General features: G+C 38.0%; 1 protein-coding gene across 4 annotated transcripts; it reads left to right on the top strand.

Moving 5' to 3' along the window:
• Positions 1 to 23,494: 23,494 nt before the first annotated feature.
• Positions 23,495 to 94,068, top strand: LOC124721548. 4 transcript variants are annotated; one of them, XM_047246579.1, is made up of 7 exons: positions 23,498 to 23,924; positions 47,075 to 47,137; positions 61,193 to 61,209; positions 61,246 to 61,482; positions 70,112 to 70,260; positions 81,149 to 81,346; positions 93,400 to 93,535. In XM_047246579.1, the coding sequence occupies exons 1-6, from the start codon at positions 23,832 to 23,834 to the stop codon at positions 81,337 to 81,339; spliced, it is 750 nt and encodes a 249-aa protein (XP_047102535.1). In that variant the 5' UTR covers positions 23,498 to 23,831; the 3' UTR covers positions 81,340 to 81,346; positions 93,400 to 93,535. The 4 variants fall into 4 exon arrangements, with proteins under 4 accessions (XP_047102536.1, XP_047102534.1, XP_047102535.1 ...); XM_047246578.1 differs by having other exon boundaries at positions 23,497 to 23,924; positions 61,193 to 61,482; positions 81,149 to 81,355; positions 93,400 to 93,537; XM_047246577.1 differs by having other exon boundaries at positions 23,499 to 23,924; positions 61,193 to 61,482.
• Positions 94,069 to 144,179: the final 50,111 nt, after the last annotated feature.

The raw sequence follows: 144,179 nt of genomic DNA, 5'->3' as shown, positions 1-144,179 counted from the left end.
TATAGGAATTTTTTTTAGATATGTGAAAAAGTAAAATATTATAAGTTTAAGATCAATATCTTACATTCATATCTATGTCTCTGTAGGCTGTTAAGCTTTTGACAATCTGAAATACTTTTAAACTAATTTGACTATTTAGTTGCTGTTTTTCTTCTAAATTAACGTATAAATTTCGTCCTAAATCACATTTAAAATTAGTTACATATTTAATATAATTATATCAAATATTTTCGATAAGCAAATAATATTTTCTTACTTGTTTACTATTTGTATTTTTCATAATGATTATTGATTCCTTAAAACCTTTAACTGATAATTTGATCAAAGTTTTTGGAATTATGCTATTTTCACTCTAATTTCATATTCGATGTTATTTACTTCTAGAAAAGTTTTGTTGTTTCTTTTATGTCTCGAAAATTCTATATCTTCGGAGGTATCTTAGTTTTTAGGTACATGAATGGGTTTTGTCTCATTTTCACAATTTATTTGCTGTTTTTGGTCTGAATTCAGTTATAAATCACATTGAAAATTCATGTTTTTACAAGAGGTCAAATTTTTACAACCTGGGAATTGTCATAAGTAATGTATAACATATCAATTTTTATTAATAAATTTTCTTCTTATACAGTTAAAATAAAATGGAAATTCCGTGTGGCTAGGACCTCCCGTCAGGTAGAACGTTCTCCTGGCGCAAGTCTTTCGAGATGACGTCACTTCGGCGACTTGCGTCTCGATGGGGAGGAGACGATGATGGTAAGGACAACACAGCACCCAGTCCCTGAGCGGAGAAAATCTCCAACCCATCTGGGAATCGAAACCGGGCCGTTAGGTATGACATTCTGTTGCGCTGGCCACTCAGTTACCAGGGGCAGACGTTAAATGGTATAAAGAAGATGATAATGAAATTCGAAAATTCAGCTGAGCTTGGTGTGTCACAGGAAGAGGAAGGCTTCCTATCCTGGTGGAAGTTACTGGTGAGGTTGCTGTTGCTGTAACTGACCTGGCAGCATGTGACCTGAGTAGTGCTAGCGCTACCAGGGGCGGACACAGTTAAAATATTATACAGGGCGATTCAAAAAGAATACCACAACTTTAAAAATGTGTATTTAATGAAAGAAACATAATATAACCTTCTGTTATACATCATTACAAAGAGTATTTAAAAGGTTTTTTTCACTCAAAAACAAGTTCAGAGATGTTCAATATGGCCCCCTCCAGACACACGAGCAATATCAACCCGATACTCCAACTCGTTCCACACTCTCTGTAGCATATCAGGCGTAACAGTTTGGATAGCTGCTGTTATTTCTCGTTTCAAATCATCAATGGTGGCTGGGAGAGGTGGCCAAAACACCATATCCTTAACATACCCCCATAAGAAAAAATCGCAGGGGGTAAGATCAGGGCTTCTTGGAGGCCAGTGATGAAGTGCTCTGTCACGGGCTGCCTCGGGTAGTTTGGTTTTCAGCCTAGTCAACAGCGCCTCAAGCGAACAAATGTACTACTAAATGAAACTTTATAGCTCCCTTAATTCGCCGACAGATAGTGCTTAGCTCTGCCTTTCGTCGTTGCACAGTTTTAAATTCCTAAAGTTGTGGTATTCTTTTTGAATCACCCTGTATTATTAATCTATTCTCAAACATAATTATCAGCACTATCAGAATCGTCATCCAATAAAACAGGCTGATTTATAATAGACTTTTCATTAAATGTTTTAATAAGGCTTCTACACATTGGGCATTCAATTTGTTCTTTTAACCATTTGTCTATACTCTCTTTAGGAAAAATATGATTACAGCTTGTTTTTACAAACTGATGATTTCAAATACTTAAGCATATGGGGCGTTCATAATCGTGGCCAGATTGTTCTATCAGTATTTCATATGGTGTAATTAATTATTGTATAAAAGATTCAATTAGTTCTTGACATTTTGAAATTATCTCCCAATACTTATTTCTAAATTAGATTTTAAATTCTTCAGATTATTTTTGTTCATGATAGATATCTTCCCAGTTTAATTTTTCTTACAACTGTCTGACAAAATCTTCAGACAATTCTTGTGTGTATGATACAATTCCCCATACTAATATGTACTGAAGTTCTCTCATAAAGTCATCAGATTTTTTTGCATATGGTAAATACTACCAGTTTAATTTATCTTGAAATTCTCTCGCAAAATCCGAAGACAGTATTTGAAATGCTGATATATGCCATCAAACAAATTTAATTTATTTTGGAATTATCTTATGAAATTTTCAGATAGATTTGGTCGACTTGATATAATATCCAAGTTTAATTTATCTTGAAATTCGCTCACAAAATCTTCAGATAAAATTATTTTTGATATAATATTCCAATCTACCTTATTCTGATATTCTTATATGTATTTCACAGACAAGTTTTTTCACTTGACATAATACTCCAGTTTGATTTATCTTCACATTCTCTTATGAAAGTTCTAGTTAAGCAGCCTTTTTGAACTGTATCCCAATCAATTTTATTTTGAAATTCTCTTATTAAATCCACAGATAATCTGGCGCTATGTGATGTAACTATCCAGTCTGATCTGTATGAAATTTTCTCATGATGTTAATATTTAATTTGCAGTATGATATTATAGATCAATTTAATTAATCCTGAAAGTTCTTATAAATTTTTTATCTTGAGAGAAGATGCAATTTGATGTAATTTAGATTTTCTCTAGTAACATATGGTCACAGCCTAATTTATCTTTAAATTTTATTATAAATTATTCAGATAATTCATAATGTGTCGATATATAGTCCCATGCAATGTCACAATATCAATCACAATTTTTAATATTTTGAACAATTTTATTACTATATGTTTCAGTTTCTGTTGAATACATTTTATATAATTCCTTAAAATGTAGATTTGCAAAATTACAATTAATCAATGAATTTAGCTTTTCTGTATCCATTTTAGAATATTCTTTAATTCCTAGTTCTTTTGTTTTATTTTCAGTTTCCTTAGAGTATCATTTTTCACTTGACTGATGTTGTTGTTCCTCATGTCTTGATTATTAATGAGCTCAGTAAGTTGCTGTTTCAGATTTTAGAATAACCTCTAAGTCCTAATTCTTTAGTTATACCTTTCAGTTAATTGACTTTTGGACTCTTTAGACTCGCCATTTACTAGATATAATTTTTATTAGATTTTGAAGAAATTAACATTCAAAAAATTAATCCAATTTTTGAAGAAAAACATTTCTTAATTACAAATGATATTTTAAACTTCATTCATTATCGAATTTCAGAGAATAACATCCCACACTCTGCAAAATTAAGACAGATATTCAGGTATGTATAAATTTACAGATGTGGAATAATATATATTTTCAATATCAGAAAATAACATCAAATACTCAACAGTTAAATATTACAACCACTGAAATAAGAATTAGTACCACCACAATTTAATTTAAAAATTAAAAACTGATAAAAATTATTGTTGTTAAATGGCAATTACTCCAACGGTAGCTGATACATAATTAGTACCATGTCCAAGTAAATCTAATGCAGTTCTCACAATTTCAGAAACACATATGATGAATATTCCAAAGAATAATTATTAATTAAATTTTGGTTCTTGGTTTAAAGATATTTGGTTTCCTTTATTTGAAGAGAAAGTTATTTTGATTAAAAATGATATTTTGTATTTTACCTTCGAAGACTCTCAAGGGCACAGAAGTTTGGCCTCTTACAGTAATGAAGATTTTTATCATCATAAAAGACTTTATAAGACATTTCTACAGAAAAATGAAATTGGATTTGAAGTAGTAAAATATTGTACTACTATTTTGGATGATTATCCAGTTCTTGAAGATGAATTAAGAACTTAAAATAAATACGCTTTAGTACAAAAAACTTGGTTAAAATTGGCAGTTGAAAAGTTTAAAAGAATAATAGTGATGAATAATCAGAATAGTAAATCTATTGTAAAATATTACATTACTTTAGAAAAAATTATAGTTGGTATCCTAAAACACACAGCATCTTTTGAATAAGATAAACCTCAACAACTTGCAATCGAATTTGAAAATCAATTAAAATATGGGATAAAGAAAAATGTGAATTATAAAATAAAAATGATAAGTTCGAACCATTCAAAATGAATATGAAATTATATATTAATGAATTTAATCAAAAAACAAAAAATGGTTGTATTTATATTGTTACCTCAAAAAAATGTTCTTTAATCAATAATTTTAAAGTAGAAAAAACGGATAATTTGTGTATTGGAAATTACAATTATAATTTTTCAAACAACAAATAAGATAATTTTTATAAATGTTGCTATAATAAACTATATGATTTAAATAAAGTAGAAAAATTAATTCATGAATTACTTGAGGATTTTAGAGATAACAAGTATTAAGACATTTTTTACATTACAAAATATTACTTGATACTGTTAAATTAATGATTAAAGATATAAATGAGGTTTTTGATTATATTAACAGTTTAACTAAAAATCGATTAAAAGAAATATATATGATGAATTCAATTACATCTAACGAAATAGAAGTAAATGCTGATGTATTGTTGTATGTATAAATGAAAGTAATTTACGTTTTGTTAGAAACGAATTATTAGATAGAGTGAAAATTTATCATATTAGCAATACAAAAATTTGGAGATGCCTTCAAGGACAAAATGAATAAAAAAGACGTGATGAACCAATAAGAAAGTAAATTTCAGATTGTTTTTTTCTAATTAAATTTTAAATTGCATTCATAAAATTTTTTATGTACATCTACTAAACTAAACTCACTAAATTTGGCATCAAATTCCATCAACTTAAATACAGAACCGTCAAATATTATTAACAAGAAATCCATTTTGTTAACTTTCACTTGAACATCAAAACATGCTTGAGCAGTACAAGACTGTTTTAGCTGCCACTTATCTTCTTCAATAAAACAATTAGCAAAATGAATTTTACAATCAATATCAAAGATATCTAAATTTTCAATCACGAATACCATTTATATAGAAGATATTTTTATTAACATTTTCAGAAGTTGCTTTTGTTTGATTTACCCAAATTCTATATGAATTATCAGACCCTAACCATTAAACATAAACCTTACCTGTGTACGGACGCAGGAGGAGCTGGCCACTGTTTGCGAACAGCTGAGCATGTTGATGGAGACCCGAAACATGAAATAATTTGGGTGAAGGTCACGTTAAAGCAGGCTCAAACATGGTAATTGGATGTTTCTATAGGCCCCCTGGCTCAGCAGCTGTTGTGGCAGAGCACCTGAAGGAAAATTTGGAAAATATTTCGAGTAGATTTCAACACCATGTTATAGATCTGGGTGGAGATTTTAATTTTCCAGATATAGACTGGGAGACTCAAACGTTCATAATGGATGGCAGGGCCAAAGAATCCAGTGACATTTTTTAAGTGCTTTATCTGAAAACTACCTTGAGCAGTTAAACAGAGAACCGACTCGTGGCGATATCGTATTAGACCTTCTGTTGACAAACAGACCCGAACTATTTGAAACAGTTAACGCAGAACAGGGAATCAGTGATCATAAAGCGGTTATGCCATCGATGATTTCAGCCATAAGTAGAAATATTGTAAAAGGTAGGAAGATTTTCCTGTTTATCAAAAGTGACAAAAAGCAGATTACAGAGTACCTGATGGCTCAACACAAAAGTTTTGTCTCAAGTATAGATAGTGTTGAGGATTAGTGGACAAAGTTCAAAACCATCGTACAATATGCGTTAGATGAGTATGTGCTAAGCAAGATCGTAGGAGATGGAAAAGAGCCACCGTGGTACAACAACCGAGTTCGAAAACTGCTGTGGAAGCAAAGGGAACTTCACAGCAAACATAAACATAGCCAAAGCCTTGCAGACAAACAAAAAAAACGCGAAGCGAAATGTAGTGTGAGGAGGGCTATGCTAGAGGCGTTCAATGAATACCAAAGTAAAGTTCTATGTACTGACTTGGCAGAAAATCCTAAGAAATTTTGGTCTTATGTCAAAGCAGTAGGTGGATCAAAACATAATGTGCAGGCACTCTGTGACCAAAATGGTACTGAAACAGAGGATGACAGACTAAAGGCCGATATACTAAATGTCTTTTTGCAAAGCTGTTTCACAGAGGAAGACTTGATAAAGTGTTAAGTTTATCTTGATAAATCTGTGAAACTTTTTAATTAAAATGTGTTTTACTGGCATAATTATTCAACTGTGTTAAAATACTTGTATAATCGGGTTTTGGAAAATATTTTTTAATGAATATGTTCAGTAAGAGAATCATAACCGTTTACTCAAAAATGGTTCAAATGGCTCTGAGCACTATGGGACTAATCTTCTGAGGTCATCAGTCCCCTAGAAATTAGAACTACTTAAACCTAACCAACTTAAGGACACCACACACATCCCAAGGCAGGATTCGAACCTGCGACCATAGTGGTCTCGCGGTCCCAAACTGAAGTGCCTAGAACCGCTCGGCCACACCGGCCAGCTAACCGTTTATTGGATCATTCAAATTTTCAATTTTGCTAACTTTAAAATCAATAGATATATTAGTCACATTAAAGATAGCATGTAACTCTTTATGGAATTGTTTAACTAAACTTTATATTATTTGCTTCTAATTCATCTTGTATGATTTTTCTATTAATTCCTTGATATTTAGGCTGCACCTTACTTCCAAATATGTCCATTTATTAAAGTAAAAAATCTTTATAATTTCTGCATAGTAGAATTAAACAAATAGACACAAATGTCTACATATTACATCATCAACATTCTGAATTCGTTGTGCATTATAGTACAGCTCACTTGAACTGAGATATTTCACCTATTCTTTCCACCAAAGAATCAATTTCAATTTTTTTATTTCTATTCTTATAATAACAAATCCAGTGAGTATGGGGATGATCAGATGCCTATAAATTAACTATTTCACATTCTAAATTTTTAGGAGAATAGGTAATTCATCAGTCATAAAAAGACCATGAAAATATTTAATTTTTAACTGTGTAACTATTTCTTGTATGTCAAAATCAGGTTAGGGAATATTAAATTTTTCAAATATTTCGTTTAATATCTTTTTACTTTTTGTACTGCAGCGCCAGCTTTCTTATCCATTGCTTTGATACGTTTTTTCTTTTCTTCCAGTTCTGCATTAGCTTTTTTCTTGTTTATTACTGCATTGGTGATTGCTGGACAACCACCTGCGAAGAAACCAATGGTTGCTAAACAAGGTAATACAGCTAATAGTAAAGAAAGAAATCCACCTTCATGTTGTGTTGGTCCTTTTCCTTCTTCCTTCTTTGTTAGATATTCGATAATCTTTTTCACAACTGGAGTAACTACTATAATAAACAAATTTCCTTTAGTTTTTTCTCCATCTCTCTGTTTTGAACATCAGTTAAAAATGGTTCAGTAGTATGTAATTGCTAATTGTTTAATTGAATTTTTCAATTGATTTTGGTTTAGTCTTGACACTTGGAAGCACAGTGAAAAGTTATTCATTTTTGGTAGATAAAAATTTATAAGGAGCAATAATTTTACAATCCCCAATTATTTTCGTCTAATTCTAAACGCATTCCTAATTTTCGCTTACCATACATAAATTCTTTAACTGTACTTGCAGCATTTTTTTCACCTAATGAAGCTTCACTTGCATGCCTTCTTTCTCATACAGCTAATTGAAGTTCTTTATCAGTTTGAAGTCTATATTCTAAAACTGTAGATCACAATAAGCAATATCATGTTTTTTACAAACTTCATATAATTTATTTTTTCGTGATAATCTTTCTTCAAGTTTAGTAAAAGGTCCACAGTATGCATATCCAGGTAGCTGCATCTCTGGCACTGGTAAAGTATTTAAAGCTCAGTTTATTCATCCTTTAACATGATTCTCACTATTGCATAATGTATGTGGTAAATTATTCTAAAATCTAGTTACATATAGAATTTCTTTGGGATTATTAATTATAAAATCAATAAATATGTTTGTTAACCTTTTCATTATTCGACTCTCTCATTACGGTAATTTTTATTTCCAGCTAATTCTTTGCCCTAAATTACTATTAATCTGTCAATTCATTCTCTTTCATCATTCATCAAAATTTAAATAACAGGTTTTTCTGAATATTTTTTAAACCTTTACATATTTTCTCAGATGAACTTATGGAACAATGATCTGAAGAATCAATAGTTGATCTTCTTACGTTTGGGAAATACTCGTCAACAGCTCTTTTGATGAAATATTTATATTAATTAGGTTTTCTTGGCGTTTTTCATTTGGGTTAATCTCAGAGTATATTGCTCTTGATTCAGATAATATATCTGCATAATTAGATGAATCAAAACCATCAAATATTTCACCAGTATCATCTATAGTAATCTGTTTTTTAGTTAAAAGATTCATTATTCCATCTGTTCCATTGTATGTCTCTTTGACAATAATTAATTTGTCTCTATTGAATTCAACTTCTAATTTACCAACATATTTAAAAAATACCAACAGGTCTCAGTCCAAAAACTTCATCTTTACTATGGTTAATATACTTTAACATTCTTTCACTTACATTTATTTTTAGCATTTTTTTAACAGCACCTTTTTTCTCTTCTTCATATTTATTCAACACAGCTTGTATTTCTGATTCACTTTATGTGTAGTCAATTTACCAATGTCATCGTCAGGCCAGTCGTGTAATTGTGAATTGGTGATAATATTCCCAAATCTCCTGAATGATGGCGATATTGAATCATTTGTTTTTCAACTTCTCTATTTTCTTAAATAGCTTTTAACACATTATCACCTCATACTACGATTCCTTGTTTTACTTGTTCAATAGCATCAATAACGCGTTGATTTTCGTTTTTATATTTTTTATGTTCTGTTTGTTGTTGGTTTTTCCAAAGCTTGAATTTTTCTTTCAATTCTTCAGCTTTCTTTCTATTTCGTTTGGCTTTTTTTAACATCTTCTGCATCGTATTTTGCAAATATTTATTAGAGATAAAAAACATTAATTATTAATTATTAACATCTAACGTTTTTGTTTATGAAACTAATATCATCACTTCATTTATACCAAATGCTGAATTTGGAAGACCAATAATTTATGAATCACATTACTGTGTAGATATTCATATTTTTGATCCTCTTCAAGATTTAGAAATTACTATAACTGATGAAAATGATAATCCGACAAACTTTAATGGTGCTTGTGTAACAGTTGTTTTAAAAATGTCTTATTCGCAGACTTAAGTCTGCATTTGCTGATGCTAATAAATTTTATCCTTAATACATCACGAACAATGTCGAGATTTTTCAGTTTTACTCATTACCTGTGAATAAGAAAACAAATATAATTTAAATGCACCCAACAAAGATACAGAAATCGACATAGATATTGGTGATGGATGGCTTCATCCAATTAATACACAATTATAAATGATCTTTAGAACTGTTATACCTAATCCACATGGATCAGATCACATCATGCAACATATGACGGAAAATCCAATAAAAAATTAATCGATAAATATGTGAAGAAACTATTTGATTTTGTGCCCATAAACAAAGGAAATAATATTTTATCTAGAGTCGAAAAACCTTTTATGTCATCAACAGCTATGTTGTATTTGAGTTTATCTGTTACTGATAAAATAAGCTTGGAAGGACACATTCTTAATAATGGGAAAATAAAGAGTAAGAAAAACGAAATACTTTACCCATTATCAATGGTTGATGGATTTTTAAAAATCATAAAGAAATTATGTGTGATGGAGATTTAACAGTAATTCCTTCTAGATCTTCTAGTTGTGAAGATGCAGTTCTTAGATGGGCTGATTTTAATGATGTTGGAATTGAAATTAAAAATACCCTTCCTATGGAAGGGTATCTTCCTGCACCAATTGTTAAATATGAACCAAATTACGAGTTAGAACAACAAGAAAATATTCTGAAAAATCCAAAAATTCCAGTATCTTTTTATGAACAACAAACTGTAGAAGTTGCAGGATTGAGTGACAAAAAGAATTTCGAGCTAGATATCACAAATTACAATAATTCAGTGGAATTTGATATGCCTTATTTAACATTAATTACATTTTAGATAAATTGTAAAAATAATAAGATATCTGACTCTTCATTATTTGACAATGTTAATCTACAGAATTAAAAATTTAAAAATTGAAGAAACAAACATGTCTCATAGAAAGAATATTTATCTTCACGGAAAATGACTATGAAACTTTGTGCAACGTTTATTGAAAAACTTCCTACAGCTACTACAGCATAAGTGATGATGTATGATAAGAAAAATTTAACTTGCAATGCAGAGCACAGCATACTTACTGAAAATTTTTAACTGTAAATGAATAAAAAATTAGAAAATGTTAAATAAATTTTAACAGCTAGTTTGCATTTCATTTTGAAGAATTTTCAGAAAGAATGAGAAAATAAAAACAGAAAAATTTAGTGTCTTACTTATTAAATGATTTCTGGTTTTTCTCATTATATTTTTCCTGGATTGTTATTTTTATGTAGATTATGTTAGCATTTTGAATTTTATCTTTCCTATTATATTTAAACGGACAATACCAAACAGTTAAAGCAATGTAGTGACTGTCTAGAGAAAAAGAATATTAATCAATTTCATAAAGATAAATATCGAAAAGATGGATTTTGTTGGATTTGTAAAGAATGTGTGTTAAGTTGTCAGAAAACTTAAGTTACTTTGGAGTGTGGTAGAACTGTAAATAAGACTTCTCAAAAAACATTTACTATCGATAGTTCATAAAAATCTTATGACTACTCAAGACGAAAAGTATTAGGAAAATTTTAAGGAAGGAATAGATTTCTTACATTCATTTGTTCATTTTATTTATTTGCTTAGATTTCCCTTTTATAAAAAAATTAAATTTTATTTTCTTATGTTAACCTTTTACAGAAAAATATTAAATTTTATTTTCTACATTCACATCTGCTGTATGAAAGAAGTTACTATTTTTGAAAATTGGTGAATATGATACTAAAAGGTATTCATTATTATTCATTTTTCTAAGTGAGTTACTCCTGAAGAGTGGATTATAGTAAATCCATTTAGTAGGTTCCAGGTAAGTTCTCATTTTGTTGTGAAAAGAAAGTGAGCTAGAATCTACCAAATGAATCTACTTAGCATGCTCAGTAGATTGCTGAGTTGAAATGTCGCATGTGAAGAACATGCTAGAATTTCACAGCAGAATCTTCTTCTGATGTTGTCTGATAAATCTGAAATATTTCAGATGTAGTTTTGACTTTCAGGAATTTACTTGATGTAAAAACTTGCTCAGTGGAGACTATATAACACTTCATCATCATACATGTTACAGCAAAAAAATTGTATCATAGTGGCTCCAGACAAAACACACCCAAACTATAGCAAAATTCTTCCCAAACTACAGCTTTCATCATCAACATTCTCAGCTGTCTCACTAACATACGAGAGTTTCATACTTCACAGTGCTAGTTGGCAGTCTGGGAATTTCATCAGTTCAATGGAGTCTTGTGTCAGGGTGGTCAAGTTGGCCAGTATATTCTTGACAGGTAGTAATCCTGGATGCTGCAGGTGATTAGTGGACAGAAATCTGCTAGAAATGTTAGAAGTCCTTTGTACAACCTACAGCACTTAAAATTTATATGTGGAATCACATAAAAATGCAGTGGCAACCAAGACTTTAGATCACATTCTCTACATGGACATTAAATTTCCATATTACCAAGGCATATCTGCAGCGAAAAGTGGTGTTAGTTTAAAAACTAATACTGCCACATGTCAAAGGAGTAAGTCGCTATGGTACAGCAGGCTGAGAATCCGACAATTGGTTGGGAACCTATTGCAATCGGAATTCGCCAGTGGCATAGTGTTTGAATCTGCTGAATCTGCTACTACTACTACTACTACTACTACTACTACAACTGGTAGTGTGATAGTGTATTAATTGAACCAAAGCGACCCATACTACTGTATAAACTCTTATAGCACATTTTCCTGTACGAGTACACCTAAAATCAGCCGCATATGAGAGGTATGATGTACAGTTTCTGGTGTGTGTGGTGATAAAGACTTTGATGCTGCTTCTTCTAAGCCTCAAACCTTACAGAGACGGCTACATGTTCTCTGCAAACCTGCAGACAACACATTGTGGTGAATATCTTATAGCGCTGCTAGTCGAGTGCTTTTGTTATTCCACTTGCATATGGAGCACTGGTGGAACAATGTGTGCCTTTGTCAAGTAAATTTAGGTGTCCAAGTGTGCTGAACCTGTGCAACTTGTACTCTGCAATACGGATGGTTACAGAAAGACTCAATGTATGGTGGACATACCTTAATCTTGTCTTCAGTCATATTATCAAGTACTGGTATGTATTGGAAAACAAAGTTCCTGACTTCTTTCCAGTGCACTGTGATCTGGTGCGTGGCGCTGGCAACTGCTTTTGTGTTGAAATGTTCTGGATATGAAGGTAGCGGACTATCATTGTTGGCAGATGTTGCTGTTTCGTCACACACATTTACCGTCGCTGACGATCATTTTATGGGAATGATGTGAACATACCATAATTTCTGGACTGTAATTGGACGAGAATTTCCAAAACTTTTACGTTATAGACCTCCAGAAACTTATAAATGGCTTGTTTCAGGCAGAATCAATGTTGTATTTTTGTTGTACAAGGTACCAATTTCACCCTCTTGAAGTTTTGGACCATAGTTTGTTGAATTTGCTAACTGAATGTACGTTTAAAGATTATTGGACGGTGTGATGCTGCCGACTCACACCAACGGCTGGCAGACGACTGCCTGCACTATGTGTCAAAGTGTGTGAATCACATACCGTAGTCTATTTATGGAAATCATAATGCTAGGTGATCTAGGCTGCATATTAAGGCTGGAAGATGGCGACAGACTCTGTCGGTGGTTGGAGTTGAGTTTTTCCTCTTGAAATGTCATGTACAAGTTTTGACCACTATTCTCATAGAAAACTTCCATACACAGACTACCATTCGCAAAGAAAATGACAATTATTCTTTCGTGGCAAGAAGAATGGACTGACAGTCAAAAAACACAGGGTAAAAGCTATACAGGTATAGAGCCAATCAAACCAAAACAGGAATGGTTTGAAAAGTCCAAAAACGGAAGGAAAATAATATCACCCGTTGTGCGAATGCCTCTGAATCATGGCTCTTTCCCCGCCAACTTAAATACGAGGGTTGCCCAGAAAGTAATGGACTTCATGTTTTTTTTTTCAACAATTTTTCATTGAACATAATGAGAATTACACACAAAAAAGTGGTGTTTTATCTACACACCCAATTTTTCCATCTCCATCCCTTTCTATGGCTTTCCTCCGCAAAACAAGAACGTTTATGCGTACTAATGCTTATCCTGGTGGCGGAACCGGTGCTTCACTGTGTGAATCACCTCCTCATGGTCGTCAAAATGTCTTCCACCAATGGCATCCTTTAATAGCCGAAACAAGTGGAAGTATGAGGGGGCTAGGTCAAGGCTGTAGGATGGGTGGGGTAACAATGTCCAACCCTGTTTTGCTACGTGTTTATTAGTCCTCAGACTTGTGTGGAGCTGAGTGTTGTCGCTTGGCATCACATCAATGAGAATCACACCTTCACAATCCCAGAACACGGTGATCATGACCTTACCGGTGGAAGCAGTTGTTTTGAATTTTTTCTTCTGTGGGGAGTGGGAAAGGCGCAATTCAAGTGACTGTCGTTCTGTTACGGGCTCAAAATGATGAACCGTCGTTTAATCACCTGACACAATCCTGGACACGAAGGCCACCCCCTTAGCTTCAAAAGTTGTAACAAATCAAGACAAATGTTTTTTCTGTTCGATTTGTGATCCACCGTTAGACACTGCAGGACCCATCTTGCACACACCTTTGAATATCCAAAATTCCGATAATTACATCCACACTTTCTTTGCTGATTGACAGACGGAGCGCCAACTGCCGAGTCATAATATGTCTGTCCTGGCGAATGACATCATCTCGCTGCAACACACCTTTGAATATCCAAAATTTCGATAATTACATCCACACTTTCTTTGCTGATTGACAGATGGAGCGCCAACTGCCGAGTCATAATATGTCTGTCCTGGCGAATGACATCATCTCGCTGCAACATGTCAGATGTGACAACCGTGGATGGTCTCCCCGACCACTGCAAATCATGGAGCTCCGCCGAACCGCCTTCTGATGACCTCGCCCGCTATGCCCAGCGACTAACCGTACTTCTATCGACTTTGCACAAGCGTTTGTGAATATTCCCCACAGTTTCTTCTCTGCGGTGAGAAATTCAATGACGGCACGTTGCTTGTAACGTGCATCACCTACAGACGCCATTTTGAAACTGTCCTGCAATTGCACTATATGCCGGAAGTGACGACAACTTGGCGCACTCATTCAGGAGACTTCAAATAATACATACGTAACGTTTCGCATTCGTAGCATATTTTTGACTGAGAAAATAATGCGGTGCATTACTTTCTAGGAAACCCTCGTAGAATCGACATGTCATGACCTCTGCTGTCAATGTGAATACGTCACAATTAATGAAATCTGTCACACTCTATTTCAGTGAAAGTGTTATGCGACTGGCACCGTCAAAATTTGAAAGGAGCTCTAGAGACTTGGTCAGTGCTAACCACTCTGTACTATCCCAGTTGTTGGAGGTACAACCAAAGGAGATATGATGCCATAGCCAAGTTTATAGCTCAAGAAGGTATAAAAATCTAAAGTGAATGATGCCATCGATCTTACTGCAACACCTGAATTACCTGCTTCCATCCAGACAAGTGGCTTGCTGTCAATCGAATCTAGTGCTCTCATTGAGACACTGTCACAAATATATTCCAAAGACGCAATTACGACTGTTTCCTCTACAAAGTGTGTCTGACTGCAATTAAATGTTACCTTGCTATATTTGTCTTTTTCTTTTTTAATTGTGATAACTAAAATAAAATTGTTTTGGAGTAGGTCGTAACTTACTGTGTGAATAAGTAGTTTTCATCATTTTGATAGTCCTGTAAATACCCATGATTCTTTATAAAGCGCTTTCAACTAATCAGTTAATATACATGTACCTTATAATTCTCCTTTTAGTAAATTTATATCTGTCTGTTGACTATTGAGCTGCGTTTGCTACGATGAATCAATTACTGTAAACAGAAATCTATGAACAATACTTGTGTGTTACAGAGCCGAGTGGAGGGTCTGAATCAGATACTCAGACGGTTCTGCGACCGTGCAGGATGCAGATTACTAGACTTGCGCCATACGGTGGTTGGATATCGGGTTCTGCTGAATAGGTCAGGAATCCACTACACGCAGGACGCGACTACAAGGGCAGCAGGGACTGTGTGGTATGGACTGGGCGATGTTTAAGGTTAGAGGGTCTAGGGAAACCCAAAATGGGCTTCAGTCTCAAAGTGTGCATGGCGAACACAGGAACAACGTACGTACATGAACATCGGTATAGCAGTTGTAAATTGTCATAGCAGTGTTGGGAAAGTACCAGAGCTCCAAACGCTAATAGAAAGCACTGATCTTCAAATCATTATAGGGACTGAACGCTAGCTTAAGCTGGAGATGAGTTTAGGTGAAATTTTTGAGAAGCACCTAACTGTTCATAAAGGATGGGCTAAACACAATTGACGGTGGTGTGTTGTTGCTGTTAGAAGTTGTTATATTGCGCGAAATTGAAGTAGAGAGTTCCTGTGAGTATGTATGGCAGAGGTCATTGTTGGCAAGAGGAATAAAATAATATTCGGATCCTTTTACCGACCTTCCAACTCAGATGATACATTTGCTGAAGCATACAAAGATAACGAGAGTTTCATTTCAAACATGTACTTGACTTGTACAGTTGTGGCTGGTGGTGACTTTAGTTTACACTCGATATGTTGGCGAAAATACATCATCCGAAATTGTACTGAACGCATTCACTGAAAATTATTACGAGCAGTTAGCTAACGAGCCGACGCAAATAGGAAACATTTGTGAAAGTACACTTGACCTCTTAGCAACAAATAATCCTGAGCTAATAAAGAGCATCAAAGCGGATACAGGAATTAGTGAACACAGGGTTGTCGTGGCAAGATTGAATATTGTAACCTCCAAATCTTCCAAAAATAAACAAAAAATATACCTATTCAGAAAAGAGTAGATAGAAATTTACTTGACCGCTTTTTGAGAGACAATCTCCACTCCTTCCAAATTAACAGTGTAAGTGTAGACCAGACGTGGCTTGAATTTAAAGAAATAGTATAGACAGCAATTGGGAGATTTGTACCAAATAAATTAACAAACGACAGAGCTGATCCTCCTTGGTACTCAAAACGGATCAGAACACTGTTGCAAAAACGACGAAAAAAGCATTCCAAACTGAAACGAGCGCAAAATCTCCGAGATTAGTGATCTTTTACAGAAGCTTGAAATTTAACGCGACTTCTGTGCAAGATGCTTATAACAGTTTCCACAAAGAAACTTTGTCTCGGGTCCAGGCAGAAAATCCAAAGAGATTATCGTCTTGTGTGAAGTATGCTAGCGTCAAGACACAATCAGTGCCTTCTCTACGCAATAGCAATGGAGATACTATAGAAGACAGTGCTGCCAAAGCAGAGTTACTAAAGACAGCCTTCCGAAATTCCTTCACCAAGAAAGACGAAGTAAATATCCCAGAATTCGAATCAAGAACAGCTGCAGACATGAGTAACTTAGAAGTAGATATCCTCGGAGTAGTGAAGCGGCTTACATCAAAAGCTAGTCTTTTCCTTCAGACTTTATACCAGTTAGGTTCCTTCCAGAGTATGCTGATTCAGTAGCTCTGTAACCCAAAACTGGAAAGTTGCACAGGTCGTACCAATATTCAAGAAAGGTAGCAAGAGTAATCCACTAAAACACAGGCACATATCATTAACATCGATATGCAGCAGGATTTTGGAACATACATTGTGTTCGAATGTTCTGAATCACCTCAAAGAGAATGGTCTATTGACACACAGTCAGCACGGATTTAGACAACATTGTTCTTGTGAAACATAACTAGCTCTTTACACACACAAAGTGTTAAGTGCTGTTGACAAGGGATTTCAAATGGATTCCGTATTTCTAGATTTCCAAAGGGCTTTTGACACTGTACCAAACAGTCAGCTTGCGGGGAAATTATGTGATTATGGAATATTGTCCCAGTTATGTGACTGGATTCGTGATTTACTGTCAGAGAAGTCGCAGTTTGTAATAACTGACTGAAAGTCTTCGAGTAAAACAGAAGTGTTTTTTGGCATTCCCCAAGGTAGTGTTATTGGCCCTCTGCTGTTCCTCATCTATAAACGATTTAGCAGACAATCTGAGCAGCCGTCTTAGGTTGGTTGCAGATGATGCTGTCGTCTATCGTCTAGTTAACTCATCATAAGACCAAAACAAATTGCAAAACGATTTTGAAAAAATATCTGTATGGTGCAAAAATTGGCAATTGACCCTAAATAACGAAAAGTGTGAGACCATCTACGAGAGTGCTAGAATAAATCCGTTCAACTTTGGTTGCAAGACAAATCAGTCAAATCTAAAGGCCATAAATTCAATTAAATGCCAAGGGATTACAATTACGAACAACTTAAATTGGAAAGAACACATTAAATATGTTATGGGAATGGCAAACCAAAGACTGCACTTTATTGGCAAGACACTTAGAATATGTAACAGATCTACTAAAGAGACTGCCTACACTACGCCTATCCGTCCTCTTTTGCAGTACTGCTACACAGCGTGGGATACGTACCAGATCAAATTAACAGAGTACATCAAGAAAGTTCAAAGAAGGGCAGCACGTTTTGTATTATCGTGAAATAGAGAAGAGAGTGCCACTGACTTGATACAAGGTTTGGGGTGGACATCATTAAAACAAATGCGTTTTTCGTTGTGGCGGAATCTTCTCATTAAATTTCTGTCACCAGCTTCCTCCTCTGAATGAGAAAATCTTTTGATGACGCCGACCTACATAGGAAGAAACGATTATTATAACAAAATAATGGAAAGCTCGCACGAAAGGATATAGGTGTCAATTTTTTCTGTGTGCTATTCGAAACAGGAATTATAGAGAATTATTGTGAAGGTGGTTTGATGAATCGTCTGCCAAGCATACAAGTGTGATTTGCAGAGTATCTATGTAAATGTGGATGCAGATGTGCTTTCGTGTCAGGGAAGAACAGGTCGCTTCTTGTCAGAGAGCTTTACAAATGCGGCACAAGCAGCGTTCCCAACCTTACGATCTCGATTGTACATGTACGGTAATTTAATATGGTGCACGAACATACGATCGATCCTTCAGATTGCACGTCTATTGTACGATATTTTGAAACGCTTACTATTGTTAAGATTTCATCTTCTTTACTATTTTAATTTTTGTGGTTTATTTAATTTTTAACAGTTTATTTCATAAATACCGTTTTGAGCACCCTACATGCCAGTCTGTCCAGCTGTTGTTTATATAATTTTTAACAATTTATTTCACAAATACGGTTTTGAGCAGCCTACATGCCAGTCTGTCCAGCTTTGGAATTCTCCAGTTTTATTATGCTGCAGCTGCATAAGTCAACTTAGGTTATTCCCTCGAGATGAATCCCCTGGCGAATTCAACACGAAATTCACTAAGAAATGTCCTGGACTAATTTTTCACAGATGTACAGAGGGGTCCAGAAAAATGTAGACACTCTTTGATAGTTAATATCTTTGAAACAAAATGACATATCGTTGCAATTTTGTGCAGTAGCAAAGTCAATTGTTTTCTCAACAGATCTTGACATGCGTTTTCCAGCAGATGATAATACGTAATGAAGTAAGATTGTCGTTTGAGCAATGCAACGACGAATTGAAGTGGTGCTGGAAGTGTGAAAACATAATGGAGGTAAACAGCAATGGCACAATGTGTACAGAACTTATCCACAAAAATGTACAACAATTTATCGTATTTGGGACACTTGAAGCCAACAACACTGCTGAGGATGTGCATAAGAAAATGTCTGATCGGCCAAAAACATCAACAACTCTAGCTTCCAACGCAGCTGTGTTGCAATATTTTACTAAGTCACCTAAAAAATCTGTGAAGCAGGGTGCACGTGCAAGACGGCTAAGCCAAACAAGTGTGTGACAAGTTCTGAAGGCTCCTAAGTGGAAAGTATACATTCCAAGATCGTTGCACGCTGTCAACGAGGACAAGGTGGATCAAAGGGTCTAGTACTACAAGTGGTTTGAAGGCATGCTGTACGAGGATGAATGGTTTGCCGGTATGGTTATCTAGTCTGACGAAGCCCAGTTCAGACTGAGCAGTGCTGTAAACCACCACGTCTGCATGTACTGGGCTCCTGAAAATCCTCATGTTCTCATGGACAAACATCTTAATCCACCAGGTGTTAATATGTGGTGTGGTCTGTTATCATGCGTCTTGACTGTCCCACTCTTCTTCCAAGGTACCGTAACTGGTGATGTGTATCTTCATATGCTGCAAACACTGATATTACCTGCCATCTGAGAGGTGTTTGGAAATGAAAGACTTTACCTACAACACGATGGCACTCCGCCTAGCTACAACAGAGATGTCGCTTGGGGGACCTCAAAAAATGAAGTTTATCAACAGAAGACAGCTACACTCAACGAGCGACGTGAAACCGTTGAGATCCCCAGTGCAGCTATCACTCCAGAAACATTGACAGCTGTAATTCAGTCAGCAGTTCAGCGGCATCGACGTTGTTTGGCTGCTAATGGGGGTCACTTTGAACACATAAAATAACCTTCCCCCTATGCAAGAATTGTAACGATATGTCATTTTCTTCCCTTGATATTGGCTATCAAAGAGTGCCTATATTTTTCCAGGGCCCCCTGTATATGTCTCTTACTTTAGGTATGTGTCAGTGAAGCTTGTAAATCTCTTCCCAGACGTCGTGGAGACCTAGCTAGAAACATTTATAACCATTTTAAAACTGGCGCTAAGAGACAGGCACAACTGCATGAATTTCAAAAGTCATTAGCTATCAAAATTCATAAATTGTTGCATCCATCACAGAGAATATGCCTACCTTTGTGGGCCATTGTGCTGAGAATTTTAGAACAGTGGAATGCTTTGAGTCTCTATTTTGATTCTAAATACCTAGAGGAGGGGCTGGTAGAAGAAATTAACAGATCCCTGAATAACATTTTTTAAATAATTTTATTTATTTTTGGCCTACATTTTACCAAAATACATGGATTAAAATAAGTATTTCCAGAGTGATAAATTTGTTATTACTGACTTACATGACAAAATGGTAGAAGGTAGAAGGAAATGTTCCTTTGCTACATGGACCGACAGATGTCGTAACCAATAAATTGATTGACATTAAGCCCAACAACAGGTCAGTGTTTCCTCCTGACAGCCAAATGCATTTAGGAGTTGAAGTTCTGAAGGCAATCCAGAAATATGTAATGAACGGGATGCCTTGAAGACCGAGCGAGGTGGCGCAATGGTTAGCACACTGGACCGCATTCGGGAGGACGACGGTTCAATCCCGTCTCCAGCAATTCCGATTTAGGTTTTCCGTGATTTCCCTAAATTGTTTCAGGCAAATGCCGGGATGGTTCCTTTGAAAGGGCACGGCCGATTTCCTTCCACATCCTTCCCTAACCCGAGCTTGTGCTCCGTCTCTAATGACCTCGTTGTCGACGGGACGTTAAAAAACACTAACCTAAGGGATGCCTTGAAACACTTTTATCACTTTTTTCGTGTAGATGGGATGTTCAGAACTGAAAAAATATATAACTTTGATGACGATTTATTGCCATTGCTTGCAGTTTTGACGGCTAAAAGGGCTTTTTCAAACAACGAAATAGAAAAAAACTCCCTTTCTTATACCTCTTACGTCAAAATTGCCAATAATAGTCTCTCTAGATGGTGATAAGCATCTACAACAAATCGACGATGACTAGAGGAAACTTCCTATCGCAAAAATAGACGAAAATATTAAGAACTGTCCAGAAGTGGAAGTATTTTGGGGGAACATACTAAACATAAAAACTTTATTCGGCGAGAGACAATTCACAGCCCTACCAGGGCTTGCACTCTCATGTTTATCCCTTCCACATTCAAATGGTGACTGCAAAAGATTTTGTCGTAAGATGGATCTTATAAAAGTGAAAAATAGGAACAGGCTCGTTACTTCCACAGTGAATGGATGTTTGCTTGCCAGCCAATGTGTGAGGAGGAGCAGCTTCTGCAAAGAATTTTGTTTGTACTGAAAATATGCTCTGTAGCATGAAGAAAACGCAATTATGTTCGCTCCCATCCACTTCCAGTTCTTCTGTTCTTGTCCCTAGAGAGGAAGAAGAAGGAGAAGAAGAAGATGATGATACATTCCATTTTAAGCCTCCTTCCAAGGCAAGCAAATAATGAAGTAGTTTTTATATAATTTTATGAACCATATTTACTTTTTATAAATTGTTTCATAATAAAAAATTAAAAATCAATATTATTAAAATGTAGAGAAGCTAACATGAAGTAAATGGACATCCTTATTTTTATGTGGTACCAGTATAAAGCCCCGGCCTAGCCCGGCCACTATTTCTTCCCAATGCACTGCAACAATCAGAATAGTGCTCTAATTCCGTTATTCTTGACGATAAACATATAAGCGAGAAAAAATTTAGAAAAGGATACAAACTATGCGTAAAGTTTGTTGGAAGTCGCCAAGTGCTTTCATTATGAAATACTGGATGATTATAGGATAGATAATTTGTACTCCATTTTAAGCACATGCGCGTTTTTGACGCCTCTCGTTATTTCTGACTCCATATCTCCTGAGCTATTTGCTATAGAGCGATATGATGTTGCAGGTGCGTTCGGTGATATATGTAGAAAATATATACAAAATATGTTGCGAATGGCACTAGTACTAAAGAAGTGATAAATTAAAACGTCATACCTTATGTCAAAGTTTTACTGCACGCCAATGTAAGTAGATGCTAGTTCTTGACCCGTCTAAGTGTCTGTCACATCATACCCCCCTGAACTATGTGCCGCACAGTGATATCAGTTTTCTGGTGCATTCAGTGATATACGTAATATTGTCTGCAGTGTGTGTTGCTAACAACATTAGTAGTAAAAAACTAAAAAAAATCAAAATTTCACGACCGACCTTGAATTTTGACGATGTGAACAGTGAAAATGTAAGCGATAAACGTTTTTGTTTTCATAATTTTGTGGAGATGTCGGTGAGAAAAAGTTTCGTAAAAGTTTGAAGTTACATGTGAAGTTTGTTGGAAGTCGCAAAATGTTGTCATTTTCCAGTAATGGATGAACGAAATAGGAATATTTGAGCGCCATGGGCTTCAAGACATCTACATCTACATACATACTCCGCAATCCACCGTACGTTGAGTGGCGGAGGGTACCTCGTACCACAACTAGCATCTTCTCTACCTGTTCCACTCTCAAACAGAACGAGGGAAAAACGACTGCCTATGTGCCTCTATACGAGCCCAAATCTCTCTTATCTTATCCTTGTGGTCTTTCAGCGAAATGTAAGTTGGCGGCAGTAAAATTGTACTGCAGTCGGCCTCAATTGCTGGTTCTCTAAATTTCCTCAGTAGCGATTCTCGAAAAGAACGCCTCCTTTTCTCTAGAGACTCCCACTCGAGTTCCTGAAGCATTTCCGTAACACTCGCGTGATGATCAAAGCTACCAGTAACAAATCTATTAGCCCGCCTCTGAATTGCTTCTATGTCCTCCCTCAATCCGACCTGATAGGGATCCCAACCGCTCGAGCAGTACTCAAGAATAGGTCATATTAGTGTTTTATAAGCGGTCTCCTTTACAGATGAACCACATCTTCCCAAAATTCTACCAATGAACCGAAGATGACTATCCGCCTTCCCCACAACTGCCATTACATGCTTGTCCCACTTCATATCGCTCTGCAATGTTACGCCCAAATATTTAATCGACGTGACTGTGTGAAGCACTACACTACTAATGGAGTATTCAAACATTACAGGATTCTTTTTACTATTCATCTGCATTAATTTACATTTATCTATATTTAGAGTTAGCTGCCATTCTTTACACCAATCACAAATCCTGCCCATTTCATATTGTATCCTCCTACAGTCACTCAACGACGACACCTTAGTTTCTAAGTGCAATACTTATTGTACTAAACGTAACTTACTCGTAATGAGAAGAGTAAGATAGGCCAATAATTATGCGAAACATTGGAAATGAACTTTTTGTTGCCCCTGAAAGTCGTTAGATAGGCCACCTGCAACAGATAGTCCAGAACAGACACCCGAAAACGTATTTTATATTGTAGATTGCAGATATGTACGTTTCCTTAACGAAATAAACAATCATTTTGATACAATAATGTGATCGAACAACGCTGAGAGGTTGGCAACGCTGGGTGCAGGTGTCGCGACACTTGTTTCTTGTTGTCAATAAACTTGCGCATACGTGTATGTCAGCGCTCAGCTGCTCACGTGGAGGAAATTGATTTATAGTGTGTCAGTGCTGTTAGCCGGTGTTAAGTGAATAGTAGTCGTGTTTGGGCTCGTGGAAGACTTTGTGTATCTCAGTTTAGCGCATCAGACGTTCAATTTCGGACAGCCTTATTACTTAATCGTCAAATTTTGCACCCCTATTACTGTCTCTGTACTTAACATAAATATTTCAGAAGCGGAGACTTCTCAACGAAGTCTTGTACATAATCGTTTAAGAACACCTGTATTGTTGTGGCCAAAGGATTTACATAAAAATGATACCCTTAACAGGTGCGATTCTGTGCCTAATAGTCTTGCAAGCAGCAGGACAACGAGTGGCTCCAGGTGTGCCTCCCCAGCAGTATATGGTAAGCAGGCTCATTTGAAAAATTATTGTATGTAACAATAACAGCAACATTCTGTCACCCTTTTCTTTTTGATGCATACAGTATATCTGACTGCAGGGGGATTGCGTGTAGCAAGTACTTTTCTTCTGTCGAAGTGCGATTCTAAAAATTCCTGAATTTTTGAATAAGACCTGAGCTTTCGTTTCAGACAGAAAACTATTACGGCCTTAATATATTGCATATTTATTGGTGGATAATGATCTGCTGTACAATTTTATACATTTATGGTAGTTTACAAGAAATTAGAGTATATGTAACAAATTGTCGAATAGTGAAAATGAGACTTCTGTAGCCTTTTTTTAAATAAACAGTGGTTATTTACTTTAAAGCATACCATATGTTTACAAAATTTTCTAGTTAGTTAAATCTTTTTTTTTTATTGTGCTTATTTATTTGTCTTTAACAGTTCATCATTTCGTACTGATGTACATCGTAATTCTTTTTAAATATGAATAATATTCTTGTAGCTTCTATTAATTTATTATTTAATAATATTAAAAGAAAAACACTTCCTAATGTTCTGCAAAATTGTATTTATTTGGTTACAAACCAGCTTTTTGGCTTCAGGCCATCATCAGTTGTTGCCTTAAGATGGTCTGAGAACCCGAAAGCAGGTTAGTGTCCAAGTAAATATAATATTACAGAACATTGAGAAATGTTCTTTGTAATACTAAGTTCTGCCAAACACCGATGGCGAATTCAATTAATTTATCATTCGTGTGTATAGATGTGTTATTGTTAAAGGATTAGCAGTTCGAAGTTTGGTCTGTAACTCACTTGGCTTCTCTCACTGTTCTGTATGTTAAGTAATTTATTTGTATTTATAGCACTTCCTGATTGTCCTATTCCATACAGCATTATCCAGTGGAAGTGTTAGTAGTAAAGCAGTTTCAGGACTTTAGGGCTAGACCTAAAAATTTGAACTGTTATGTGTAATGTGTGACACACTGAATTTAATTTGACTTATTCTATTAATGTGTCCTGTTCAAGCTGATTTGTCATCAGATGGTCGCTCAAAAATTTTACGTTTGCTACAGTTTTGTGTCATTGGTGTCAGGCAGCTACACATTAGTTTTGCTTCAGTTGTTTTTAAGAACCATGATTTTTCTATAGTATCAATTTGTTGGTGCTAAATAATTTATCTAATCGATGTAAAAATCTCCAGCTTCTTAGAGATATTTTATATTGATTGTCTGGAAATAGGATGAATTTCTTGTTGATGACCTCAGGAAGTTCATTACAGTGTACACAAGAAGGTTAGTGGTCCCAACAAATTTCCTTGTAAGACAACTTTTGGTAGCTCTTTCCTGAGTAAAGTAAGAGTTTATCTGTTTGTGTGGAGTGCCTCTCACCACATAGAATTTTAACTTTTCCATAAGTATGTTATGATTTGCTAAACCAAAAGCTTTTGACAGATCAGAAAATATCCCAGTCGTTGATCTTCCCTCTATCATGCATAATTTGAGCAGGCTGCAGTAATGTTTAAAGGATATAGATGAAGGTGTTTTGCATTAACACAAAATATTTTCTTGCTTGAAAGATGGTCAGGCCTACACACACATTTATATTTGTATCTTAATGTATATTTTGTAAGTTTAAATTTTCTTAAAGCTCTTCAGAAAGGTTCTGAGAAGCTGAAATGATAAATGCAGATTAGTAAATAATGCAATACTGTGCTAACATAGTAGACACACGTGTCTCAAGAAACAACTAATAGATGATGTCATCACTAACATGAAACATTAACACAACAAAAACTAACAGACTAATGGAATGGGGTATTATTATTCAGACCTGATATTTCAGATCACAATTGAAGATTGAGATTTTTACTACGGACAAATGTATAACTATGGAATACGCAATGTCTACAAGAAAAATTATCATTATCTAACTGAACCTGAGCCATGATTACACTACATCTCAGTCTGTCACCACTGTCTTTATTTTTTAAATATAGCTTTGTATCGTAACACATTCATTGGCTTCATCAACTCTAAACAAAATTATCACCTTCCATCAAACTTAGACCTCAAACTGTGCTACAAATCATTCTGTTACTGCTGCTGCCATTGAGAAAAATTGCAAAACAAACTAGCAGTATCATGGTCTTTAATACACTCATTACCTCAACTAATTGCATTCTACTTTGACTCATGATGTTACAGTGTTGTGTTGGATGACATGATGGTGGCGCATCATATTTGAGTTGGGTCATGTTTGTAGATGGCATGTTGTAGTATCCAGTAGTGCTCTCTTGTGTTTGATGTTTGTGTTTGACGCTGTTTCTTAGGTGTGTTAGTGAGTCATTTGACATTGAGTTGTGAGTATCAGGTTGTTATTGGGGGAGTTTGTGCCAGCTTGTTAGTGAGTTACTTTAATGTTGAAAATTATGGCTAATGGGTTTGTGCTTGTGTTTAGAACTATTACCATGTTTTTCTAATGATTGCAGATCCAATTTTTTGAGTCCTAGATTTTTGGGTTGATATTTATTATGGAGTGGTGTTGGTACACTTATTGTCATATATTTTGTTTGTCCCAGCCCAAAATTCTCTACTTCCCATGATTATTATTGTATATTTTGTTTCTCTCTGTGCAAAACCCCATACTTCCTGTGTTTGTCCCGTTAGGTTCATTCTATTACAAAGTAAAATATTTTGGTGTTATTTGTATTTGTATTTGTTTGGAGGTGTAATGGGTGATATCATGGTCGCCATATTGTACATGTTTGAAACAGGGATGTAAGCCATCTAGATGGCATGACGGGTCAAAGCCAACATGTGGTACTGCAATGTTCAGTTTTGTCTCTAGCCCTGCCTGATCTAAGCTAGAGCCCTAAATAAATAAATGCAATGTTTTTAAACAATGGGAATGACTCTGCAGCTAAAACACACAAACAAAAACATTACAGGCTCCAATTACGGAACATGCAATGTCACATTTAAAATAATACATTGATGACTCGTATTGTTCACTAAACCTGATAAATGACCTAGCAAGCCATAACTATAACTTATCTGGTTGGTTTACATATTTTAATAATAAATTATCCTGAAAGAAATGTTCGGCAAGTAATCTGGCATATTCGCACAGTTTGTTGGAAGTTGACAAATTTTTAAGTTTTCAGTAGTATCCCGGTATTGTAAAACTGAAATAGGAGAAAACTACATTGACGTTTTTCACTATTTGAAGATCACCTTTTAACCTTTGTTGTCAATGTACCATGATATTGCAAAAGCTGCCCCATCTGTAAACATAAACTTTAGGCAAGTCCCAGACATGCAATGAATTTGTGGCAGATTGAAGCAGCAGGCTATTGCTGGTACTACAAATGGCACCCTCTACATTTTTTATTTAAATCCTGTGTTGATATGTGAAGCATTTAAAGATATTGCTTTACAACCATCGAAACTTGGGGGAGTTTTTTTTAACTCTTGTGTTTTTGGAAATCAGACTTGATAGTGATATGACCTGCATGCGCAGAAATAAATGTGGACTGCCTTTTAAAATTGTTGATGTGTGATATTAAGCATGAAAAATTTTAAAGTTCTGCCAGATGATAACCGCAAGGTTGAAACTGGTTGCAGAGTAATAAAAATAAAAACTTTCAGTAGATTATGGCAGTTATTTGCAACAGAATGTCTCTTACAAAAATTGTGCAGGATAATTTTAAGATTCTTTTCTGAAGGTCTGCAATATTTTCTACGCATGAAGTCGAGTCCCATTATACTTTTATTACAGTGATGCTGTTGTGTCATATCAAATTTTCACTCACTGTAGGTAATTTTCTGTACTAATCTTTCCTCACTGGATGTCTAGAATGACGACACTCTGTGGGTGTTTTTTGCTGTCCATTGCTGTTGGCATTAACATTTATTTCAGGCTTCATACAGTACATTGCAAATAAATTATGTAATCTCCGTGTACTTAAGAGTTTACCTTTTTCATATCTGGCCAGAGTGCCACATTTATTCTCATGAAATTATGAAAAATGAGATCATGAAATGGTGACAGTCTTAAAAGAGTGATTTGATATGTATCTTAAAAGACATAGTAAAGAACATTTTTAATTTTTTTTTAATAATTTACCATAACTTATCTCAGTACAGTCTGAACTGAGCTCAATGCATTTGGTTCTGCAGAGTTCCAGTTTGTTTCATATGATCAGAAGAGAAATTAATTCTAGTGTATAGTACATATTTAAAGCACAGATAATCTTTTCGTCCAATGAAAAGCTTTTCTTTCCCCAGTAGCAGACTGTTGATCGACATGACTGAACGTAGGCTATATTAAACTAAGTAACTGTCTGCTGTAAATCTACACATCAGGAAAAAAAATTCGTTGCTCAAACCTGCATCTTTTAATTTATGAAAAAGAAAAACTCATATGTGGCTGAGTATGTTGAGTCAAGTAGGCCTGAGTGTCAGCTGGTTTTAAATAAAACGTGTGCACTTGACAGTAACGAATGTGTTAAGTGACGCATTGTTTGTATACTAATTTTGATTGCTTCTTTGTCACCTCACTAGCCAGATTTTCCCCTTAATGTTGTACAGCCAGAGCTAATTGCAGTTGCATTCTTTTGTAAATGATTAGTGTTAGTGGTATTCTAATCTGCAAGGTGAGGGGGCAGAATCCAATCGCTATAACTTTTTCAAACCTCAAAACAGTTTTTGTAGTTTTCGGTGTACATCGTCAGCACACACTTCTGACTGCAGCTTTGTCTATAAAGTGTAAGTGTGAGTCAACATTATGTTGCACAGTGATACAAATACTCCTCATGAGTATCAATGGTTCAACTGTTTCCATATTTTCTTCTCATTTACTGTTTTATTTGAATCAGGAGGCAGATCGTAAAAGTATGCATTATTATCAAGCTGAGCAAATAAGTATCATCAAGGAAGAGCATACATTATGTTTATCTTAAAGTTATAAACTAGTTTTGCACAAATTGGCTAGCTTTAAACTTCGAAAAAATAAAATGCATCAAGTTTATTTTGTTTTATTTTTACTGATGAAGACTTAAAGTGCAAAAAATATTAGCAGATGTATTATTTTTTGCTCAAGCATCTTTGCAAATTTTATAGATAACTGGACAGATTTGACATACAGTGATCAGCCTGAACAATATGACCACCCTCCTAATAGCCAGTGTGCCATCCTTTGTCACGTATGACAGCAGCAACACCTCATGACATGGAAGCAGTGAAGCCATGGTAGGTCGGTGGAGGGAGCTGGCATCACACTTTCACACACAAGTCACCTAATTCCAGTAAATTCTGGAGATGGAGCAATGAGCTCTGACGTCATGTTCAATCACATCCCAGATGTCCTTGCTCGGTTTCGGATTTGGTGAGTTAGGGGGCCAGCACATCAACTGGAACTTACCATTGTGTTCCTTGAACCACTCCACCACACAGCTGGCTTGTGACATGATGCATTATCTTGTTGAATAATGCCAATGCCGTCAGGAAACATGATCGTCAAGACGGAGTGTACATGGTCTGCAACCAGTGCACGATACTCCTTGGCCGTCAGGGTGCCTTGCAAGAGCTCCACTGAAGCTGTGGATGCCCACATATATCTTTCCCAGGGCATAATGTAGCTGCTGCCAGCTTGTCTACGTCCTTCGTACAGGTGTCAAGAAGCTGTTCCCATGGAAGATGATGGATTCGCGGCATGCCATTGGCATGGTGAAGAAGTTATCAGGATTCATCAGACCATGCAGCAATTTGCAATCACACCAACGTCCATTGCCAATGGTCACATGCCCATTTCAGTCGTAGTTGCCGATTTTCGTGGTGTTAACATGGGCACATGCGTGGCTCGTTGATTGTGGAGGCCCTCCATTGGGAGTGTTTGGTGCACTATGTGTTCACACACACTTGTACTCTGCCCAGCAATCAAGTCTGATGTTAGTTCTGCCACAGTTTGCCTCATGCCCTGTTTTACCACTCTGTCCAGCCCAGGACGTCCAACACCTGTAATGAGGGGTGGCCAACCAACCCCATGATGTCTGGACGTGGTTTCACCTTGGTTTCACCCAATGTTAAAGACACTCACCACAGCACCCCTCAAACTCCTGACATGTTGTGCACTTTCCAAAATGCTTTTGCCGAGCCTCCAAGCCATCACAATCTGCTCTCAGTCAGACTTGGATAGATAATGCGCATTCCTCATTCTACACATGGGCAGCACACTCACTGATGCTACATGCACTGTGTGTGCACGTGCGTGCGTGTTTTGACTAGCAGTCATTTCTTGCCGGGTGATGCTGCTATTGCCTGGATGGGTTTGTATCGATAGTATGTTAGGGGTCATAATGTTCAGGCTGATCAATGTATTTTCATTCACTAATGTCCTGCCAGGCAATATTCTTATGTAATTTTTCTCGTACGCCATCATTACACAGAGACACTGACGAATTGCGAAACTCATTTGAGAAACTAGTGTTGTGAAGTTTGTTTCATAAATGGCTACACACAGATATTAGTGTAAACATTAGTTTGGGCACATTAGGAGTACCAAAGCACCATTTTTGTCCCTGAGATGAAAGTTGTGGCAGTTCCATTGGCAGTGGTGGATTTCAGACTTTTACGCTTAAAATCAGTATAAAATAAAAAGAATGAATATATTTGAATTTATGACTGGATAAACAGAAGTTGTCAGCTTGGCTGCTCAAAATGAAATTTTGGTAGGTCACAACAGAAATTATTTCTGCCACCTCAGAATGATGTAAGAACAATACATGAACCTTAGTGTTCGAAATGCTGTAAAGGAAGAAGACAAATTTTTATTTCTCACCACTATGTAGTACTCACATTGCATTCCATATTCCACAGCTGTCTAATTTGTTCCAGATATTTGTGTTGCCACCTGTTTGGGTAGTTTCTTATCTCTGCTTTAAGACAGCAAGCTTTTGCTTTGTACATATTAAATTATCTATTTTCACCATGAACACCACTTTGTATTCTTTGTTCAGCTGTGCTTCTAGTGATGTCCTTATCAAAAGGGTAGCTTCATATTGGTCTAAGAGAATCTACAGCAGTTCTCAAATGCAGAAAGTGATCTTCATTACTCTGAGATGTCTTATTATTTCTTACAGAATGCATTTTTTTTTTTAAACCTACATTATCAGGCCTTCAGTGTTCATATCACAAAGGATTTTTTTCAAGTGCAGCACAGTGTCACTCTTGCTTCTTGTATTGATCACAAGTACCTGACACACACACACACACACACACACACACACACACACACACACACACACAGAGAGAGAGAGAGAGAGAGAGAGAGAGAGAGAGAGAGAGAGAGAGAGAGAGAGAGAGAGAGAATAATTTTCCCAGTTCCGCACTCCATATCAAACTCGTGCAAATGACAGTTTCATGTTATGGAAGTTGGAGCACCTTGGCACTGAATAGTTTAGTCAAAGACTTCAGCCATTGTGAGCTGCACATGTGCAATGCCTGGCAACAGTTTCAAAACTTAGATTCAAGAGGCAGTATCTCTGTTAAACTAGGCTTTAGGGAAAAAGTATTTGTTGGATAAAAGAAAGTGATTGCAAGTATTTATTTATTGATTTATCTAACATGATCAAACATGATCAGTGTACGGTTCACACATGTATATGTTGCAGCTGTCTTAGCAACTGTAAGTATGAGCCTCACAGTACATTTATGTACTGATGAATTTTGATATCAATCATTTGTTGTGGTTTTGAGTAGTAGGTATATTTAAAAATAAGGTACTAGGATGAAAAATTATTTGCACTTACAGTTATATTAGTTACTTACATGTTCCATAGATCATTTGAAAGAGTCATTTATCGAAATGATGTGGAATGAGTCAGTTTATACATTTAAATCATAAATGATTAGTGTTAACATTAATGAAGACATTATATTTTGGTCTTACTCATGCCACTCCACTTAAAACTAGGTCTTTTTTTACATTCTACGAGTTGTTAGATAGAAAATTGTATTTTGATTAGAAGGATTGTCCAGGAGAAATTAATTTAGGTTAGGTTTCAAACATGCTTTGCTACCTGTCAGAAATTTTATGGTATTGGGCAAAAGATCTCTAGTGAATCAAACTTTGCCAGAAAGGAGTGAAATAAACAGCTACAAATTTCGGAAAGATGATGACAGACATCAGAAATGTTTCCAAATAAAGATTAAAGTAGTTCATCCTTACCAACTCCTGATATACCACAGAGGAATTATTGAGTGGAAATAAGTAGTTAAATACAAACCTTTAAATCACCAGCATGTAACAATATTTATTGTGAGTATGATATATGGAACTTTTAACTAAGTAATATAAGTTTATAATGTTACCGGTGAATATATTGTCTGAAATGAATAAACTTGGTACATGCCCATTCTTGGCTACTTCATATGCAGAACTTGATCAGCGTATTATGTGCCTGTTCATATGTGATGCCTCTGTCACAAATGTTAATCTAACAGTCTTGTATTGAAGTACCACATATTTTAATAACCATTCCTTCAAAAGATAACTAGTCATCCAATATGCCAGATGTGCACAGACTGTGATGTCATGTAAACTGTTTTATCTGGTAATCTAAAGTCTTGTGTGTGACTGCACAGTTCCTGTGAGCTTTCCCAGACTTAGTTAATACAGGTTTATTCGTAAGTGTTTCCACAATTTCTGAAGATAACTGCACAAAAATTGCATGATAAACAGAAAGGATAGAGCACCTCTCAAAGTTCAGTGTGTAATATATGTTGTGGCATAGTTGCAGAGCGCACCACTAGGGACCAAGTGTGGGAGAACATATAGAATGGAGCGATGCGTGCATTTTGTGCCCTCAAATTCATTAAATGAGAGTCAGTTGTGATGGTTCGGCAATTAATTTGTACCAAATATTGTGTAAAAGCTCCAACAGACAATAGTACAACATATTGCACGAGACTCGTTGCTTATGTGGTGTAAAGAAAACAGGCTGGCTGGGACAATCAGCAGAGAATGTAGAGCACATGCAGGAATCATTCCTCAGAAGCCTGAAGAAACTGATGATGAGTGTGAATGGAGACCTGCGGGTACTGCAGTCAATTGTATAGTGCATTCAACACAAATGTTTGCATGTAAAACCATACCAGGTGCAGTTACTACATTTACTACCTACTCAGAACAATGAGCTTCATTCCGACTTTTTCTGTTACTTGCAACAACTACTGGAGGAAGACAGTGTGTCACAGAAGTTGGTTTTCAGTGACAAACCCATGTTTTGCATGTGTTTTGAAAGGTGAATTGTCACGGTGTGCACTTTTGGGGCACAGAACATACACACAACAATGTGGAACACATTCGTGATTCACCTAAAGTTTATGGGCAGTTTTTCTTTGCAGAGAAAACTGTGATTGATTTTATGTACCTGGATGTGATGTAGCAATGGCTTATGCCACAAACTTTTAGACATTTGTGATTGTCTCACCGCCAAACTGCTTCACTGTTACATTGGGCATGTTTAACATCATGATTCCCCCTTCAGTGGCCCCCATGATCACTTAATGCCATGTGATTTCCAAACCCCTCCCCCCCTCCCCCTCACCCCTATGTAGCTATGTTAAAGATTGCCTCCACTGCCATTTCATTTGGAAGTGTTGCTAGGCAGGATAATTAAGGTGGTTGCTGATATTGACCACAATGAGTTGGAACATATATGGCAAGAGTTTGGTTACTGTACTGACATTTACCAGATAACAAACAATGCCTATGTTGAGCGTCGGTAATGTGAGTTAAAAACACAGGGAGAGGTATTCTGTTCACTAATATCTGTCTATTTTCTATATGTCTTGCAGTTTTCTTGGAGTCACCTTCTGGAACCCTGGTGGTACTTAGGAATAACCTTGTATATATGGTGCAGTCTGCTTTGAAAATAAGAATATTTTATTGGTGTACAAGACAAAACTTCGTCTCATTCAACAAAATGTGATACTGATGACATAATATTGCTGTCTAAAACTCTCTTTTTTCACCTTTCTCAAACTTTAAATAAAACTGGCAGTCATGTCACTTAACAAAATTACCCAGTACCTTGTAGAAATTTGCTGTATGTATGTAGTATTGCACTGTCATAATTGAAGAAAAAAAAAAAAAAACAGTGGGGAAACCACAGAAGGATAAAATGCTAAATTACAAAGGATAAAATGCTAAATTACAAAGGAGAGGCAATAAAGGCATCCACAACTGTGAATAGTTAACCAACACCTTTTTAATTACAGATTCATCATTTAAATATAGTGTGTAGAAATTGCTTATTCATTTGACCTCAAGTGATTTGGCAATCTTTCTTTGTGTTTCTGCACGCAGTTATAGTACAGGTCACTAAATATTTCAGAATGACATTCCTTGCCTGTAAGATCTGGTGCTCCAATCTTGTTTCCTAATTAAAATAAGCTTAAACTGCAATGCAGAGAAGTATTGGACATGGCAAATCAATATAAACCACTGTCCCCTTAACATCTCCATATCATTCTATTGAATGGTGGAACAGGCTTTGCCTCAGTACCACAAACACATGAAACACAGTATATAGTATGAATAGTGGAGCTGACTTTTCTGTTGGTCTGGGATTGATCTTTCACTCGTTGTGATAAGACTTTGTTGAGATTGAAGCACTGTGATCAAAGTGGAGTGATAAAGCAAACTGTTACTAACAAGTGAAACTCGCCATTGCACACCCCTCATATTTAGTGGTGAAATGGCGTGGATAGCCCGCCAAAATCTGAACTCAGATCAAACATGAAAACAGGAAGATGGTGTACTAAAGTGTGAAAAAAGAAGCAAAATAGCAGTAGTGAATGGTCCAAGGTCAAGATGTGCAACATCGAACGACTTGCAACAGTTACATTGTCATGTTTGAGTGGTCACGGAGTGGACTGGGAAGCAGACCAAACCTCCCTCATGCCCCCTCCCTCTCACAAAATTGGAACTTTCTGTCCAGTTATTGCATGTCTGTTCTTCTTCTGTAGTCTTAGCAATTGTCTGCCGTAAATTGGTTATAGAATGAGTCATGTGGTAAGAATATATTATCATCTCAAGTAAATGTGATGAATAGTGATGAGAGCAGATGAGATGTCGCATAGACCTCTCACGCAAATGAAAACAACAAATAAACAGGTGTGATCTATGGTACAACAAAGAAATTCGTGAGTCAAAACTTCCAAAATGGAATGCAAGAATCATAACATGAGGTACTTGTGTAGAACAAATAGAAGGGACATACATCTGGAGGTCCTTTCCTTACACTGCATTGTTGCGAACGGCTGCTACACCACAAAACAGACAAAAATTTGAATATGTCAATGACCTGATGGTCAGTTCATGATTTTTCTTTTGTGTGTGTGGGGAGAGGGGGGGGGGGGGGAGGAATGGGGCACAAAGGAGATTTGAACATGGATCCCCCCCTTCACAGACCAACACAGTGATCATATAATCACGACACCATTGATATACAAATTCACTCAATGTTGCACATCTTGAGCTTGAATTGTTCACTGTTTTGAGTTTGTGTCTTTCTTCACAATTCAGTACACCTTATTACTCATGTTTTTGTGCTTGATCTGTGTTTAGTTTTTGATGGTCTACCCACTGGGCCACCTTACCACTAAATTTCATGGGGGTGTGAGGGGGAGTTTCCCCTGTAAGGAAGTTCTATTTGAGAGGACTGTAGCACAAATCCCAATACAGGCATAGCAAATTAGCTTCTGTGGTTTCACCAAACCCCTTCAAGTGACTGTCAGGATGGTTGTTTTACTATCTCTGTATCTTATATGAATGTGCAGTGGGGTGCCACCAGCGTAAACGTTGACACCATCTGTGATAGCATGCATAATTACCGACCAATCAGACGCCATCTTTGGGCTGTATAAGGCCACCACAGCAGCAGTTTTGACAGTCAGTTGCTCCTGATGAAGGTAATGGAGGTAATAATTGAAAGCTCCAGGTTTTACCTGCAACTGATGCAGCAAGAAGTCTGAGAATGTTTTATACAACAGTGTTGTCACGAAAGACTTCATTCTCATATGAGACAAATTAAGTGCACCGACGGGCCAATAAGGAGCTTAACCCACAATGTTTGGAGGTTTTAGTTCAAATTGGAGATGCTCCTGTGATGTTTTGGGCATGTTTTCCGTACCATGATCTGGGCCCACTTATTCAGTGTACAATGAAAATTAATCAGGATGATTATTTCAGCATTACGGATCACGAAGTGTTACCCTTTCTTTTTCATTTTCATGATGAGTATGCTGTGCACACTACTGTCTTCCAAGAAGACAACAGCCCTGTTGACATGCCTACAGGCATAAATTCTTAGTTCACTGAACACCCAGGCACCCTGTGGTGCCTCGACTAGCTCGCAAAGTTACGTGATTTTAATCCTGTAACAAGTGTCTGGGACTATTGAGAATGCCGGTTGAAATAGAGCAGTAAACATCTCAGCACTTTTGTAGCTCTACATGATCTAATCATTGATGGGTGGCTGCTGGTGTATGGGGAGCTCCTGAAAAAAACTTGTGGTCTCATTTCCTTTTCAGGAATTAGACATCCATAAGTTTTGTCAGCTTTCAGAAGTAGCTTCTGCAGGTCACTGAAAACAGTTTCTTGCTGCAATACTTGCCACACTTGCCAGTTTTTTGAAGTTTTCTCAAACTTGCAGAAGTTGTGTGTGTTTAGTACCAGTATGAAAAGTCAGTGTCAAGCTTGAGAAGTATGTGTGGACAGCTGAAAGAATGCAGTTGTTAACCCATTAACTGAAAAGCTCAAGAATACTTGAGATTTTAATTTCTAAGCAAACCTAAAAGCCTGACAATATTTGTATATCTTGTCAATATTGTGTTCAGATATTTAAAACCCCAGAGGAAATTGTTGCATTTAGTTAGTTACAAATGTGAGCCACAACAGAGCACAAAAGTGTTAAATCTGTTTGTTTCACAGCTTCTTGAAGCCCTCATTTGGCCAGCTGCAGTCAAGGTTAGAGGGGGGAGGGACTTTGATATAGAATTTAGTGGATCAGAAAGTAAAACTTCAGACACTGGCAGTGTTAGCAAAGTGATTACAGATCATGAAAGTGATTCAAGCAATGTTAGATTCTCCAGCATTAGAAGATGGTATGAAATAGGCATGACCGCAGAATTGCCTCCCTCACCTCAACGATTTCCAATTACTGGAATGCCTTTGAATTTCACACAAAATGACTCTTCAAATGTGATGGAATTAGCAAGTAAAATAATTGATCACGAGATAGCGAATAATGTAGTCACTGAGACTAGTAGATATGCTCGAGATAAGAACATTGCTGGCTGGAAGGACACAGACAGTGATGAAATAGGAATCTCCTTTAGTATAATACTGTTACAAAGTATTATAAAGAAACCAAGCTACCAGATGTACTGGTCTAAACATCCATTATTTGCAGCTCCAATAGTTTGCCAGTTACTTAGCTACAAATGATTTTTGATACTAAAGAAATGCCTTCATTTTTCAGAAAGCTGAAGATATGACCCGGCTAGCCATCCACAACCAAAACTAAACAAAATCTGGCCCATTTTAGAACATCTCAATGAGAAGTTCAAATTCAAAAATTTTTATACTCCTGAGGGGGATGCCACGATAGATGAGTCTCATGTTACATAAGGGGAGGTTAGGTTGGGTTCTGTCTCTACCACTAAAGAGAGTAAGATGTGGAAAAAAGGCATATATGTTGTGTGACCCAAGGTCTGGCTATGCATGCTCTGTAATTATACAGAGGCATCCAGAAAAATATAGACATTCTTTGATAGTTAATATCTTTGGAACAAAATGACATATCGTTGCAATTTTGTGTGGTAGCGTAGTCCATTGTTTTCTCAACTGATCTTGGTGTGCATTGTCCAGCAGATGACAGTGCGGCAATGAATGAAGTAAGATTGTCGTTTGAGCAACACAGGGCTGTATTGAAGTGGTACTGGAAGCAACACTGACAGCCGTAATTTGGTCAACAGTTCAGCGGCATTGATGTTGTTTGGCTGCTAATGGTGGTCACTTTGAACACACAATCTCCCCCTCCCCCCTCCCCCCCTGCAAGAATTTTAATGGTATGTCATTTTGTTCCATTAATATTGAGTATCAAAGAGTGTCTACATTTTTATGACTCTTCTGTATATACACAATATTTGATGAAAAATGTAAAGATCTGCCCATGTCATCTCAAATAGTATTGACTCTGATGAAACCCTTCTCAACAAAGGTTACTGCCTTAAAGTAGATAATTTTTACACCTCTCCGCAGCTAGCAGATCTCCTTATTGCTAGGAAAACTGCCACTGTGCAACATTCTAGAAAAGGTATGTCACCAAGGTTTCACAGTAAAAAATTGAGGAAGGGGGATATTGTTGCATAAAGAGAGATAAAGTTACAGCAATGGGATGGAAAGACAAGCATTGTGTGTGTATTTTGAGCACTATCCAAAATGCATAAATGCAAAACATAAATAGGTGTAAACAGTAATAAAACCAGCAGAAGTTGTATCATAACAATACAATATGAGTAGTGAATAAAGTTGACCAGCATGTCAGACAAGTCAGTAACACAGAAGAGAGGGAAAAAATACTAGAAAAATGTTCCTATATAGTTTAACTGACTCTTTGAAATTCATTCAGTTTGTACAAGAAATCTGGAGGAACAAAGAATACTCTTGATTTTCATATGGCAGTGATTGAGAAGATAAAGCCAAACATCACAGGAAGGAATTATCTTCGAAATTAGCTGGTTGTCTATCCACAAACACCAAATCTGTTCATCTTACTGACCATCATTTCCCCTTGTTCATCCCATGTACTGCAAAGAAAGATAATCCTACCAGAATATGTGTGCAGCCAAGTTCGGGATGCGAATGGGGAGAAAAATAGGAGGGAATCATGACGTGTGTGAAGATTGTGATGTAGCTCTTTGTATTGTACCCTGCTTGAGAGCCTTACACATAGTCATGATCGTATGAAGATGAATGTTGTGTGAAAGTATATTGTAATTTATGTTGTTTATCAAAAACTCTGCAAACAGTTTTGAAAGAGATTTGTGTAAAATATACTGTCCTAACACATTTTATTCTATGTGGAGTTATTTTTTAAAAGCAATGAATGTACTTGGGGTTTTAATATAGCATTTTTTCAGCATTTTCTAATTCCCCATTAAGTCAATAATTTGTCACACTACTGTTTGAAATAACCTATAACGATAATAAAGTTTAAAATTAAGCAATAAAAAATTTGAAATTTTTGTACTTACTTACACAGAAAAATTGTAGGGATTAATTCAGAAAGTGTAATGCTCTGCTGTGTTGTGGGACATGAAACATGTGGATTTTAATAACAGAGTTATAAAGCAGGTTGCAAAAGAAAATATTGTGGCAGATTTTTAGGCAATACAGACATTAAAAAAAAAAGAGTGGTGGGCAGACTTGGTATGGGCAAGAAATTAACTTAAACATGTATGGCTCTGTATCCAGTTCTTCACTCAAACACTTCTTTTCTTAAATTTTTGTGTTTTATCACACTGTTCCTTAATGATGATGATGATGATGATAATAATAATAATAATAATAATGATAACCCCCGTGGAGGCCCGGGAAAAGAATAGGCCTCTGGTATGTTCTGCCAGTCATAAAAGGCGACGAAAAGAACAAACCACTAATAGGGCTAACCCCCTTTTAGTGTGATTACTTGGTTCAGGACAGAACTAAAGAAGCCTCGGACAAGCGCCGTCATGGTCGGGGACGACGCTTGAATCCTATGCCCGCCCACAATGGTAACGACACTGCTAGCCAACTGGAAAATGATTTAAATCCAAATAGAGGTTTTTGCAGGATATGCTTCCTGCAACCACCCTAGAAGGAAAACAAAGACAGAGGATGAGATGGTCAGATGAAGTTAATCGACACCTCATGTTCTGTTATTACCAAGCAACAAACCTAGGAACCAACACAACTGGATACAGATCACAAGTATACATAACATTTATTACCAGATACCCAGAATTAAAATTTTTAACAGAACGACGACTAGCTGATCAGATCCGTGTAATAAAAAAAAAATAACAGGATACCCCACTCAGAATTAGAAAACATCAAACAACAAGTACAACAAATACTGGAACAAAATAATGTGCAATTAGAAGAAGAAGAAAATACAGTAATGGACTCGAACATCCCAGAGCAAACAAACAAAGAACAACACGCATCAATTAAACAATCAGAGGAAAATGAAATCTTAAGACAGCCACCAGAACAAGCACAAATAGAACACGAAGTGACACACATGTTAGATACAGAAGAAAAATTTCAGCTGACATATATAGAATACAAAGACACAAATACAGACATTAGACCATTCTTGCATAGACCACCAAATAACCCACAAGTCGAAACAACAATAACAACTATCAACACAATCATACACAACAAAATAAATGAAAATACAACTATGGAAGAGTTACAACTACTGGTTTATGTAGGAGCACTCACTACACTAAATATACCCACTAGGCAGAGATCAGAATCAACCAACACACAGAAGAAACCCACAAAACTAGCATGGCAACACAGGCTACAGATCAGAATAGAAAAACTGAGAAAAGACATCGGACAGCTAACACAATTTATAAGAAATGAAATATCAGACAGAAAACGAAAAAGGTTAGGCAAAATCTCACAACTAGAAGCAATAGAGCAATTAGATGAAAAGAAGCAGAAATTACAAGCATTGGCCAAACGACTTAGAAGATACAAAAAAAGTGAAAATAGAAGGAAACAAAACCAAACATTCAACACAAACCAAAAGAGATTTTACCAAACAATAGACAACACACACATTAAAATAGACAATCCACCAAACATGACAGACATGGAACACTTCTGGAGCAACATATGGTCAAACCCGGTACAACATAACAGGCATGCACGGTGGATACAAGCAGAAACAGACACATACAAGATGATACCACAAATGCCTGAAGTGATAATTTTGCAACATGAAGTCACCTGAGCAATTAATTCTATTCACAATTGGAAAGCCCGTGGAAAAGATAAAATAGCAAATTTCTGCCTAAAGAAGTTCACCTCAACACATTCACATCTAACTAAATTATTTAACAGTTACATTGCAGACCCATACACATTCCCTGATACACTTACACATGGAATAACTTATCTGAAACCTAAAGATCAAGCAGGCACAGCAAACCCAGCTAAATATCATCCCATAACATGCCTACCAACAATATACAAAATATTAACTTCGGTCATTACACAGAAATTAATGACACATACAACACAGAACAAAATTATAAATGAAGAACAAAAACGCTGTTGCAAAGGAGCACGAGGATGTAAAGAGCAACTGATAATAGACGCAGAGGTGACATATCAAGCTAAAACTAAACAAAGGTCGCTACACTACGCATACATAGATTACCAAAAAGCTTTTGACAGTGTACCCCACTCATGGTTACTACAAATATTGAAAATATACAAAGTAGATCCTAAATTGATACAGTTCCTAAACATAGTAATGAAAAATTGGAAAACCACACTTAATATCCAAACAAATTCAAATAATATCACATCACAGCCAATACAGATTAAGTGTGGAATATACCAAGGAGACTCATTAAGTCCTTTCTGTTTCTGCCTTGCTCTGAACCCACTATCCAACATGCTAAATAATACGAATTATGGATACAATATTACTGGAACATACCAACACAAAATCACACATTTGCTATACATGGATGATCTAAAACTACTGGCAGCAACCAATCAACAACTCAACCATTTACTAAAGATAACAGAAGTGTTCATAAATGATGTAAATATGGCTTTTGGAACAGAGAAATGTAAGAAAAATAGCATAGTCAAGGGAAAACACACTAAACAAGAAGTTTAGATATTGGATAACCACAGCGACTGCGTAGAAGCGATGGAAAAAACAGATGCCTATAAATATCTAGGATACAGACAAAAACTAGGAATAGATAATACAAATATTAAAGAAGAACTAAAAGAAAAATACAGACAAAGACTAACAAAAATACTGAAAACAGAATTGACAGCAAGAAACAAGACAAAAGCTATAAATACTTATGCTATACCAATATTGACCTTCTCATTTGGAGTAGTGAAATGGAGTAACACAGATCTAGAAGCACTCGATACACTTACACGATCACAATGCCACAAATATAGAATACATCACATACCTTCAGCAACAGAAAGATTCACATTAAGCAGAAAGGACGGAGGAAGGGGATTTATTGACATAAAAAACCTACATTATGGACAGGTAGACAATTTAAGAAAATTCTTTATAGAAAGAGCAGAAACTAGTAAAATACACAAAGCAATCACTCATATAAATACATCGGCTACACCACTGCAATTTCATAACCGCTTCTACAACCCTTTAGATCACATAACATCAACAGATATGAAGAAAGTAAATTGGAAAAAGAAAACACTACATGGCAAGCACCCGTATCATCTAACACAGCCACACATCGATGAAGACGCATCCAACACATGGCTAAGAAAAGGCAATATATACAGTGAGACAGAAGGATTCATGATTGCAATACAGGATCAAACAATAAACACCAGATATTACAGCAAGCATATTATTAAAGATCCCAATACCACAACAGATAAATGGAGACTTGCAAACAACAAACAGAAACAGTAGATTACATCACAAGCAGATGTACAATACTAGCAAATACAGAATACCCCAGAAGACATGACAATGTAACAAAAATAATACATCAACAACTTGCCATAAAACATAAACTAATAAAACAACACGTCCCCACATACAAGTATGCACCACAAAATGTACTGGAGAATGATGAATACAAATTATACTGGAACAGAACCATTATAACAGATAAAACAACACCACATAAAAAACCTGACATCATACTCACCAATAAAAAGAAGAAATTAACACAACTAATGGAAATATCCATACCCAATACCACAAATATACAAAAGAAAACAGGAGAAAAAATTGAAAAATACATCCAACTGGCTGAGGAAGTCAAGGACACGTGGCATCAGGATAAAGTTGAGATTATACCAATTATACTATCAACTACAGGAGTCATACCACACAATATCCACCAGGACATCAACGCAATACAGCTACATCCAAACGTATATATACAACTACAGAAATCCGTAATTATTGATACATGTTCAATTACCCGAAAGTTCCTAAATGCAATGTAACATATACCGTACAGTTAAAAGGAAGTCACGCTTGATCAAGGTCCATGTCACTTTCCATTTTTAACCAGACATAACGTCTGAGAAAGGAAAGAAATAATAATAATAGTAACAACACCACAGCAATGGTGACAGCATCTCTGACTTTTGAGCATGACATGGTAAACTTCCACTTGCCCATGTCGTGACATGACTTCAGTGGAAGCTCATCTGCAAGTACTTACAGCAAGTTCCTGAAATTAATTTTCAAAGCAAATTGCAGACCTAAACTTGTGCAAGTTTTTGAGCTAATGTAAACACCACAGCAAGTACTTGCTAAGCTACTTGCCTAGTGGACACAAGCCTTCAGAGCAGAGGTGACATTAGTTCTGTCCGGTGTGCTTACTTGAAAGTCTCAGAGAGCCTTGTACTAAATTAACAGCTCTCAGGATTATTGGATGCTTTGCACATTTTATTTAGCACAAGTCTAGTTTATGATATATGTATTATGTATTTTTCTTTTTAGATATCTGCTTCTGTTACATCCAGTCCACCCATTGTCTGTACAATTATTTTTTATGTATTTGTACCTGAAAATGTTGAGAATTTATTACATGAATGCTGGTAGAATAAAATGCCATGTGTTGTTTGATAGTCATAAGAGCATTACTAGGATGTGGAACAAACACTAGTAGGGGTTTGTACTGTCACTGAAGGGCTATCTTATAACTCAGTAAATGTGTGCATTCAAATGTTCATGTAAACCTTCTGCATTTTGTTACATGTGTAGTATCCGAAGCCCAGGTGGTGAAGTTGGAGAGACCACTATGAACAGGCTTGCTTATCAAGGTGGAACAGTGAATAAGACACTAGATTCATCCAACCATATAGATATACATTTTCCTGAATCATTGACAGTGAATTCCAGTACAGTTCCCTTTCAAAAGGAATAACAGATTTCCTTCCACATACTTGTGTGATCTGAGCTTATACTTGCATGTGGCTCATCTGTTGAAGTCACAAAATTATTTATTTATTTTATTTGTTGTTATTCATCCAAGTATCATCTCACAATGATATAGGATTTGTCAAGGTAATACACTGCATGTCAGTAGACCAAAATATACAACACGCAGCATACATAATATGCTTTATGAGGATATGACAGGTAGCCTATGTGGATAGTCTGGAAGAAACGGGAAGAAATTAGAGATCTATATCTGCATCTACATACATATTCTTCAAGCCACAGCATGGTGCGTGGTGGAGGGTATGCTGTACCACTACTAGTCATTTCGTTTCTTGTTCTACTTGCAGGTAGAACAAGAACAAGGGAAAAATGGCTATCTGTATGGCTCAATATGAGACCTAATTTCTCGTGTCTTATCTTCATGGTCCCTATGCGAAATATATGTGGACACCAGTAGGATCGTTGTACAGTCAGCTTCAAAAGCTGGTTCTCTAAACTTTCTAAGTAGTGTTCTTCGAAATGAGTGTTTTCTTCCCTCCAGGGATTCACACTTGAATTCCTGAAGTATATCCATAACACTTGCATGCTGAGCTGGCACGGATCCCATACACTTGTGAGCAGTACTCAAGAATAGATCACACTAGCATCCTAGATGCTGTCTCCTTTGCGGATGAACCACACTTTCCTAAAATTCTCCCAATAAACTAAAGTTGACCATTCACCGTCTCAACGACAATCCTTACCTGTTTGTTCCATTTCATATCGCTTCACAACCTTACACCCATATATTTATACGAGTTGACTGTGTCAGGCAGGACACTACTAATGCTGTAACCAAACATTATCGGTTTGTTTTTCCTGCTCGTCCACATTAATTTAAACTTTTGTACATGTCATGTATGCTGTGTGTTATAGTTTGGCCCATTGATTGGCATTGTATTACCTTGGGAAAACATACATCATTTTGAGATGATCCTTGGATGAATAAATGAATAAATACATTTCTGGCCATTAAAATTGTTCTCCAAGAAGAAATGCAGATGATAAACAGGTATTCATTGGACAAATGTATTATACTAGAACTGACATGTGATTACATTTTCACGCAATTTGGGTGCATAGATCCTGAGAAATCAGTACTCAGAACAACCACTTCTGGTCGTAATAACGGCCTTGATACGCCTGGGCATTGAGTCAAACAGAGCTTGAATGGTGTGTACAGGTACAGCTGCCCATGCAGCTTCAACAAGATACTACAGTTCATCAAGAGTAGTGACTGGCGTATTGTGACGAGCCAGTTGCTGGGCCACCATTGACCAGACGCTTTCAATTGGTGAGAGATCTGGAGAATGTGCTGGCCATGGCAGCAGTCGAATATTTTCTGTATCCACAAAGGCCCGTACAGGACCTGCAACATGCAGCCATGCGTTATCCTGCTGAAATGTAGGGTTTCACAGGGATCGAATGAAGGGTAGAGCCACGGGTCGTAACACATCTGAAATGTAACGTCCATTGTTCAAAGTGCCGTCAATGCGAACAAGAGGTAACCAAGACTTGTAACGAATGGCACTCCATAACATCACGCCGGGTGATACACCAGTATGGCGATGACGAATACACGCTTCCAATGTGCGTTCACCGCGGTGTCACCAAACACGGATGCGACCATCATGATGCTGTAAACAGAACCTGGATTCATCCGAGAAAATGATGTCTTGCCATTCGTGCACCCAGGTTTGTCGTTGAGTACACTATCGCAGGCGCTCTTGTCTGTGATGCAGCGTCAAGGGTAACCGCAGCCATGGTCTCCGAGCTGATAGTCCACGCTGCTGCAAATGCCATCGAGCTGTTCGTGCAGAGGGTTGTTGCCTTGCAAACGTCCCCATCTGTTGACTCAGGGATCGAGACGTGGCTGCACAATCTGTTACAGCCATGCATATAAGATGCCTGTCATCTTGACTGCTAGTAGTATGAGGCCATTGGGATCCAGCACGGCATTCCGTATTACTCTCTGAACTCACCGATTCCATATTCCGCTAAGTCATTGAATCTCGGCAAATGCAAGCAACAATGTCGCGATACGATACACTGCAATCGTGATAGGCTACAATCCGACCTTTATCAAAGTCGGAAACGTGGTGGTACGCATTTCTCCTCCTTACATGAGGCATCACAACAACGTTTCACCAGGCAACACCGGTCAACTGCTGTTTGTGTATGAGAAATCGGTTGGAAACTTTCCTCATGTCAGCACGTTGTAGGTGTCGCCATCGGTGCCAACCTTGTGCGAATACTCTGAAAACCTATTTGCATATCACAGCATCTTCTTCCTGTCGGTTAAATTTTGCGTCTGTAGCACGTCATCTTCGTGGTCTAGCAATTTTAATGGCCAGTAGTGTAAATAGACACATACATGATTTTTCTTCTTTCTTAATTTGTACAAAAGTTCTGGATTAGTACACAAATTTTGCTACTGATGATTATTTGTTTAAGTATAATTCTTAATCCTATTGTAGATTCAGGCAGCATACACTGGTAAATGTCTTCTCTGGACATTTCAAAAATTACTTGTATTTTTCTGTGAACATAGAGCCTCCCACACACATAACTGACCATGCAATAATACTTGTAGCAGTGTTTGCAACAGGAGTGCCTCTTCAATGGCTGCTGAAACAGGACTGAAACACACAGTAATGTTTGTGTAGTTGTTGTTCTTTTGGGAACCTATAAGTTGTCCACCTTCTGCTTCAAATAGTGTTAGTATCCCTCTTTTGTCTTTCATTTTGAAATAAATATTTTTGACTCACAAGTAAAAAGAGAAAATACTTGTAGCAAGTTTTCTCTTCCAAGTAGATGTACAGTACTGAGACAATACAAATGTTCACAGCAACACCAGCAAGTTCCACAACACCAACCTGGAATGCAACAGCAGGTTCCTGTGCAACAGGCGGTAAGGAAAAATCACTTGCTGTTTCTAAACACCTGACTGCTGAATTGTAGATAGCAATTTTATAAAATGCTTTGAGTTGGATTTAGTAATTTTTCATGTACTAAAACTTAAGTGATATGCAATATTTTATAGCATATTGACACTTTCTCCAGGAGTTTACAGTTCATGATATGAATAATAGACATCATAACTGTGTTTATTAATGTTACAATACTTACATGCTAAAACTTTATTCTAATCAGCATATCTTCATAGACTGTTTCTTAAAGCATGGCTTCTTTTGCAGAATTAGCCAATTGTGATGTTATGGTTTAAGTTTGTACAGGCTGTTAAAAGTGGTACTAAACCACCTTTGAATTGCATGTGGTTCTAGACTCATAAGATGCAGTGTGAAAATAGATTTAATGCTAGGTGAAAAACAGCAGAAAGAATTTGTTACAGAATAAGGAGTTATACATCATTAAATTAAGCAGCAGGTTTGCTACCTTAGAAAATGAAAGTTTCGCAGACATAGAAAAAAGGGGGAAATTTTTTACAGACATACCTATACCAACAGCAAAAAAATTTTCTAGTATGAGGAAAGGAAAAGAAAATTTCAAATGGAACATGGCAGCTATTAAAGAGGAAGACAGAGTTTCAGGCAGACAATAATAGGAGCATGTAAAATATGCAGAAGGAAACAAAATTCTTGTTAGGGAGGAGGATGTAGGAAGGTAAAATGAGGATTTGGGAACAGGAACAGTGGAAAACAGTGAGAGTATAAATAAGACAAAACTGAGTGTTGAATGTTGGGTAGACACTACATTTCATAAGTTGAGATGACAGGCAGCACAGTAACTAACAATGTAAGCTCGTTTTTATTCAGATGTTTGCAGGACCTTGGCTGTTCAGTATAAAATGTCGAATAAAAAACTTAAGCTATCTAAATTTCCAGTTGTTATTTTATTTTAGCAACCAGTTTCAGTGCTACATTATGCCGTCTTCAGGCACCCTGATTGCCATTTAGGAAGAATCTCACCTTTGCTCCAGTCAAGGTAGGGGCCAGCATTCAATGACTGGTATGCATAGATGCCTTCTTAAGGCAGCAATACCTTCAATCATTACTTGCTGATCGAAGGGATTGCTGTGTTAAGAAGAAATCTATGGATACCAGTCATTGAATGCTGGCCTCTATTTTGACTGGACCAGACATGGGAGTCTTTCTACACATCGATCAGGGAGCTTAAAGGTGTCTTAACGTAGTGCTGAAACTGGTTGCTAGAAGGAAATAACAACAGGAAATTTGAATGATTGAAGGTGGTTTGATTTGACATTTTACATAAGGGAATGTTTTCTTCAGATATTAGTATAGTTTGAGAGATGGCTCAGAAACATAAGTAGGCTACATAGTGCCGGACCAGATGTATAAAATCTCTCAAGTTATGAACAGAGAAAATTGTCCACAGATGGTAATAGGCAGTTGAATTCTTTAAATCTAGAAACAAATTAATACAAAAGGAATTTGCAAAACCATTTAAAGAAAACGTGCTGAGGAACAAACTTCCTCAAAACTGGAACAATGTTATAATCTTTCTACTTTACAAGGAAGGACATAAACAGTATACAGGAAACTTGAGATCTATCAGGCTCCTCTTAATCTACCACATATTCAGTAAAATCTTTACCAGTAAAAGAGAAGAAGAAAAAGCACTGAATTTCAAACAAGTGAAGGAATAAACATGGATTAGAAGTTGATACGACACAGTGAAGTACTTGCAAGTCATAAGCAAAATTAAAGAATGGAATAGTGAGTATGAATTGTTCGGTGGTGGTGGTGGTGGTGTGATTGCCATCTTAATTTTGAAATGCAACTCTTGACAGCCTTCAGAATGCACTAGAAACTTCTGCTGTCTGATTATAATCTTGTCGTATCTGCTGTCTGAGTATACAGTCATCTTCCAGTATTTCAGTGGTCTGTGTGCCTGCCATCTTCAGGTGAGAATGCTTTTTGCTAAGTTTTGCTAGAACTGAGTCCCACTGTGAACTGTGACTCTTTCACATGCCGTGTAGAGGTGACAGTGCCTATCAGGGAAATCGTCACTGCTGACCCATAAGGCAAATGGAAGATACAGTGTTCCAGTGGTCAAAGCTGGCATATAGGATTCCACATTTTACTTAAAGGATCACCTTTGTTTCTATGTATAATATTATCTGCCAGTCTAATTTTAATTGATTCCTTAAGATGCGGTCTCAATAGCAAGCTGCGGGAGCAACTATCTGTGTGTAAATGTACCCATATCGTTTAGGGTAAGAATCAGTTCCAGCAAGATTCCCATGGCAGTATGCCTCAGATAATCAAGATTTATCAAACTGCATTCCCACATGGAGATGCCAGCCACACGGATGACCACAATATTTTGTCAAAATGATTGAATGATGTGGCTGCAGACCCAGCAAGAATATTATTGATGGAGTTGTTACAGTTCATATACTTCTAGATATTTGCATATGCACATAATGAACAATACCGTAGGCTTCACATTCATCTTAAATGTGAGCAGTTGAGAAATATGTGTGTCACTGAGCTCTGGACTTGTTTGGCTTTTTTCCTACTTCCAGTGTCTCTTCAATGCAGCCCATATGGAACTCATATTGCATTCACCCTAAAGACATTGATGATTAAAGAGTGAATACATATATTAAATTCTCCTTATATAACTCACAGAATGCATATACTTTGTTAACAAACTGTGACTATTGTGTCACAATCCTTTCATCTAGTATATCTTTACGTTAATGTAGGCAAGAAAGTGTTTGTGATTTATTCGATTGAGGTTTCTTTCCCATCCACAGTGATACTGAACTGCTTGTAACAAAATTTGATATATCTGTGAATGGCATCTGACTTAGGGGAATCTGAGCCTTACCATAATTATTCATCTGGTTCAAAGCACACAGTAGTGACTGCTTATAAAGGACAAATAATACACACATACAGAATGTTCTGAGATCAAATGTGTGTGCTGGCCTTTCAGTCTTTGATATTTACAACGTGTTTTGTATCTTTTTCTGTCAACATCTTCCTTTAGAAAGCTGCTAAAGACTGCCATATTCACACATACTGGAACAAAAGTCAGGAAGTACCTCTCTCCTTGAAAGTATTTCTTTAGATCTGCAGTTAGTCACAACTTTTGATAGGCATATTGCTTCTGTACAGTTGACAGAAGGAGAGTGAACTGACAGTGAACTAGAGTGTGCAGAAGGCAAAGCAAAGGACTTTACTTACAATTGGTTACAGTTTACAGTATATCCTGTACAATAATTCAATTTTTTGGGTTGTGAGAGACTGGTGCTTCTAAGGTCACCATGCAGCAAGGCAACAGCTGGTGTTGTAGTTTCTCTCAAATTGACTAGGAATTCCTGGTTATTATACAGTAAAGTAGCAAGAATTTGTATGTGATTTGGAGGCATACAAGGTGCAAAATTTAGTACACAGAGCTGCTGCCAACCGTGGCAGCAATAGCAGCTCTGATCTGGCTGGACATGGGGTGAACTGGGCTCAGGTGACAGAAATGGGTATGTCATTCCATGCTGCTTAAACACTATGCCAGAATTCATCAATCATAGTGGCCACTGAGTGGTGGTGTGTCCATCTCTTGGCAACCCGTGACCGGACGTTTTGAGTGGATGGGAGATCTGGAGAATGTGCTGGTCAAGGCGACAGTCAAACATCCTCTGTATCAGAGATGGTCAGATCAGCACAGGCAACTTGTGATCCTTTTTATCTTGTACAGGGCTAATGTCCTGGAGACTACAAAGGTTGGGCAAAGTTACCAGTATTAAAACATGAGAAATTTAACAGTTTATGTCCAAATTAAAGGTTGCGTGAACCAGCGGTGATCGTGTGTATACCCAAATGCGCCACATGCCATCTCACCAGGTGCTGTGCTGAGGATGGTGAATGCATTTGTGCAACATTTATTCTCTGCTGCACCTCTTCATAGTGATATGTCCATCATGATGCTCTACACAGAACCAGGGTGCCGCTCTCATGTCCAGTGCTGTCATTTAGTGCACAATTGTTGGCATACCACTCTCCGTTGGTGCATGAGGAGAAGCCACAACAGTGGTTGCTGCACTGGTAGTCTGTGGTGCTCGAGATAATGTAATGGCACACTGTCTCAATGGGTACTTGTCTTGTTGCAAACAAGGTTATATCCCTGCAAACCAGGTTATATCTGGACTCGGGATATGCGATGTGGATGTACGATCCTGCATGAGGGAGCAAACAGTGTCTGTTCTGTCGGGTGCTAATTGTGCAGGGCCACTGAGGTCCTGCGTGGCATTGAGTCTGGTCCTCCTGGCCTCTTATACTCTTCTTTGGCATGACAGTTGTGGGATCTCAGCCATTGCAGGCAACAATATACAAAATGTTAAACTGCAGTCTCAGTCGATGGTGATGCGGCTATTGTATGATTCTGTCACATGCTGGTATATGTTTCTCCTTCTTATATGATGTATAACAAAATTGACTTGCTAATAACCAACATTCAAATGCATTTTCTGAATGAGAAACCCAATGTGTAATATTTCCTCATACATACTATCCAATAACATTAATGTTACCACCTGTCAAGAGCCTGAATAACCAACCACCTTTCGCAATGCGGATCACTACAAGACATGCAGGAAACAAGTTGGTGAGGTTTGCGATTCCCCAGCCTGTTTTACCCTACTGTGGATAATTGTTTTGCTCCTAAAAGTGACTGTGAGTGGCGATTGGATTCCTTCGTAACTGTGGGCAGACAATCGCGTGTAGTACAGTACTCAGCTTACAACCAATGTTAGTCGCTCTACCAAAGTCAGAGTAAGTACTTTACCACATGAAAATAATTGTTGCAAAAGGAACCGAATAATTACTGTTGTAAAGTCAATGCCATAAAGATATATGCACAACTACTTGTAACCAACTTTGAGAGGACAACATTTACCAGTTTGCTGACTAATATGGATCAGCAACAGACATAAACCTACCTAGTGAAGATTTCAGTACTGACGTAATCACCAAAACATGTATTTGATGATAAAGTACATTAATTATGCAAACATACACTGCAAATATTATTGTAATATAAAAAAGTGCTACCACTATGGTGGTAAATTTTGAAAAGTATACAGCTGTTTGATCTAAACTTAAGCATCTCTTTGACATAATTGTAATTTTCACTAACTAATCAGACATGATCTTTCATGCAATACATAACCTGTATTGAAACAATCAAACTTTTGAGAACTACAATCACTTTAGCTTGCACTCTTGTAGCTCTGAGAGAACAGGTTGTCACATGCAAAAACTCTTGTAAAATTGTGTATGTAGCTTCAATATCCACCACAGTAGTTACTTTCCTTAATACAAAAATATTCAAAGTACCTTTTGTTGTCTTCATCTGCTATACAGTGTCCTATTCATGGAGCCTGTTCTGGTGATTTTAGCTGGTAAATATCATTCACTTATCGTACGTTGTTTGTATCATGTATTCACCATATATAATCAGTGCTATAACTCGCATTCAACCAACAAATTTATCTGAAAAATGTTCTGCTATAATTATACACTTTAGGAAACAATTATTGGTGCACTCAAAGTTTTCAGTAAAATACAGAAAGTGTTAGACAACTGATTATTTAAACAGAATCATTTCTAAATAGTCATCAGCATTTAGATCACCCTTTTTCTGTAGGTGGCAGCACCTTTTAGCCACTTCAATTCATTGTTTAGTTCTGTACTTCTGCCACTACATGGCAGATGACTGTGCTAGGCTCTTACTGTCATCTCGCTGCCTGCTATATTTGGGCATTCTCTGATGCCTGGCGAAAACTCGTGATAAATAAAGTTACAATAAAGATTTATTTGCATGACCTGGGACTATCTTTTGGCTTGTAATGATACTTGTATTGTTAAAGGTTCTCTAAGTTACTGTAAGGGATTTGGAGCCATGCCTACTCAATGCCGTGGCCTGCTGTGCAACATTTCCAATGTTGATGCTATAGCACATTATAAGAAATACTGCAAAATATTAAAGACTGTAATATGGATGTCAAAGCAAATATATTACAAGGAAAAGATAGTCATATCAGATAACAAAATAAAGACAATATGGGATATAGTGAAGGAGGAGACCGGTAGGACCAGACATGAAGAGGAACAAATAGCATTAAGAGTAAATGATACATTGGTGACAGATGTGTATAGTGTTGCAGAACTTTTTAACAAACATTTTATAACTGTTACTGAAAAGATGGGGTTGTCAGGTTCGGTAGATGCTGCTATGGATTACCTTAGACCAGACATTTCAAGTAATTTCCATAATATGAATTTGACCCTCACTACCCCAACAGAAATAATGTCCATCATAAAATCTTTAAAATCAAAAACATCTAGTGGGTATGATGAAATATCAACAAAGTTAATTAAAGAATGTGATTCTGAGCTAAGTAACATATTAAGCTATCTGTGTAACCAGTCGTTTATCAGTGGAATATTTCCTGAATGGCTGAAATATGCTGAAGTCAAGCCACTGTTTAAGAAGGGAGATAAAGAAATAGCATCAAATTTCCGTCCAATTTCACTGTTACCAGCATTCTCAAAAATTTTCGAAAAAGTAATGTACCGTCGTCTTTATAACCATCTTATCTCAAATAACATACTGTCAAAGTCACAGTTTGGATTTCTAAAAGGTTCTGATATTGAGAAGGCTATCTTCACTTACAGTGAAAATGTGCTTAATTCATTAGACAAAAAATTGCAGGCAACTGGTATATTTTGTGATCTATCAAAGGCTTTTGACTGTGTAAATCACAATATCCTTTTAAGTAAACTAGAATATTATAGTGTAACAGGAAATGCTGCAAAATGGTTCAAATCTTATATCTCTGGCAGGAAACAAAGGGTGTTATTAGGAAAGAGCTTGATACATGTCTATCAGGCATCATCCAACTGGGAACTAATTACATGTGGGGTCCCACAAGGTTCCATTTTGGGGCCCTTACTTTTTCTTGTGTATATCAATGACCTTTCATCAGTAACATTACCAGATGCCAAGTTTGTTTTGTTTGCCGATGATACAAACATTGCAATAAATAGCAAATCAAGTGTAGTCTTAGAAAGATCAGCCAATAAAATATTTGTGGACATTAATCACTGGTTCCTAGCCAATTCTTTGTCACTAAACTTTGAAAAAACACACTACATGCAGTTCAGAACTTGTAAGGGGTGTCCCAAGAGTATATGTCTAACATATGATGACAAGAAGATAGAAGAAGTGGACAGTGTTAAATTCTTGGGATTACAGCTTGATAATAAATTCAATTGGGAGGAGCACACCACAGAACTGCTGAAGCGTCTTAACAAATCTCTGTTTGCAATGCGAATTTTGTCAGACGTAGGGGATATAAAAATGAAAAAGCTGGCATACTATGCTTACTTTCATTCCATAATGTCATATGGGATTATTTTTTGGGGTAATTCATCAAGCCAAGCTAAAGTTTTCCGGGCACAAAAACGTGCAGTAAGAATTTTATGTGGTGTGAACTCAAGAACATCCTGCAGAAGCCTGTTTAGGGAACTAGGGATACTAACTACAGCTTCCCAGTATATTTATTCCTTAATGAAATTTGTCATTAAAAATATATCACTTTTTCAAACCAACAGCTCAATTCATGGAATCAATACTAGAAATAAGAATAATCTTCACAAGAATTTAAAGTCACTTAGTCTTGTACAAAAAGGTGTGCATTATTCAGGAACACACATTTTCAATAACTTGCCAGCAGCCATAAAAAGCTTAACAACCAATGAAATTCAGTTTAAGAGAAGCCTAAAGGATTTATTGGTGGCCAACTCCTTCTACTCCATTGATGAATTTCTTAGTAAAACCAACTGATTTGTATATAAGTACAACATAACTTCTGCACAATTTCAGTGCAGTAATGTGTTCACTGAAAATTTGTGTGTGTGTGTGTGTGTGTGTGTGTGTGTGTGTGTGTGTGTGTGTGTGTGTGTGTGTGTGTGTAAGTATAATCTAACTTCTGCACCATTTCAGTGCAGTAATGTGTTCATTGTAAATAAGTATTACAGTAGTTGTATTACATGTTTATTACCTTATAAATAAATAAAAAACGTTTTTTATTTTAAATTCAGTGCATTAGTATTTGTAAAATGACTCTTAGTGTTCATTAAAAATGACGATCATTCCACTTGGGACCTGTGGAATGGTACATTAGCTTATTTGTTTTAGTTGTAAATATTTGTCATGTATTGTTGTTTTTCTGACATGTTCCACATCCAGGAGGACCTCCTCACTACGGATCAATTGGAATGAAAGTAAATCTAATCTAATCTAATCTAATCTAATCTAATCCCAGTTGAAGATCCTTGGCACGAACAGCCCTATTGATGTGGTCCCACAGATTCTCGATTAGGTGTAAATATGGGGAGTTTGGAGGCCAGGTGGTGCCTTTGAACCACACATGTACACTGTGAGCTGTGTGACACATTGCATTATTTTGCTGGTGGATGCCATCATGCTGAGGAAAAGCAAACAGCATGTAGGGGTGGACATGGTCCTCAAGGATTGATGCATACTTGCAGAATGGTGTGATCGCCTAGGGACAGCCACAAAATGCCTGAACCATTCTGATGAGTGTTGCAGGGTTGCAGACTTTTATGTGGTACATGCCAGTGGCTGTATGTCCGATAGCACATAAAATATGATCCATTTGAAACCAACCTGTCATGAGTCAGTGGACATCCAGTTATGGTACTGGTGTGCAAATTACAGACTTGTCACATATGAACAGTAGTTAACGTGTGTACATGAACCACTTGCCTGCTGTGGAGGTCCACATGCAGCAATGTTCACTGAATATATTTTGAGGAGACACTGTTGGTAGCTCCTTAGTTCATCTGGGTGGTCAGTTGTTTAACAGTTGCGTGTCTGTTCACCCATATACATCTCCACAGCTATCGTTCATCCCTGTCTTTCATGGCCTGTTGTGCAACAGTTCCCTTGGCACCAGTTTGGGATAGCACCATTTCGCCGTGCACTGTACACTTAAACCACAGTGGCACGCAAACAGTGTACAAACTTAGCTGTTTCAGAAATGCTTCTACCAATGCGCCAAAAGTCAATGATCATACCCTTACAGATGTCAGATAATTCTCTCCATTTCTGCATTGCGATGACTGCACTGTTTTGTGTCCCCCCTTGACACTATATATACCCTTCATTGCTAGTGCTGCTATCTGTGAGTGCTTACTGCGCATCTGTATTGAACTTAGGTGGTGGTCAAATTAATGTGACTGGATCATTTTTATACACAGTATATATCTGGTGTTACCCATGCCACTTTTGTGCAGTTGGGCTGAAATGCTGATAATTTGTATACCCAAGTATGTGCTACATTTCATGCCAATTTGCCATTTGTTGAATGCTGTCTTCACGTGTTGCAATTTTAGTGACTGGCAGTGTAAAATATGAATTTCAAAAGTAGGCTTCTATTGTATCTGAAACATAAATTTTAGTGTGTATTAGCTCTTCTGATGTACCCTAGTAAGGCAATGACTGAATGATACTCCATGAACAGTGAAGAGGAACATGTTGACAATTATTAACAGAGACAGGCAAACAAATGAATTGATCAGGGAACTAAGTGGTGTCGAAGAATAATTTTATATGAAATGAAATGGTGTTAAGGAGGACATATGGCCATGCAATTGGCTCATAGGTGGACCAAGGGAATTCTTTGCTGGATTCCAAGAGATGAGTGCTGATGTAACGGGTAATGGGTAGATGACACTAGGAAACAATGTATATGTGTGTAGCTGAAAACTGCTATCCTTGTAAAAATCTGGGGGAAGCAACTATCAAACTGTGGATGTGATAGTATTATTATTATTAGTACTACTACTATTATTATATCCTTGTGTGAACAAAGTGAATGCACTGGCCACAGTTGAAATTATAATTTATTTTCTAGCCTGCTTTCATACTTGCTTTTTTGTATCATTACATTACTTTGTTGATGTTTATCTGCACTAGAGACAAGCAGTACAATGTCATCCACAGAGCAAGTGTGGGTCAGACATGTGCAACTAACATTAACTCTTTCTTTAACTTCCTCAACCTAAGGATCAGAAAACTCCCTTTAGGACAGCTGAGAATAGTTTTGGTGCTATGTACTCTCCATGCAGGACACCTGTTTTATTTCTGAATTCTCACTATTGTGATAAAGTCTAGTTGAAGGTGTGGGATTGACATTTACATTTTTCAGTGTACTAAACTAGACGGAGTGAATTCTTTGTTAAACAGTGGCTGCTACTACAGATTTTATTGAAACTGAAATCTGTAACTCCTGAACAAATGTCTAATTCATACTGAATGCTCTGTTCTGTAGTTTCATTCTTGACTTGTAAGTGATCAATTGAGCTGGATCCGTGCCTAAAGCCAGTTTGTTTCTTTGCTTGATTCATCGACACCTACATGGATACTATGTCAACCACATTTAAGTGCCTGGCAGAGAGTTCATCAAACCACCTTAATGATAATTCTCTATTATTTCACTCTCGAACAGCATGTGGAAAAAACCAATGTCTTTACCTTTCCATGCAAGCTCAGATTTCCCTTATTTCATTATGAAATCATTTCTCCCTATGTAGGTTGGTGTCAACAAAATATTTTTGCATTCGAAGGAAAATGTTGGTGAATGAAATTTTGTGAGAAGCTCCCTCTGCAATAAAAAATGGCTTTGTTTTAATGATGTCCACCCAAAGTCCTGTATCATGTCCATGACACACTCTCTCCAATTTCATGATAATAGAAAATGTGCTGCCCTTGTTTTAATATTCTTGATGTACTCCATTAATCCTACCTCATAAAGATCCCACACTGCACTACAGTACTTCTAAAGATGACGGACAAGCATTGTGCAGTCAGTCTATTTAGTAGACCTGTTGCATCTGCTAAGTGTTCTGCCAATAAAATGCAATCTTTGGTTCACCTTTCCCACATCATTTTCTGTGTGTTCTTTTTGATTTAAGTTGTTCATAATAATAATTCCTAAGTATGTAGTTAAAATGTTATTCTTTTTATATTCAGTTGATCAGAGTTTCTTCTTCTTCTTCTTCTTCTTCTTCATCATCATCATACACTGTATAGCTGTATAAACTCCATCTGGTATTACTTCTGAATACTCATTGTTATCATTATTGACTACATGTGTTTCTGTTTCACCTGTTGAACTACACAGAGTATTTCAGAATATTTCGGAATTGGATAAATGCTTCACATATTTCTTGCCATATCTGATTTAAAGCTTTGTGTGAGTTCTCCTGTGTCATTGTCATTAGTTGTCCTGGGTTGAGTAGTATTTTATGTATTTGGCCAGAATATGTCATGAAAGTCACAGAACTCCTGTTGCTACCAAAGGTTGTCAATGCCTGTGTTGGGATAACATTGGTAGCGATACTGATTTTGACAGATAGCTGTTGTTGCACATTCTGATCTCGGTGGCTTCTTTGACAGACTCCAGAGTAAGTAGATGCATGGGCTAAGATTTCTGTTTCGTCAAACAAGATCATATGTTTTTTCATGTTAATCAGGATAGTGGCTATATTTTTAGGGGCTACAGAGAAATAAGCTGAATTATCCACTATCTGTTCGTATTTACCACATTGCTGGCAGAGAACATCAGTGATCTCATTAAATGTAACTATAAAGGTTATCCATCAATGCTTACACAAATTTTGTTATTGGGTATACTGGTTTTGACTTATTTAGTATTTTCAGTAGCCTATAATGCTTCTTGGTTGATGGCTGTGCCAGAAGTCTTAAAGTGTCCTACTGTGAGGGCAAATCAGAAAGTCTTTCCCCTATTCTTGTTAGCCAAAATAAGGTACATGCAGGAAATTATTTAACACTATGATTTCACATAGCTGTACACCAGTTCAGATAGTTGCCCCTGTAGTAGAGCCCTTTCAGCTGAATGTGGAACCACCATTGGATTGTTGTCTTGCCTTTTTCATTGCATGTTAATTGCTGTCCTGCCAATAACTTTTTCAACGTACCAGATATATGGAAATCACTAGGGGCATGGTTTGGACTGCTTGGTGGATGGTCGAGACTTTATCAGTGAAATAACTGAAGCTTTTTGGCCGTTCTGATTGTTGCATATGGCCTCACATTGCTGTGAACCATAACCCCGTTGCCCACATTGAAAATCCCTCAGAACTACTTCCTGATGGCAGCCTGCAGATGCAACAATGTTGATCAATAACTGTCAGAATTGATGGTTGCATCTAGTGGCATGTAATCCAGCAGCAGCATTCCATGGCAACCTCAGAATACAGTTAACATCACTTTCTCGACAGATGAAATGGATGGAAGTTTTTGACACAGGCAAACCTGCATCCTGCCTCCATGGCCGAGGTCACTAAAGCATGCTTGTGCAGTGATGCATGACCTGGGATAAGCTGGTTAGAATACTGGTGATGGAAAAAATTTTCACTGCCAGTATTTGGCTAGAAAGGGAGGAGAAGTGGTGCGTGAAGTTCCTGATCACCAGACTTTACGCCAGTGTCCTGGTTTAAATACTGAACCTCTCTGCAGTGACTCATGAAGTCTTTGAGGCACACAAACTAATCCGCTTTCACCATTGCATCCATGTGGGAAATATCATCAATCATCTCTGAGCACTCATTGTCATGCAAGTTGTCACAGACTTTTGCGAACTCACAACGCGACCACCTCACACTTCTCAAAGCAATACACTTTTCTCCATATGCGGGCTACATTTCCCTGTGAATGTCGATGGGTCTTCATCCTTGCTCCATAGAAAACAAATTGCCCTTCATTGCTCATACGCTGTGGATGTGTGAAACACAACCACCATCTTCAACAATGTACAGCAGTGCCATGCCGCTAAGTCATCAGCAGATAAGGCCAGGACAGTCCCTCAAAGGTCGACTGGTGGAAATGGATATGTTGATTTCACATTTACAGCTGTAATTTGGCAAAAAAAGTTGGGGAAAGATTTTCTGATTTGCCCTCATATAATTCTTCGTGGCTGATGGCTGCCTCAAAACATTGTAGGACCCTTGAGGAGATGCTCACACCTATGGTTCTGATGCAGCCATCAGCCAAGAAGCATTATGGTCTATTGAAAATACTGAGTGATTCAAAGCCGGTTTAGCCAATAACAAAATTTTGTGTGAGAACTGACTAATAATCTTTATAGCCACATTCACATTCTAACAAACTAGGCATCATTACTAATGTTCCTCAGTCATAGACATCAACATAAACTCTTTCGTCATATGGAAGTTCTGTGACTCTGCGAGGTCTCTGTGACATATTTCCTGCCAACTGGATTAAATACCAAGCAGCTTATAGATAACTTATGGCTCTGAGCACTATGGGACTTAACATCTAAGATCAACAGTCCCCTATAGATAACTTCTGGTGATAATGACAGAGGAAACTGTTGAAAATTTGAGATTACACACAAAATCCGTGAAACATTTATCTGAGAATGTCACTGTGGAGGACAACATTTTTTGAGGCTTTTAATTATTGTGCAATTTTATCTCTCTTGTTAGCTACTGTTTCATTTACTACCTTTTGTTATTGCTCCTCCATGCTTATATTCTTTTGAATTGTTTCTTGAACCAAATTTTTGTTTTAGCATATTTCATGCTCTGTAAGGCATTACCAAATAGCTTTGTTTAATTCTGAGTATTCTTGTTATTGTATCCTTGAAACACTCCTCTTTTCTATAATAGTTGCTTCATCCCATGTGAGATATTGTATTTCACTCTCTTTACAACTGCATCATCTTCTGTGTTAAACCTGTGTTACACAAGTGCCCTTTCTGACTCTTTCTGTGTAATCTTCATTTTCCAAGTTACTGAATGTGTTGTTTAGTTGAATCTACTGTACCTCCCTATTCTTAAATATAAATATACGGTTTCTTGTCAGATGAGTTATTAAAACTTATACTAAAATGAGAGTTTATGCACAGGTACCAGGCCAAGTCCATGTGCCTGTCCAGCAGGGTGTGCCCATGCAGCAGGGTGTGCCCATGCAGCAGGGTGTGCCCATGCAGCAGGGTGTGCCCATGCAGCAGGGTGTGCCTGTACAGCAGGGTGTGCCTGTACAGCAGGGTGTGCCTGTGCAACAGGGTGTACCAGTCCAACAGGGTGTGCCTGTGCAACAGGGGGTACCGGTCCAGCAAGGGGTGCCAGTCCAACAGGGAGTGCCTGTGCAGCATCAGCAGATTCTGAATGCTGCTAACATTGCTCATGAGAAAGAGTAAGAAATTATGTGGAAACAATTTGAGAATGAAATAGATGTTTGCTCATATTAATACTTCATATGTGCTCTGAGTAAATGATTTGGTTATAACTGTCATTTCTGAGGTGAACCAGAGTCTGCAAATACTAGTTGACATGCTGAGCAAAGAAAGGTCTAATGGGTGAACCATCATAGCCAAGCCATTCAAAATGTATCTGCAATTAGCAAATATATCAGTGTGCAGTTTGGGCTACGTTGTTGTGGGCACTTGGGAAAATTTTCTGGTGTACACAAGTAATTTTTAAATTTTATATCTACTTTAAAAAATGAACTAAATACTTTTTCTGTGGCATTGGAAGGAGTGTATGAAGTTCTCGTCGGTGACATAACGTGTGTGGAACTTGACCAAATAGTAACGAGATCGTAGTGCCACAAACTGCTGTCCTACTGTCAGGAGAAGTGGTCCCACAAATATCTCCCCTCCTGTCCCAAAAGTAAATAGATACATAACTCAGGTGTGGTTCACATGTTTATTATTATAACTTTAATATCAAATGCTCAGACTGTTGACCTTGAGCACTAATACATGCCCATGTTTCTCACCAGTTCATGTCTTTGCAAGTCATTTGTTTTTCTTTGTAACGTGAAATGTGTTTAAGGTGCAGAATTTCAGAGCATATGTCTGCTGTACAGGAGACATGTCAGTTCACTTATTTGAAATGTAGACTTCTTGTTTTAATTTCTCTCACAGTCCAGAGATGTTAAGTCTGATGAGTATGCAGGCCATTTTGTGTTAGTTAGTTAAAAGTTAGTTAGTTACATGTTCCATAGAGCAATTCTTATCAAAATTATGCAGAGCAAGTCAGTTTACAGGATATGTATACACGATTAATTTTAAAAGTAATGAACATTTTATTTTTCAGTCGTACTCGTGCAACTAAACTTAAAAACTAGTTTTTTTCCTTACACACTGACACTTTTAAAATAAAAATTCATCCATAGTCTTGGAGAAGTTGTCCAGAAAAAAGGTTTTAGGTTACATTTAGAACGTGCTTTACTGTCTCTTAGACAATTTATTTTATTGGGCAAATGTTAAGTTTTTGTTGCTGCATATTTCCTTTCAGAGCCACGGGCATGTTTAAAAATGGGTAATAGAGATCATTTTTTCCTCTAGTGTTGTAGCTATGGACACTGCTATTCTGAAATCATGGAAGATCATTTATGATAAATTTAATTAGTGAATATACAGAGTGTTTCACAATTCCTGTTACAGGCTTCAAGGGATTGTAGCGGGGATTTTGTTGATTAAGTCTCGATAAGAAAGCCATGTCCAGAAATGTATCATTAGAATATAAAATAAATTTAAAGATTGGATCAATTTCAAATCTCCTGTTTCACAGTATGGTATGTAATGGTAGATCTGCACAGTGCATGTATCGAGAACATTTTCTGAATTGTCTCAGTCCATCATGTACCAGTTTCGCCTGACTACAACAAATGATGTGAGAAAATGGTACATTCACAGCTAGGAGGGTTGACTATGGTGCTCAATGGATGTGCATGAGGGTTTTTGGGCCGTGTGTATGAAATCATGCATCACAGATAGACTTTGTGCAATGAACAGGAGTGTTGCCGTGTGAAGCAACTGCTGTAGAGCACACAGGTCAGAGCTTGTTGCACTGCTGTGTGCATACCGTGAAGGGGGAGATTTGGAAGTGATACAATTTTCAAACTTATCTTACACCCAAATGGTACGTTGCTGGACATAACACAATTATCCCCTCTACAACACATAGAAGCCTGTAATTGTAAAACACCCTGTGCATATTGTGGTGGTGCAGGTGAAGTGCCAAACGCCTTAAAGAGGTACCTCCAAGATGATCATGAGTGGACACCACAAAAACTAACTGGCACGAAAAATTCAACATATAATAAATGAAGTGTAATTTTATCATATATTTTAAGGGGTATGCGGTATTGGTACATTATTGATGTGTTGCTCTGCAAGTGAACAATGAACTGTCAATTGTTTTTTGCACCAGTCTTAATCATTTTCTCCTGCGCAACCTGAAAAACACATCAATGGACATGAGTCAGTAATGTTTTCCTGCTCATGTAGCACTTATTGTTGTACTTTGTACTGTTCTCATTTCAGTCACATGTGTTTACAATAATCACATAAAGATCCTATAATGAGCTTGCTGGAGTAAACATGCCAGTAAAATCTAAAGATGCTGCAAAAGCTGTTGCTTTGGTTGAAGGTGGTTGCAACGTGCATTATATAGCCAAAATGTTGAGAACTACATCTTCCATGATTACCAGAACTGTAAGAAGATACAGAGAAACTGGACGTAATGCCAGGAAACCAAAATTGGGCCCAAGAAGAGCAACATTGGTAAGAGATGATCACTTCTAGCAACTTAAATTTCTCCTCAGCTGTCACAGCAGCAGCAGCAGCAGCACCACCACCACCACCACCACCACCACCACCACCACCACCGAAGCACAAAACATACTCCACACAGCTGAAGGGAGTCAATGTCAGTGAGGGAATCAACTGAAGAAGGCTAGAAGAAGTCAGTCTTCAATCCAGAAGGCCTGCTACAGGTGCAGAACTTGTCGGAGAGCATTGCACAGCTCAGCTACATCTCATTAGGGAATATCACTGCTGGAGAGTACAACAATCAGAGCAAATGTCCATTGATTGGTCATGTTTTGGCCTGCAGTCACCTGATGGTAAAGAGAGAATCTGGAGAAAACCTGGAAAGGTTTTCCTCTTGCTTATTCTCATCCAGGGCACCTTTTCAGCATGGTTCTCTGGTGGTGAGCAGCAGTGAGTATGCCTGGAAGGACAGATTTGCTCTTTGTGGAGCATGGAAGCCTTACAGCATATCAGTATGTGGAGGATATCCTTTTGGAGGATGTCGTGCCTTTCACTTTATTTATTGGTGATGACTGTATGCTAATGTTTGGCAGTGCGTGCCCACATGTTGTGAGAATTGTGCAGGAGTTATTGGATGAGGCAGAGATTCATGCTATGGCTTGAACTGTCCAAAGCTCTGTTTTGAATCCTTTCGAGCATTAATGGGATTGACTGGGAAGAAAGACCTGTCAGCACCATTCAGAACCCCTACAGGCCCTATGGGAGGCCCTCCTGAAATAGAAGATGGTTCGGTTATTCAGGAAGACATTGCAGCATTAATCAGAAGCTTGCTTAAAACATAGGATGATTTGAAATTCCTGGCAGATTAAAACTGTGTGCCGGGCCGAGACTCGAACTCGGGACCTTTGCCTTTCGCGGGCAAGTGCTCTATCAACTGAGCTACCCAAGCATGACTCACGCCCCGTCCTCACAGCTTTACTTCCGCCAGTACCTCGTCTCCTACCTTCCAAACTTTACAGAAGCTCTCCTGCGAACCTTGCAGAACTAGCACTTTAGCCACAGCCTGGGGGATGTTTCCAGACATGATACGCGAGCAAAAAACATGTTCTAAAATTCTACAACAGATTGATGTCAGAAGTATAGGCCTATAGTTTTGTGCATCTGCTCGACGACCCTTCTTGAAAACTGGAACTACCTGTGCTCTTTTCCAATAATTTGGAACCTTCTGTTCCTCTGGAGACTTGTGGCACACGGCTGTTAGAAGGGGGGCAAGTTCATTCGTGTACTCTGTGTAGAATCAAATTGGTATCCCGTCAGGTCCAGTGGACTTTCCTCTGTTGAGTGATTTCAGTTGCTTTTCTATTCCTTGGACACTTATTTCGATGTCAGCAAGTTTTTTTGTTCATGCGAGGATTTAGAGAAGGGACTGCAGAGCGGTCTTCCTCTGTGAAACAGCTTTGGAAAAAGATGTTTAGTATTTCAGCTTTACGTGTGTCAACCTCTGTTTCAATGCCATTATCATCCCAGAGTGTCTGGATATGCTGTTTCGATCCACTTACTGATTTAACGTAAGACCAGAACTTCCTAGGATTTTCTGTCAAGTTGGTACATAATGTTTTACTTTCAAACTCACTGAACGCTTCACGCATAGCCCTCCTGACGCTAACTTTGACATTGTTTAGCTTCTGTTTGTCTGAGAGGTTTTGACTGCGTTTAAATTTGCAGTGAAGCTCTCTTTGCTTTCGCAGTAGTTTCCTAACTTTGTTGTTGAACCATGGTGGGTTTTTCCCGTCCCTCACAGTTTTACTTGGCACTTACCTGTCTATAACGCATTTTACGATTGCCTTGAACTTTTTCCATAAACACGCAACAGTGTCAGTGTCGGAACAGAAATTTTCATTTTGTTCTGTTAGGTAGTCTGAAATCTGCCTCCTATTACTCTTGCTAAACAGATAAATTTCCTCCCTTTTTTATATTCCTATTTACTTCCATATTCAGGGATGCTTCAACAGCCTTATGATCACTAATTCCCTCTTCTGCGCTTACAGAGTCGAAAAGTTCAGGTCTGTCTGTTATCATTAGGTCCAAGATGTTATCTCCACGAGTTGGTTATCTGTTTAATTGCTCGAGGTAGTTTTCGGATAGTGCACTCAGTATAATGTCACTCATTCGTAGGCTTCAAAGACTAACAGTTATACGAAGAGCAAAATTTGCTGAACTTTATATATATATATATATATATATATATATATATATATATATATATATATATATATATATATATATATATATATATATATATATATATAAAGTTGCGGTAAAATATACAAACAATGTTGAAAGGAGAGAACATTTTAGTGACTGGGGATAGACACACACACGTGAAAGGGTACCCTGTGGGACCTCCCTCTTTTTATTTTTCCCCAGTCACTAAAATGTTCTCTCCTTTCAACATTGTTTGTATATTTTACCACAACTTTTTGCATTTGTTTTGTTAAGCAGGATTCAAATCAATTGTTCATAAAGCCATCAGTTTTCTAAGGGATTAACTTGATCTAGGCAATCAAATGACTAGCAAAGATAGCAAAAAATTCCAACTGGCAATATTGTTGTATTTAAGAATTTTAAAATTATGTGAGTGAATATATTAGTAGAATTCTCAGCTGAGCAACCCTTGTGGAATCCAAACTTTGATATTCTAAGTAAATCATTTCTTCTTATGTGTGAAACTATTCTTGAGTATGTTATTATTTTTTTGAATATTTTGGAAAAGGGTATCAGTAAGGAAATTAGATGAAAATTTGTCACCCATTTTCTTTGTGATGATTTGCTGTGCCATGGATGGGTTGTCATATATCTCATTTCACAATGTCCCATATGATTTTAATCTTATCTGCATTATTAATTTCTGTCAGGAGGTGCATGTTTCTAAACATTTTAATGCTTTTCCTTAAAATATTACACTTTTTAAGAATGCAGGTAACATTGGATCTTGACACTTGTTCTGGTGCCCATATAAATTTTCATTTTCGCAGTAGTTATCAATGGCTTACTTGTCCTTTTCCTTTTTAATAACATTTCTGGATAACTTTTTAGGAAAGCTACTTTCAAATAATGACACACAATTTGAATGTATTGAATTCCACAGCTATTTTTGTTTATACCTCATCCCATATCACCTCAACTTATTCGTAAACCATTGTATCTTGGTCTCATTAATAAACTTCACTGCTTTGTATGAATGTGCCTCAGAGCTGTAAGGTGTTACACTATTTATTTTCATTAACTGTGTATCGTGATCAGTTAGTTCATTAAAAACTGGATACAGATTGTTTTAACCTGAAAAACTGTCAATAAAACTGTTATCAGTCAAGTTCATGCTATTGTTCTGCAGGCAAGATAGAAAATTCACTACTGAAATCAAATTGAAACAGACAAATAATGATTCCATTTCATTTTTCCTGTCAGAATAGCCACCCAAGGTGGTGCAATGGTTAGCACACTTGACTCACATTCAAGAGGATGACAGCTGAAACCTGCATCCAGCCATCCTGATTTAGGTTTTCCAAGTTTTCCCTAAATTGCTTCAGGTAAATGCCATGATGGTTCCTGTGAAAGGACACAGCTGACTTCCTTTTCCATTCATCCCTAATCTGGTGGGACCAATGACATCACTGTTCGGTCCCCTCCCCCGAACCAACCAGCCAACCAACCAACCATAGAAAAACGCAGACTGATAGGCTTGAATTTTGCAGGTCAACTCACATTCTATACTTGAGTTATGTGTTTTCATACATTTGGTTCAGTAGGACAGATATTTGTTCTTTCAAAAAGAAAACAGTCTTGGTTGCAAAATAATGATTATTTAATAATGCATTTCACTCTTTTGGGGCATCACCAGATTATGTAGTCATCTGAAAATAAGCATTCGTCAAAAACCTGTGTGAGTTTGTAACAGTTGCTGTATCAGCCAGCCAATGGAGTGGAAAAGATTTTAGATATTTGTTCTTCTGACAGCAGGACAGTGGTTTGGGTCACTGTTAACATGTTACAATTTGATTTTGTTCTACTTGTTATCTCATTGACATCCTCTCCAAAGTCTGTTTCCGATGCAACATAAGACGGTATATAACTCCTGTTTTTTAAGTCAGTGTCATAATTTTGCAATGGTAGTTATTAAAATGATTTGCCTAAGTAAGAAAATTGGCCACTTTTCTGTTATCAGTTAGTGAGAACCTTTGACATATTTTCTCATTTTGGGTGTATTTGGGATGGCGTGTTTTAGCTACCTCAGTATGTGTGTACATTCATGAAAGGTACATCATTTTTCTAGTTTCACTACAGATATAAACTCAAAGAGTCTTGTTTTGTTGCTTTCCATTTGCACTTACTGTCTCAACAACTTATATTATAGATGAACATTGGCATCCTCAGTTAAATGTTATTTTACTCCTCAAATTGTATTTGAAACTTAGAAATTTGCCACCTCTTACCTTATTCTCACCGTGTTTTAATGCCAACATGTGTAATACCTCTGCAAGAAAATGAGAGTGTTACATTAGGTTCCTTTATTGAATTTAAAAATTGTGTCATTCAGTACTGGTTGTGTAATTAAAAGCATTAAAGAACACAAGAGACACTCAAAATCCAAAGCTTTAAAGAACAGGATGTAAATTTCATGAGTAAGTTCTCTGTCTCCATTGCTGGGTGATGTATTATGAACAGAGTATATGAGATGGGCAGGGGCAACTGAACTAAAATAGATAACTGGAACTCGATTCAGTGAAGATGGGTAGATGCACCTCTATACAAAATTACTTTTTTTTTAATATAGTAAATGTACACTATCTGATCAAAAGTATCCAGACACCAAGTAATGGACATTAATATGGGGTGTGCCCACACTTCACCTTTATGACAGCATGAACTCTGTACACTTTCAGTGAGGTATTTGAATGTGTGTGGAGGCATGGCAGCCCATTCCTCCTCAAGACCTGAAACCAAGGAAGTTAGTAATGTTGGATGCTTGGATCTGGAGCAAATTCAACATTCTGACTCATCCCAAAGGTGTTCTTTTGGGTTCAGGTCATGTCTCTGGACCAGCCATTGCATGTCAGGAACGTTATTGTTCACAAATCATTGCCTTGCAGATGTTGATTTATGGCAGGTTGCATTGTCATGCTGTGATACAAACAGTCGTAGTCTCTGAATTGTTCCTCTGCTGTATGCAGAACACTGTGCTATAAAATTTGTTCATATCCTTCTGCGTTTAGCACTTCCTCTAAGCACAATAGGGGACCATGCCCTAACCATCAAAAACATCCTTGTGTTGTAACACTGTTTTCTCTGTACTTCACTACTGCACTACATGTAATAATAGGTACTGTTCTCAGGCATTTGCCAAATCCAAACCCCTTCCATTGGATTTCCACAAGACTGGTGGGTGTGCCTCTCTTGACACCTAGCAGTCAGTTTCACATTACGTAAGGTGTCCAGATAGTTTTGATCAGATAGTACACCTGCTTTGTGACAGGGTTAGTTTTCATCACTACGCAGTACTTCCCTCTTGAGTGGTCCCAATATCAGGTTGTTAGTAGCGAGACAGTATATTGTATACACTTGAAACGATAGGAGGACAACGTGTAGCACACCTCAAAAATGTGGATGGGAGATTTGCTATTGTATAATTATCTTGCATTGGTGATGCTGTTACATCCCCTCATGTTGTCAGTTCAGTACTGTTTATCCTTGTGTCCAGTTATTTATAAAATTGGCATTGTTTCCAGTGTTATTAGTTAGCTCTAAGTAAGCTTAGCTGTATTTTCAATCTTGTTTATTTGCCAGTCAACTGCTCAATGTTGAGTGAGTCATTACCTTCACTTGGTGTATTTTTTCTTCATTTCACACAGTATATTCGATTATTATAGTTAACTAACTGATTGCACTTTGTCCTGAAAGTAATTTTAGGCTGTAATGGAGCCAGTCTTTTTGTGTCCCAAGTGTGTCAGGCCTGCAGAATTATACAAAAGACCTCCTCTGAAAGTGAAAGCCATAACACCAAGGTTTGTGGCTGATTTTAAAGTATTAATCAGTCAGTGTTGTATTCTTTGGTGGCCTGTAAAGCAGCTTAGTTAATTAGAAATTCAGAGACTGAAACTAGTTCCAGTCTAGTGTGAAATTTTAACCTGTCGAGAAAGTTAAGGAATATCTGTCTTACTTTACTGTACCTGTCAAATAATTAATGGGTATATTTCCTTGTTGCAGCCACATACAGGAACACATGGAAGTTCCAATAGATACAAGCAAAATGACTGAACAGGAACTTCAGTTTCACTATTTCAAAATGCATGATGCAGACAATAATGACAAACTAGATGGTTGTGAGCTCATAAAGTCACTTATTCATTGGCATGGTAAGATGTTCTTCCATTTAAATTGGCCTGTTCGAAAAGTACTAGTTTGCTGCCCAGTGACTTATTTTCAGTTGTCATATTGTTTTATGAAGCAGGAAATACTGAATTTACTTTAGTTGGCAAATTTTAATTAATAAAAGACTTGTGCAGTTTGTATTTTTCTTTACAGCTTTAAACTTCTGATGTCAGTACTAGGCTGATTTGGAAAATAAGTAGCTGATTTTGATAGTTCCTGAAACGCATATCATCAGGTGTTAACAGCTAGGAAATACCTCTAACAGGAAGGACAATTTTGTATTATATTGCACACCATTTGTAAGAAATCAATGTCAATTTGCTTATTTGCAATAATACTGTTATTCTGCCATTCCTTCTCAAGTAATACTTTCTTATGCATAAATTATTTATCATACTTGCGTTGTGGACTGTTAATGCAAGTGAGTTGTGCCTTTGTGCTTCTAGTATTTCACACTTTTGGTAATATTTTGAATAGTGCTGTCATTCAAAAACTATTCTATCTATTCTCCTAAAGCCTTAAAAGTGTGTAACAGTACGAAAAAATGTAAGAGAAGGAAACAGCATATGCTAGCTGTGGCCAGGTGAGTGAGACGCTTCTTGTGAACTACTTATGTTTTGTGCTTTTCTTTTGCATCACCAAAATAACTGTGCTAATCAGTTATTCTAATGCAGCACTAACCCCCCCCCCCCTTTTTCTCTCCACAGCAGTAAAACACTTTGTTTGTACCCACCTTTGTTAAACTGGTGTGTGATATTTTCAGAACACTCAGATGTCCAGGGAAATAGTATACCTTCAAGTTACGATGGTAGTGAGTCATACTATTTTGTTTTATGGAGACTAATTATCTACCGATTGAAAAATTATTGTAGATGCTTGTTACTGTCATAACTTATCGTGTCAGATGTTGTACTGACTTCTTCGTACCTGATATTATTATTCATATATCATTTGTTCATAACTGACGTATTCCCACAGATGTATATAAATAATCTTGATTTCATTCTGCAGTGAATGTGTCAGTATTTACATTATTTGTGTTTCTGCTGTCGTCATTGTGAAGTGAAGTTTCATGTGTGCTTGTCCAAGGTTTCATTTTTGTAACTTGTCGTACTACTTACTGCAGTCAGTCTTTTATGTCTTCACCTTATATTGCAGTGACACGCTTATTGGTGTGCACAAATTGTTACATTGCCGTTTAACGAGAAACCATTATCTGCATGTTGTTTTGTATGTCACAAAAAAACTCGGAAAGCTACCAATCTCATGTACTATATTTTTATGTACATCAATAATAAAATTGGACTTTCATATTATTTGAGGTATGCTAAAGGCTACTTTAATTTCAGTAGCGTACTTATTTACATTTCATAAGCTCTTGCTTGCTTTACTTGGCTAAATGCAGAAATGGTGCAACAGATTTCTAGAAGTTAGGAAATATTAATGTTTGAGGCCTGTAACCTATGCATCTGTCCTGCAACTCTTCTTGAAAACAGGAATAGCATGAGACACTTTCCAATCATTTGGGACACTCTTTTTCCATATATTTGAGGCAGTCATGTGCAAGTAACAATCATTGAAAGCAGTTTCATGCTCCACATCGAAATAAATTTTATGTTCATCATTGATTTATTGAAGAATATAAAATTTGTAAAGCCTTTAACTAGTTGTATGGGATGCACATTTATATGATATGTTTGTCCATTAGCATCAAAATAGTGAGAAAGTTGATGGTAAGCTGAAACATACATTACCTTCATTCTTTTTTAAAGAAAAAAGTATGAGGAACGACATTCCTTCTTTCATTTTCTTCAGTGCTCAGTAAGATTGCTGCACCTTATAAACTGGTGGAATGCAGGGTAAAAGGTCATGAAAAACATTTGTCTAGTTTGTTTGCTCACAGAGATTCAAGGTGCGAGGAATCTTTGCACTTCAGACACCGTTAAGAATGTATGAGCTGTTGTAAGAAGGGAAAAGTGGGAATAGACATGAAACTTGTTTATTACATTCAGTATTTACCATAAAACAATTAACATGGCCAGCTCTTTATGTTTGAAAGACAGAAATAAAAGGTAAATGCAGCCCTAGGAACTTATTTCTTCTTCTTTGTCCTTTATCTTTGCAGATAATCAGAGGTTATGGGGTGTGGAGCGAATTAAAAGAAAATTCTGGTTTCAAGTTGTAGGTTCAAGTGGAACCTAAGAGCAGTATCAGATTATCAGTATTGTTATGTTAGACATAAGATTTTATAATAAAAGGCCCATTGATTGTTACAAGTAAAGCAGATATATTTTGGTTAGGTTAGAGATTAAATCATGGCTTACACTTAGCAGACAGCTAATTCATTCACATGACTGCTGTATGCTTTATACATCTGTTTCAGTATTGTGATATACTTAATGTTAGCAGTGCTTCATAACGGCTTGATGCACAGGTGAGATACCAATGACAGCGTTTCCAAAAGGTGCTGAAATAGTAAAGATTAGTTTATGATAAATGATCTTTCATTTATGTGACAGACAGGTGAAGAGGATTGAGGAAAATAGGATGTGTTGAAAAGAGGAGGGAAAAGGATTTATGTGTACTCCAATTAGACTTAAAATAGCTGATTAGCTGCTATGCTCAAAAATGAAACAAGTAGTGCATTACTTTAGGGAAGAAAGTAGGTACATTGTTACCTACTCTGTGTTAGCAAACCCAAGCATCTTTAATGAAAACCGAACAAATAATTCTTTCTTTTCCTCTTTCTTCATTCACATCACAGATATCTCATTTCTGGTACAATGATATTTTAAAGTATTGTAGTTCCTTCTTCTTCTTCTTCTTCTTTGAAGACAGTTTATATACTCACAGTTCTTAGATAGTTTTGTTTGCTGTCTGAATTTGAAAGTTTGTAAATTTCTGTTCAGAACAACATTACTGAGTTTCTTCTTATGGGCAAAGAGATGAAAACTAACTTGCACCATGCCTTCCATCTGGTTGAAAAAATATGTAGGAGTGGAAACACCACATCATTTAATATTTTTGTTTTTCATTGAGAAATATCATGTGTAAGAGGAATATGAATCGTTATCAGATTGTGAGAATTGTGACGAGACAAGGAAGATATGGTGTATATGAATATACAAGCAGCCGATCCGTGTATAAAATTTTGATGAAATAGTAATGCTGAAATGTACAGTGTGGATGATATAAATGATTCTTCCCATACACATGGTAGGAGCAGAAAAGAGTTACATTAAAATTTTTATTACAGCTCTATCTCAGAGCTAAGCTGAAAATACTGTGACACAGTGGTGGCTTGTGACTACTACAGCTGTGGGTTTACATCGAAATTTAAAAATACCTGCATATGAAAATGCCATCCATATGAAACACACACAATTTTTCTAGAAAATATAATTACAAGTAAAATAAATTAACCTAAAATAATATCCATGCCATTTTCACCTGACAGAGGAATATACCTTTATGCAATTATTGTACACAAACTCCATTCTCCTGTATCCCTTGAAGGAAACTAGTCAGTAACCATTTCATTGAAATAAGATTTGCATTCCTTTTGTATGGAAAGCACTGTTAAGATATTCAAGCCACTGTCAATTACTTTGTTTCTTAAAATGTTCATCTTCTTCAATGTTGAGAAGCATCTCTCAGTGCAACAATTATCAGAAGTTCATATTTCTGAAAATGTTGTTTCTAACTTGTTTTCAGTTATCAGTTATGAACTGAACTTCCTGCTATTATGTACACTAGCACGTTTTTAAGTGGAATGACTGGTAAAATGAGCTCATCAGACAAAATATTAGTCACCTCCATAAACAAGCTGACAGGGTGCATTGGAGTGCTGTAGGATTGGCACTAGGTGTTCATGTGACCCTCCATTGCTGAAGTCAGTCATGACAGTGAAGTGGTGTGTACGTGCCAGTTAGTTGTACAGAATCAGCAAAGTATGATGAATTGACTTGGAGACATGACAGAATGGTAGAAAAGAGCTATCGTGTTTGGACTACCCATAACTACACCGTGAATGAAATTGTCCTTGTTGGTGTGTCATCCTGGACACTCTAACATGTCTACATAGTGGTGTGCCTTTCGCAGCCATGTAAAGTGGCATAAGAACAGTGGTTGTGAAAATATAACAACCAACAGGGAGTGGAGATGAGTGTCACACTTTGTCAGTGACAGTTTCAAACCCAACAAATTGCTGGTGTTGGTGAATGCAGATCCATCTTGACCAGTTTGAGTGAAAATTACAAAGGGAACCGCATGCAATTTTGGCACCTTGCAAAACATCATTGGTCACAGTAGTACATCAAGCCGGATATCTTTCATTGGCCCAAGAAACATAGAAACTGGACAGTAGGTGACTGGAAGTGTGCAGTGTGTTCCACTGATTACCGATTTTGGATCTTTTCGAAAGGCATCGAGTGCACAGATGACACAGTGAGGTATTTAAGCTGCACAGTGTAGAGGGTGTACATCAGTCTGGGGTGGTTCTGTGTCATTGGGGATGTTTTGCATATTGTATCTTGGATGTATTCATTCAGATTACTATGAAAATCAAGCAGGATGTTTATTTCAACATTTTGGTGACCAAGTGTCACTTTTTCCTGTACATCTTAAAAATGAATATGTTGTAGACACTCTTGTCTTCCAGGAAGACAACAGCCACATTCACAGGCCCACATGCACACGTTCCTGGCCTGACGAACACTTGGGCACACTATTGTACTTCAACTGGCCTGCCAAATCGCCAGACGTTAATCCCGTAGAGTGTGCCAGTAACAATTTGTAACTGCAGTTGAAACATAACAGACAAGATCCCCATAATCTGGTAGCTCTGTGGGATGTAATCCTCAGAGTGGTTTCAGCTGAATATGGCATACCAGAAGATACCTGTAGACTCTATTTGTAGGTTCTGTTCCTTACGAAATTGAGGCCATTCTTCAGGCCACAGGCATTATTATATGGTATTAGCATTGTGTCTCCAGGGAGGTGACTAATTTTTTGTCTACTATGTTTTACACACACCAACTCAAAAGCACTGAAGAGATATACACTATTGACTCAGTGCTTACCGCTTTAACACAGCTCACTCTCTCCACAGACACAGGAAAAGTAAGCTGTGTGACTGGGGCTTTCTACTGTGGGATTGCCCAACCACTAGTCCCGCTGGACTCGGCCTACTTAAGTTAGTAAGCTATCCTGACCGCCGTGCAAAGCTAAGTGCTAGGCGAGATATTATTAATTTTTATATGTAAATGTTGTACAATGTAAAAGATTTGTGCCATGTTTACATTTAGTGTGTTGCCTGCAAGTGTTCTTGTGTCCAATTTTTTCACTGGATGTGTATGTGTAGCATATCGTATTTTATTGCTTGAAAACTGAGAGCAGGCACTTCTTTCAAATAGTTTTTCTGAATTCCATTATGATTTTGATATTTATGGATAGATTAAAAGTAAACATCTAAATGTTTCTGAAATGAAGGGAAAATATAGGCTGTCGCTTGAACTACATGCATAAAGACAAATACTCAACACTTTGCCATCCGCATGTCTCGTACACATTTATTCTCTTGGCACTGGCAGCGCTAATTCAGATTACTTGGCTTGGTGCTGGCCATTCTTGACATTATCAGGAGATTATAAATTGTTAAGTTTTACTAATCACATCGTTAGTTCTCAAAGTTCTCAACCCTGTTTCCCTACTTTCATGAAATTTTGAAGATACACATGCGTAAATAAATACAAAATTTGTGTGTTTCATGTATTTGTTTATTTGCATTGTCTTTGGTACTTAGATTTCTCTTTCATATGATATGCAGCAAAACAGTCTCCAAGATGTAACGCAACTCCACAAGACTTACACATTAAGTTTGTTGTTTTTCTTTTTTTGTTTTTGGAACATACATGGCAGTTTCTTCGTTTTTGTTTATTCGTTTTGGAAATAAGTATTAGTTGGTGTTGCTTTATGTGACAGGAAAGTCTGTCAACCGGATCATGACATGTATGTGATGTAGAGGCAACCTCCAAGTTTTGATGAGAAGCAGGTACATTGTCTTCTATCCACGAACCAGACCCTTTCAATAAAAAATCATGAAATCGGAGACTCTTGTTTTCTGTATTGAAATACTGATATGTATGTATGCGCAATTAAAGAGGTACATGCAAACCTTTTTTGACCATTTTATTGTTTTTCTGTATATAGGATAATAACTCAAATGTTGGTCTGCCTGATCCACTCCTTTCATGTATTTGTTGTAGCCTAATACACTTTCAGGTTTTTTAATTGTGTAATTGGTGTTGTACATTTTCTTTGGGTGTCAGTCAAAGTGGCATTATGTATTGTAGAGATCATTTGTGTCATTTTAGTTTTCTAAGCTCCTTATACCTGTGCAAGTACTTCACATTTCCGTTGATGACAAGCTTCAAACACATTGACTTTTGTGCACTTTAATTTTTCCGGAATTCCTCTATTTTGCCGTATTGTTCCATGAACTCAAATTTTCATTTCAAGTAACTTCTCTGCAAATTCTACACTGTTATAATAATTATCCATGAAGAGGTGATGCCAATTTCCATAAGAAGGTGTCAATAGTTCCATCACTATTTTTGCTAAAGGCTGTCCAGCACCAGAATGTATCTTCAATGAGGAAATCTATCCCATACCCGAATCGCCCAGCATCTGAATGAGTATGCCATATTTTGTAATTTTTGACGGATTGTGAACTTTAAAATTTAACAGTCCATGCCACGGTATCATTCCTTCATCAGTTGAGATGTTTTGACTTGGATTAAATGTTTCTATAAACTTTTTGGAAAAATAATCAATTACAAATTACACTTTGAAAAGCTGGTTGGCATTATCCGGTTTATTGTTGTTGTCGGAAAAATGTAAAAATGATAATATTTGTCTGAATCAGTTGCGGGACATCGTTTTGTGAAATATCGGTGTATCTATCAACAGATTCATTGACAAGTATTCATCGAGCCTTGCTTTTTTTACAATTCCCATAAGGATAGCAAGCCAAAACCATTTTCTATGTTTGGGTCCTGTAAAGTTGACAAATTGGGCATTTTATGTATCCAGTTTCCTTCTGTTGCAATTCTGACTGTAGTACTTGTTGGTTTCATTGCTAATATATTCGAATAGATTGTTCCCAGTATATAAGTCTACAATATCCTTGACACTCTGTGTATCTTTGGGAAATATGATTGGACCCGGAGATCTTCCAAATTTATTACTGGTCCTCGGTAAATCGAAGTCTGACCACTGTGCACTGTCTTCCTCGTCTGATTCATCCAAATCAGTTGGCAGCCGTAGACGTCGCTAAATTCTTCTTGGACATATTCCACTATCTTCCAATGATTCTGCTTCACTTTCATTTTTTGATATCCAATGTCTTCTTCCCAGTCGACCAAGTTGTCCGGAATGTCGGACAAGACATCTGTGCGTCCATCATAAATAATCTTATCGTCTCTTTAACCTGCCATGATGAAAGGGCACAAGTACTTATAAAAATGAGAAACTTGTTGTGTGTAAGTTACTGTTACCTAAACAAAATGGCAACAGAATGCAAAAGATACTAAAGTGCTATCGCCTGCCACTGTGTGAGACTATGCTCACGACACCACTGTGGTGTTGGTGGCCACTGAGTGATACTATGCACACGACACCACCATGGTGTTGCTGGCCATTGACCGCTATTTTGCGGACGGCACCACTGTGTTGTTGCTGGATGGCATAGCGTTAAAATGCTTTTTTTTGTATCGTGAAGTAATGAAACGTTAGCTGTCATTATTTTATAAAGCTACCTGTAATTTATCGAGCATTGGCAATTTATTTCTCATGGTACACATTTATTACAGTCGCACAGTTTGACTCGGTGAATAAGATTATAATAAATATTTTGGTTTTTGTTTCCTCTGTTCTTGATTACGTGATATTCCAGGATAGGTATATTGTTATTTATTATTGGGCATCTTCGAAGTTATATCTTTGTATTATACTTGTTATGGTCTGATTGGCTAGTCTAAAAGACATTTAATGACATAGCCAGATCATGCCAGGACCCCCAGCTTTGCAGTAGGCTGTTTGTGGTGTAAAAGTATCTCACTGCTAGGTACCTGCATCAAAAAAGTGGCAGGCATAGTTGTCCACAGTTGTTGCAGTCCTCATAGGTCATTCATTGTACAGTCTGAAGAACAATCTCCGTATATTTATATTCTTTAAACTACATCCAAATAGTGAAGATTATTTATGGAAAGCAAATGTGTTATATATATATTATTTACTATTTTACTACTTTTTATTCATTCATCTTTTTAATACCTGTGCTAATATTGGTTTAAACATTTACATCAGTTTAAAAATTATAACCAAATAATGAGAGGAATTTAGCATTGAACTCACTTCTAATCTGAAATTTTTCCCCAAGTTTGTTGATGTTTGTTTGTTTTGGCCTTAAGAAAAGTCCATCACAGCAAGTTAAACATCCTCCATTCCTTCCGGTTTTCTGTCGCTCTTTTTGCTGCTGTGTACAATGCATTTATCTAGATGTTGCCTCCTGTCCTAGCCAATTTTTTCCGTCCTCTTTATTGTTTCGAATATTTGTCTTTTCGCATTTCCCTTTCGAACATTTCCTAATATAATCTGTCCATTTCACACCTTCTGTTATTCTCCAAATATATATTTCAAAAACTTCTAACCATTTCACCTTCCTCTATTGCAGTGTTCGTGTTTTGGCACCATACTGCCATTCTGGGCAACCAACACTCCATGCAGACATCTCGCTAATATTTTGTATTTGTTCATTTTATTGGCCATAGAAAATGTTCCCCTCTGTGCCATAACATTACGTTTCCAATAGTTATTCTTGTGTTTATTTCTCGATTACATGTTGTGTTACTGGTTGTTATGGATTCTAAGTAACTGAAGTTATCAGCTTGTTCCACTAACTCCTCTTAAATTTTCACTTTCACCTTTCTCGATTGCCTTGTAAAAATGATCCCCTTCATCATTTTCACGTTTATTGAATATTGTATAAAGAAAGATTATTTCTTTTCATATATGCTTCCTGTAAATGCAGTTCATAATGAAAAGAGACCTCTGACCAATTATGTAGTCACTTACCTGATTAGACCAGTTATGTAGTCACTTACCTTATTAATACAAGAAAAGCTGTTTAAATTGTGAAGATGAAAACAAATGTTAACAGTTTGCCAGACACACTTCAGTCACAAGTTTGCTTACTGAATCAGTAAAGGCTTTTTTAAAAATATATTATTTTTTTTAAGGCAATGTTGGTGGAAAAATGTCACTTCCATTCACTCCAATCTTCTGTAGTTCTTATTGTGCACTGTTACTGTTTTGCTAGGGGATGTGGCTGATAATGATGTACTTAATGCGTCCTCTTTTAAGAGACTGCATGTTTTTTGTCAGAAGTAGTATCACAATATGTTGAAATCTTTTAACTTAGGGTGAGAGTTTCAGTGAATTGAGTGTGATGTGTCATGAATGTTTAGTGCTGTACTTCACCAAAGTAAAACTTTTTGATCATAAACCTTCGGACTATGGTAAAAGTCAGTCTTGTTGTAGTATCTTGTGCAGATTTAAGACAGCCCCTGTGAAATTTGGAATGAAAGGGGACAGTTAGTGCTAGTTTGCAGCATAGTGTCTGGCATGCTCAGATGGCCCAAGTGGAATTGTGCTGCTGACTACAGGCAGGTGAGCTCTGATATGGTAATGCTTGTCATTACTTCAACAGCAGGACTGTTTCTTTTAAAATGTCTTTCATCTGCTCTCAGCTTTCTCTTTGTAGGCAGATGGTGCCATTAATGTAAGTGCACATTTTTGGATGTTGTTGTTTGTTGTTGTATTTGTTGTTGTTGTTGTTGTTGTTTCTGTTGTTTTGGAATGTCAGATGCTTTTTGATTTTCAGTTTATTAGTAATGCTTTCCTGTTGATTGTTACCTGATGATAAGAAACTGAAAAATTCCAACTCTTCAAAAATTATTCTTGAGAGGTTTGAGTGGTCCTTTTACACTGAACAAGTAACTTCGTATGTTTCTATGCAAGTTGACAGTGAGAAAGTGTAAATCATAAAGCACTATTAAATTACAAGGAGACAGAATGGTGAGCCAGTACTGACTTTGAGGAGATGAAATTTCAGATACTTCCAATAGAAACACTTTAAAGTAGAAAATACTATTTCTGGTTTTTGAAACTTCTCTGTCCATGCCTCAGGGAGGAAAGAGGGGTTGGTTAGGGAAGGCTGGCAAGGAGAAGCAGTGCACTGGGACCACAGAATGGAGGAAACCCACTTTTGTCACAATGAGGGGTCTCTGGACAGTATTTGAAATTTCGTCCAGTGAAAGCAAGTTCTGGCCACCTGTTTTGTCTCCTCGTAATTTGATAGCTTTCTCAGTTGTATTTTCCTTTTGATAAAAGTTATATGATAGAACAGTAATTCATATTTAATTAGCCAATCTCATCATCAATTACTATAAAATTAGTCTGGTGTTTAAAAAGAAATATTAGTACTGAGGGGTGTGAGTTGACTGCATTTTATATTAGAAAACTTCAGAGTTGCAAAAAAGCAGCTACTCAATAAGGAAAGCTTATCTGCCAACCTTTACAAAACCATTTGCTTAACAGTGCAGTGTACTGAATCATATTTCATGTAATTGTAACTCTGTGGAGAGAGATTGCCTTTGTTTGGCAGTGTGTTCTGTGGAAATTTTCAGTTGCTTTCATATATAGATAGTGTTTGCACTGTGTGTTCAAACAAAACTTATCACGTGTGACTGAAGTGCATGTCATTTGTTGCTTATGCTTTTGTGTTATGAAATGTCGTTGTGATTAATGTAGAACAAGGACACCGAGATCCCAACAACCCTTCTGCGCCCCATCCCGGTGAGAAGCTGTTCAAGGATGAAGAACTTGTCAACCTCATAGATCCTATTCTCGGCATGGATGACCTAAACAATGATGGATTCATTGACTACCCAGAGTTTGTGCAGGCACAGCAGAAGTCCGCATCAGGAACTGGTCGTCATTAGGTCACAGGTAGTGGTTGTAAGAACTGTTTCTCATTCTTTTCCCCTCACATTATTCGTATGAATTGTGTAAGTGCTATGGTAATTGTTTTTGTATTTTACTTGCCTTCATTTGTTACCTCATGTTACCAGGTACTGGTTTGATTGTTATATATTGTGATATGCTGTTGGCAAAAATATAAGATTTTAATTTTGTTTTATGAAGGTTGAAAGAACTATTTACGCACATATTTCTTAATTAATCTGCTTTGATACATATAGACTTTGATTCAGTCACTCGAATATTTGAATGAGCTTCCTCTTCCACCTCTGGAACAGTTATTATTACATGCGAATTATATTGCTGTTGTGGGCTACTGTACCTTAAATTTGTTTATAGGCAGTTTCTAGAATAAACTCTGCCCTCTCGCACCAAAGTTGTAAACTGCATTAGTGGAATTTAATGTCATTAGTGTGCTACTTTTATAAGATTATCCAATTGCATAGTCGCTGTAGTCTCACTCTACGAAAACCATAGATTTTTCACTGTGCATACTGTTTTTATAAACTAGCTTAAAGCAACACAGGAACCTGACTGGTAGTTTCTCCCTAGAGGCCAGTGTGTGTTTGCAATAATACACACATCAAAAATAGTTTTGCATCACCCCGTTCCCAGAACTCCTGAAGATAGATGTTCACTGTGGATATTGTATTACAGACACAGTCCCTTTGACTGTACAGAAATGTCTCTAAACTCGCCCAAAGATGTAAACAACCATGCATCAGCAGTGCCTATTACAACGATGCCTAGACAGTCAATACCGCAGTTCAATCATGTCCGCATTGTTACTTGTGCCAGGAAGGACTCTCAACGAGGGAAGTGCATCTCTGAGTGAACCAAAGCTATTTTGTTCGGACATGGAGGAGATACAGAGGCCGCCCAAGGGTTACTACTGCAGCGGATGACCGCTACCTGCAGATTATGGCTTGGAGGAACCCTGACAGTAACACCACCATGTTGAATAATGCTTTTCGTGCAACCACAGGACATCATGTTACAACTCAAACCGTGCGCAATAGGCTGCATGATGTGCAACTTCACTCCCGATGTCCATGGCGAGGTCCATCTTTGCAACCATGACACCATGCACCGTGGTAAAGGTGGGCCCAATAACATGCCGAATGGAGCACTCAGGATTGGCATCACATTCTCTTCATCAATGTGTATCGCATATGCCTTCAACCATACAATCGTCGGAAATGTGTTTGAAGGCAACCCGGTCAGGCTGAATGCCTTAGAGACACTGTCCATCGAGTGCAGCAAGGTGGAGGTTCCCTGCTGTTTTGGGGTGGCATTATGTGGGGCCAACGTGCGCCGCTGGTGATCGTGGAAGGCGCCGTAATGCATCATGATACGTGAATGCCATCCTCCGACCGTTAGTGCAACCATATCGGCAGCATATCGGTGAGGCATTCATCTTCATGGATGACAATTCGCACCCCCCTCGTGCACATCTTGTGAATGACTTCCTTCAGGATAATGACATCGCTTGACTAGAGTGGCCAGCATGTTCTCCAGACATGAACCGTATTGAACATGCCTGGGATAGATGAAAAGGACTGTTTGTGGACAATGGATATGCCACGACAAATACAGGCATGCATCAATGCAAGAGGACGTTCTACTGGGTATTAGAGGTACTGGTGTGTACAGCAATCTGGACCACCATCTCTGAAGGTCTCGCTGTATGGTGGTACAACATGCAATGTGTGGTTTTCATGAGCAATAAAAAGAGCGGAAATGACGTTTATGTTGATCTCTATTCCAATTTTCTTTACAGGTTCTAAAACTCTCGGAACCGAGGTGATGAAAAACATTTTTGATGTGTGTACGTGATATACAAGCATTCATGAAAGTGAAAGTGAAAGATTAATAATGTCTATGGTAATGTCATTTTTGTGGATTGTTCAGAAATCTCATGCCCAGTGATAGCATTTATACTATAGATGTTAATGACAGTTACCTGAAATACAGCAAATAAGGCCATTTTTATTTCACTAATTTATAATTTTATTCCTTTATGAGAAAAAAATTGCTGCTTTGTCGTCCTACTTTGATATAAGATTTTCTTTGATATCTAAATTTATATACACAGTTTACAGAATTGGCCACATCTGGTATGATTATAAACCTATTCCAAATACATTGTGTGGTGAGGTCTTCTTGCATTGTAGATACACATACTCGATTTGCACTTTTTTAGATTACATTCTCTGGAATGTAAAGTATTAATAATAAATGGAACAGTTAAGTTTCATTCTACATCCAGAATTCCACTTAATTCTCGCTCTTTCAGTTGGTCCTAGCACAATACTGTATGGGGTGACTGTCTCCATTTCAAATTTGTTTTGAGCAACACTACAAAGTAATTCACATTATTGCTATTACTTTTAAAAGTTTCTCAATTTTTCACAAATTTGATAAATGTTAAGATTTTTGTTTCCATTCTTAGAACTGTTTGTATTATTTCACTACACATGGTCTGTGGGCAAAACATAAGTACTCAGATGTGAAAGAGTAAAGGTAATATTTTGTACATTTGCACACTACAAAACTTTAAGTACCGTTATTATGTGAGGTGTGTGTAATTGTCATAATTTTTTGAAAGAAGAGAAGGATCTAGTTAAAGTTATTATTTTTGACTACTTTGTAGGAGTAAATAGTGTTACAAGCTATTGAAAGATACACAGATGACCAAAAATGTGAAAGAAAGAAAAGAAGCTATCCCTGTATTGCCTTAGAGAATTTGAAGTCGGTATATGATGGTACACAGCATACATTATTTAAGTGAGAATAAAATGCTTGTTTATCAGTGCTAGATAAGATTTCTCACTTTCACTTTTCCTGTGTCAAATAATTTCATTATGTGTAGTGTAGTGTCTGCAGGTCTTTTTAAGCATACCGTACAGTGTGCTCTTCAAAACTGCAAAGCACAATTAAGAGCAGGTTCATTTGTAAACTGGGGTATATACCAGTTTTTAAGTGGTATTATAAGAATATTTGGAGCTAGAGTAGTCCTAGTAACCAATCGTGAGACCTGCCAAGTTACCCAAACAGAACAAATATTTAATACACTTTGAATGTTCTAAAGAAACATGTTGTGTGCCTGGAGTACGCAAAGCATCGGGCATCCTTTACATTAATAGTATGTTATCTGCTGCATCTTGCACTGCATGCAACTGCTTTTGTATGCTTACAGTGTTTGAAAATCCAGGCATATGGTAGTGTGTTTCTGTTATTTGCTATGTTTATGAGCTTATGTATTGGAATGAATCTTTTTAAAGGTTTGGTGCAGTTTAATTTGTAGCAGTGAGTTGTGCCTCAGTTTAATGGTGAGCAGTGTTGCATTTTTGTTCATCATATTAATTTTACTGTATATACATTAGATCACTATGAATAGTGTCTTTAAAAGACATTATTTGAAAAATATATATATATATATATATATAATCTCCATCCATGGTGGATGGATGTGTGTGTGTGTGTGTGTGTGTGTGTGTGTGTGTGTGTGTGTGTGTGAGAGAGAGAGAGAGAGAGAGAGAGAGAGAGAGGGGGGGGTCTATTATTTATCTTCCATTCATAAAATTATGATTTGTAACAACTGTTGACATACTATTGTCAATACAGTGAAAATGTTGCATACATAATGATCTAACTTCACAGCAACAAAGAAGAATGGTGTATTCCCAATTGTTTATTATCTTCACATGAATTTGAAAGCTGCTGAATGTGCTTGTGAAACTGTAAATTGGACTTGACCATAATGGGACAATTAAAGTATTTATAGTCATAAAATGGTTTTATTCTGCACAAAATGAACAAAGAAAAAAATTATATATTGCTCATACACCTCAACGCTGTAATCAAGATTTTCCATACAGCTCTGCCAGCAACGTGAAAGATCTACATGAACATAAACTGTTTGTGGAAAAAATAATCCTTCATTGTACCTTCCATTTGTGAACAAATGAGCAATGAGAGTGATAAAGTCATGGCACATGTGCTTAACGTACCCAGTGATACATGCAAATGCAGTACCATTTTCCTGTAATGCTGACAGTATATATAAGCTAATCTTCTGATAGTGCCTATTGCAACACATATGATAGCGCCCTAAATAATGTTGTGCGATGGGGTATTAATTCGTTTTCACTTACAGGTTCAGAAGAGCCACCAATATGTGTTGCAATCTAAATAATTTTTACATAAACAAAAGGGGGATCATTGCTTTCAGCTGCAACGGGACCTTAAGCAAAAATGTGTGGATTGGCCGTGAGGCATACCGAGATAGTCTGTGCAGTTGCTATACACTGTGTCCCGGATGGTGCAGTGGTTACCTCACCTGCCTAGTTAGCAGGAGATCCTGGGTTTGAATTGCAGTCCGGTACACATTTTCACTCGTCGCCAATGATTATGGTTATGTCCCGTTGCAGCTGAAAGCAATGATCTCACTTCTGTTTACATGTAGTGTTTAAAAGCTGCGGGATCTGCATGGTGCCTGCTCTTTTGAAAAAACAAACACCACGCATTCATATAATATGAGGGGTGTTTGAAAAGTCCGTGCGAAGTCCGAGAGATGGCACCACCGACATGTATAGAGGTCATGTTTAGTTGGTAGCATCTTTGGAACGAATGCACACCAAGTTTAAGCCATATTGGTCTATTTCTTTGTGTGTGGGATTCGTGTTGTGACTCAAGGAAGTTGAGTGACTGTCAAAAAATGGACAAAAAAGAATTTCGTGTGGTGATTAAACATTTCTTTATGAAAGGCAAAACACCTCAGGAGACTAAAGAGAAGCTTGATGAACATTACGGTGACTCTGCACCTTCGATTAAAACAGTTTATAAGTGGTTTCATCATCACACTCTTGGTTACATCCTTCATTGAACTGTCAGATCCATATCCTCACCATTGAATTTCTCATTGCATTTTATCTATAAATCATGAGAATCTGTTGACAAAGATTGACTAATTTATTGTTCTTCACATTCAGAAAATGTAATGTCACAAGCTGCATGATTTGCAACAGCTTAACCATTATAAACAAGCACATACAGCTTAAACAACACACTCAGAACTCAAAATGGTGTCATCTTTCTTCATCTTGACTTGAAGCAACTACTGCACATGCACCGAACTGGGATTATAGCACTGCTGTGGAAAGAAATACAAACAGAAATTACTTTCTGGACATACATCCTATGTTCTTTTGTATTGGGTGACACTAGGAAATTTGTACAGGCACAACAAAGGAAATTTTAAATCTTAACTTCTACTGATGTTGCTACTGCTGTTGTCTTGGCTTTTACATTGGTACTTTACCAAATTATTATACTGTGTGAAGCACTCAATGAAACTAATTGTTAATATGTTTCACACTCCGTGAACTAAGCAGTTGTGCTGCCATCTCTACCACAAAAGAGGTCCTTACATTTCCATATTTTGTTTTTCACTCAACTTCTTGTCTGTGCTCTTGGGGACACCACCTTTTCGTAGGCACTTTTAGTGCTGGGGCAGTGGGGTGAGGGGAAGGGGGGAGTGGAGTAAGTTGTGTGCCTCAATGATTCTGAGGGCAATACTGGTAGTAGCATAGTTACTGGCAAGGAACCCAAGCCAGACAGGCCTCAGCAGAGGGGCCTGATGAAGAGTGTCCCACAACGTAGGAAAGGGAGGGCTGTGTTTTTTCCCAGTGGGCTCCACTAGTGATGGTTGTGTATGTCCAGTGCTGGCAGGCCTCTTCTACCATAAACTGTAGGTATACTTCAAGCACCATTGTCAGGTGTGCCAGCAGAATGTGTGTTTCTCAGCGAGCAACCTCTGGAGCACCTGCAACACCCCAATTGTGTAAGGCTCGCTCAGACACGAGAGGCTCTTTCTGGGTCCACTTTCATTTCCCTAGAATCTTGGAGAGTGACTTCAATTCACATCTACTCCTGATGGGACAGGTGTCCTGTCAGGTAGTACCTATACCCACCCAACAAAGGGAGCTCAATTGGTCAGTCTGCTGCAGAAGTTGTCTTAGAATTACAGTAACAGCGCACTATCTGCCATAATACTTTCATTGTAATCAAGAGAGCAGAGGGAACCTTTGAGAAGGTATCCCCTGTCTTATGTTCACAAGGCATTGGAGGTTCGTAAAAGTGTTAAACAGCTGCAGTGGAAGTTCTCACTCCAGTTAAGATCACAATATTTTCTTTATATCTTCCTCCTCATGATCCAGTGGGTGAAGATGCACTGACAGATCCCTTCTGGGCACTTCCCTACCCATTCCTGCTGGTGGGTGACCTCAGTGGACACAATGTGCTTTAAGGCTTGGCTATCACTTGCTGAAGAGGTAAAATTATCGAGCACCTCATCCATTCAGAGAATATCTGCCTTTTGAACTCTGTTCAGATGACACACTTTCATACAGCTATAGGGTCATCATCAGCTATTGACCTTTGTACTTGCTTCCCAGCTGTAGCAGACTCAGTTCAGTGGAAAGTGGGCACAGGTTTGCATTCCAAGTGCCAATTCCTGGTGTGGATTACTCTGCTGACTCAGACAGTGGTCAACACGAGACCACAAAGATAATATGGTTCGAAAGATATATTGGTTGTGATATGGTCAGCAGGTCATCTGTGAACAACAGGATTGTGTCCAGGAGTTGTGGACCATATCACATGTGTGATCCAACAGGCTGCCACAGATTCCATTCTCCAGTCTATCGGCCATCTAAAATCCTCAGATGACTGCCTATCTCTTGTTGAAATGACAGATGTTGCTCAGCAGCCAGAGCCATGCGCGTAGCTTTGTGAAAATTCAAACACCATCCAACTACAGAAAACCTTGTGCTTTTAGGTCTGTGAGAGCATAAGTGAGCTGAGTGATAAAAGAATGGAAGAGGGACTCCTGGAAGGAATTCGTGACTTCCATTAGTTGATCCACTTGGTGGACACACCTAAAGACATGGCTCAGGTGTAAGCTAAACACTTGCATCTTGCAAACAAAGTGTTGCATTTCAGGTGTTCCGTAGGACTGTGGAGATGAGGAGGCTATGCACCTTTTGTAATGAGGTAGTCTATAGTCTTTAATTGTGCCCTGCTCTGTCCTCCGTGTCCTGGAGCCGAAGGCTAGCTCCTATCTTATTTCAGTGAGATCTGGTTTGATGGGCAGTACTCCACGACTTGGAAGGAGGCTATGTTAATTCCGTTATGGAAACCAGGCAAGGATTGTACCAACCCTGATAGTTACTGGAGTGTAGCCTTTACCAGTTGTATTAATAAGACTCCAGAGCACGTGGTCAGTGCTGCCTCATGTGGTTCCTCGACTCCAGAGGTCACCTGTGCCGCTTCCAGTGTGGTTTCAGGTCCTTGAGAACATAAATCTACTGGAGACAGTGGTACAGGATTCCTTCTTATGCCAGAACCATCCGCTTTATGCATTTTTTGACCTTTTAATAGTGTAAGATACCACTTGGAGGAACAACATAATTTGCAATTTCACGAGTGGGGCCTACGTGGACATCTACTACTTCTTGTCCAATCCTTCCTCAAGGACTGGTGCTTTCATTACCACATTGGTGATGCATTACCTGAGTACTGTGTTCATCAGAATGGGGTCCCCAAAGGCAGTGTCACCGTGTTTGCAATCACTATCAATGGTGTGTCCTCCACAGTCAGGAGCACTGTTAATCACTCTTCGTTTGTGAATGACTTTACAATCTTCTGCTCTTCCTCTGATCTTCAAATGAAATGAGTAATTACAGCCGACTGTCAGGAGGTTGGAAGCTTGGACCAATAAAACTGGTTTTAGGTTCTTACTAGAGACAGATATGTATGTCACTTTTAACCATGCTTGTCAAAGTTCTAACCAGCCATAGTTCACAGTGGGGGACAATATTTTACATTTTGGGCCTACTATTTGACTTGAAATTAAGCTGACTCCCACACTTGAAAGACCTATGAACAGAGGGCTTCAAAGCATTGAATATTTTGAAATGCCTCAGCGGAAAGGTGTAGGAAGCTGACAGGTTCTGTCTCTTGCAGTTCTGTAGGGCATTTTTCAGATGACAGTTGGATTATGGCAGCATGGTTTTATGGATCAGCCTATATTTCCTACCTCAAGATCTTAGATGATGGCTACCATGAGGGCATTTGGATATTAACTGGAGCCTTTTGGACCTGGCCAGTTTGGTCTGTGTACAGAGGCTGGGTGAACCACCACTCAAGATTCAGCTCCACCTCCTCCTGGCTCGATAAGCCCTGAAAATATCAGCCTCAGTCATTGATATTTAGCGTGGTGATTTACCTCAACTTTGAGCGGCTGTTCAGGAATTGGCCCCATGCGACAAAGTCATTCGAGATACATGCTACTAACTGTCTCAAGGCTCTGAACATGTAACATCTCTGAATGCAGAGGCAGGGATGGAACAAATTGCCACCTCGGCATCATCAGAGGCCTAAAATGATTTTAAATTTGACTCAGCACATGTAAACTTGTACTCCAGATTATGTTTTACAACTCTTGTTTTCTCACCTTTTAAGTGCGTACCACACTTTTATTGGTGTTTGTATGGATAGATCCCAGCAAGAGCATGCCCTTGGTTGTTCAGCTGTTTTCCATGATAGTGTTTTCAAAATGCACCTCGGGGAACAATTTACAAATTTTGATGCAGAGTTATGTGGCATTATGATGGCTCGAGTGGATTCATAGGCATCACAGTACTAGGTTTCTCATCTGTTCTGACTTGCTAAATGCACTACAAGCAGTCAGCCAAATGTATCTGGTAAACCAGTTCATTCAGCTCACCCATTACTCCTGACAGCAGCTCCAAAACTGTGGCAAGTAGGTGGTTTTGTGCTGGGTACTTGGATGTATAGAGATAAAAGGAAATGACAAACTAGCCAAAGAAGCATGTCAGTATGGTGTTGTACATCATTGTGCCGTTCCCTAGCATGGCACAGTCTTGATGTCCAACAGACAAGTTGTGTGTCAGTGGGAAACCAAATGATTGGAGGTGGCAGAAAACAAACTGCAGTCACTCAAATTGAGCACATGAACTTGGCGGACTTCATGCCAGACTCACTGATGGAAGTGACGGTCACCAGACTGCGCATAGAGTGTAGCCTTTAACACAGTTTCCTATTTTGGCAGGAGGATCCACCACTCTGTGGAGTTTCAGTTCAGTATAGTTTGGCAACATGTTTCTTAGATACTGACATCAGGGCAGCACTTCGTTTGGCTGGAGACGTGCCCACCATTCTCGCTGACACTGACACCAGTGTTGCATGGGTTCTGACATTTTGTGAACTGTCAGGCCTCACCCACAGAATGCTGGGTAAGGGACGCTGACTTTAATGTATAATAAAGTACTCCACATGTGGGGACAGCCATAAGAAATTTCCAAAAACAAAGAACTTCTACCTAGAGATACATATTGTGCCTGAAGAAGTAATTACTGAGAACTACAAAAGCACCTGCTGTTAGCAGGTATGTGTAGTAATTTCCGATTGTGTTAGAAAATTCCAGGTACTCTCTGAAAATGTGTAGTCAGATGCCTGTGGAGCGATAACATGTGTAGGTAGTGAACACTGTAGAGCTACTTCTGTAGCTATAAGATTAATGATCTGGGCTCTAAGCAAGGTATTGTCCCTCAAATGAACACTTAAATCTGTTGCGTGGCAGCAGTTTATCAAGTCAGTGTTGCCAAAGGCTTCTGCTAACTATACAGAACAGTCAATTTTTCCATGGAGCACTGTAATATTTCCTATGACCTCTTTCAGTATTCTACGATCTTTAGAGCATGCATCAGAGACAGTACTTTTTTTTTTTTCATCCAATATTTCAGGTGATAACATTCTTTGAAGTGAGTCAGAATTAAAACTGCTCTACACAGTACTGTGGAGTCAATGCGTGCACATAAGAGATAAGACTGTCTCCAACAAGAATGTAAGGCTCAGATAAAACTTCATACTTCTAAAAATAAAACATAGCATGCATCGTCTCAGCAAATCCACAGTGCTTCCTATGACCTTTCACTTGGTCTTGTACAGACATGTTAGCATTGATATGACCACGAACAAGTGACACTCATTGTTGACCACCACAGAATGCCACTAAGTGTCACAGTGGATGCTGACTCTACACTACACAAGTCTCTGTTGTGTGTATGTATGAAGATAGTAACTGTTCTCGAAAGAACAGATACCATTGATGACCGTGCAGCTTCTCTAGAATAAATGGTAATTAACTGAAACCCTCAGCTGCCAACAGGTGTTGTTGATATACCTTGATGGGGACAGCTGAAAATGTGTGCCCTGACCAGGACTCGAACCCGGGATCTCCTGCTTACATGACAGACGCTCTATACATCTGAGCCACTGAGGACACAGATGAACAGCGCAACTGCAGGGACTTATCCCTTGCACGCTTCCCATGAGACAGGAGATCCCGGGTTTGAGTCCTAGTCAGGGCACACATTTTCAGCTGTCTCCATTGAGGTATATCAACAACACCTGTCGGCAGCTGAGGGTTTCAATTAATTATCATCTGTTGTCTGTGCTTTGGTGTCAGCAGTAAACAACAAGTGGGCAACTCGAGATCTCAACTCATCTGCCAGTAATTGGTTCCTGATGGTTTGCAGTGATACTCTGTCTGTAAATTGTGGCCATATTTCAGCTATTGTCACCCATATATTTCTCACAGCCTGTCAAACAATCCTACAATCTTTTGTTGGTATGCTATTCTGGAAAGACCTGTGCCTAATCTTCTTGCTATGCTGTTGTCCTGAGTACATCTTGCCACCAGTCATTCAGCAGTCATTGTACTACACCCAAATGTCTTGTGTGAGCTGTCGGTATGATGTACCCACGCATCTCGTGTCAACGGTTCGATTGTTCTCGAAGTTCGAAAAATAGTAATACGCAGCACGTACACATCATCTGGGCACACAGCATTGTGATCACCATCTCGAAAGTTCCAGTAACGTTAGACACACCCAGTAACAATCATGTACTCCCACAATTCTTTGTCTATAGGAATGACTTTCCTTCTGTACTGGAAACAAGCCCCATATTATTATCCCACAGATATGGAAATGCTGGAGTATCAGATAGGTATCATTTGGTCAAGGTGTTCATGGTGGCATGTCTTCCATTCTTTAGTGTAGATGTTGCTATACATTTGCAATTAATGGCTAGCATAATAAATTGCAGTTTGTGGATCACTCTGTCTGTCAATGCAGTACTTCCTTTTTGATCACCAAGAGCTATGAAATGCCTGTAACATGTCTTCGTTCAACACACATTCCCTTAGTCCATTATTTTCTACTCTGATTAGAAGACAGTAATTATGATAAATGGTCTACCCCCTTTATCATAACAGACAAGGAGAGCTATGTGGCAGAAATTCTGAAGTTTTGAGGTAATATAAGAATTGCTCTTCCGTTAGTCCGGAAGGGACTGACGTATGTTTTCAGATTGGCTGATTGTTATGTCCTACTCACATTAACCACAAAATTGTACATATTTTGCTGTACTTGGTCAAGATTGAGTTGTAACTCTCCCTGTAGCAGTTTGGCGAAGTGGTCAAACGTATGCCAGGTGTTAAACCGCAGCCGTAAAATTTACTTTTCTAAAATTCATATTGTCACTTGAGTTACAGGTTTCAGCCTAGTGCCACAAACGGGGCTACTGGAAACAAAATATTTGACTACAAACATTGGCTACTACTACACGTCAGTCTCGAATAAAACAAACCACTTCCTATTGTTTGTGATGATATCATCTGAAATGAGTCACAATCTGTGTTCTCTGTGGTATTAATTATATGGGATAAGTAAGAGCTATTAAAAGTAATGCTGGTACAATCTGCTGGTGACATACTGTGAGCAGCTGTGACTGAGCAATTTTTCATGACATTTATACATGAAAATGCTGACTAAGGAAATAGTGAAAGTAATAAGATGATTTGTATTTTTTCCTGCAAGAGTATCTGTGCATGATGTTTTGCTTCATTTGCTTTTCTCTCTCCACTGTTCCAGAATCTGGAGACCATCCAGGAGGCGCAGTGCAGACTGATGAAGAACTAGCAAGCATTGTGGATCCTGTATTAGCAGAAGCTGACACGAATGGGGATGGTTATATTGATTATGCGGAATTCAAGAAACATGACAAGCAATAAGTGACAATTTCATTCAGACCAAACTAGTAACAATTGTCATTTATATTATGGTTGTGAAATTAGTTTAACAATGTAACTGAAAATGTTTGCACCTGGTTACCAATTCCATTTGGCCATAGAAATTACTGATACTGGTTTGTGTTTTGTGGTTGTTTTAAATGTAAATCATGGGCTCATCAATTTTAACATCATGGAGGAATTTTCAGAGAATTATTTTCATTTGTTAATATTGCCAATTTTTGGCTTTTCTGCATTTTGTCATTCTTTTAAAAAGCGTGATAAATTCTTTGCATTGTTAATTTTCTGATTTAATATGTAATGAAAACTTCATTACTTTTTGGTATTATACTTTTGTTGATTTTGTTCATGTGTTGTTTTGTAGTGCAATACATCCTATGTTTGTCTTTTTGAGAATGAGTGTGATTTTATCACCTTGGTGTTTTGAAAACTGTGGTAGATCGAGTGTATGTGTAGAATAACTGTTGAAGAAGAGAGGAAATTTGGAAATAAAATTTTTCTATTCATTCTACTGTGTTTTCAGATTGTACATAATTTGCAGTTCTGTCACTGCCTCCTTCCTCGTGTTATTCTTTACTCATGCTATATTTTTTCATTAGTCTCAATTTTGTTGTCTTGAATTCTTTTACAACTGTCATTTATAAAAATTGCTATACCCTGAAAGGAGTATCAAGAAATAATGGAGGAATTCAAAGCAGAATATAACATACAGATGATTTGGGATGCTGGCCGAATGTACAAGACAAGGATTTTAATCCTTTGGGTGCCTGAAAATAATCAGTCATATAAATAATTTATGGAGTAAGAGTAACAAATCACCAAATAGTAGAGTCATTCATTCATCTTAAGGCACATATACAAGACCAAGAACTTTGATAGCTTTAAATTGTATCTTTTTTGAGTTATGGAGTGCACATCTGTCTGAGATCCCCATCCCCATGATTCCCCCCCCCCCCCCCCCCAAACCACTGCCCTCTCACTGAACGGACGCACCTGTATGGCTGTATTGTGCCACTACTGCAGCTCAGTCCTGGCACAGTGTAGTCAGCTGGCACAATAGCCATACAGGTGGTGTGTGTGTGTGTGTGTGTGTGTGTGTGTGTGTGTGTGTGTGTGTGTGTGTGTGTGTGGGGGGGGGGGGGGGGGGGGGGACGTATGTGTGCATTCGTGCGTGGGTGTGTGTGAGTGCACTTCTTACATGTAAAAGGACATTCTACAGACAAACAACACTTTTCAGACACATAAACAGATGTTTGGCCCGACTGAAGGTGGATTATGGTATTGTATTGGTAACAATACTGTGACCACATTGGTGTTATGGCAGTAAACTGTGATGTGAAATGTAGAAGTTTTGGAATCTGCCAGTAGATTTCAAATTAAAATGGAGTGACTAATCAGTTAGCTGTTGTTTGTATGTCAATGGTGGTCTTAGTAGTTCCTAAAAGTACTTAGAAAATAGGAACACTTCTATAGGGATGGTGGTGTCCTCCAGTAAAGTTCACTTCTGTCTGGTATGCACAGGAATGTGTATGTCTTTGCCTTTAAGTGATGTGTCAGCCTTTGGCCTTAAATGTGCACATGAACTTCAAGCATAATATGAATTGGCCATAAGCGTGGTTTCTGACAAACCTCACTTGACTGTTGACTGTCGTAATCACTTAGCAGATATTGTGATATATGCATGCAAGTTACCTATGTGTGCATGGCACCTAATTGTAGGGACCAGTACACTGTACAGATCTAGGTTTTAGAATAATAAGTAATTTCAGTCGTAATTCGGCGATGACTCTGACAGGATAAAAATAAAAACATATGGAGTGATACTGTAGACACTATTTTTATTCAACGTGTGTACACCTAACTTGAAAAGGACTAACATTTTGAACTATGGATGTCGTTCTCAATTTCGCTCCTCTGAAGTTAAGGAAATGTCCTAATTTTTTACATGTATCTATGTGTGTGTGTTCGTGTGCAGGTTTTGTGGCTGCCTCAGAATGAGTTTTACTCTCTTAGCATTGGTGATAACATACATAAATTTAAAGCTCTTGTAGTAGTGTACATGTCATGGATGGAAAGACCATAATGAGAAGGCAAGGAAACATCAATTTTGATCTTGGAATGGGTTAATTTTGTGAGGACAGGAACTGGAATGAATGTTGCCTCTGACAGTAGTGCCAGTAGCACAGGTATCCTGTAGATTTTATCTCCACAGAGTGTAAACTTGTTAGGAGAAAGAACAATAGACTCCTCAGTTGTCATGTAAAGTGACTGAACATACTAACAAGAATTTAGAATAGGCTTTTTATAGAATAAGTGTGTAGCATAGCTTGTGACAGAATTTAAGATACAAAGAGGATAGCACACTTGTCTCTGCTATGCAAATGGCTCCACATTATGCAGGCCATCTGTTGATGAGAATGGAACAGATTACTTCTGACTTGTAGGAAATGTGGTAAAGTTTTATGTCATCTTTGTTGAAAAAGAGTCTTGTGGTAGTTGATGACTGATGGTAAACTGGAGAAAGATGAGATATTACAACAGACAAAATGGGAAAACACTTTGCATGATGAGAGCAGTACAAATGGTCTGTAACTTATTGTCTCAGCAACCATTCTTAGGCTTGCGAATCAAGTTAACCATATTTCCAAACAAATGGATACATCATTAAATAGACCTTATGCTTATTAACAACAAATTTCAGAACTGTATGAAAGATGCGAGAGTCTGTTTTGGAATAGATTGCAGTACAGACCACATCCTGGTTATTTGCCAAAATGGCCATAAAATTGAAAAATTGGTACACAAGGAGCAACTACAGACCATCTGGTATAAATAGCGAGAAACAGAAGCACAATGATAGAAGGTCTATTACGGACCATGAACAAGGAACCAGTTTGATAATTTAGAAGCAATAGTGCTTGTTATTAGGAAATGGGTATGATAATGATAGTGGTGAAGACAACCATTGGGAGAGAAAGAAATTTAAAGGAAATATTTAGTTCATTGCTGTATGTCGAGATGCAATGGCAGTCGAAGGAAGAGGAACTGATTCAACAAATGACAGGAAGAAAGACCAGACAAAAGGGAAACGCAAAGGTTATTGTGTACTTAAAAGCGGAACAGTATCACTCAGTTCTTTAGTAACTGCAGTGAATTATAACCATTGCATTGAAGCAAGGAATAAGCTTGAGAAGTGGCTCTCAGATGAAACTCAGTTTTATTCTAGTTGGGAACTGGAAAGCAAAGACAAAATATTTAGCAGGAGGGCAGGATACTTTGACATTCTGTTAACAATTTCTTGCCTGTTGGCACTTAGTACCAATTATTTTGATCCTTGTTTATTGTGGTTACACACAAATTTCCCATATCCTGAGCTGATGGTACATTTAAGTACATATTTGTGTTGAGTAGGAAACACTTCACCACCTTCTCGAACTCGTTTGGTATTCAAAAATTACGTTCGTATGATCTTTGGTGACAGCTGAAAATTTGCTTTGGGTGACCATATTTGTTTTGTTTACTGTTGTACAACTGTTGGCTATTTTGTGTGCTTACTAGCGTAGATACGTTGGAGATTAGGTCCTAATTTCTTCTCATGTACATCTTATATTAAATATGTAGTTTATATTTATGAAATAAACCAAAAACCTGTGGAACTTTAGAGTACTGTCTGGCTGTGTATGCATTTTTCTTCTACTGCTACACGAGTATAGTTTATTGTGTCCTCTGATGTTTCCCATTGTATTTTGCTACCTTTGTTGATCAAGTTTTATAAAGGTTAGGCTCCCTTTTAGAGTTAGTATGATTTTCAATTCTGTAAATGTTGTTTCACAGAGAAGTACTATTTATAATGTGTCAAAAATACTAACAGATGACAAAGTTGTTGCAACTTCTCTCAAAGATTTGGCAGAACATAATGGTGTAACAGAAGTAGAGGATGATGAAAACCTAATGATGCTGCAGCTGTAGGTTTTGACACTATTTTTCATAAAGCTTTGGGTTTTCATACAATTATTGACAGAGTGTTCACCTGTGAAGCTCAAAATTGTAGAGAAAGATGAAAGACAAAAGATAAATGGCTGCATGCATGACTACCCCTGCATAAGTAGAAAGGTGCCCGAGACCAAAATTGACAGTAGGTGGAGGAAACGGAGGTGAGACAATGATTTTCTTCGAATCGAGAAAGTCAATGAAACACAACACAGTGAACACTGTATAAATTAGTACAAACTGTGGGGTACTGAAGACTAGAAAGGCTACATTCTTGCCTTTGATGTGTATCACTGGAGAAATGAGGTGGGATTTTGAAAATTATACATTAGGAAGAGGGTAGTTTTAGGTTTATCAAAGAGGTTTGTGGGCAAAACAGGACTTTCATAACTTTTCTACTTACGTTGCCCTCCATGAAAGGTTAAAAGTAGAGGAAACTATGGTTTGCGGCATAATGAGGTTAAAGTTACCTGTCATGCCTCTCACCTTTTCAGAAATTGAAAGAAGTGACTTTTATTATAGGACGTAATCCTCTAGAAGTGGAGGATTTTTGTTTAAAGACAACTAAATAGCTTGTCTGGCTTCCAATTACCATGGAAGAGAAGTAATTTTTTTGTCCAGAAAGCAGAAGGATGGCACCAAAATCAACATTGGGTGCCCTTCTGTAGTAAAGGACTACAACTGTAAGATGGGAGGTGTGAATGATGACAAAGGAAATACATCTTCTTATTGCCTGGGAAGAAGATCCTTTGCAAATACTTAATGAACTGTACTATGAGCTGCAAGGATAGATTCCACTTCTTAAATTTAGGGGACATGTTGCTCCTGTGTTCATGGATCAGATGAATGCAATACATCTCAATGAAAGAGCTGTAAGGTAAGTCCTGTAAGAAAGCAGCATTTGCTACAAAAGGAAGACATTGGCTCCAAATGTGTGAGGTAAGGAAATAAATGTGTTCATTTTGTCAATTTTTCAGCATACAAGGAAGATGTGAGGAATGCAGTTAAAGAAAGGTTGAATGTAGAACAAACTCAGCATATTTATTTTGTCAAATATTTCTCTGCTGCAATAAAAATAAAAATATTATTGGTGAATTCCATTTAGTAACTGTGTAATTACCTTCCTAATGTCTACTGCTTTGTAACCATAGTGCTTTCTAAAACGATTCATTACTTAGGAGAAGTGCTGTACTGAGAACTGTTGGTCAGGAAGCTACTGGAGTACCAGATGGTTTTTTAAAGTCTTTGTAAAATGGTGAAAAAATAAATTTAGACTTCTGAAAAAAGATCACTTATTTTGTTCCTCTTTAGTGCTGTGGTCCATAAAAAATTGGAAAATTTGTGTGTTTTTGATAGTTCAGAGAACAAAGGGTTAGTAAAAAGATTAAAATATAATATTGCAAAATTGTGAAAGGAGAAGAGGATCATGATATAATAACAACCATAGAAGGGTTGAAGAAGGCCGTCAGTACGTTGAACAAAAATATACTTGGAGGAAATGGAATTATGGCAGAGCTGCTGAAAGAAGGGATGGATGTGTTCCATCCTGAGGTAGTAAGTAAAAGCTTTCATCAGCCTCAGGGATTTTTTTTTAACATTACAGTCTTTTACTCAGTATGGTATTGTTAGGGTGTTCTACACAGTATGGTAGTGTTAGGGGTGGTATGCCCTTGCATTCCTTTGTCCTTTGAACTTACTTACCCAGCCTGTTGTCATGGGACTTAAGAGTTCCATGTGGACCCTGAACCACTGTTGAGGTAAATGTTGTCATGAGCTGTGCTGCACGCGATATGTACTAACAGTTAATGTCACTGGCTGGTGTACTGTGGGTCGCCATTTCAAATTCCATCACCAGAAAATATTTGTTATTTATTATTTATCATCTCTAGAATGTTCTCAAAATTTCTTGTGTTTCTAATGTTTGCATATTCTGGAATACTTTATGTTTGTGTAAATAGCAGCACACACTGTTCTCGATGGAGCTCTATTCTGTCTGTAAATTAGTGTTTATAATAAACATGCTTTCAGTGCTAAGTATTGCACTTCATTGATGTAGCTGCTTTTGGATGTGGACTTGATTATGATTACAGTGTGACTATATTTTTCACATTAGAAAATCATTACTGGCTTAGCTGCTGAGTCACACCTTCATAAGATACTGCATATATGAAGATAAGAGCTGAAATACTGTAAATACCTGAAGAACAGAAAGGAGCTCTGTTTTGAGCAGTCTTTAAGAAATAACAGAAGAAAAACTGTGTATAAAATATTCTTTTATTTTGTTAAACAGACTTGAAGAGACTTTGAGGCACAATTCAGGGGTCTGTCAGATAGACATTCACAAGTACCTGTCAGCAATTCGTTTGTCTTGTGACAGCTGTGGGGAAAGTATTGTAAGCATGATATAAACTTGTATACCCTGAAACATTCCTGCTCTCATATAACACAGAAATTAGTTATTTTTTCAGTTTATGACATTGCATTCTCCTCAATAATATAAATTAGCGTTGCAAGTGGTAAGAAAAAGTTTTTTTGGATTGGGAAATGATTCATAAATGTATTAATACTTGACATAACAATGACTGTGCTAGTAAATCTTTTGTATTTGCAACAGAAAACATAGGGATGACTATTGGAAACTTGTATTCTTTCATTTTAGTAAATAATTTTCTCACAGTCAAATTTCACAATATTTACATTTATTTGCACATATTTCACTTGCAGCTTGATTTCAGAACTGACTTATAACTTTGACAGTTGAGTAATAACTATTTCCCTCTAACAAATATTGAACTGTAACTAAGTCAAGGCTGAGAGCATCATGAGGTCATGGCCACAGTCACATACATAACTTTTTGACAGTCTGAATTGTATTTACTTCTTTGTTAGAAAGCAAAATATAATTACAGTTTTGTAATCTAAGTAATTTCACTACAAGATTCACATTAAAACGTGCTTGACAATTTGAACTATGTAATTACAATGATGATTTTGATCAACATTCCTTTTTTGATGAAATTACGAGAGGCATTCAATACGTAAAGCAACACTTTTTTCTAGGGAAGGTTGGTTTCATTCAGGACTCCAATACATCATATTACTCTTCACCTTTTTAACTAAAAACCCTATTTTTCACCATAATCTCTGTTCACTGTAACTGCCTTATGCCACCTTCCTGGATGGTACTGTATGCCCACATGGTACCACTCTAGTGGTCAACGTGAGAGGCAATGTCTTGCTGCATCAATAACTTCCCCATCATTCACGCACTGCTTCCTGCGGAGTGCATCCTTCATTGGACCAGACAGATGGAAGTTGGAAGGCATGAGATGTGGTGGGCTGTAGGGTGGATGAGGAAAAACAGTCCAATGAAGTTTTGTGAGGAGTTCTTGGGTATGCATGGAAAAGAAGTTCATTTACATTTTTATGGTGATCGTTGTACCATAAGGGATAACAGCAAACAGAATAACCTCTTTAGAGTCCCAGAAGATTATCACCATGAGTTTACTGGCTGAGGCTGCAGCTTTGAACGTTTTTTTCAGAGGAGTTGTGGTGTGGTGCCACTTAAAGGATTGCCGTTTTGTTTCAGGCTTTAAATGATGAACTCGCGTTTCACCATCTGTGATGACGTTCAACAAAAAATTGTCATGATCAGCCTCGTAACGCACATGCAATTCCACACGCATTGTCCTTCGTTGCTCTTTATTGTCTTCTGTTAGATGGTGAGGAAGCCAGTGGATGCACACCTTTGGGTACCGTAACTGGTAGACCAGTGTGTGTGCACGCAGGAGATTGGACAGGGTTTGTGCAACCTTGTTGTGATGGTGACAGATTCCTCGTCCAATGACTTGCCATGCTCTTGTTCACTGCCAGGCCCTTGTAGACATTCTGCAAGCACCTATGAATATCCATAATGCTCTGGTTTTCTAGCAAAAGAAACTCAATGATAGCTGTCTGCTTGGAACTCACTTCCATTACAGATGCAGTTTTGAAGGCTACGTATAGCGCCACCACCTATCAGAACTTCATGAAACTATAGGGGCCAAAACAGGAATGTTCTACGATGTCCCATAACAATTAGTTTCGGATTATAACCATTAAAATTAGGCATCTGGTCATAAATTGGATTTACATTCACAAGTGCATGGTTTGTTTACTTAAGGCTAAAAGCATCTGCCAACCATTTTGCTTACAGAAGGACTACAGTCGAGAGTGTGGTTTGTTTGTATAAGGATAAGAGTGCAAGTGGGCTCCTGGGAGGTGATTTGGAGGGAGGGGTTACCTTGAAAGTGGCATGTGTTGTTTGTTTACATGGGGGTTATAAATCAGTGAGGTAGAAATGGTACAGTTCCACTGCTAATGTCGATTTGGGCAGAAGAATTTGTGTGCAGCTCATGAAATCGGAAAGGTGCGAGAACAGCAGAACCTGTTTATTGGGTTCATTGGCTGCTGGAATTTGATATGACAATATGGAGCAGATAGTTTGTCTACATGTTTGACATATCTGTCCCCCTGTAATGCACTCTACAACTACGCCACAGTGTGTATTACACATCAAGGCTTGGAGAGCTCCCCCAATATATTTTATTTGTCTATATATCTTGTAGTTGTCTTCTAGAACCCCAGAGGTACATGTGAATAACCCTGTACACATGAGGTTGCTAAGAAGACAAAGTGACGTACAGATAAAAAATGAATATTACTTTATTTTACTAATATAATACAAACCACTGTTTCATTCTGCAAGCTACACAAGACTGTTGAATGTCACCTCGTTACTGCTATTTATTGAGATAAAAATATTAAAAACCATTTTGGAATGTTAAAATCACAGAACACACATTAAATGCTGAAATAAACTACAAAATATTTATATTTTAATGATTATGACAGTTCACTTGATATCTTATAGAAATAAGGGAAAGAACAATGAACATTTAGAATGTCAGGCTTGAATAAGTCAGTCTCCTACAAACTGATCTGCGCTTTGTTTAATAGTCATTTTCGACATATACAGAGCATGTTTATATCTTTTGATCAGTAGCAGTAGTGGTTGATTTGATTTTCTCATGCTTTTGTTCACCATCATCATCTTCCTCTTTCTCATTTTGCTGAATGTCAGGCTTGAATAAGTCAGTCTCCTACAAACTGATCTGCGCTTTGTTTAATAGTCATTTTCGACATATACAGAGCATGTTTATATCTTTTGATCAGTAGCAGTAGTGGTTGATTTGATTTTCTCATGCTTTTGTTCACCATCATCATCTTCCTCTTTCTCATTTTGCTGAATTCCTATATTTTTCCCTCCTTCATTGTTATTGTAAATCAGATTTTTGACAATATCAATTTTGAAGAGATAACATTATTTGTTTCCTCTGCAATTTATATTCAAGTGCAGCATCTGTATTCTCAATAAATTATTCAGGAATGGCAAAATTAATAAAGAAATAGGTAGTATCACTGTTCCCAAATCAATTATTACACTAGATGTAGACACCCTAAGAAAAACGAAATGTTGTTGAGACTGTGAACGAGTAAAGAGAAAAATGTTACTGACTTTGCGTGCGTGGGTGCATTGTATGCAGGTGTATGAAATGTTCTCACAGAGATCCTACATATATAACACAATATATCTAAGAGAACATGATTTTAGAGCAATTTTTACTTCTTTTTCTATAGTAGAATTGAAATGCGGAACTATTAATTACTTTTTACACTTGTTCTGGATGATCAGAAACTAAATCAACAATACTAATCTTTCCTTCATGAAATCATGCTCAGAAACCACTTGTTAATGGTTGCTTATGATACATAATGGTTATTCTCAGAATAATAACAGCTCATCTGGTCATTATGCGGAGCATATGCAGTAATTAGACTTAGGATTTTAAGATGAAAAATGTGACAGCAGAGGTGCAAACACATGACACTGACTGCGCACCTCCTCCCGCCAGAAGTTCGAGTCCTCCCTCGGGTGTGTGTGTGCGTGTGTGTTGTTCTTAGTATAGGTTAGTTTAAGTTGTGTGCAAGCCTAGGGACCGATGACCTCGGGTGGTCCCTTAAGAACTCACACACATTAGAACATTAGGTGCAAACAAAGGTGTGACACTTTTGGTGAAAAAAGTGTCAATCCCAAACACAAAAAATTATAGTGAAGTGCAGATATAAGTAATTAAATCACAAGCATCCAAAAGAACTCACTCAATCTAGAGAAAAACAAAACTGCTCAGACTGATCTACTTCATTAGCTCATTCAGAAAACTGCTGAAACTAACATTTAACTGAGACTACATCTGTGATAATCCAGCAAATATTTGCAAACAGAAAAGGAACGTTCTACATCAACAGACACACACAAGAGGTATGTATTTTATTTTTAAATGGTACCCAATATTCTTGTTCATTGCCACATCCCTCACACCAGTGTTCTTGGCTAAGCTTCTCCATGTTTGTTTTCTCAATACCTTCAAGAGCATCTTTCACATCTATCAAGATGGTTCATTGTGCTTTTACCTCAAAAGAGTCCTCCTCTAGTTTTCTCATGCCTGTTGTAAGGAAGAAGTGTCCATCTACAACATCAAGTTCATCTTGCTGTTCTTGTTTATCTGACAGTTCTCTAGTCTTTCTTACAGCTGAAGAATGGTCTTGCAAATTGTCTAAAATTTGCATTCAGTCTGACAATTACTACAGTTAAACAGTGCTGATTTCCGTCCTGTAATCCATCTTGTGATGGTGGGAAGGTGACAAAGGATGTTCTGTAATATATATGTACCTTATGTATTCTGGCAAGAGCTTTTCTCAACATTCCCAGAATGCAAGATACAAATACTTCAGTATTCTCTTTTTAATGCCTCATAAACTAGATGAACAGTGTGCAAAATGTAAATCACACATTTTAAGTTACAGAACATAGACTCAAGATTGCAAAATACATGTAATATATACAGGAAGAAGCTTAATCCACAACTACTAGCTGTACTCAACCATAGCTTAGTCCATAGGTCACATCAAACAACATACACTGTTCGAACTTTGCATCACTGCAGCATTGACCATATATTTCTTTCTTTCTTTCTTTCTTTTCCTTTTTTTTCAAAAAAGTGAGTTAACAAATAATTAGCAACTAGTCACTTGATTTGTGAGACTTTTCTTCATGTGAAGCCAGAAGTTATAACTTTCTTAAAGAACTCTAATCATGGTGGCATTGCCTGTTTTCTCAAGAAAATGAGTTCACAAAAGCATAGATTTAACTCATTCTCCTTTCAGTGATCCTCAGAAGTATTCTATACATGAAACTTCCTGGCAGATTCATTCTATTCTATACATATCTTTCCTGTCTTCTGCTAGTTTCATCTAACGTAAAATACACTGGATTGTGCTGAAGTTACAACTTCCTTAAAGTACTCTCATTGGGAACAGACATTATACATTAAATATATCAATATGCGATTTCATATAGGGGTTGTTCAGCTTGGAAAGAGGAAAAAATATATATATCACTGCTGTGCCATTAAAAAAAAAACCTTTTTTTTTAACTGAGGTGCTGATACCTCACCAACAGATTTCTGTCTCATGGTACTGTTGCTGTATTATAGTTCCATATTCATGCTTTGCACTTCCCACATGCTGCTGATCACAATTTCATCGTTCTTTTCATCAATTACAATTGAGATGTTACAAACGTTGCAACTTATGACAGTTCTGTTACCCTGAATGCAGTCACTACCAAACTGTTTAACAATTTGCATTCTGGCACCTTGGATGCACCTAAAACAGAACAATTAAACAAGCAGATGAGCACCACAATCACATTAGCCACACTCACCTCTATGAGTTATTAAACCTCAAACTGCTTCTGTTCATGGGGTGGGCACGAGACAAGCACCCCGCAAATAATCAATCATTGTTAGAGGTGATGTACATAAATAGCTTTCCTCGTCAGAAAGTTTTGTAACGTGAGAAATTTATTTACATAAACAATAGAGATCGGCATACTTTTTCACACCCCTGCCCCCACTTTCCACAAGCCATGGACCTTGCTGCATTGAGTTGGCTTACAATACAGGCAGACGTACAACTGGCGCATCCATTTTAGATGTGTATCTTTGGAGAGGTCAGCATAAGTTATGGTTGTCGAAAAAAAGGCAGTAGTCTTTTCAGCAACTGAAAGTCAGGGGAAACTAAATCCATTATTTTTCCCGATGACTGGCAGCTGTACCATGGGATTTAATGATGATGGCTTCCTCTTGGGTAAAATTTTCCAAAGGCAAATAATACCCACTTCAGTTCTCTCTGTAGGGACTGCTTGGGAGATGCCCTTAGAAAAAACAAATCTGACATTCTACAAGTCGGAGTGTGAAACGTTAGATGCCTTAATTGGGTAGGTAGTTTAAGGAATTTAATAAGAGAAATGGATGGGCTGAAATTAGATATATCAGGAAATAGTGAAATATGGTAGCAGAAAGAAGAGGACATTTGGTTAGGGGAGCACAGGTTTATCAACACAAAATAAAATCGAAGTAATGGAGGACAGATTTAATAATGCATAAGAAAATTGGAATGTGAGTGAACTACTATGAACAGCAAAGTGAACCTGAATAAATCATAGAAAGTTTGGAAATAAAGGAGATGGAACTCAGATAAATTAAAAGAACTAGACATTTTGGTAATGCAATTATTCTTAGTCTTGCAGCCCTATCACATCGATGGGTCTGTGCCAGACAAGGACACCACACAGACCTGCCAGCAGAAGTCACCAATTCTATTCATCATATCATGGGCCTGCAGCTCCACTGAATATGTTCACTCCACTTTGGAGTGCAACATAACTGCAAGTTTTGCTCTTGTGTACAAGGTAGAACCACTAAGGACCATTCAAAACCATTCGATGAAATTTGAACATGTCCAAAGCACCAGAGGATGTTTATGCTTGTACAACCCTTCTGTTTTATGCCCTTCTGTGGCTTGACCACAACACTCTTGGTGTCACCTATGCAACTTTGTTGAGCACTCTAAAAATGTCCCTGTACAGACAGAGCCATTCACTGATTCCTAGGCACTTGTGTGACAGGCAACCATAAATCATGTGAAATGTGTGGGAATGAATGGCCCATGGGTAGGGATGGTTTGATTGAAGCACTTTATGCCATCCCTGAGGCCTTTTTGTGTCAGTTCTGAGTGCTGGTATGTCTGAAATATGTTCCTTGGCACCCATGATAAAACAGTGTGATTTCAGCACTGAGCATCATTGTCCCCTGAGTAAAGAGGGGTTGTGGCAACATTCCCACCATGTGACACATCCACAGTGGTTTTGAGCAGAATTGTGGTGAAATCCGGGGCGAGTGTGAGATATTAACCCATCTAACACCCCACATGAACTTCTGATCTGTGGTATTTTATTTGCCTGCTGTTTGAAATGTCACTGAGTCTAGGGGTGACGTCTCAGGGCACAATGCTTTTGCACTGTTACAGAGAAAGAGTGTGGTCACCACTGAGCCAAATTTCAAACTTCTGCATGGCAATGGGAGACAATTACTGGGTTTTGAGAAAGTGACTCTTTAATTGTGTTGTTCATTCTATGACACAAAAGATTTTTCCACCACCATCAGCCAAAGTTGTGACTTACCCTCACCACTTTTCTTGGTATGGTAGCCATTATCATGAGATGGACTCACCATTTCAGCATTATAAGGCTACTGATCAGCCTGAAAACCACCAGTAGCAGCAGGTCTAATTTATGATCCTACTGTTATAATTTGTGACTCAAAATGGCCACCATCTCATAACCTGCCCCCTCCCACTTTTCCCACTTCTATAGGCCAATTGGGTGATGTATAAATGGTGTGGTGGGTTGAATTACAATAATTTATGACCCGAAAAAATTATATAATAGCTGCTTAGGCACTTTGATAGTGGCACTGTGGGTTGGTGCATGCCTCTCCCAATAGCACCCACAGGGTCCACAGCCACTAACTACCACCTGTGCTGCTATCAGATTGTAGTCCATTGTTCTTGGGATGGCTGCTGATTCACCTCTAGGAAGGAGATGCCACATCAGACAACAGTTGCTCACATGCCTCACCAGCAGCAGCCGTGCCTGTAATAACTAATTATGTTGGGAACAGTTAAGTCCTTGCCTTTGAGCCAGCATGCATTCTCCACCAGAAGCTACTGCCTGACCACCATATGTAGGTAGCAGTCATCGGTCTTAAACATACTCTTATAATTTTATAACTTGTCCAAGAGTTGTTCAAGATATTTCCAGAAATGAGGTGTCATTAACATTTCATCACTTAAATGCAGAAAGCCATCTGCCACATAGGAACTTCAGTTCCTAGATTCATTCCTTCACCCCAAAATATGTTTCCATAGCAAGACCTGTGCAGAAACCAATTTTATACTGGCTGTACTATATTCCAAAATTTTTCATTCCATGATGGCAGACCGATCGTGGCCATACCAAGCCACGCCCTGTTTTTTCATGCACAGAAATATACAGATTTTTTTGGCTGTAATAGGATTTTTATATCTCCTTAAAATGCTTTCTAGTGCTTCGCAATATTCCTCCCACTGTCATATTGGCCCTCTTATTTAGGAGAAATTGTATTAATGCCCTGATGTTGTATGTCCAGTGATAAACTTGGACATTGAACCTATTTACCCTAGTTAAACAACTGTATTTGGCCCTAGGAACTAAGCTCAGATTATGGCACATGGCTTTCCTCATTTAAGGTCCATAATTCTAGCTCCATTGGTGATCAGAGATACAACCTACCCCTGTTCTTTTGGTAGATATTTGCAATTTGTAGCGAGAGCTGTCTGAAAGAAATAATGCTCATCGTGCCCTTCATGTAACTCCCAGTGTTGACAGTGTTGTATCCTGTTACGAACAAAATGGTTTTACAAACTGATATGATAAATTAGTCCCAAATTAGCCTAGTGTGATATTGCTTTAATCTATATATAATAAAGGAGACATCCAATGACTCTTAGAAGGAGTAGCATCTATCTCTGATTTCTGCATTAGTGCTAGAATTATGGAACTTAAATGAGGAAAACCATGTGCCACAATCCAAAATTCAGTTTGAAGATTAAAGTGCAATTGTTGAACTAGGGTAAATGGATTTGATGTCCAAGTTAATGTAGCATTAAAAAATCAGGAACAGCCAGTGCTCCCACAAAGCAAAGTGCAGCACACAGGCTTGGAAATGAACATCCCTTACCACTAATCCATCCATGTCAGCTAAGTACCAAATGAGACTGAATGTGTAATAAAGGCATCATCCAGTCCATCAAACGTTAATCTTCTGGGCATCTGTGGATTGCACACTGATAAGCTGAAACATTATGACCACTGCCCACCACAACATTAGAGGCCGCGTAGTGGCTTTGTGGGCACGTGATGCGGTAACAAAAGTATGTAAGCAGAGCAGACACAGGTGGCGGGTCACCCTAGTGAAGATATGGGTTGCAAGAGGAGAAATTGATTGAGGTAAGTGACTTTGACAAAGGGAAGATTATTATTATGGAGAGCCTGTGAACGAGTATATGGAAAACAGTGAAGCTGGTCAAAAGTTCACATGTATCTATGGAAAGAGGTAGAAGGGCAGTGAAACTACCACTAGTTGCTAAATGGTTGGATATCCACAGCTCATCACAGAATGTGGGGTTTGGAGGCTTGGCTGCTCTGTAAAATAGGATAGATGGTGATCTGTGGCATCTCTGCTGAAAGAACACAGTTCTGGAGCACACCGTTCATCATACATTGTTGAATGTGGAGCTCCGCAGCGGACCATCCCTAAGTGTTCACATGTTGACCCAACAACATCATCAGTTGTGATTGCAGAGGGCACAGGACCATCAGGATTCTGCCATTCTCCAACAGAAATGTATTGGCTCTTTGAATGAATCACGTTTTTGTTGCACTAGGTCAATCGCCATCTCCACAAATGCCATCATAAGGGTGAAGGGCAGCTCAAAACATGCAGCGTGCCATGGATTCAGGCTGGTGGAGCAGTGTTATGCTATGGGGGCATTCTTCTGCACTTGCATAGGACCTGTGATAGTAATTGAAGACATAATGAGATCGACAGGAAGTGCAAAATGGCTAAGCAGGGATGGCTAGAGGACAAATGTAAGGATGTAGAGGCTTGTCTCACTAGGGGTAAGATAGATACTGCCTACAGGAAAATTAAAGAGACCTTTGGAGAGAAGAGAACCACTTGTATGAATATCAAGAGCTCAGATGGCAACCCAGTTCTAAGCAAAGAAGGGAAGGCAGAAAGGTGGAAGGAGTATATAGAGGGTTTATACAAGGGCGATGTACTTGAGGACAATATTATGGAAATGGAAGAGGATGTAGATGAAGATGAAATGGGAGATATGATACTGCGTGAAGAGTTTGACAGAGCACTGAAAGACCTGAGTCGAAACAAGGCCCCGGGAGTAGACAACATTCCATTAGAACTACTGATGGCCTTGGGAGAGCCAGTCATGACAAAACTCTACCATCTGGTGAGCAAGATGTATGAGACAGGCGAAATACCCACAGACTTCAAGAAGAATATAATAATTCCAATCCCAAAGAAAGCAGGTGTTGACAGATGTGAAAATTACTGAACTATCAGTTTAATAAGTCACAGCTGCAAAATACTAACGCGAATTCTTTACAGACGAATGGAAAAACTGGTAGAAGCGGACCTCGGGGAAGATCAGTTTGGATTCCGTAGAAATGTTGGAACACGTGAGGTAATACTAACCTTACGACTTATCTTAGAAGAAAGGTTAAGAAAAGGCAAACCTACGTTTCTAGCATTTGTAGGCTTAGAGAAAGCTTTTGACAACGTTAACTGGAATACTCTCTATCAAATTCTGAAGGTGGCAGAGGTAAAATACAGGGAGCGAAAGGCTATTTACAATTTGTACAGAAACCAGATGGCAGTTATAAGAGTCAAGGGGCATGAAAGGGAAGCAGTGGTTGGGAAGGGAGTGAGGCAGGATTGTAGCCTCTCCCCGATGTTATTCAATCTGTATATTGAGCAAGCAGTAAAGGAAACAAAAGAAAAATTCGGAGTAGGTATTAAAATCCATGGAGAAGAAATAAAAACTTTGAGGTTCACCGATGACATTGTAATTCTGTCAGAGACAGCAAAGGACTTGGAAGAGCAGTTGAATGGAATGGACAGTGTCTTGAAAGGAGGATTTAAGATGAACATCAACAAAAGCAAAACGAGGATAATGGAATGTAGTCAAATTAAATCGGGTGATGCTGAGGGGATTAGATTAGGAAATGAGACACTTAAAGTAGTAAAGGAGTTTTGCTATTTAGGGAGTAAAATGGCTGATGATGGTCGAAGTAGAGAGGATATAAAATGTAGGCTGTCAATGGCAAGGAAATCGTTTCTGAAGAAGAGAAATTTGTTAACATCGAGTATAGATTTAAGTGTCAGGAAGTCGTTTCTGAAAGTATTTGTATGGAGTGTAGCCATGTATGGAAGTGAAACATGGACGATAACCAGTTTGGACAAGAAGAGAATAGAAGCTTTCGAGGTGTGGTGCTACAGAAGAATGCTGAAGATAAGGTGGGTAGATCACGTAACTAATGAGGAGGTATTGAATAGGATTGGGGAGAAGAGAAGTTTGTGGCACAACTTGACTAGAAGAAGGGATCGGTTGGTAGGACATGTTATGAGGCATCAAGGGATCACAAATTTAGCATTGGAGGGCAGCGTGGAGGGTAGAAATCGTAGAGGGAGACCAAGAGATCAATACACTAAGCAGATTCAGAAGGATGTAGGTTGCAGTAGGTACTGGGAGATGAAGAGGCTTGCACAGGATAGAGTAGCATGGAGGGCTGCATCAAACCAGTCTCAGGACTGAAGACCACAACAACAACAACAACTGACAGCTGCAAACTACCTGCATCCCTTCATGCTTGCTATCTTCCCCGACAGCGATGTCATCTTTCACCAGTGTAATTGTCCATGTCTTGGAACCAGAACCATGCTACAGTGGTCTAGGAAGCATTATAGTGAACTCACATTGGTGTCTCGGTGACAAAACTTGCCAAATGTAAACACTATGGAACCCATCTGGGTTGCTATTGGATGCCATCACTGTGTACACAGATCAGTGGCCCATTATTTACATGAATTACATGACCTGTACGTAGACATAACAAACTGTTGGATCTCTGATATGCAAATCAATTATGTATTTTGTTCCAAAGACAGACAAGAATCAAGTTAGAGTACTGCTGTTTGTTACTGTTTTTACATGTATTCAGACCATTAACTAATGTTCCATTAAAACTGCAGCCTTCATGATAAACAGTATATGCAACTTTCTTCTTTCTGATTTTGAAATGGAGGTTTGTTATCATCTCCAGCGCTTGTCTATCTGTAATTGCTACATCACAAATTGGCAATCATCCAACAGTGAACTAATCCATCATTATTGTTTTATATTTGTAAACTCCTTCTACAAATATGAAATTGGTGGGCTTCTTTGGCTTCTGCATGAGAGTGAAGAATGGTATCTATATGTATACCAATGATAAAACTGTAAAACCACCATTTCTGTCTGTTTCAACATGTTAATTTCCAAAACTGCTAGACAAATTTTCATGGGGTTTCCCAGGTAACTTGAGCGTGATTTGAGGCAACATGTAAGCTTTATTTCATCAAAAGGGGATCACAGAAGAAAAGATATCTCAATTTAAAGTGTTGCCTAAAACCATTGTGTCAGTTTGAGCACACTGATCTCTAAAACTACTTGATGAATTTTTATTGGGGTTTTCACAGATACCTTGAGCAGAGCCTGTGGCAACACATAAGCTTCATTTCATTAAAATTGGAACACAGAAAAAAAGATATTTTAAAGTTTTATATAAAATTGTCTGTTCGGTTTAGAAGTTTAGATGTTTAATCATCAGAGCATAGTACACCAAAGAACCAATAGATGATGGTGTTAGTTTCATGGTGCACCAAAGAACCATTGATGGAATTGTTAGTTTTTCTTTTTTACCTCAGTGATACAAGTATTTTTGTAAGTTTATTTCAGTGACAGAATTAACTGCTGCAATGTTATCTTTATGAACAAAAACCGACATTGAATTTACCGGGCTAGGATGTAAGGGTTTACTGATCTTACTGTGTATTAAAAACTTAATGACATGGCCTTGCTGACTTTGATAGGTTGTACTTATATTTTTTGCTAAGGGAAATGGGTTTATTAAGTTTACTTTGTGATTGGATACCTATTAATTAATTTCTATTTTGTTTTGTTTCCAAATATTGTCTCAAGAATCCAATGAAGATTTTGAGAGACTTGCTGTTACTCAAGAACATCAGGAATTAACTCTCTCCCTGGAAACTCTTTCTGAAATTCTACACATACAGTCTTGAACACAGATATAAATAAATCCCCAAACAACACTGGTTTTCTCATGTCAAGAAAAGTATACTGAGAAAAGAAAACCATTTCCTCAAAACAAAAGTGTCCATGATTACAGCACCAGGTCAGGCAGTGACATACATGTTAATCATTGTAACACCACATTACACCAAAAAGTTGCAGGGACAAAACTATATGACAGATTACCAAGACATAAAATCTCTTCCTGAACTATAGTGTTTTAAAATGTCTGTGACAGCCTACCTTCTGAAAAACTGCTACTATTCAATCTCACAGTATTTTATGCAAAAAATGTAATTTTTATCTTTAATTGTAGAAATGCATTATACATATACAGTATTTAATAAAATTTGTAATTATTAACTGTATAAATCCAATTAGTTATAAAAATTTTAATGATGTATATTTGATGTTTGTAAAACCAATAGATAAAAAGGTTTTCTGTCAAATATCCTGTGTATGATATATATACTGAAAAAGAGATTTATTTGGACAAATAACTAAATAAATATTTTGTAAAAGTCATTCTCAATCGAAAGTAGCTCCCATACCAGTGCGGGGCCTCCAGTAGGTTTTTCCTTGTTTAATTTCCAAAGTAATAACACTACCATAGTCAGTGGAGATTTATAATCACTATAGTTTATTATAACAAGTGACTACATGTGTTTTGTAGGAACTTAAATGGGATTCCATGGAAGAAAGACAACAGCTTTTGGAGATGATTCTATCATCTATACCAAAAATCAGATGTGTAATACCTTATGATAAGAGTGCTGGGTGCATCCGATATACAACCATTGTCCCTGCTCTATTCACTAGCAAGAATGATTGTAGGTAAACATCTGTGTTAGCTCCAAGTCCTCGATGTGATCATTTTACAAGACATATGTGGGACATACTCTCTGGAACATACTCTCCTGAGTTTGCAACTGTAAAATGTATCCATGTTGCACAACACTCCTTTTGTAGCACCTGTCCACAGCTTGTGGTCTTATGGTCACATTCTCGCTTCTCGAGCACGGGGTCCCTGGTTCGATTCCCGGCAGGGTCAGGGATTTTTACCTGCCTTGAGATGACTGGGTGTTTGTGTTGTCCTCATCATTTCATCATCATTCATGCAAGTGGTGGGATTGGACTGAGCAAATTTGTACGGGCACTGATAACTGCGTAGTTGAGTGCCCCAGAAACCAAGCATCATCATCATCATCATCATCTTGTAGCATCTACCACAGTAATCACACCGATTGCACAATCTGGTCTTCATTGGATCTTCTATTAAGGGGAGTATGTACGTCCTATACCTACGGTGTTAAATTTGCCATATTGATGACCCATTATCTCAGAACCTTTGAGAGATAGAGATCTGAAATTTTTAGGAAGTATAGTTTCACTCCTTTTCTGATTACTGAATCAAGATCAGAATATACGGACAAATAGTTAGTTAATTATGATTTTTCAAAAATTATATTCAACTTTTTTTTTAAAAACATCCCCTGTTCCTTCTCTAAGTAAAAATCGTTACATGTAGAGATGTTTTGGTGGTTCAGCAGGTGCAGTATACTAAGAGGTAACACAGTGTAAAATAACATGTATGTATCTGTAATAGTTCCTGAGATAATTGGTCAAATATTTTCAAAAATGTAATTTCCGGGAAATCAAGTTTAAACATTTTATCTGATATTAACTCACATATGGAGCCATGCTAGCTCCTAGAAACAGCCAGGCCCATAATCAGCATTATCTGGATTGAGTACTTCATCATCCTGCAAACCTAAAAGCTTCCTTCTTTTCCTACCTCTTGCTTCTTTAGTGATTTCCTCTGCTGCATGCTGTGCTTTCATGATCCTGAGTTGATCCATTCAGTGGAAGGCTTGCAGTGTGTTGGCTCGTGGAGTGATACCAAGTTGCTCTAGTGCCCCAATTCCTCCCTTATTGCCATCATTCAACATTGTCACAGCATTAAAAAACACCCAAGCATAATGTGTTCATGCCTGCAAAGACATTTTTTGGTATGCGGGTCCAAATGACATTATTGAAAGACTCATTCGGGTTTTGCATTCGACCATGCAGACATTTGGAAAGAAGATCATGATGAGCTAACTCTCTATATATTGGCTTAATTACTTCCATCACTGCAGTGGCATACAGTTTTTGTGACTAAATTGTTCCTCTGTACCCACTGCCTGAGGTTTGTGGTACTTGCACCATGAATCAGCACCAGGTGGGCAAAGACCATGTATAGGTGTATCATCAGTGGATGATTTGTGGAAGAATGTAGCCCGCACTGCTCTTTTCATTCCTTGTAGGTGATGTGTGTTGTTCCTTATTGCCATTCCATAATATTGCTGGAGTTCATCAATGTTTTTGTCTGTCAGTCTCTCTTTACCATTTAGAGTCTTTCCGTCTGATAACATCTCTTTTCCTCTTGTTTGCTTCAGTTTTCAAAGGTGTTTTCCCATCCATTTTTGAACATTGTCCACTCATTCAATCTTCAAAATATGCTTTTCACCATAAGGTCGGTTTTCCATGACTGATTTGAAGGCCTTCAAGTCACCAGCCCCCAAGTACTCAGTGTAGCACTCACCTCTTTCCTGCTGTGACCATCTGAATACAGAAACAACTGCAGCAGCCTCCATACCCCCAATAGTTCTCTCATAATTCTTGGAACAATTTTTTTTATGACTTTCACTTGGTTCATTGTCAACTGATTTACACCGATGACAGTATTTAGTTAGCACTTTGATGTATAAAATTTTACCTGTGTACACTAGTGACAGCTGTAAATGCATTTTTAGATGTGTGGTCTCTCTTCTGCCATGCACCATCAATCGCCACAGATATGTCTGTTGTGTTATTTAATTCTACTTTTTCTTTAGCAGTGGCTTTCATAGAAGCAACAGCAACAGATTTGACACATTCACCAATTACTTCTATGTACTTACTTGATCTGGTTGGTGGGTTTGACAAGTTCACTGTCCCACATAATACTTGAGCTGCAGTCAGTCCTTTACCTATGCACCTCATTCCTTACAAGAATTTAACATTGTTCTCAAACAAGTCATTCTTGCACTTTTGAGAGGTCAAAAATGACGTAGAGAGCCTGCATACTTTGCACTGAACAACAAGTTTCTTAGCTAGTCCAGTCCTTGCAGATGTGTCCTCAAAGATACTAATTTGCCCACCACCATAATACAGCATAACCTAAACTATTTACATTATCTCCTTTGTCAATAAATGAATCCTCATGGTTTCCAAGTTTCCTCTTTGAAGCACTGGTAGGCGTGTCCTTTCCGTGTTTCTGTGAAACATCTGTTTCAGGATCAGCACTGGATTCGGATCCAGTTGTATGCTAATTACCATGGAAAAGTTGTTTCTTAAAAGAATTGATTCTTTTCCTCATGTTGAAAAGAGGTATAAGAACATGTAACAGTACACCAAACAACTATGTTTCCAGTTCAACACCTATAAAATGCTTCACCCACAAAGTAAATCCAGAATATGCATGTGCAAGACTGCCATTTCTGTTTACACAGTGAATACAACCCCTTAACATGAATTCAAGGAATAAATAGCTGAAAACCACAGCCTTGTGCATTAATAGTTCGAGAGATAGCAAGTCAATGCAGAAAGACTGGATTTTTTACACTAGCACTATTAATTTTGAAATGATAAAAAGTACGCTTCCAATTGGAATTAATCGACAAATGACACATAAAATTATTCAGGAGAGATTAATCCAACCTGACATGGGTTACAGACTGATGAGCAATACTGAGGAATCTGTCAAACAAGTATTTTGTAAGCTACTTCTTCTTTCGTGCATGAATTATAAGGGGCAGTTAAATGAAAACGAGAGAGATGGGGAAAAAACTGAGTAAACTGTTTATTATTTCCAAAATAATTGTCATAACAGTTATTACATTTATCCCACTCTAAGACAAGACTGTCAGTGCCTTCATGTGATCATGTTTGCAGTTGCCTACAGAGCCATGATTGTACTGAGGCATGCACCTCTTCATCTGAAGCAAACTGACAGCTACAAATGTCTTTCTTCAGGGCTCCAAAAATAAATCTCAATAAAATTCAGACTGTATGGAGGATGTGTAAGGGCTTTCGAGTAAACCTTTGCAGGGAACTCAAAACAACCTTGGAAACATTGGGCTGGCATTACCCCGCAACAGAATGATGCAGAATGATGCTGTCTGTCAACATGACTAGGCATCTGGACTTGACGATGCATTTCAATTTTTGCAAAGCATCCACATATCATGGTGTGTTAATTGTGGCACCATGTTCCAGAAAGTAAATGAGCCGTGGGCCCTTGCATTCAGATAAAAAGGACATTATGGCATTCCTGGACCTAGCATACTTGTTTCAGGTGTGCTGCACAAGCTTCTTCATACAGTCCTGATCTCTTTCCATGCAGCTTCCACATTCCTAGAGCCCTGAAGAAAGACATTCACGACTGTCGATTTGCTTTGGACAAAGATGTGCATGCCTGGGTACAATCATGGTCCCACATGCAACCACAAACATTTTTCAATGAAGACATTGACTATCTTATCTCACGGTGGGATAAATTTATTAACAGATATCACGATTAGTTTTGAAATAATAAGCAATTTACTTACTTTTTCCATCTGTGTTATTTTCATTTGACTGCTTGTTATACATTTCCCTAAGGTCCTAAGATTCCTCCAAATGAATCAGCATGCTCCAGCATATGCCTGTGCTTTATGTAGCCATCCCACTATAGATAACTCTGGGCAGTTAGTCATAGGTATTTTATGACTGTGTGTCTAGCAAAAGTGTAATCATATAGTACAGGATTTCTTCTCTTGTGTATGTGCAGTATGTTATATACATTTGTATCCAGTCTCTGCAACAGTTGTTGATCCTCTGCATTTCACTGCTATCTTCTTATGGAAGGCCCCCTTAAAGAACAGCCAAAATCCACACTATACTCTTTATTCATCTTGTGAATCAATGTGGCTTTGCATTTCAACACATGATGCGGGGGACATTGGTTTAGCTCACCCCAAAGACAGAACATATGAAGTGAGGCTCGCATCCTTCAGTGGCTGGTCTTTAGTTGCTAAGCAATGTCCAAACAAATTAAGTGAAACTGGATGCTTTTGTACTGCTAACAGAGGTCAAACTGTGTGTTTCTGTTGTGGTGGGGGGCTGGCAGTTTGGGAAGAAATGCACAATCTATGGGTTGAACACGCTGTGTGATTTTCCAGGTGTTTGTGGTTCTTGCGATGGACCAAGATTTTGTAGATATTATTTTTCAGACCAAAGGTGCAATAATTACTGCAAAGGATGTAGCTGATATTAAATTTCCATCACAGCAGCATGTCTGTGACAGCTTTCGACAAATCTCATCTTTGTAAAATTCACTTACAGGAAGAGGTGGGAATACTATTCCTTTCATCAAGACATACTGCTGCCTGATTTAAATGTGCATGTCTGCTTTCCTCATGTGCTGTGTATTGGAAACCTATTTCAGTTACAGTAAGAGCATTTTTGATGTAATGAATCCAGGATCAGTGAATTAACTATTTTAAACTGACCCATAAGCAACGTGAAAGGGGGAAAAATAAAATAATTTTTTCAATGTATTGCATGTATTTTTATTTCTTAAAAACCTTAGAAAAATGCACAGTCATCACTCTTTAGGCAGTTGGATATAGGATAGTAATGTGAGTGTCTTGTTTTGTATAAGCCCCTGCAATTACTTTACTGCCTGAGCTACAATGACTGCACATCTCTATAAATTTTTTAATCTATTTATACTTTTAAAAATGATGGGAGTTATGAGAAATAAACAGTTTTATAAGAAATATTGTTATTTTACTGCATATATTTTTATACATTGTTGATATACACTGTGGAAAATAAACACTGTCATTAAAGTATAATCATTCTTTTTTCTCCCACATCAACCACACTTAGGTCAACTCTTGATATGACAACTATGATTACATCACAATCTTATCACTTCCATGAAAAGTAAATAAAATAAAATAAAAAATAAAAAATCTAATCAAAACTGAAAACCATTATTTTACTGTCCACATGTGTAACTGTCACACAAGAATCTGTACAATACCACTTGCTTATTGATGTAGACAGTCTTCCATAGGGTTAGAAATCACCATTTCATCCCCTGCAGAGTACTACTGTTAAGGAATATACGTCTATAATATACAGTTCAGTATCATCTGTTGACAAGCATTTTGTGATGAGAGAATAGTTCACCATTTGAATCCAACTGACACATATTAGTAACTGCTGGCCACTTACAGAAAGCAGTATACAGATGATGTAATCAAACTTCATGGCAGAAGCTGGAAGCACTAGATATAGGAGGGGCTGACACCGTGTATTTGTGCTTTAATAGAGTAAACACCATTTCTCTTAAATGGGAGCAATGGTGTGGCAGCAAGAGGCATGTTGGACAAAATTAGCAAGGAAGCACTGGAAACACTTTTGAGGAAATAGAAAAATCATGTGACTATATGAAATAAAATGCATCTGGCCAACATTAAAATTGATGTCCTAATAGACCAGGTGACTGGAATATTTCAGCAGCTTTGTGTAGACAGTTATTAGCTGATGTATGTGGATATAAAGCAAGGTGTTGCCAAACAGATATGTGTGACTACCTAACATCAAACCATGACTTCTGTGCTCTTGAAGAAGATTATCAGAGAAATGGTGATGTTATTGCAAACAATGATAAGGGTTTTAACAGTGGCTAGCTCTAATTGTAGAATAAAGATATGTAACAAATTTATATGTCCAATCACAAGAACAGGAGTGAGCAAAATTATCAGTAACTATTTTATCAGTTTTTTTTATAAAGCACTCTGATACGTGTCTAGTAGAAACTTTCACATCTTACTTTCTAAAGAACATTGTATTACTATGATTTATAACTACTGAATGGATTGTGTCTGTCTGACACTGTGAAGGACTACCTAAATATTAGTTTACAGTATATTTTAAAAATACACAATACTGTAATCTGCACCAAACACTTGCATGTGTTGTAAATTATAAAATAGTTTACAAAACAGCTGCTATGCTGTATTTAACAGTGTTGGGCAGTTTGCCAACTGGTGGCAATAGAACACATGGAAGTTGACTGATGCGCAAGTAAACCTTCCAGAAAATCAATAATGAGAAAAGACACTAAACTGTGTTCTGAGTGTCTATAGTTCTAATTAATTGCATGTAAACAATGTGCGGACTGTTAATACAAACTCCAACAAAGACAATGTAAGTATTAGCTAAATTAGAATATAATTGCAAATTGGTTGCACAAGCTATTAATAAACCAAAAGAAATATGGAAAATCATTAATGAGAATCTAGCATCGGGTAGCAAAGAATTTGTATCTAGATCCAAAATTAGTGCTGAAATTTTTAATAATTATTTTGTAAACAGTGTAGATAGTGTAGTTACTAAGATACCTGATAGTAAACATGAACCTAGCTACTATTTGGATGTTGCCTCTAAAAACCAAAATGCTACGGAAAATGTGTTTTATTTTGAACACATTTGTGTCATTCTTTCTCTTAGCAAAAGTGATTCACTGGATATTTACAATATCAGCTCTAAAATATTGAAACTTAGTAGTCATAATATAGTAGAGGTTCTGTGTCACATCATAAACTACTGCTATGATGAAAGCTGTTTCCCTGAAAAATTAAAAGTAGCTAAAGTAATCCCAGTCCACAAAAATGGGACAATAATTTGCCTAGCAATTATAGGCCAGTTTCTCTTGTACCACTTTTATCCAAGGTCATTGAGAAACTAATGAGTATTCAAATAATCAATTTTCTAGATTCTCATTAATTACTTTCAAATATCCAGTTTGGGTTTAGGAAAAATCTATCAACATGTGATGCTGTTATGCATATGTAACTGTCTTGAAACAAAAGAAGAAAAATTTATTGTAAGTACAAAGTTTTTTGATTTATCAAAAGCGTTTGACAGTGTGTGCCACAACACTCTGCTGCTGAAATTAAAAATTGTAGGTTTCTCAGTCTCTGCTGTTAAAGTTATTCAGTTATACTTATCTAATAGATCTCAAACTGTTTACTTCAATAACCAATATTCTAGTTTCTTACCCGTTAACCATGGTGTTCCTCAAGGGTCAATCTTGGGCCCTCTCTTGTTCATATTATGTATGAATGACCTACCTAGCAATGTAATGGATGATACTACAAACTGTTACTTTTATGCAGATGATATCAGTTTAAGTGTTACAGTGCCTACAAACAATAACGTAGGTAACTCTACCTCACTCAAGGTAGATATACTTTCTGACTGGTGCAATGCCAGTAGCCTGTCTATGAACATGAATAAAACACAGGAATTAAACATTTCTTATAACAATAGAATCACCTTAGAGACAATTCCTGTAAAGTTTCTTGGCATTGTTTTGCAAAATAATTTAGGCTGGCAGGCACATGTGAATTACTGAACACCAAAAATTTCTAAAGGAATATTTATGCTCAGAAAATTACAAGCAACAGTAGATGAGAAAATTTTGCTTTCTGTCTATTACAGTTATATTCACTCTCATTTGACATAAGGGACAATATTGTGGGGAAATAATTTGCTACTCAAAATGCTAATTTACAGCCCAGAAAAAAGCTGTCAGACTGATATGTAAAGTACCACCTAGAACTCACTGTAGAGAATTATTTATTAAACTTAGTATTATGACCTAACCATGTATATACGTATTTCAATGTCTCATGTACATTAAAAAGAACTTGTCTAGTTTTGACCTGAATTCTGATGTACATAGTTATAACACACGACACTGTAATGATGTAAGAAAAGACTACTGCTCATATACCAAAACTCTAAACAGCTTCAAACACACATCTGTAAAGCTATTTAATAAACTACCAGAGTCTGTTAAGAGCCTGGAGCTGAAAAAAATTTAAGATATTTGTAAGAACTTTATTAATTCAAAATTGTTTTTATACAATGGAAGATTTCTGTGAGCATAATTTCTAACATAGATTAATTATTTGTGTATTTATTGCCAACGTTGTTTGTAAATTTATTGATGTTGCTTATACAAGCTTTACATCCCTGTAAATGTTTTGTTTTTGGGCAATAAAAATCAATCAATCAATCAATATTACACAGAGGTGGTATATTAAAGTAGGAGAACATTTTTTTTCTTACCTCAGGACAATATTCTCCACAATACTGTCAAATATATATATTAACAAATTAGAACTGGGTCCTAAAAACAGGGTTATTCTACAGACATTAATAAAAAGAATCAATGTGTTGAATTTCAAGAATTTCAAGAATTTTATTCACCATAGATCATTTTACAATGATTTTGGCTTCGTCATACAAGATGTACTAGTACATACAGAATAACAAAATAAACTTCTGTCAATACATTATAAATACATTTGAAGCATGGCAGTGTACCAAATTACAAAGGATAGCTTTTAAAAGCTAACGCAACAAGCTATCTTATAATCTAATATAATAAGGTATTTTATTGTTTATAGTATAAACTTTGTAATTACACACGATTAACCACAGCACAAAATAATATGTTTAACTACAGACAACTTTTAAATGCTTATATTCTCCTCAGGCATCTCAAAGAATTCTTTAATGTCATAGAATGGATGATCTGACAGCCAGCTGTACCACTTAATTTTAAAAGAATTTGTATCCATAGACTGAACATGAATTGGCAGTTTATTGAACATTTTGAGTGGGTTAACTTTGTGGGAATTTCCTGCTCTCGATAATCTGTAGCGCGGTATGTCTAAATTACCGTTTGCCCTGGTGTTGTGTTCATGTATTTCCTTCCTGGCAATAAATTCTGAAATATTATTTTTAATATAGAGTACAGACACATAGATGTATAAATTTATAATTGTAAGTATTCTGAGTCTGGAGAAAAGAGGACGACAATGCTCCCTATGACCTCTTTTACATATTATACGTATGACTTTTTTTTTTATTTCAATACGTTTTTGATGTGAGGGGAGTGCCCCCATATAATAAGACCATATGAAATATGTGACTGGAATAGCCCAAAGTATGTCACCCTGAGGTACTCCAAGCTCACTACCTCCCTTAGTTTCAAGAGAAGGTATGCCACCCGAGATATTTTTTCACATACATGATTGACATGTTCCTCCCAATATAGTTTTGAGTCAATGTGAATACCTAAGAGTTTTACTGACTTATTGCCTACTTCATTTGATGTTCCCATTAAAAGTTGTTGTGTTTTGTCAGGGTTGCATAGGAGCTTATTGGCTGCAAACCAGTCCAGGGCCTTATCTAGTGTTTCTGTTGTTAGGTTATTCAGATCTGAAATGTTCTGATGTGTGGTAAGTAGTGTTGTATCGTCAGCATAACACACAACAGGGTGAGCTATATTTTTAGGTAAATCATTAATAGCGACAATGAAGAAGAAGGGTCCAAGGATAGACCCTTGTGGTACACCTGTGCTGATTTCCATGATGGAAGAATTTAAATTTCTGACTGAAACGAATTGTTTTCGGTTACTTAAATAAGAATTTATCACAGATAAAGTGCTCCCTCTCACCCCATAAAACTCTAGTTTCCCCACTAGTATGTCAACAGGAATGCAATCGAAAGCTTTGCTTAGGTCACATAATACCAGTGATACCATGTTATTATTTTCAAAAGCTGTTAAGGTTTGGTCAATGATTTCCAAGATGGCCCCTGTTGTGTTCTTCCCCTTTCGAAAGCCAAACTGATTGTTACATAGGATATTGTGTTTTTCAAAGAAGTTGCTTATTTGTGTGTGTATCAGCACCTCAAATACCTTTGAGAATATTGGAACAATGGAGACTGGTCTGTAGCTTTGGGGGAGATGTTTGTCTCCTTTTTTAAAAACTGGGACAACTTTTGATTCCTTGAGTGCATCCGGAAATACTCCAAATTCTACACATTTATTAAAAATATAAGCTAATGGTTTGGCGATTGAGTGTATTGTCTTTTTAATTATGTTATTTGATAACCAATAACAGTCCATACTTTTAGAACCTGAAAATTTGGATACAGCTTTTATAACATCAGCAGGTGTGACAGCCCTCCATTGAAATACCAGGTTAACAGGCAGAGGTGTTCCAACAAGGTTCATTGCAGATGAATTTGTTGCTTTGATACTGTTACTTATTTCTTTAACTGAGTTTAAAAAGTACTCGTTTAATTCTTCAGGATCAAGTAGAGCTGTTTCTGTGCGTTTCGGTGTATTCTCTTGTTTTATTATTTGCCAGGCTGCCTTGCATTTATTGGGAGCTCTTTCTATATAGTTCTCCACTGCTTGCTTTTTTTGCCAGAAGTAGTTTAACTTTATAGTATTTTTTGCATTTCAGATATGACCTATGAATGTTCACACTCTGTTCTGCCCCTTGGTCAGAGGCTTGTTTATGCATCTGGTACAGCATATGCAAGTTTCCTCTAATTTCTACTAGCTCTTGTGTGAACCAGTTCAGACTTTTCTTTTTCATTTCATTTGGATATCTAATTTTTTTTACTGGTGAGCAAGAATACCATAAATCTGTGTACTTTTTAAAGAAGTTCCCAAAGCTAATTTCAGCTTCCGTTTTTCCAGATTGACAATTATATATAAAGTCCCAATCTGCACTTCCTAATCTATCAACAAACATATTTATGTACCCTTCCTTCTGTCTTCGTACCACTACTACTTTAGATTCTTCAGTTTTAACTGGCTGCCTCTTACAGAGGGTAAGGAGTAGTGGCTCATGATCTGCAAGTCCACTTCCTGCAAGTCTAACTGTAAAATCCTCCCTATGGAAATTCACAATAATATTGTCTATACAGGCATTCTTACGTATGGCACAGTTATTTGTACAATAGAGGTGTAATGATCTTAGCATATTCAAAAATGTCCTAGCAACTGGTCTCTGTGTGTTTACCATTCCTATGTTGAAATCACCACATATAGCAATTCTCGTTTTACTCTTCAATATTTTTTTAATTATTAATTCACATTTTTCAATAAACAAATTGACATCACCATCTGGCGACCTATATAGACTAACTACCACTATATTTTCATTCATTAGTTTGACACAACTAAACTCCCCATCTAGCTCTGAGGAGTATGTAGATATGTCAATTCTGGAAAACATTATTCCTTCTTTGACAAAAATTCCCGCCCCACCATTCTTTCTCTGTTTTCTACATATCATGTCTCCCACAACATACCCTTGGGGAATGAACATATTGACTTGTTCTTGTGTTAACCAGTGCTCAGATACACATATAACATCTACATGCTCAGTGTTACATAAATGTTCTAATTCTAAAATTTTATTTCTAATACAACGTATGTTAACTTGTAGAAAAGTAAGTAGTTTGTCTCTGTCTGTATTCCTCTGAGAGCAATTTGACTTTATATTTGAAGTTGTAGGTTCCGTTAATGTCTGTAATCTTGATGCACTGTGATCATGTGTGTTATGATAGTCACATACCTGTTCATCCACTTGATGACTCACTTTGTTAATTGCTTTCGTCTGTGAAACCACTGCTGATCCCACCAAAAATCCTGGTCCCTCGGTTGTGGTTTCTTTTTTCGGGTTGACTGCCGTACTCCACGTGTTGGTATTCTCATCCCTTGAGCTTGATTTGCTGTTCTTCTTTTTGCAAGTAGGTCTCTCTTCTTATATGGTACCTTCTTTGCTGCCACCTTATTTGCTGCTTCTTCAAACGTTTGCACTGTCCTCTTGGGTAAGTTTATTGCTTGAGTAATTGTCCTCTCCCCACAAACAGAGTTCACTTTTAAGGATTCTGTTGTTATTTATGCTGGAGTTGTGTCAATAACAATTCTCACTGATTCTTTATCTGAGACTTCAGTATCCTTCCATTTAAGTTCTATTGCTGTTTTGTACACTTTCCTGTTTGTTTCCACTGATTCATAAATCCTTGTGGCAATTAGTTCTTTACCAGTTGCATTAAGGTGTTGTCCATGTGCTGTATAAAGCTCCTTGTTACTAAGAGTATCAATAAAACAAGTGTTATGGAAGCCTTCCACTGTTTTTTTTAGTTTCCTGTTTGCAGATTGAATTTCTTGGTTTACACAAGACCATTCATGCAGGTCATGTCTATGTGGTACACCAACTACAATCACTTTTATATTTGTATTTTGTAATGCTGACAAGGCTTTATGTAGTGAACGAATTGCCAACTTGGTTTCATTCTTTGCTACATCGTTAGCCCCTGCCCAGATAACTGCAAAATCTTCACTTGTCAACTTATGGAGGTCATTGCATTTTTTTAGTATTACACTAGTGGGGGCACCTGGTATCACCTTCCCTTCAACATCATGAATGGACTTAAACCATTCCTTGTTAAAGATTGCATGTATAAAAAATACACTGAAGCACTAAAGAAACTGGTATAGGCAGCCATATTCAAATACAGAGATATATAAACAGGCAGAATACAGAGTTGTGGCCGGCAGTGCCTATATAAGACAACAAGTGTCTTGGTGCAGTTGTTAGATTGACAACTGCTGCTACAATGGCAGCTCAGCAAGATTTAAGAGAGTCTGAACATGGTGTTACAGTCGATGCATGAGTGATAGCATACAGCACCTCTGAGGTAGTGATCAAGTGGGGATTTTTCTGTATGACCATTTCATGAGTGTACCATGAATATCAGGAATCCAGTAAAATATCAAATCTCTGACGTTGCTATGGCCGGAAAAAGATCCTGCAAGAATGGCACCAACAATGACTGAAAAGAATTGTTCAGTGTGACAGATGTGCAACCCTTCTGCAAATTCTATGCTGGGCCATCAACAAGTGTCAGCATGTGAACCACTCAATGAAACATCATTGATATGGGCTTTCAGAGCTGAAGGCCCCTTGTGTACCCTTGATGACTGCACAACACAAAGCCTGTTCCCATCAACACTGACATTGGACTGTTGATGACTGCAAACACGTTGCTTGGTTGGAAAAGACTCGTTTCAAATTGTATCAAGCAGGTACACGTGTATGGGTATGGAGACAACCTCATGAATCCATGGACTCTACATGTTGGCAGGGGACTGTTCAAGCTGGTGGTGGCTCTCTAATGGTGTGGGGCATGTGCTATTGGAGTGATGTGGGACCCCTGATACGTTTATATATGACTCTGACACGTATTGTATGGAAGCATCCTGTCTGATCACCTGCATCCGTTCATGTCCATTGTGCATTCTGATGGACTTCGGCAATTACAGCAAGACAATGTGACATCTCACACATTCAGAATTGCTACAGAGTGGCTCCAGCAACACTCTTCTGAGTTTAATGAGTTCAAACACTTCTGCTGGCCACAAAACTCCCCAGACATGAACATTATTGAGCATATCTGGAACACATTGCAATGTACTGTTCAGAAGAGCTCTCCACCCCTTCGTACTCTTAAGGATTTATGTAGTATGATTCATGGTGTCAATTCCCTCCAGCACTACTTCTACTTTAAACATTAGTTGAGTTCATGCCACATTGTATTGCGGCACTTCTACGTATTCGTGGGGGCTCTACACAATATTAATCAAGTCTACCAATTTCTTTGGCTGTTCAGTGTATATGTACCATACAGTTGTAAATTAATTGTTCTATAGAAGTAGAGGAAAACTCATATTGACACTACTGGTTTAACTCAGAGGTTAACCAGCACATGTCAAAAAACTTAGTTTGATCACTGTACCAAGCACCACTGTTAATACTGAATACAGTCATTCACCTACACTTTAATTCATCTCACATTGTAATGATAATGGGCAGTTATGTCTCATATGTAAAAGTAATACTTGGAAATATAGTAACTATGCATGACTGGAAACTAAACATAAATTGTAACTTACAAAAACAGTGTTAATTTTATTACTCTCATGTATACTAACTTATTAACACACAGTTATTTTTCTTCTTTAATCACAACCTTTCAGCATTTGGCAATATTTAGGAAATAACTGTCATTTGTGCACTTAAATTATGTGTGTATGTGATCATGTTCACATTCAGCTACACAGTCGTCTGATTCAATTCCTACACAAGCTTTATGTTGCATTATACATCCCTCTGTGTCACTGAATGCATTTTTTACACTTTTCGTTAATTGTCACATTCTATCTATAGCAAAATACATAGCATCTTATACATTTTGCACACTTGAAATACTTTGTTCTTTTAAACATAAACAATGTGCTGTCTGACAGTCCAGTAGTTTCAGTGCTGTGCCACTGAACACTGCCACTATTGAGGAAGTAACATGACCACTGCTGGTGTTGATGCCTCTGATAGAGAAAACATTAATGTCCACCTCATGATGAGTTGACTTTTGATGTATGGCAGATTTTCATACAAGCACCTCAACTCTGTTTAATCAGAATGGATGTTTCTACACCATTGTACACACTATAGTTAAACTGTGATTCCAAACTCTGTTTCAACACTGATGCATTTCAATCCACAAGTAGTCAAATAAAATGAACTTGTGAAAAGTAACATTGCTTTGACAGCTAACTAGATGGGTGAACTGGTGGGTTTATGTAGCTCCAGCCCCTCCCCTGTCAAGAATCATGATAGCCCACATCAGTCTGGATTGCTTGAGAAGTCTACTATGTTGAAAGCTGTTGGTCTAGAGTGGGTAAGTCAGAGCTTGCTCAGATCTGTCATTTGATAATGATGTGATGGGGCTGTCAAGTCGAAACCAGTCAGTGAAGTATGTACTAGTTGGATGGAGTGGTGGTGAAGGCTTCTATTTTGAATTTCCTGGATGTAGTTTCTGTCACAGGGGAAAAAAGTAGGTTGTAGGCTAAAAATAGAATTGAAGGCAGATCACAAACTGCTTTTGTAAACAAAGGAAACAATGGATTGGGGGGAGGGGGGACAATAAATAATGAAGTGGGTATGATTTTCTTCAATTATTGTAAGGAAAGGGCATTCAACAGTATGCTTTTTTTAAAAAAAATGTGCTTCATACTGCAAACACAACATGGATTTTATAATGAGGGCACTGTCTAGGGGGGGGGGGGGGGGGGGGAGGGCACTTCACCAGGCACTCAGTGATTCCTTGCATGGATAGATTGAGGTTTGTAGTATGTATCACTTTACTGCACAAGAATGCAATATAGATGCCCCATACTTTAATAAATACACACTACTCAATTTCCACTATAGGTTGGTGTTTTGGGGTGGACAGTAACGGCATGTGTAGAAAGCATACTTACATTGCTTATTGTAATACGCAAGTATGATTACAAACATCAGATCAACAATGAAATCATGTTACATCATTCATTTCATTGTGGCTGATCCACAAAGCAGAAACAGCAATATAAATGATCCATTGGATAATTTCAGAAGCTCCATGAGGCCTGCTAGGCTTGTGTCACATTAGTACACTTCATTCAAAAAATCTGACAAAAGACTGGAGAAAAGGCAATGTATTTCTCGTGAAACACTATTAGATAATTTTTAAGAAATTGCTTTCAATGAAGACTGTGATAACATCATGTGTCTGATGTCGTGATCATAAGAGAGATTGGAGCATGTAGAGAGATGTATAGACAATCATTTTCTCGTCTATCAGCATATTAGAGAAAATTGATAATAATGTTCCGATGTACACTCCACCATGCACTGTACAGTGGTTACCAGAGAATGTGTTTAGATGTAGACATAGGCTGTTCTCAGAGGGTGCCATTGGCTATATGAAGACAGCAGTAAACTGCAGAAGATAAACAATCACTGCATACAGATAAATATAATGTGCACTACATGCTGTACATAACAGGAGAAATCTTGTGCTGTATGATTACACTAGTAGCAGAAACAGTAACAATCATATGACACCTGGGAGTAACTGTCCGGAGTGATCTATAGTGGAATGACTGTATAAAACAAGGGCATATGACACATGCCACAGGGCTCTGATTCATTTGGAGGATTCTTAGGGAAATGTGATTCATCCACAAAAGAAGAAGTGGTTTACAAAACACTTGTCTGACAGATTACTGAGCATTGCTCATTACTCTGGAACATGTACCAGGTTGGATTAACAGAAGATCCCAGAAAGAGAGTGGCATTTGCACGAGTGTTTGGATGGTGCAAATCCTGTGGTAGATGCTACAAGAGGGGCATTGTGCACCACTAAGAGGTTTTGCTGTTGCAAATTGAGGAGAGTATGTTGTGAGAAATATATTACTTCCTCCCTCATATGTTTCTCAAAATGATCGTAATGAGGGATTGGAGATAATACAGATGTTTACCAACAATCATTCCTTTTTAGCAAATGTAGCAGGGATAATGGTTGAATGTCAAATGTGGTCTCTATTACATATCGTAAGATATTATGTGTCTGACGTTCAGTACAGACAGTAGGATCATCTCAGAAAATTATTGTCTTACCTCCATGGAATCCTATTTAAGTTCCTGATTGTTGTAATACAATAGTGTTATTATAAATATTTGATCACTGCAGTAGTGTTAGCATTCTGGGACTTAAATCAGGGGATGCCTGTTGGAGGTCCCTGAACTTGGTGGTATCGGTAGGGCAACTACTATCAAGTGTGAATGAACTTTTATAATATATGTATACCAGGTCTTCACTGTCAACCAGAAGCCATAGAAGTCCGCCATTTTTTGCATTCATGGAAGGAGTTTACCAATAGAGAAAAATAATGATCGATTAGTACACTGTTGGATGATTGACAAATGATGATGTAACAATGACAGAGAGAGAAGTGCTGGAGACAATAAGGAAACTGCATTTCAAAATCAGGAAGATGAGAGTTGCATGTGCTATATATATCACAAGTATGTAAAATCATTTTTTTCATAACAGGATACAAACTGGCACTTTCCATCAACACTGAGAGTCATATGAAAGACGCGACGAACAAGTCATTTGAAAGATGTGACAAACAAGTTGTATAAAAGATGCAACGAACAGTGTTTGGTTTTGCCAACTACCACTAATAATTGCAAAAACCAAACCAAATTGCAAATATCTGTCAGAACACCAGACAAAATGCTTCTGATGATTCTTGGGAGGGACAGCCTGTAGCTATGATAGCTACAATACTGCTAGCATTATGTAACTTTAACAAGGAAAGCCATGTGCAATAACTGAGACGTCAGTTCCTAGAGTCAAGTGCAGGTGTTAGACTAGGAAAAATAGATCTGTTGTCTCTGCTAAACATGGTGTTGAGGCAAGAATATGATTTCTCCTATATGAGGGGGTCAATGTGACAGCAGAAGTAGTACTGGAAAACAGTGGAAAACATTTTGAGGGGACATAAAAATCCTATTACAGGATTGTGCATTAAAACACTAGGTGAGAACACCAGTTGTAAAATCTAAAGTTATGCATAAAATACTATAGGCCATACTGTATCTAAACAAAGAGTAGACAGCCTCTTTATTTATGCACACACTATAACAAGAGAATGCAATGGTGTACAGTGTATGGCATGGGGTGGTAGTGATTGCTCTGTCATCATAGAATGCATAGTTTTAGTATGTAGTACAGGTGACATTAAAATGTTTGCTGTACAGTTCTCAGTATGGAAAGATACCTCAGGGTAACAGAATGTTAATAATGCCTCGTTTCCAAAAAAAAGAAAAAAAAATCCTGAACAACTAATAGATGAGTTATAAGATTATTTGTGTGTGTTTAAGACTGATAATTGCTAATCACATACAGTGATCGAGCAATGGCAGAGACAAAGGCTTATTTGTTCCTGACTTGATTTCTCATTACTGTGTGCAAGGCATGTGAGCAACTGTTGGCTGAGGCAGCATCTCCTCCTTAGAGGTGAAGCATCCATCATCTCCAGAACTCTGGAGTGTGGTACAGTAGTGGCACTGGTGACACTGGCTGTGGACTCTTTGGCTGCTATCAGGAGCGGCACACAGGATCATGGAGATGATGATATAAGGAACCCCTCCTCACATTTTTTGTGCGTTTTAAATAAAGTGCATACCTCCTGCAGTCCAATCCTACTGCTACACACAGCAATGATCTGTGTTTGAGGCTGCACCAGTGAGCTATACAGTTTTAAACTAGGGTTCAGTGGATTTGTTTTTACAAGTCCACTGCTCTGCAAAAAGTGACATCATAGTGTGTTGGCCAACTTTTTAACATACTAATAATGCAAGAACATGTCTCTCACAGAGAATTATTCTTACATAAAAATACAAGTTATGTAGAAGAGAGTATTTGTTTAAATAGTGCACTGTGGTAATTGTTAAACATGGGACCATGGGATATCAGTGTAGTTTGTATATACCAAGAGTGTATTTGTTTAAAAAGTGCATTGTGCAGTTTGTTAAATATGATAAGCCTCATATTTATGATAATCCACTTATGTCTTTGGGTGACAATCTTAAAAAGTAGTGGAAAGTGGTTATTGGAATACTGGGAGAAAATCGCCCAAAATTGTAACAAATTGCCCCAAAACTGTAAATAGGAATAGGAGGATATGTTGGAGTACCAATGTCAAAGTGCCTGGGCAGCTATGACATTTCTTTGGGTCATAAATTATAGTAATTCATCCTGTCACACAATTTATGCATCGCTCAATTGGCCTAGTGGAGTGGGGGAGGTGAGAGAGGAGGGGGGGGGGGGGGGGGAAGGAAATGGCAGATATTTTAGGTCATAAATTATAGTAACTGACCCATAAATTAGGGTTACATCTGCTGTTGCTAACACTTCATGCTGATCAGCTGACATACAGAACACAAGTGATGAATCCATCTCATGATGGTGGCTACGATACCCAGATGAGTGGTGGTGGGGAGCTACAACTTGGACTAGTGGTGGGGGGGAAAAGTCTTAGATTGCCATTTTTTGGTTCACAAATTATGACAGTTAAGATTAGGCTAAAAGCACCTGGTAATAAATTAGAGTTACTTGGACACGTGCAGTTTTTTCTTTACATAGGGCAGAAAGTATCTGGCGATCATTTTGTTTATTTAAGGGCTACTGTCAAGTGAATGGTACATACATAAGAGTAAGAGTGTATTTGTGCTACTGGGGGAGGTGAGGGATAACCTTAAAGCGACCGGTGGTCTTTTTTTACACAAGGATCATAAATAAGTGGGGTAGAAGTGGTACAGCTCCATTAGTGACGTTTGATGTATTGATGTATTAGAATAGCTGCCATATTGTGCGACTGTAATGTGAGTTTAAAGCTTAAAGAGATGCTCGATACAATATTTTTTCGATATCTTTTTGCTTTCACACAGCTGACATCTGAACTATGAAGTTGTTATGAATAACACTGTACAGGGTGAGTGTTTGATGCTGGGAAGTGAAGGTAATTTAAAGACGAAAACGCGTCTTCCATATTTTCGTTTGGCTTACGGTTCAGTCAATAATTAACGTAAAAGTTTTTTATTAATGCGAACGACTCTCTGAAAGCTTCTATGGCCGTTACAGGCAGCTGCGTCAGATATAGAACAAGCAGCTGTGCAGGAGGCTTTCTGAATGAAAGAAGTGCTCCCTCTGCTCCAGTACTTGCATAGTGACCATCTCAAATAGTTATGCGAAAATGATAAGTCTCCTATCGCGGAATTCACAGGTTATGAGCCTGCAATACTGTCCATATTTTTGGGTGTGATCACCCATTAATGTGGTCCTACATGGAATACAGCAAGCAGCAACTTTTGAAGGGTAATGGCTTAGGACAGAAGGAAAACAGTGCCATGGCAGTTCACGAGGAAAAATCTCTGTGACTATCTGGACATGTAGTATGGTTATTAGCGGAATTATACTGCTAACAGTGACAGTCCATGCACGGATTGATAGTAGCAGGGCAATTGCTTGGCATGGACATCATGTCCTGGGCCAACCACAGTAGTCTTGATTCTATAAGATGCCAAAGTTATCGTGAAAGAAGTCAACTGGAGTTTTCTAAGACCTATGAAAGGCTTTTGATAGGGTTGATCATAAGGTACTTTTGTCAAAACTAGCCAGAGATGGCATAAGTGGAAGATTATTGGACCCCATCACATCATATTTAAAAACAGAAGACAGTGTACCTCAATCTCACACAATAGTGGAGAAACATTAAAAAGTTATACATCAAGGGTCAGGAGTATTAAATTTGGTGTGCCTCAGGGATGGATAATTGGTCCTGTCCTTTTAATATGTTACGTCAATGACTTCCCAAAGATAGTAAAAAATGATACCTTCATTACAATGTATGCAGATGACACTTCAGGCCTTTGTTGGGGAAATGATATTCTTAATCTCGGCATAGAGGTAAAAAAATTATAGATATTGCAAAGGAAAAGTTTGAAAATGACAATCTAAAAGTCAACTTACAAAAAACAAATATAATCCCCTTCAATGTTGGTGATTTGCAAACTTGTATTGATTCTCAAGATAGTAATATCGTAGTGAAAATCTGCAATGAGTGTAGGCCCTAAATTCCTAGGTATATGCATAGATAGCAAACTACTATGGATATTATGGACACAACAAATTGACAATGTATGTGCAATGCTATCATCTAGCCTGCATGTTTTAAGAAGAATAGCTCCATATGTCAATACCCAAACAATGACGATGATGTATTTTGGTTTAACACATCCATTTCTAGCATATGGTCTTGCACTGTTGGGTGGGGCTTCCAAAACTCATGTAGACTGAGTATTTAAACTCCAGAAAAGAGTCTTGAGAATATTAGGCAAAAAAGATGCTGCTATGCATGTAATTACATGTTTCACGCAAATAAATTACAAATTAAATAGGCCGCCGAATATACATTATCGTGTGGGATTTATCTATGGTTCTTGTGTGTTCAGCTCCCTGTGGCAGACGGTTGTTTGGCTTCTGTAATTAGAGCTGGCAGAGCTTGTCAGACTTGCTGTGATACAGGGGTTTTTCAGTTTTAACTATCTACAGGTAATCAGTGTGTTTCTGGTCTATTATACTTCTGCCTATGGCTGTGATCGTAATTTCAAATGTTTAGGGTAAAGTGGTTATTCGAATGTCTCGAGTTCCAGTGCAATTATGTGGCGAGTTTCTGGAAAACTTATAGGTCGACTCGAGGTGAAATTCGTTGTGGACGTTCGTGGTGCATATGTATCGAGGAATATTGCTTGTGATTCGTAAAACATTGTCCTGAAAGACCTGCACGTGGTGCAGATGTGTTGGAGCCCCATATCTCCACACTGGAACTGTGTGTGTCATCAGCCGTATGATGATGATCGAGTGCATGGACCTCGACACCCTCTGTTTAGAGTGCTTGGCTTCTTAAGTATTCGATACAGTTGTTTGAGCCTTGCGTGTGCTCGTTTAGCGGCGTATTGTACGATTTGTTCACAGCACCCTAAATCGGGGGTCCTTAGTTTTGGATCAGCAGATGTCAGTCGACTTGGGCATGACAATGTTTTGTGCTTACAACAGCTGTTGTGAAGTGACTGTCGTACTGTGCCGTGCCAAAACGTGTAGTTCCAGCACGGCTTGTTCCCCCACACCGCCTTTCACCACCTACCCTTATGCTGGAAACTGATCGGCGCGGCTTGCATTTTCACCTAAAGATGGCGAGAAGGAAACTGGATGAAACGTCGCGACAGCATCAGTAGTTGATATCATCAACTACTGAATCTTATTCTGCATTTTGTGACCAATGTGCTTTGTTTAACTGAAGCAGCTCCAGCGAAATCTTTGTGAGGTGATCATGTTACGTATAAATTAATTGTTGTGTTCATCCTACATATCGTTTGAAGGCTACAGAGAAGTAGCATTAACTTCGTAAATATTTGTTAGAATGAAATGTGGTAATGTACATAATTCTTCAGTTTGTTTTATCCTTATCTTTAAGTCGTTTGATTGTTCCTTACTCGTCGAAAAATCACCCTATGTAATACATGTGGCATGCAACAGAATATAGACATAAAAAGAAATTATTCGTTGATATATTATCATTAAGGGTGCACTGAAGGTTGTTTGCTTCAATTTACTTGATAAATCTGGCTTGAAATCTGTGGAGGATAATATTTACACCTACACCGTTCATCCAAAGAGTTCTGAGACTGGTTATATACTTCGTGTATAAACGACGTTAGGGCAGTAGCTACAATGGCTACTTGAATTCACAACTGAGAACAACAGATGTCCATTCGGCCAACCAGTTGTGAGCAGGCAGTCTTAAGTAGTGGATGTGCAGACATAGTATGGCAACGGTGTTGTGTCACAAATCACAATGAAGCAACATCTTGTAAATCAAGTGTTCAAAACATTCTCTAGAATGTTTTGGAGATGGTGGTGGTAAGTTCCTATGGGACCAAACTGCTGAGGTTATCGGTCCCTAGGCTTACACACTACTTAATGTAATTCAAACTAACTTGTGCTAAGTACAACACACACACCCATGCCCAAGGGAGGACTCGAACCTCCGACGTGGGGAGGAGCGCGAACCGTGACAAGGCGTCTGAGACCGCGTGGCTATCCCGCGCAGCTTATTTTGAAGAATAGAAATGTGTGTGCGCAAAGTTTGTTCCGCACACCTTGACACCAGAAAAAAAAATCGACGACGCGTGGACGTCTGTCGTAACCTGACTGAAATGCATAAGGTGGACAGTTCCTTTCTGCAAAAAAATCAGCATATGTGACGAGAATTTGTGTTATCAATACGAACCTACCACAAAACGATGAAGAGCACTAATTCATTCCAAGTGTCAAAACCTCGCTATTAGATGTGACACGCGAGTTGAACAACGTCACAAAGAAGGACTTTTCTGACAGTTTTGCATGGTTGTATGTGTTGTACCGATAGCTACGATGCCACAACGTATGTGCGTTCTCGTAGGTTGGCACTACGAGAGCAGACGAACAACGCCACCCTCTAGCCGAAGCTGTAGAGCTCGACGAGCTCCGCTCCAGATTCAGCCCATTTTGATCACGAGCAGACGACCAACCAATATTGTTTCATTTTCGTAGTGGGCGAGCCACTACGGATTTTGCCTGTGTAACTTCTGTTAGCTTTGATACATCCTTCTTCGCACCTACATGCTCATCATAGCCAAAGTTATGTAACCACATTTTATTACATGTCTTACCTAGAGTAAACATCTTTTACTTTACTTGCAGTACCGATGTATTTCTACCTCACCCGCTCAAAATGTTCAAATGGGTGTAAAATCTTATGAGATTTAACTGCTAAGGTCATCAGTCCTTAAGCTTACACACTACTTAACCTAAATTATGCTAACGACAAACACACACACCCATGTCCGAGGGAGGACTCGAACCTGCGCCGGGACCAGCTGCACAGTCCATCACTGGAGCGCCGTAGACCGGTCGGCTAATCCCGCGCGGCACCTCACCCGCTTCTCCTAGCTTCCTACATTCTGCCTACCCTCCAAATTACAGGAGCAGACCCACGTGCAGCCTTCCTTCCAGGCGGGATACAAAACATTGGCGACGAGTCTTTTTTTTTTTTTTTTTTGCTCTGTACTGCTTTCTTTTCGTGCTAGCCCAGTGTGACTGCGTGTATCAGTGCTTCCACCCTTCGCTCTAAGACTTTCATTTGTATCAACCATGGCTTCGCCACAGGAACAGGCTTCGCTGTCCGATCTTGTACGTTTTCAGGCTCAGCAAATCACGCAGCTGCTTGCTGCCGTAAATGGACTGGTCACACTACGAACTGCAGCTACTACGGCGCCTCCGACGTCTCCGCCTGTACAATTGCCAACGACGCCTCCGACGCCGCCATTTCGTGCCTTCAGACCTGACGTTGGACGCTGGCCAGAATACATCACCCAGCTCGAGGCACACTTCACAGCTTACAACGTACCAGGTACAGAGTGGCTTACCTTTTTCATTGCCAACGCGGGTGTTGTGTTATACCGTGTGCTCGTAAATATGTTTCCCACCACCCGGCCAGAAACTAAAACTTATAACGAAGTGATTGACGCTTTGAATTCCCACTTCCATGATAGTGTAAATGTGGTAGCTGCACGCTACAAATTCTTTCGTCTCCGGTGTGGCCCTACTCAGTCCAATAAATCTTGGTTAGCGGACCTTCAGGGACTAACGTCTGATTGTGAATTTAATTGTTCATGTGAACGTTCATATGCGGATATGATGATTAGAGACGCTATTGGGCAGAATGTGGTGGATCACCGCATCCGCGAGCAAAACCTAAAATTTAAAAACCCGTCTTTTCAGGAAGTAGTGGACTTGCTAAACAAACTAGATACCTTAGATATGGTTACTTCCGCATTCGACATGACCCCGGGTGTGTGTACTGTTAGCGCGGCACAACACGTGCCCTCCCGCCCGGCCCCAGCACATCAAGCCACGCCATGCCGCTCGCACGCAAGTAAACAAGTTTCAAGCCTGGCACCCACTAAGAAACTGAAATCAAGTCCAAGCTGCTTTCGTGCCCACCCACAGGACAGTTGCCCATCCCGTCAAGCACAGTGTTACTTTTGTAATAAGAAAGGACATGTGCAAGCTGTGTATAGTAAGAGAAACTCTAATTCACAACTTGTGTCCCATTCGCGTGACTCGCGTGGGCGTCACCACAACGGAAACCGCCGTGATCATGATTCACATCAGCCATTTATTCAAAGCCTTCTGCTTCACCTGCTTCTACAGCTCGTCATGTGAATCAAGTTTTGCCACACACTTCCTCTCGCTTTCAGCGCGATGTGAGGAAACTTTTAGTGACTTAGAACATTTGTGGACGTTCTGTTTGCATGCAGCTGGACAATGGTGCGTCAGTTTCTTTACTGAACAGATCCACGTAAGACTTGCTTGGTTCGCCCCCACTTCGTCATTTGCATTCCACGCTGACTGCATTTACTGGTTCAAATGGCTCTGAGCACTATGGGACTTATCATCTATGGTCAGCAGTCCCCTAGAACTTAGAACTACTTAAACCTAACTAACCTAAGGACAGCGCACAACACCTAGTCATCACGAGACAGAGAAAATCCCTGACCCCGCCGGGAATCGAACCCGGGAACCCGGGCGCGGGAAGCGAGAACGCTACCGCACGACCACGAGCTGCGGACTGCATTTACTGGACAGGAAATTTCAGTGCTCGGTGTGTGTAGTTTGCAAGCCACGTATAGTGCAATGACGAAAACTGTGTTTTTTCATGTGCTCCACTCTAGTAATGCTCCGAATATTTTTGGCATGGACGCATTTGAACTTTTTGACCTCGCAGTTCAGGACAATGTACTTTGCATCAGCGCTAGTGACCATGCATACAGTGTTGCCGCACTATGCGATAATTTTGCTGACCTCTTTTCTGATGGCCTTGGTTGTGCCACAGACTTTGCAACGCATGTTGTAGTGAAGACAATGCCATGTCTATATTCCGGCGCGCACACCTGGTACCGCATGCACTGTGCAACACCGTAGCTGCTAGACTTCAGCATTTGCAAGACAATGGTGTCATTGAAACTGTTTCTGCTTCGCCATGGGCTTCACCTATAGTGTGTGTGAAAAAACCAGACGGTCGTCTCCGTATTTGTGCTGACAGTAGATTCCCAGACAGTGGTCGCTATGTTTCCCTTACCGCATCCTGAAGACATTTTTGATAAGCTTGGTGTGGGGAACTTGTTTTCCACGATTGACTTGCGGGACGCATACTTTCAAATTCTTCTCGACGAACAGTCGCAGCGCTATTTTGTGATCAACACCCACCTTGGCTTGTTCAAGTTTCGCCGCCTTCCGTTTGGTTGTGCTTCGGCTCCTGCTATTTTTCAGTCTTACTTGCAGCAGTTGTGTGCCACTGCCCCTGGTTGCTCAAATTATCTGGATGATATAGTTGTGTCGGGTCGAACCCCTGACAAACATTTGCAGAATTTGCGTGCCTTATTTACTGTACTGTAGGCAGGACTAAAGTGTAACAGAGGCAAGCGCAAATTTTTTCAAACTGAGATTCAGTATTTAGGACATATGATCACCGTCACATCTCCGTTGGAGACTTGCCAGCACCCAGGAACTTGAAAGAACTTGTCTGTGTTGCACAAAATTACATATTATATTCGGTTTCTACCAAATGCAGCGCTTCCGCATTGGTGATGATGAGGACAACACAACACCCTGTTCATGACCGGACAAAATCTCCAACCCAGCCAGGAAACGAACCTGGACCCGCTGCATAAAAGGCATGCTCATGACCACTTTTTTTACATTCTTTGTTAATATCATTTTGTTCTCTATTGTTCATTGCATTCCTTCGGGATGGACGTCCCATGTCACCTGTTCTGGTTCTTTGTTGATCCGTTCACTCAGCTTTTTTGTTACAGAAGGTATCTAACCCTCTGACCTAACACACTGAGCTAAAATACCCATTAGGGGATATTGATATGGGGTGTATATGATACTGAAGTGCCCATTTTATTCTGAATTCCGATACAAAGTTGAGAACAGGCACTGTGGCGACTACAGCTGTTATAAAATACATTGAATACGGACAACCCTCAACTGTGGAATGGGATGACAACAGTGAAAATCCGTGCTGTACCGGGACTCAAACGAGGATTTTTGTGGTCGCCTTATCATTTGGCTAACCGTGCACGAATGACAGCTAGACCCAAACTTCTGTATGTCGTCAACCAATTGCCTACAATCTATACTCGTATATCCATTGTGTACACTCCCGTATAGGTGAGACATTTTACTTGAAAGCCGTTTGCCTGGTGTCAGCGGATAAATACGAGGGCTATTCGGAAAGTGAGGAACGATCAGTCGCGAAATGGAAACCACTGTGAAAATCCGATGAGGCTTTGCACAGACGTTTTGGGCAGTGTCCCTAGTATGCCCGTCGATCGCATCAAGACCCTCTTTTCAGTTGAGAGCGCACTGTGAGCGAGTAAAGGTGCCTAGAACAACAATGTTTCCCTCAAAGTAGGAGGGCCTGCTGAGATGCTTTGCCTTAATGAATGCAGTCCACCTAACACAACTGCCACGCACTTCCTTCTTCATGGCAATTCTCAGCCGCACTCTGCAGGGGCAGTGAAGACGCTCCTGCAGCCTTTTCGATGAGAAGTGTTCGTTCACCCATAACACAGCCTTAATTGGTTCATCCTGAGTATCATCTCTATTCACATGAAATGCTGGATACGAAGACAACACTTGGGCGCAGGCTACGCGCTATAGACCAACGTAGAGAATTATTGGAAAGCAGAGGCGGCTGCCTTCTATGACGATGGTGTTGGAAATTTGGTATAACGCTCCTACAAATCACTAAGTCGGAGCGGCGACTATGTACAGAATGGAAGTGCAAAGAAAACAGTTTTAATTTTCACTGTGGTTTCCATTTCCCGACGATTACCAGTTTCAAACAATGATAGGTACGATAGGCAATTACATCTCTATCATTAAAACTTTCAAGTCCAGGTACACTAGAAACTCCACTAACACCTCTCACTATGGCAACAGTGAACCATCCATTACAGGAGATATCGTCGTACCCACACAACAGTCTACAAAACCATAGAAAAGATTGAACTTACAACAACATCAGGAGACAAAAAAAATCGCATTCCAGGAGGTATCATCGTATCCGCACAACAGTCTACAAAACCATAGAAACCATTGAACTTACAACAACATCAGGATACAAAAAATCGCATTCCAGTGAAGAGTGTTGCAGCCCACGCCCTCGTCGATGGACCTTTTCGAACAACCCTCGTATGACATTGTGGTATAGTAGACGCATGGTTGACGACGCATGAAAGTTTTGAATGTAGCGCCGGCCGGAGTGGCTAGGCGCTTCAGTCTGGAACCGCGGGTCCGCTACGGTCGCAGGTTCAAATCCTGCCTCGGGAATGGGTGTGTGTGTTGTCCTTAGGTTAGTTAGGTTTAAGTAGTTCTAAGTTCTAGGGGACTAATGACCTCAGCAGTTGAGTCCCATAGTGCTCAGAGCCATTTGAACCATTTTGTTCTAGGGGACTGATGACCTCAGAAGTTGAGTCCCATAGTGCTCAGAGCCATTTGAACTTTTTTTTTTTTTTTTTTTTTTTGAGTGTAGCACTGACTTGTGTAGAGATAGCCAAATTGTGAGGCGACCACTCGTAATAAGCGGGAAATCCGCGTTTGAGTCCCAATCCGACACAAATTTTCAGTGTCGTCTTTCCCATCCTTTTGGGCATGCATGCATGTCCAAGGGAACTGTTCATCGAGATTCAGAATACCGCAGGCACCGTTATATAGTATTTATCCGCCAACACCTTGAAAGCGGTTTTCAAGTAAAATGTCTCACCTTTACGGGAATATACATAATGGATGTACGAGTACAGCTTGTAGACGCATGGTTGACGTCATATGGAGTTTGGGTCGGGCTGTGACTCACGCACGGATAGTCAAATGGGAAGGCGATCGCTAGTGAAAAGCGGGAAAGCCAGGTTCGTGCCCCGGTCTGGCAGAAATTTTCATTACCGTGATTTTGTTTTACAGCTAATGGTTGTCCATAATCGCAGTTACGAACAGATTTAATGTATTTAATATCGGGTTTGTTCCCTGTTCGCTTTTTCTGAAACCCTGTAATTGCCTCCCATTGCGGCGTAGAATTTTGAAATTTTTCTCAAAGGTTCTTACAACCTTCCTCTGTAACGGTGGAAAAGCGTGGCGCCCTGCAACGTCACACTATGGCTCGGCGACGCATCAAACAGCAATGTGTGACATATGAGAAAAAAAGGCTAGAGTTCAGAAGTTCATGGGAGGCGCACGGTTGGCTATGGTGTCACATTAGCACAAACTTTCGCCACATTTACGCCCAACGCTACACGATGGAAAGATGGTCATACCCCCTCTTACCATTATTTCACCCCTTCTTTTTGACGCCTTTGGAGTGGGATTCTGTACCGTGACATCCAGCGTTGAAATCAAGCGGTTTTCTTACACACTGAAGAGCTGAAGAAACTGGTACACCTGCCTAATATCGTGTAGGGCCATCGCGAGCTCGCAGAAGCGCCGCAACATGACGTGGTACGATTAATGTCTGAAGTAGTGCTGGAGGAAACTGACACCATAAATATTGCAGGGCTGTCCATAAATCTGTAAGAGTACGAGGGGGTGGAGATATCTTCCGAACAGCACGTTGCAAGGCATCCCAGATATGCTCAATAATGTTCATGTCTGGGGAGTTTATTCGCCAGTGGAAGTGTTTAACTTCAGAAGAGTGTTCCTGGAGCTACTCTGTAGCAATTCTGGACGTGTAGGGTGTCGTATTGGCGTACTGGAATTTCTCAAGTCCGTCCGAATGCACAATGGACATGAATGGATGCAGCTGATCAGACAGGATGCTTCCATACGTGTCACCTGTCAGAGTCGCATCTAGACGGATCAGAGGTCCCATATTAGTCCAATTGCACACGTGTCACACCATTACAGAGCCTCCACCAGCTTAAACAGTGTAAGTAGGCTGTTTAGGTTTTTATGTTGGTAACGTCACGTAGCGCTCTGTATGAAAATCACTGGCTGTGCTGTGTGCAGTCTATGGCTGGTTGGCACTGCTGGAATATTCGCTATTGTAGTGTCGGGCAGTTGGATGTGAACAGCGCGTAGCGTTGCACAGTTGGAGGTGAGCCGCCAGCAGTGGTGGATGTGGGGAGAGAGATGGCAGAATTTTGAGAGCGGACGATCTGGACGTGTGTCCATCAGAAAGAGTAAATTTGTAATATTGGATATCATGAACTGATATATGTATGATGACTTTTGAACATTATTAAGGTAAATACATTGTTTGTTCTCTATCAAAATCTTTCATTTGCTAACTATGCCTATCAGTAGTTAGTGCCTTCAGTAGTCAGAATCTTTTATTCAGCTGGCAGTATTGGCGCACGCTGTATTGCAGTAGTTTCAGTAACGAAGATTTTTGTGAGGTAAGTGATTCATGAAAGGTATAGGTTATTGTTAGTCAGGTCCATTCTTTTGTAGGGATTATTGAAAGTCAGATTGCGTTGCGCTAAAAAAATATTGTGTGCCAGTTTAGTGATGATCAGAATAAGTAAAGAGAGAAATGTCTGAGTACGTTCAGTTTTGCTCAGATGTTTGAAAATCAAATGACTTAAGGGGTTAACCAGTACAGTAATTGATAAATTTTTCTAAGGGGATGTTTCAACAGTCCCCTGCTGACGTGCAGGGTCCACGGATTCATGAGGTTGTCTCCATACACGTACAAGTCCATCCGCT

The sequence above is a fragment of the Schistocerca piceifrons genome, chromosome X (assembly GCF_021461385.2).
Source record: "Schistocerca piceifrons isolate TAMUIC-IGC-003096 chromosome X, iqSchPice1.1, whole genome shotgun sequence".
Taxonomy (NCBI): domain Eukaryota; kingdom Metazoa; phylum Arthropoda; class Insecta; order Orthoptera; family Acrididae; genus Schistocerca; species Schistocerca piceifrons.
Note: the sequence above shows the minus strand (reverse complement) of the source record. Positions and strands in the feature narration are given on the sequence as shown.

Coding starts and splice junctions, on each gene's coding strand:
- LOC124721548 (XM_047246578.1), top strand. CDS start 23,832: ATGATACCCTTAACAGGTGCGATTCTGTGCCTAATAGTCTTGCAAGCA. Junction 23,925..47,074: donor TGCCTCCCCAGCAGTATATG/GTAAGCAGGCTC, acceptor AAATGTTCACAG/CAACACCAGCAAGTTCCACA. Junction 47,138..61,192: donor AGGTTCCTGTGCAACAGGCG/GTAAGGAAAAAT, acceptor GTTTATGCACAG/GTACCAGGCCAAGTCCATGT.